General features: G+C 42.8%; 3 protein-coding genes across 13 annotated transcripts; all 3 read left to right on the top strand.

The window, feature by feature from the left end:
* Nucleotides 1-4,126: 4,126 nt before the first annotated feature.
* RGS16 (regulator of G protein signaling 16) lies at nt 4,127-12,888 on the top strand. The gene is made up of 5 exons (XM_054981000.1): nt 4,127-4,208; nt 7,958-8,050; nt 8,856-8,917; nt 9,797-9,963; nt 12,688-12,888. Exons 1-5 carry the CDS (start codon nt 4,165-4,167, stop codon nt 12,886-12,888), a joined length of 567 nt encoding a protein of 188 aa, XP_054836975.1. The 5' UTR covers nt 4,127-4,164.
* An 8,432-nt stretch (nt 12,889-21,320) lies between these two features.
* RNASEL (ribonuclease L) lies at nt 21,321-42,721 on the top strand. Of its 2 annotated transcripts, XM_054981857.1 has the most exons (8): nt 21,321-21,448; nt 22,643-24,857; nt 26,093-26,190; nt 29,640-29,842; nt 33,488-33,611; nt 36,956-37,089; nt 39,772-39,932; nt 40,309-42,721. In XM_054981857.1, exons 2-7 carry the CDS (start codon nt 23,441-23,443, stop codon nt 39,902-39,904), a joined length of 2,109 nt encoding a protein of 702 aa, XP_054837832.1. In that variant the 5' UTR covers nt 21,321-21,448; nt 22,643-23,440; the 3' UTR covers nt 39,905-39,932; nt 40,309-42,721. The 2 variants fall into 2 exon arrangements, with proteins under 2 accessions (XP_054837832.1, XP_054837833.1); XM_054981858.1 differs by lacking the exons at nt 36,956-37,089; nt 39,772-39,932; nt 40,309-42,721 and adding an exon at nt 33,928-34,087.
* A 3,166-nt stretch (nt 42,722-45,887) lies between these two features.
* On the top strand, nt 45,888-143,046 carry PRRC2C (proline rich coiled-coil 2C). 10 transcript variants are annotated; one of them, XM_054979388.1, is made up of 36 exons: nt 45,888-45,943; nt 77,847-77,997; nt 79,085-79,262; nt 80,318-80,427; nt 83,429-83,566; nt 84,197-84,438; nt 86,910-86,989; nt 87,457-87,590; nt 87,683-87,770; nt 88,120-88,234; nt 90,148-90,225; nt 91,109-91,634; nt 92,298-92,458; nt 92,925-93,171; nt 93,809-94,022; nt 95,984-98,362; nt 99,615-99,817; nt 100,016-100,170; nt 112,237-112,588; nt 112,989-113,074; nt 114,469-114,654; nt 115,328-115,579; nt 119,859-119,948; nt 122,933-123,019; nt 125,577-125,796; nt 128,461-128,664; nt 129,047-129,159; nt 129,719-129,855; nt 130,449-130,683; nt 131,485-131,607; nt 132,688-132,900; nt 133,680-133,783; nt 134,344-134,409; nt 136,195-136,315; nt 137,279-137,515; nt 141,230-143,046. In XM_054979388.1, the coding sequence occupies exons 2-36, from the start codon at nt 77,883-77,885 to the stop codon at nt 141,491-141,493; spliced, it is 8,253 nt and encodes a 2,750-aa protein (XP_054835363.1). In that variant the 5' UTR covers nt 45,888-45,943; nt 77,847-77,882; the 3' UTR covers nt 141,494-143,046. The 10 variants fall into 10 exon arrangements, with proteins under 10 accessions (XP_054835363.1, XP_054835365.1, XP_054835364.1 ...); XM_054979390.1 differs by lacking the exon at nt 122,933-123,019 and adding an exon at nt 122,789-122,890 and having other exon boundaries at nt 131,530-131,592; XM_054979389.1 differs by lacking the exon at nt 122,933-123,019 and adding an exon at nt 122,789-122,890 and having other exon boundaries at nt 131,530-131,607.
* The last annotated feature ends 833 nt before the right edge of the window (nt 143,047-143,879 follow it).

Raw genomic sequence — 143,879 nt, 5'->3', positions numbered from 1 at the left:
CCAAGTCAGAACACTGGTCTATTAAGCTCAGAATTGTGTATTCTAACTGGCAGCAGCTTGCCAAGGTCTCAGAAAGAGGTCTTTATTTATTTACTTAAAACATTTGTACCCCACCTTTCTGCCCAGTTAGGACCCTGAAGGTAACAAACAACGAATTAAAAGATTTTAAAATAAACTTTTAAAACCGTACATATATATAAAACCAGCAATTAAACACAAACAAGGAGGGTCAGTAAGGTAGCAGCAGACAAAACAGAAAAGTCTTCACATGCTTCAAGGCAACCACTCTGCCCTCTGGCTCAAGAAGAGCAAAGAAGTAATATATCACTGTCTCAGTGACATCACTTCAGACTGCATGCAAAGGATCGCATAATAGAATGGGAGGGGCAACGTATTTCTGTACATGGAAAGCAGTTGTGACAGGACTATGTTTAAATCCTTTTCCTTGACATGCTAGTTTTCTACATGAAGGGATATTCTGTGCAGGTGTGCCCTGCCACTGTTGTCTGAAGTGACAGAGCCTACCACCTCAGCTGTTCTTTGTAAGAACTAGTCCTCTGGTAATAGTTGAATCCATGAAGTCACCATGCCGTAGGAACTGACAATTCAGTTACTTCCCATACTGGCATCCCTAGGAACCTGCTGGATCCAATTATTACCAAAGGAACATGAAGTATCCAGACAGAGGAAGGATATCGAGAAAAAGAGAAACTAGAATAAATAGGTATGGAATTTGTTCGAAAAGCCTCCAGTGCATTTTGAGTAATTGCATTTCATCAGCAGGAATCAAAAAATGCATTAAAAAAGATTTACCAGTGTATCCAAATCATCTGAGTGGGAATTTCCTGTTTCCCACTCCAGCTGCCGTCCACTGAGCCTATAGATTTTTATTCTTAGGGGTCAGCAGGCCCTCGGGAACAGTAGAGACAAAGTGGGAAGGGGTAAACGGTAGAATGTGGTGCGCTGTCTTCTGAAGAGGCAAGTGCCGTTAAGTCTTTGGAATTGCATGGCTGGATTCATGCCGCCACTGTAATCTTTTTAATAGAAAGGTAGCTCATTCAGCTAGGATACCTCAAACAAGTGCATTAGAAAAGATGCTGTTAACATGATACATAAATCACAGGCACAGAAGACATGCCTCACTCCTAAATATAAGCCCTGGCCCCAAGTATAGATTTTGTTGTGATGCAGGGGCACCAGCAGCCTAGAGTAACAGTGTGAGGAGATCCAGACCTAGACGTGTGTTTAGATATTATTTATATATTTATTTATTTGATTTATAGAATCCAGAGGTGGAGGACCAAGAGCTGAAGAAAGCAGAGGAGGTCAGAACTGTTACCTAGGCAAAGTTCAAGCCTGACCCAGATGTTTTTCATAGCTGTGCCCATTCATAAGCCCTGTGGTGCAGAGCGGTAAGCAGCAGTACTGCAGCCCAAGGTTTGCTCACGACCTGAGTTCGATCCTGGCGGAAGCTGGGTTCAGGTAGCCAGCTCAAGGTCGACTCAGCCGTCCATCCTTCCGAGGTCAGTAAAATGAGTACCCAGTTTCCTGGGGGTAAAGTGTAGATGACTGGGGAAGGCAATGGCAAACCACCCCGTAACAAAAAGTCTGCTAAGAAAACGTCGTGATATGATGTCCCCCCATGGGTCAGTAATGACTCGGTGCTTGTGGCCTTAGAACCAAGAATTCAGAGCTAGAAGAATTACTGTTGGGAGATAATAGTAAAATAATTTCTAAATGTACAAATAGTTATTGAAGTGGTTTACAGAAGATGAAACAGTCAAGGTGCAAATGGTAAAGTGGGCTATAAATTGTAATAATGAAATAACGATGGAAGCATGGGAACAATTATGGAAAAATACTTTAAAAATATCAACATGCACCAGTATTAGAGAGAATGGCTATAAAATGTTATATAGATGGTACTTAACACCGAAAAAATTAGCCATAGCCAACAAACAGCTATCTAATAAGTGTTGGAAATGTAAGGAGCATGAAGGTTCACTATTTCATATGTGGTGGACTTGTCGTAAGGCTAGAGACTTTTGGACCAAAGTATGTACTGAGATGTCTTTGATACTTCGTTATAATGTTGCAAAAAATCCAGAAACGTTGTTATTATCATTGCATTTGGAAGATGTTAATAGAAATGATAAGATATTGTTGTATTATATGATATCAGCAGCTAGAATAATATATGCTCAGTACTGGAAGAGAGAAGAAATACCTGAAATTGAAGAATGGACAAGGAAATTGTTGTACATGGCTGAAATGGACAAACTAACAAGAAATTTGAAGGAGCAAGATCCAGAAGCATTTTTGGAAGACTGGAAAAAGTTGAAAAAATACATGGAAAAGAAATGGGATGTTAAGGGACAATTATGGTCTTTCGAGGGGTTTTAAAGAAATTAAGTAAGATAAGATATAATTAAGATCCTTACTAATAATAAGAACAACTTTAGTACAGAAATAAGGTATTATTAATAACGGTGGGTTGGAGTGCTGTTGGAAGTCATTATCGAAAAGGGGGGGGAGGGGAGGGGTGGGGAAATATACACAGGGGAATTGAAATGGAATGTATTTGTATTTGAAATTGATTATATATTGACCCATCCAATAAAATCTATTTAAAAAAAAGAAGTAATGACTCGGTGCTTGTGCAGGGGACTGCCTTTACCTACCCATTCATAAAGATCCAATGGGAAGCCCAGTGGGAACAGTTAATTTGGAACGACTTCAAAGCTATGGGGACCTCTTAATGTGTCACCCAATTCTAGTTCTGGCAGCCCCTGACAAAATACTCTTAAGACAAATAGACTGACACATAATAAAAAAGGGTGATCTTGTATGTATGGTATAGTTAATGTATAACCAATCTTGTGTTAAAATGTGCACATACCTTCAGCCATTTTCCAGCTGGTGTGGGGCAATGCAGTGGTGGTCAGTCTCTCCAGACCTGCAAGCCATCTTTAACCCGCCCCCCCCCCCCCGTGACAGCAAGCACATAACAAGAAGCAATATGACAACACAGGCACGCGGCATGAGAGATGCACAACAAGGAGAGGAGCCCTGATTTTGCTGAAAAGAGATCCTCTCTACCACCGAGGGACGTCACCTTGATGTCCTACTGCTGCTTTCAGCACATGCACAGAGAAGAAGCAGAGAGACTTTGCCTTCCACATATGTGTTAGCAGCCAACACACCCTTCCAAAATACAAAAAAGTGGTGGCTATACAGGGACTCATAACTCAGTAGGCAGGGTTTTGTGACTTAACCCATGAGTTGAAGACCACTGGTGCGGTGGTTAGAGGGTCAGATGAGGATCTGGGAAACCCAGGTTCTAACCCAGGCAATGGCTTCCCAAGCCTTCCTGTCATCTTGCTAGAGCCCCACCCTGGGGTGTATGACATAAAACAACAGCAAGTTACAAAAGACCGCCTTGATTTCTCGTGGAGACAGATCAAGATGGATAGACGTATGAGTTTGTAGCAGAAGAGCAAGAGTCCAGCAGCATCTTTAGACTAACAAAACTTGTGGTGAGGTATGAGCTTTCATGAGCCACAGCTCACTTCTTCAGATATCTGTGGCTCACGAAAACTCATACCCTACCACAAATGTTGTTAGTCCTATAGGTGCTACTGGACTCTTGTCGATTTCTCTTGGAAGAGAAACACAACGGAGATCCTGCTTTCAAAAAAGAGAGAAAAATAGAAGAGAAATCAAGGGTATATTTTACAAAGTAAATTTCGGGGGGGGGGGGGAAATTCCCCACCCGCATAGCAACCCTAGTCTGGACTGAAGTCTCCGTCCTCAGCTCACCCCTAAACGGGGCCCCCGCCCGGCACCCTTCTCTGAGGCGGGGGCGGTGGGCCTGCTGGCCTGGGGACCGGGATGGGCGAGGGCAGCGTCAAGGCTTCTCGGACGCGCCAGGCGCCCCGAGCCAGCGCCCCCCACCGAAGCCCTTCTGCTCGCCGTCGCTTCCAGGCAGGAGCCGGGCGCCGCCTTCACACGCGCCCCCCGCCCTCTTCCGGCAAGGCATAAAAGCGCCGCTCGCAGCCGGAACGCCTGGACTCCTGCGCGCCTAGCCAAGCAGCGGGAAGGACGCGGGAGCCGATCCGCACCAGGCACGGCAGCTTCTCCAAGCGCTTTCAGCACGAGTTCAACATGTGTCGGGGTCTAGCCGGACTCCCAGCCAGCTGCTTGGAAAGGTAAGAGGCTAGGGGGCTTTTAGCAAGCGATTGCTTGTTCACAAACCGGGGGGGGGGCACTTTTGGGCTTGTCCGTGCCCGGGGGCAACGTGTGTGTTCGGCTGGAGCGCAAACCCGGAGCGCTTCTTTGGGGGAAAAGGGCTTGTTTTTTCCCAAATAAGACCTGAGAAATGGGGGAGAGAAAGTTGGCCGTAGCTCTGTTACAGACACGGAAATGTTATTGCCGTTGGAAGCAATAAAAACGGTGCGAAAAACTTTGGGTCTGTGTTTCCATTTTTAGCAGGGACGCCTCAGATAAAAGATCCAGGAATACAAGAAAAATACTATAAAATAGTAGGTTGCAAGAAAAATACTATAAAATACTACAATCTTCAGTAATATATAATCTGCCTGAACTTCTGTTACTTTCCCACATAGTTATCGCAGAATTTCCTTTGCTGCACTTGCACACTGCCATTTTCATTGCAATCCTGTGCAGAGTGACTCTTCCTGCCCTTTGATTTTTCAGGGGGCTCAGACTGGAATAACTCTGCCCAGGATTGCGCTAAACGACCCCTTCTGTTGCGCTACGGTAAAAGATTCGCCTCCTAAATATTCCGCATACAGCCAAGAGGCGAATGCATTACCTTTGCGCAATATTCCGCCAAACATCCATAGGTTCTATTGCTCCCCTACCCTTGTTGCATTCAAGAAGTGTTGCTACCTGCTTCGACTCCCGAGAACGCTTTTGTTTGGCACGGGGAGAGGCGCCCCGAGTCGGGTGTTTTTGCACTGCAGTTCTTCAGGTCGCCTCTGCAACCAGCAGCAGCAGGGCGCGCGCGCGCGCGTGTCCCGGCTACACACCAACCTGTCGGGCGGTGAGCTAAGAATAGAAAGCGGCGCGCGCCAGGCAGCCTCGGCCGAATTGTCGCAGTGATGCGCCAAGCCAGGGAGGCTCCTCTGGGCGGCTGCAGAAGCACCGCGGCAGGCGCGAGAGGAGAGGCGCGACGCCAAGCTCAGAGCATGCGCAAGAGCCCGGGGGAAAAGTTCCTCCTGGTTCGCTGCGGGCGCTGGGTCAGGGAAGGTCGGGGAGGGAACTGAGGTGTGGTGGGAACTAAGCTCTGCCTGCAGTTTCAAAGAACTTTGAGGGAGGTTCTCAGTTATTTCTGTAGCTGTCTCTAAAGTACCATAAACAAAACACGGTTGCCAATAGGCCCGAGGTAAAAATGTACCCTTTTCATAGAGGTTTAAAATATGGAATTGGCAGTTTGAGCTTTTTCATGCCGTTAGAGATAAATTACATCCCATTCGTCTATGAAAGGGACAGAACGGTTTTCTCCCGGCTTGCTGGCAACCCTATAATAATTGAGAATAACAGTTCACCCCAGAGTGATGGCTGGGAAGATAGAACAACTTAAACACACAGCATTGGTTCAGTTCAGGCTGTAGAGTGTAGTATTGATTACATTTTTAGCCTGCTCTTTCAGCAAGGTTGTTCAGGGCAGTGTGTGTGGTACCCACTTTTCCCATTTTAAACTCTTCAACAGTTCTGTGAAGTTGGTTAGGCTGAGAGAGTGTTTAATTTTTTGTGGCAAGGGGGGCGGGATTTGAACCTGGGTTTCTCCAGTTCCAATCTGACGCTACAGTCCAGTGGTTCTAAACCTTTACTGCACTTCTGTTTGCTGTCTGTCACGTATGCTGCATTATCATTGAATGCCCTCCAATCTACAAGTAAAAAACCAGGGCAATTTAATTTGTCATATATGTGTGTAAGGTAAACATGCATATATTAAATGAGACTCTTATGCCTAATGACCAGCTCCTGTTTAATTGGTATGTTTGACCTTTTAAAGAGCATGTTGGAGAAATGTAGGAGCTGGCGTGGTATAAAACAGCTCTTCACTAGCTGTCAAACACTGTTACAAGGGGGAAAGGACTGCCTAAAACCCTAAATACTCCCCTGTGAGTTGCCCCCAAATTTTGAATGATCCCCAAGATCTGTAATTCACATCTTGGAGGGGGGACCATGGGGCCCTCAATTAAGAATTGATGCTTTAACCACTACTCCCAATGGCCGTGTGAGGTACATCATTGGGTACACCCCAGAATGCATAGCAGCGAGCCATTTCAACTGTGAGACCCTTGGGACAGTGACCTGCTTCTTTGTTTTGTTTATGTCACAATGAACCATGAATACTGGTGGCAGTGTATACATAAAACAAAGTGGCATTTATTTAGTAAATTGCAGACCAATTCCTTTTCTCACCCCATAATTTTTAAACTAGCAAATGGGGAGTACCGCTTGCTTCTTAAAGGGCCCTTTGAAGAGGATGGAATGGGGCTTGGTTTATATGTGCCGCAGGTTGTGCCTCTGAGAATAGTTTTTACCCCCTAGGCCGTGCATTTCAGGCCTCCAGTGACCACAGGCTGCACCTGCAGGGTCTGTTAGGAATGTTTTCCAGTGGTCAGTGTTGGTCTGGAGGTAGTGGGGAGGTGGGAATTGAAGAGCCCGTGGCCATTGTTGCTCTGCAGTCCCTTCTTCTCAACTCTCTGTACACTATCAACAACAACAAAGAAAAGAGTTACAGCTCATCAGTGGGTGGGAGAACCATGCAGAGCTAACTTGCAATGAGACATCAGAGAGGAGGAAGCACTAAAAGGATACCAGATGCTCCACAGTGGGGAAAAAAGAAGCTACTGATCTTTTAAATAGAGACAGTTAACAGATGCACAGCTTTTCGTTGGGAGGTGCTGGTCTGTTTGCATCTGAAGAACAGATGCCACAGTGCAAATGTATTGAGCAAGTAAAAAGAAAACAACCCTGCTTCTATTTTTTAAAAAAATAGAATCACAGTTTTCAAAAATATTGAAAGCAGTGAAACGGGTATACAAAAATGCAAGCTCTCTAAACTCAAGAAACAGAACAATTTGTGTTGGTTGGGCCATCCACTTGATAGGCACTCTGTAATAATATGCCTTCCCAAGGGTACTATGGGACAGAGGCCAAGGATTTACAGTTGTTGAGGATGAAGGAAGGCTGAGTATTAAAGGAGTTGGCAATTTATCAGTCAAAGGGAACATGGACAAATTGTAAAAATGGTACATGGTAGTTAGCCAGTTCAGAAATAATCAGTTGTGTCTGATTAATGCTAAAAAGATCCTCTGCCAAGATTGGCGGGGTCTTGGGTGAGGTATGTAGTCATGGATGTACAGTAAATAACAAGGGACAGATTTAAATAGAAAAGTCCATGGTTAAATCTCTATAGCTTTGTTGTTGTTGTTGTTGTTGTTGTTGTTGTTGTTGTTGAGTTGGCAGTCAGTCTGAGCTGCTTCCTGGTGCAGTCCTAAACAGAGCTATGGTCTTCTAAGCTCATTGATTTCAGTGGACTTAGACTGGTGTAACTCTGCTTAGGTGGCACTGTAAGTTGCTTGTACATAGAAACCTGACCTTGTCTCGTCCTGAACAGAGATGAGGATTAGCTTGGTTAAGAATTTTGTTCAGCTGAAAAACTTCTTTGTCTAAACACAATAGAAGATCTGTTAAAAAGATGTCCCCACATCTGCTTTGTATTTATTCTTTTCTGGGAAAACATGCAACAACTGTCAATCTATTTATATATGCACATAAAAATTATTAGCCAAACCAGCAAGGTCTGTAGAGAGTTTATACAGAGGCTGAAGTGGCACCCTTGCTTGCACCAATGCCCCCTAGTGGCTATTTCTTTCTTTTTGGTGTTGAGTCATTCTACTACTCCTTTCCTATTTTTCAGAGCCAAGGAGTTCAAAACCCGTTTAGGGATCCTACTTCATAAACCAGAGTTGGGACACAAGATTGGGAACCAGAGCCACAGCACAAAACAAAGGTAAGCAAAAGAGAGTGAATTTTTTTCTTCCTCCCAAAATACTAGAACTTGGGGGCATCCAATAACGTTAATGGGCAATAGATTCAAGACTGAAAGGAAATAATTCTTTATACATTGAGTCATTAAAATGTGGAATTTGTTGCCAGAATGGAGGATAGGTCTATCAGTAGCTACTAGCCATGGTGACTAAAATAAACCTCCACATTCAGAGGCAGCAGTAAACCTCTGAATACCAGTTCCAGAAGCCAACATCAGCAGAAGGCGTTGGCCTCTGTGCTCGATTGTTGCCCCTCTAGAATAACTTTCTGACTGCTGTGTGAGACAGCATGCTGAACTAGTTGGGCCACTGATCTGATCCAGCTGGGCTCTTCTTAAGGCACTGAACCAGCCCTGAGTAATGAATTTATTATACCAAGAGCCTCTAGCTACAGGAAGAAGGGGGCCAGAAAGAATACACAACAACATCTGAGAACTATTGGCTCCTAAAGAGGACTCAGAACTAAGAGTTCAGATCACTTGCAGCAAAAAAATGGTGTGTGATGTGGGCTGCTCTTCAACCTTGATCTGACCCACACAAATTAGAGAGGAAAATATCACCCAATTGAATTAGTTTTTTCAGACTAGGGACAGATGAGCTTCTAAGTAGCATCTCTCATGCATTTTGCCAATAAATCTGATAGGTCATATCTTAGTCCACAATTTCTGGACTTGTTTTCTGCCATTACTCATCATCACAAAATTACTTTGCTTATAGAACTGTCAAACTGCTTAGCAATATAATTTAAACATTTCATCTGTTCCGCAGATATGCTTTGGAAGAAGTGCTCGGATGGAAGGAATCTTTTGACCATCTTTTGAAAAGTAAAAGTGAGTATGAATTTCTTGGAGTGCATAATGTTTTAGCTGGAGAATATACTTATGAGTAATAGGAATAGGTAAACACGTGATTGAACATCTACAGCCAGCAGGATGAGTCCATTGTAGCTGTCAACAAACCAGTCATGCTTTCATACTCCACAACAGACCTAAAGGGACAGAGAATTCCCCCAGAAATACCAGAGTACAATCTTACAAAGCCACTGATAAGGAAACAAATGCCTTGGCTTTCCTGTGAGTCCTTCAGGATTTCTGTCATCTTCATGTTGGAGAACTGTTCTTCCTTCTGGATTACACCACTTTAAATTACCCTGTTCAATTCTGGTCACTAATAAATAGGAAGGATAGTGTGTTCCTTTACACAATCACATAATCCCAGAGAAAGGTCTCTCCTATGATTTACATAATTTCTGCCTTACAGTCGAGGCATCTACACAGATACTAGCTGTATTTGAAGAAGAGGGCTTTGATTCCCTTGATTTATACCCTTGAAAAATCTTTTTGATCTCTAAAGTGCCAGCGGACTATTCTACCTGCTACTCTACCGCAGACCGACATGGCTACCTACCTGAAAACCTTCTTGTGGGTTATAAATTTGTTGGCTTGAGTAGATCTGTGAAATTATTTATATTCCAGAAAAATATTTTTGCATGTTCCTGCCTTTGTTAATATGAGGCTTTGATTTTTTCACAATGAAATCCCAAGTAGAGTTACATCTTTCCAACTCGATTCAGTTCAGTGGACTTAGACAGACGCAGATTTGCTTAGGATTATACTGCCTGTCATTTTTCTCGATACGAAATCAGCTGCCCTCTGCTTTTCTCCCCATTCACTGCTAAACTAGACGTTCCCTGTTCTTTTTGTTCACAGGTGGGATGACGGCGTTCCAAGGCTTCCTTAAAACAGAATTTAGTGAAGAGAATCTGGAGTTCTGGCTGGCCTGTGAGGAGTACAAGAAAACCCGCTCAAAAACAAAACTAGCTTCCAGAGCCAACAAGATCTTTGAGGAGTTTGTTCAGAACGAGGCCCCCAGGGAGGTGAGTAAAAAGTCTCCCGAATAAATTCTTTGCTGCTGGCAACCAAATGTGTGTGTTTTAGCCAAACCAGATGTGTTCTTATAGAGCTATTTTTCTACTTGCTGCACTGTCTCACGAAAAGGGAATACACCTTATCGCAGCATAAGAACATCTGTGCTGGGTTAGAGAACTGGCTCATCTACTCCAGAATTCCATTTCACGTAGTAACCAGCCAGATGTCCCTAGAAGACCTACATGCAGAACAGAAGACTACGTCCTCCCTATTATCCTTTAACATTGATATTCAGTGGTACTACCTCTGAAGGGAGTTCCGTTTCTAGCTATCTTATGTACTGGTGTGGTTTGCAGGACTGCTCAACTTGTCTAGAAAGGCAAGATCTGGGTCCAATAGAAAGAATGCTCAAAAGGAGCCCATCCAAATGACAAATTGCTACTTTTGCTTATAAAACTAATTAAATGCAGCATCATTAGAGTCATTTTGCAGCTAGAAAGAAATGAAGCAAGAAAGTGGGTGTTTTTTTCCAGAATGGTACCTTGTAACTAGTAGAAAGGAAGCCCTGTTGTCTGAAGCATCTAATCACTGTTCTTCTAACTGAACCATGACATTTTTCTAAATAGAACATTTGGTTAACAATAGGTTTGTATTCGCATTCCCGCTGATTCTGGCCAGTATTTTGAGAGGTTTGCGTTTTCAAGGTCATGCACAGTGATCACAACGGCTTGACAAGGGAGTTCAAATTATCTGGTGAACCTTGTCAATTACTTATGATTATGCAAAGGTTTCCAAGACAGAGAGGGGGCTGGAATGAAGAGAGAGCCCCACCCCCCGCCCCTCCTTTCCCCCTCTTCTCTCTAGCTTACCTATTCCCCCCCCCTTGAAACATTCCTGTTTTTTTTCTCCTCAGAATCAACCCCTGCACACTTCTCACTTTCTCCTCTCAACCATTTCCATTAATGGCAGCCTTTAGAGAGGAGACACTTTGTATTTTTCTTACACAATGGTGTACCAATAAGTTGGGGGGCTAAGCCTGGTCACTGCCCAAATGTGGTTTCCTGAGGAATAGCCCTTCCACTCATCTGGCAAAGACAAGTATGAAGAACTGGCATTTGTGGTGACAAGAATTGACCAGCAGACCCTTATGAGGGGAGAGAGCTAAGGTCTTGGTATGCCATCTCCTTACATCTTTTCAGATGGCACTTCTGGCAAAACTAGTTGCTGACCTGGGAGGTTTAAGGTGGACATAAGAAATAAACTTATCTTTTTTTAAAAAAATAAGTACATATCCAGCACATAGGACAGCTTTGTCAGGGCTTGCCGCTGCTGCCGCTGGGCGTGGCACTGGGCGGTCTGCTCCTGACGTCACAGGGGGGCCAGGGATTCTGCAGGACCCTGCTCTGTGGAAGGAGGGGCGGTATACCTCACCCAGACTCCCTCTCAGTCCACTCGCTGGCCTGCTCAACCTGGCCTGCTTACCCTCTGCGTCCTCCTTCATCTCCTCCTTCCAGAACTCTCCTCCAAACCTCCACCCTTGCATCTTACTGCTCTCACTCCACATCATCACTCCTCACTCACACCCACCACCCCAGGGCTCTTCCCAGCCAGCTTTTATAGGGCTTCCTTCTACTGCCCCACCCCTCTTCCAGCCTGGCCTTGGGCTGCACCAAGCAGTTGCAGCTGGGGTAGCTGATCTGGCCCCACTGACCAGCACCAGCTGTGCCTTGTTCTCTGGCTGCCCAGCCTCCCTGCCTTGGCTGATTGCTGAAGGCATGTCCAGCTGCAGTCCCCCGGCTAGCAGCCCAGCCTCCCTGGCAGAGCTGATGGCTGAAGGTGGGTCCAGCTGCGGCTCCTTGGCTGGTTGCCCAGGGCTTCCTGCAGAGTGCCTCCAATAGCCCCACCTGGAGTGGCTTGGCTTTTGGCAACTCCTGGGCCAGGCTACTATTTTCTAGCTGGGGCATGGCTTTGGGTTGTTGGGGCTGCTGCTGCTTCTCCTCCTCAGGTAAGGTCTTTGGGTGGGTGACTGCTGGGCTCCCAGTCCCTCTGCCCTTGCCCCCTTCCACCTTGCCTAGCCCCCTTTCCCTTCCTAGGGGAGTGGGACTCGCTGGCCTCTCTCTGTCTCCCTCTGCCTCCTGAGGCCCTGGGCTTTTGCCCCTTGCCCCTGGTACTGGCAGGTTCTGGCTCCATTTGCCTGTGGGAGGGGTTGACCTGCTGTACCCCAGCTGCCCCCTCTGCCTGCCAGTCAGACCGGTTGACCTGCTGTCAGCTGGCTGACCAGTTGACCTGCTGTCTGCTGGCTGCCCCCTCTGTTTGCCCGTCAGCCCGGCTGACCCGCTGTTCCCTCCTACCAAGTCTGGGGGCTGGGACCCAGACCCCGGACAAGCTTGTTCATATTTCTGCCTACAGTGCTGACTGCCCTAAACGGGATTCTTACCTCCAGGTTTCTTCATCCTTTGTATGCATCTACTGAGATTGGCAGATTATTAAAGCCTGCTCAGCTCATTATATCTCTTTGGTGTAGGTCTGATAGTTGAAATAGGTTGGCTACGCTTTCTAACAGGAATGGTAACGTTCCGCATTTAAGTTCAATAATAGGAAGTCTTTTTCTGATACTGGTTAAAGAGAGTTTTCCTATCTCATATATGGTATCAGAATGTACATTGTTGTTTTTTACACTCATTGCATTAGAGACTGCATAATAATCAGAACGTGATACCCTTTCTTGACAGGTGAATCTTGACCACGAAACCAGAGAGGTGACCAGGAAGAACCTCACAGTTGTCACTCTTGCTTGCTTCGAGGAAGCCCAAGCCAAAACCTACACCTTGATGGAGAAGGACTCCTATCCCCGGTTTTTAAAATCAGCTTACTACCGAGACCTGATAGAACAAGCAACGAGCCACAGAACCGGCAAGCCTGCCCACACCTGAGTCAGCCCATTGCAACTGCAAGGAACTGTGAGGAGGGAACAGAGACCTAGAATGGAACAGAAGAGCCAGGGGCCTAAGAGGAGATGCTAAGAGCTTTTGAGAGCAGCGGGATTTTGGCTGGGGCTTTGCCCTCACCAGAATGCCCAAGAGCTCAAATGCTTCCATGTATCCAGAAGTTCAACTGAAAGGGTGGGGGGAACCTCCTTATATGGTAGGAATCCAGGAGTTTGTGTGTTTTTTTTTAAAAAAAAAAAAGCTCTGGAGAATATTGTGCGAGGAGGAACTTGCTGCCCAGGAAAGAGACTGAAAGCAGAGGGAGAAGTAAGAATGGAGTGACGGATAACCAGGAAGGTTTAATTCCTCTTTAAATTTGTCCATCACCTGCTGATGTATATGTCTGTACATCCATTTACACCTGCCAGCAAAAAGCTTCTGTCTCCTCTTAGAAGCCTGCCTCTGCTACCCCTATAAAGACAGACTGCAACCTGTACATAATGCACAAAAGCTTACGATTTCCATTCAACACAGACAGCTCCAGAAGCCTCAGCTCTCTGCATGATGGATCCCCAGCCTAACTCCTGTCTCCAACATGGTATTGGATTGCAAGGCTTAGCTTTGCATTTGCAGTCGGATGAATTCTGCCTCTGCTTCATCCCAGCTGCATTCATAGCTCTCTTGTCTTCTGCCACACGCATGTAAGAGGGCCAGGCCTCCTTCCACTGATGTCTGCAGAAGGTGCACATTTAATCTGCAGAAGGTGCATAAGACTTTATGTATAGTGCCTCTATGAACTTTACATGCCACTTGGGGTTAACACACCCTGTTTTTAATTATTTTTATTTATTTATTGTTACTGTTGTTATTTATTCAGCCAGGGCATTAGGTGAGCACAGCACTTTAGAAGCGGATTCTTCCAATAAGTCACTGAAGCAATCAGTCTAGAGTTGTACCCGGAATTTCTGTTGCTACTTGTATAACATGATGAGCAGTATAGAGATGGAGAGGTCAGAGACAAGAAAGAGTAACTTGGCTAAAACAGTTTTGCAACAGCCCATTAAAAAGTTACTAGCCCACAGACACTCTTACTAGCCCTCCTGCCCACACGCAACCTATGTCATTCATTTATGTCATATTTTGACAGGCTGGGGGTAGGGTGTTTCTTCTAATATATAAACATTTCTCTGCTTTGCTGGAAAGTATTCTTTATTCACTACAGGTGGTCGGGTGAATCAGTGTTTACAATTTTGGGCTAGAATCTGTCCAAAAAGAAAATGGACCAGGCTGAGAATAGAGCCAAATCCTAGGTTGTAATGCAGAAGCTACACTGCAGATAGTCTCACAGAAAATCTAAATTTAGAATCACTCATTATTATTCAAGCACCATTATAGCATAAATCATTTGTGACCTGCTGCCGTAGGGAGCCCTTCCATGGTGAACATCTCCAAAGCAACCCCGCACTGAAATTAACAGCAATTGTGTGTGTGTGTCCCTGTGGACAGACCATCATTTCAACTAGGATTTGCACAGGAGAGGCCTCCAATAAATTATAATAATAGTCAGAGGATTGATTCGGAGGAAGAACATTTTGGAAAGGATACATGGAATGGTGAAGAACAAAAAAGGTAGAAAAGCAAAGTTGTTATGCTGCCTACCCAAAATGGGGATATCTGGCTGAAATGATGGTAGTGAGTTAGGTAGCCTGGGGCTTTTGGGTGCAAATGTCTTGCTTCCAAGAGGAAGGGATGCAATTAAACAGAATCTAGATGAAGACATTTTCTTAGGCAATCTTAAGAAAAAGCAACTTCTTTATAAATTACATTCAGAGTAAATTCACACAACCAGCCTTCCTTAGTCCAGCTATATACCTGCTTCCATCCTGGAATGCCCATCATCTCAGCTACCATCCAGGTAGCCCCAGGCAGAATAACCATCATGTACAACTCTGCCCAAAGTGCATGTAACATTACCTCTGTATGCAAGGCAGTTGAAATTCTTACTGCTGCCTTAAAATTATTGCTGCCACTAGATAGGGAGTGGTTTTGCCTTTCCCTGGGATAGTTACCATGGGGATGTTTGTCACCCTTCCGGCTTGGATCTTCTGTAATGGGTTACATCTTGGGGGGTGCAAGTGGGAAGAGGCTGTGGGCACAAAGCCCTCTTTTCCCCTCTACAAGCACTGCCCATTCTGTGCATTCCTGTAATGTATATCAGTTTGGATCATTTTGGGGTTCCTTGCCGTAAGTAGTAATGCCTGCAGTAGAAAAGTATGCCAGTTCTAATTGAATGACTGAACTGTGGATAGCTTGTTTCCTAATCCTATCTCGGAAAGGCTATAAAATACCAAGCTGTTTATCTAGAGCTGTTCCAATCACCAAAAGCGATGGAAAGAAAATGCTATTGAACCCACAATTGCTGAGTCATTCACAGTGCACTTTAAGATTTTACAATGGTTTATGAGAGATGTTTTGTCACTCATGGATTGTAGTATCAAGTGATGCATGAATGAACCATCACAGATGAAATATTCATGTCTCTCGGAATGGAGGTGACTTACACATTTGGCTGAAAGTCATTGAGTAACCCAATGAGGTGAGATTATGTGTATTTGTGAACCAGCCCTTTGATTCATTTTAGGAGATTTTCCAGCACAGAGCTCGATATCTAGATACGCACACAGTTTTGAAATGGGGCGATGCTGTATACAGTTTTAACTCAAGGCCATGGGACAATTTGGTACTTGTTTTCCAGAAATGCTAAGCTAGTGAATTGCTGGTATTGGCACCACCACTTTTTAAGTGCCAGTGAACTTTCCCCACCATGAGTTATGTAAAGAAATCCCTTGTCTGCTTTCCTGTAACATGCATCCTGAGCCGATAGCCAAATTTCAGTTTGCGTGCTGCAACTCATTCGACAAGTACTCTGTCCTGAGGTTCTTACTGTGTTTTGATCAACCTTTGTTCAGACAAACTCCTGCCGATTTCTATGCAGAGATGTCTGAAAAAAGGACCAAGAATTCACTTTCCGTTCTGAAGTCAGTGGTTAAAATCTCCCTCCATTGACTACACAGGTGAAGGGTTGCTATCCCAGGTTAAATCATAACGAATATATTCACAGAAGCTTCTTTTTTTTAAAAAAAATTGCCCCTACTTTTTGGGCTAACTTCAAAGTCAACATGTGATGATGCCTGCATGCATAGCTCCGCTTAACCACTGAGTGATGGCTAAGCTGCCCCATGATCCTTCCCAACATGGAAATGCAAAGGATCTGAAACTTGGGGAAGGGGGTTCTGTTGCTCCATTACCCATGGCTGCTGGTGCTATCCTTTAATGGTGGTTTTCTTGTGCTTCGCTTGAGAACTGAAACCCCTTCCTATTGAACAGAAGAAATGGATAGAATTTAACTGAAATAAATGGATGGAACGGTGGGGCAGTTCCAGGGGTTCCACCAGTAAACCAGCAGTGAAGGGAAAGCAGCAGTGCCTCCCAGTTTAAGACCTCAGGATTGTACTTCCCACTTACTGCAGGGAGCCTGGCCAGAAGCCTAGGAAAATCCTAGCAAGAACCACCTGAGGCCAGAGCTGCTGTACAACTGGAACCTGTGCCATACTCCCAATTCTTTCCGTGTGAATGGTGCACTTCTAGTACTGTGTTGTGGAGCCAAAAATGTTACAATGTCAAAATAAAACCTGTTACAGAAATCGGTGCAATAGAAATCTGTTCCACTGGCCCGTTGAACTCTGAGGTTCATAGCATGCTGTCCCTCGAAGAAGGAAGGTGGGCAAGGAAGTCCTGCTCAGCCATGAAACTCAATGCATGACCTTGTGTCAATAACACTCAGCCTGCCCTACTTCATAGGGTTGTTGTGGGGATAAAATTGAGGGAAGAGCCATTTATGCTGCCTTCCACTCTGCAGAAAAACTAAAAATGGACATGGACAGCATAGAAGGGTGGCTGCTGAATGTGCTCTTAGCCTGATTTTTTAGGCATACCATCTGCTGTGCTCAAAACTTCGTGCCTTAATGCAGTGGTCTGCTACCTTTCCAGACCTGGACACAGTGAGCATGGAACTCAACAAGCTGCAAAACAAGATCGGAATTCAGTCTACAGGACGTCAGAGTCACACATGCCAGAAATAGGGGGAGTCAGATGTGTGACCTCACTTGTGTTAAGGCCTGGATCATATGCAGCAGAACAAAAAAGTCCAGGCAAGGAAACAAACTCGGCAATAGGAGGGTTACCACAGAGAAGAAAAAGCCAAAGGTCTGAGCCATGAAAGGAATACTTTGCACCACTGTGCCCTCACCTCACTGCGCTGCAGCTCTTTTCAAACAAAACAAACAGACAAGGCATGGTGCCCTTTCTCTGGATGTGCGTTTGTAGCAGGTCCTTCCAAAATGTAGCCAAAAAAAACTCTGAAGAGGCTTACAATTTAGCAGGCAGGGCTCCATGGCCTATATGAAGGTCCTGATTCATGGGCTAAAGAGCATGGTTAGTGCATAGACTATACAATTCAAGGACTATCCGTGCACAATAAGTGAAAATTACATACGGGTTTAATTTTCCTCAACAAGAATTTTGGCAGTCAGCCTCCAATTGTGTCGCTGATATTTAAAAAACTAGCAAGTAATCCAGGGGTTGGGAAATACACCAAACTTAAAAAAAAATCTCTCAATAGGTTGGTAGCCCCATAGATAGGACTGGCTTACACAGAAGGTCTAAAAAGAGTGGCTACTGGTTCTGTCCAGTCAGAGAAGCCCCTTTTCAGCCTATTCTCAGAACTTTCCACCCGCTTCACCCTCAGTGCTTCAAGAGATTGAAACTGGTTAATTGTTCCTGGGGTTTTTTTTTAGATTAAGCTTCCCTATTTACTTACCATATTAAAGTTCCTGTTGTTCTAGCAACATGTCAGTGTATTTGCTGGATCCCATCTGTACCGAGAAAGAAATTGCTAGCCCTGAAGTGTCTTCAGCATTTGCTTCGAGTGTTATTCACGCAGGCGTGCTTCTGTAAGGAAGTTTTCACTACGAACCCAGCTTTTGATAATAAGGGCTGAACTTAGGTTCGGGTGGTGTTTTCAGGCTCTGGCTTAGTTAGATATGTGCTGGTTTGACAGATCTACAACACCTGCAGAGCAGTCTCTGAGTTCCCTTGTGATTTGACCTTGAAGGCAGTTCTCAGAGAAGCTGTATCTACACTCCCTACATGTTCACACGACTTCCCAAGCTTGGCCCAGATTGGGTCTACATGAGACATCTTATACTGGCTGCTCAAGTGAAAGATCTTACACATGTTCTCCCATGGTGGATACACATGCATTGCTAGGGAGACAGAATACACTTGAATATAAGACCACAGAGAAAGTAAGTCACTTCAGCGTCCCTGTGTAAGATGTCTTGTGTAGAGAGACTCTGAGAGCCAAGCTACAAGTGATGCCTGACACAGGTTGGACACTTGTCAGCTTCCCTCAAGTTTTGATGGGAAATGTAGGCATCCTGGTCTTACAGCTGTAATGGAGAGCCAAGCTGTAAAACCAGGACGCTTACATTTCCCATCAAAACTTGAGGGAAGCTGACAAGTGTCCAACTTGTGTAAGGTGTCACTTGTAGCTTGGCTCTGAGTTGCTGGGTGATGCACTGAGGTCTGGAAAGGATGGTTTCTCAGGTCACCCAGGGCCCTTCTCTATTCCTCTCTTGAGCCTGTTCCCATGCCAGACCAACCAGGTATGGGAGGGGACATTCATTCTACTAGATGGGTAAGATGAACAACAGATGGATGCCAACCAGAGATGCTAGGTCGCAAGCTCTGTACGTTTTAGATAGACAAATTTTATGTAGCAGCAGTAAGGTTTCTTTGTTTTAGGTTTGTTGCCTGTGCGTGAGTGCTTTATGCTTTGGCAAACACTTCTTAAGCTAATAAACTTGATTTTTATTTAAGCTGAACAAACCCAGAGATTGGAAAGCCGAGGCCTTTGGGGAAAGTAGAGCTTTCAGTCCCGCAAACTAAACGGAAGTGCACCCCACCTGCCTGGTCGCTGGAACAACTGTGATCAGCGCCCAGAATTAGGAGGACTGGGGTCACTATCTGTTCAGCTACTAATTTGTGTAGTCAGCTAGTCATTACTGTTGGCAGAGTACCAAAAATACAGTGGTAGTTACGCAGTACTGGTTTAAAGTGTAGAAAGAGTTTATTTAGGAACTACATCGTTGATGGTGCAGGAGAGAAAGAGAGGCAGCAGTTGGATATCTAGCTGTCTAGGGGAAAGAGTGTTCTCTGAGTGTGGAGAGAGAAGGAGGATATTGCCCAACAGAAGACAAGGAAGTGACACTTAACAGAAAAGAGAGGTGCTGTCCTCACATTCCTATCTGACTAATCCTTACTGCCCTCTCTATGGTAGGGTCTTCTTCTCTTCCTTCTTTGTACACCAGACATTGCTACTTCCAACAATCACACGGGCTTGGATTGGACCTGACCAGTGACGATGCAGGCCCAAGAGGTGAACATCACCTCTTGCACCTCAGATGCCTGGGAGGAAGCTGGCCTCTGTGGAGCAATGGCGTCACGGTTATGTTGCTTTCTAAATACTTGCTTGGGTGGGTTGACCAGAAAACAGGCCGGGGAGGTGCCCCAATATCACACCCCGTGCAAAGCTCTCACACATGAAACTCCCATGCCAATGTAGTGGTTAAGAGTGTCAGGCAAGGATCTGGGAGGTCCAGGTTGGAATCTCCGCTATGCTGTGGAAGCTTCCTGGATGACCTTGGGTCATTCTCTCTCACATATAACCTAACATAGCTTGTGGGAGCATTTTGAAGGTAAAATGGAGAAGGGGAGTGCAATAGAAGCCAGGAATAATTAATTGGGAACTTGTGGAATTTGCACAATCAAGTCATGCAGGCTGGTGACAGGGACTCTGTCCCCCAGAAAATGCCCATGTCTGGCTCAAAGCTTTGTTTTTATATGTTGCTCTCATATGGGATGCCTCATGCTAATTATTCTGAAAATACCTGTGAATGAATCATTGGGAGAACTAAAGATGCATCAGGCTGCTAGCTCTTGGCAGGGATCAGGAGGAGTATGACTTGTTAGCCAAGGCACAGGTGGGGGCGGGGCTGAATTTTACATAATTGATCAGACTTAACCAGCCATTCTTTGCAGACTTTCATTCTTAGGTGTAAAGGAGAAAGCTGTGTTAATTCCATGGCAAAACAGAAGTATTCTGCACATACTCAGAAGTCTTCTGTATTACATCTATTTATTTATTTAAGCACTGGGGATTGTTCTAGATCCACAAGACAAAGCACAAGCTGCAAGCAAGAGCTCCTTGGCTCTTGCCAAAAGGCCCAAGCCCTTGCCCAAGGCCTGGTGTTTATACCTGGAACAAGAAAACAGAACCAGGCAAAGATTGCCACAAACTTTCCCGCCTTGCTAGCCTATGGATACAGAGTTGAAATTTGGGGGGCAGAATGATTTGGGGGGCAAGCCTAGTAAATCCTGGCTCCTGTAGCCTTGTCCAGAATTCATGAAACCGTGGCGTGTAAGTGTTGTATGTTGTTATATATGCTTAATTGTTTTAATTTTTAAGTTCATTTAGGATAATGTAGAGAATTGTTACGCTGCCTCTCTAAAGACTAGCACAAAATATGGAGCAACATGGTAAGTATGGCAGCAACAAAACACAATTTCCCGTGCAATAACAATGTCTCCCTATTTTATTTACAGTAATTGCATAATTTAACAGAACTATACCACATGTAACCAGTTCTAGGAAAAATTATTTTGCAGGCGTCATATATGCTCCAAAGTCCATACATAAAGTGTCCAGTGCTTCAAGTGCTCTATTAATATTGCAACAGGTATTAAAGTGCAAATGCTTCCTAGCACCATGTACACATTAATTATTTCATACAAGCTCGCCTTATATTCCAACTGGAGTTGGGTATAGTCCAAGATTTGGTTCCAATAAACTGTGTAGTTCACAGATCACAAGTAGACCTTTGCGTGTATTCTTTAGGTGTACATTGATAATTCTGTGACATCATTATTCTATCGGAAGGTCCAGATCACCATTGTATCCGTTTCCAAACTCTTTCTCACAGCACTCGCTGTGTCAAAACAGGCAGAGTAAAGGGGAGGGCGGGGGGGGGGGGGTTGACAAAACTTTGCCATGTGAAAACTGGGGAAAGTGACGTCATCAATGTAAGAGAACTTCTGCTTTGAACAAAAACACCTGAATCCTTCATAGGGGACACATTTGCATGTTTGTTGCATGGGGTGAAAAAGCTATAAGCTGGAACGTTCCTGAGACATCTTCGGTCGCTTCTGACCTGCTAGAGACCAAACCGAAAGTACAGATTTTCACGCCCCTCCTCTTTCAGCCAAGAGAGTATTTCCTCCTCCACCCCTGAATCAGCTTTTCTCGTTTTTTAAAAAAGTCATATTTTTTTCCTCCTTCCCATCCGCTCCTTCACAGCTCTCCTCCCCTCTTTCCCAACTGTTGCAATGTAAAGATGCCAGTTGCCGATCTCTGGAGGAAAACAAAAGCAGGAAAATCTGCTTGACGGTAAGTGAACTCTCGGTTCCCAGGAAGGAAGCCAAGCGGAGCTGCTGAAGGGGGCACTGGGGGGCAAGATCCCGGGCCTCGTGCTCATCTTCGCTTGTCTGTAGAGCCTGGCAGTGAGTGAATTGGTGGGTGTTGGGCAGAGGGGGCTGATGGCAGCGTGGATGGCAAGGGAGGGCAGGCAAGGCACCATATAAAGACTTCTTCTCAACTTGAGACAAAATTCAAAGGACAAGCTCAGAACAGGCAGCAAGATTCGAAGGGAGAAGCACTGGGACTATAAATAAACAGTAATAATCATTGGGAACAAAAGGGCAGGCTGACAAGTACAGGGCTCTGAGGTGCAAATGGAGAGACTACAGGACTCTTCGTATTTTTTTCCCCCTAGGAGGGCTCTTGGGCTTTTAACAACTGCCTGGCAGACTGAAGTTCAGCAGGTAGAGTTTTCCTGAGCACAGCAGGCTCCCATGGCAGTTTCTGCCCATTATGAAAAGCAAGTTATGAGTCCTGCCAGTAAAAAAGTGATTTCCATAAGGGAGAAAAATGTGTGTGTGTGTGTGTGTGTGTGTGTGTGTGTGTGTGTGTGTGTGTATAGATATATATATTAGATGTGCAAATAAAAGCAATAAATACTAAAATTTTGCTCCTTTCGTTCTTCTGTTTGCTGTCCTCTGTATGGGGCCCACTCACTGAGGTGGCTGCTTCATACTTTTAAGGAAGAGGGTTCTCAACTACTCACACCAGTATATATTTCATTTGATTTCAGCTATTGTCATATAGTGTTATTGAATGGTAAGATCATAAATATTCTAAACAACGATTGCTAATTTTTAAGGTGCCACAGGGCTCTGAGATCTTTATCACTAGGCTGTAGCTATAGCTCTTCCTTAAATTAGGCAGTAAACATGGCCCACCTTAAATGGCCCTGCCTTCAGGACAAGGGAAAAAAGAATAGGCTGTTCATTACTGCAGGAGGAAGGACTGGCTGCAGATGCTGCTAGCAGATTGGCTCAATCTGTTCTTTTAGGCTTCCTCATGCAATTTCTTTCCTTTGTCTGCCCCAGCCTGCTTTTCCTAGTGCCAGAACAGAGCAGGACTTTTAATGATGCATGTGGATGTATATAAGGTAATTGAGGGCAAGTGATATGTCATTTGTTGAGATTTGGTGGCTGGACCGCTTTTTCTTCTTTGGTCTAGGAACAGCAACACTTGACAGCAGCTGCTTCCACTGCCAAGATCTGAAGTGCAGATACAAAGTCTTCAAGGAAGAAGATCCCAGAAGATCCCTGCAGGATCAGAAGGAGGGGGTCTATGTAATAATGCAGCAAAGGCCATCTAGCGGCCTCGTAATCTACAAGAAGGGCATGAAGCTTTCCTCTCTTGCCTGTTCCTGGTCTCTGGTATCCAGAGAGATACTGCCTCTGAACATGGAGTTTCCATTTTACAACCTTGGCTAATAGTGGTTGGTAGATCCATTTTTCATGAGGTTTTTGTGTTTACAGGTTTCAGATCTTTGCTAAACAGATGGATCCTTTTTGATGCAGACAGCATTATGACAAAGGCTTCTGTTTTTCTCTTGTTTGAGACCCTGGGACATTTAAACTCAGTATTATGGCTAGCTTCCTGACACTCCAGTTTGCAATACTCCTCCCACCCTCTGCCTGGATTTTAAAGACTCCTCCCTTTTACCTTTTTCCACTCCATGTATCTGACAAAGGGAGCTCTGACTCTTAAATGCTCATACCTTGGAAATCTAGTTGGTCTTTAAGGTGCTACTGGACTTGAATTGCAGACCAATACGGCTACCCACTATAAACTAAACTCACGGTGTGTGTCTGTGGTAGCATTGCTGTCCGTGGAAGGTTCTTCTGTTAATCCACACTGATGTTACCTTGGCTATACATGCATTTGCACTTACCCTAGAAATATTTTTAATTAATAGAAAGCCAATAGAATCACCTCTTTTAGGAGCCTTCAGGATCCACTAGAAAAAGAATGGCAAAAAAGAACTCTGTTCGGCTATATGATGCTGTCCAAGATGGCTCAACGGAAAAGGTCCAGCAGTTGTTGGAAGAAGGCCTAGATATAAATTTTAAGATGGATCACGGCTGGACAGCCCTCCTCAGTGCCGTACAGGCAGACAAGGAGGAGCTTGTCCACTTTCTGCTCAACCAAGGGGCTGATCCCGGTGTTAAGAAGAATAATGGTGCTACTGCTTTTATCATAGCAGGAATAACAGGCAACGTGAAGCTTTTGGAGCTCTTTCTTTCTAAGGGGTCAGAAATCAATGAGCATGACGACAATGGCTTCACGGCCTTCATGGAAGCTGCGTGGTATGGGAAAGAAGAAGCTCTGAGGTTCTTGTATGGCAGAGGGGCGGACGTAAATTTGAGGAGAATAGTGGATGAGGAAAAAAAGTCTTTGAATAAAGGGGGCGCGACAGCTCTGATGGATGCTGCTAGGAAAGGTCACGTTGTTATTGTCAAAGCCCTCGTGGAGGAAATGGATGCTGATATGAACATCTGTGACAATCAGGATAGAAATGCTTTAGTTCATGCTCTCTCCGTAACGGAAGACGAGCCCTGGAGCCAAGCCAAAGAGGCGGCAGCCCTTTTCCTCTTACAACAAGGGATCGATACAACCAAGAGAGGTGAAGGTGGGAAGACCAGTCTCATCCTGGCAGTAGAACAGCAGAGCCAAGAACTGGTGAAGGCTATATTGGAAAAGGATGAAGTGGACGTCGATGACGCTGACAAAAACAGCCAAACAGCACTGAAGGTAGCCGTGGAGAAGCGGAACTGCAACATAGCAAGGATGCTGTGTGAAAAGAATGCCAGGACGGACATTGGAAACCTCATTGAGATTGCCAATAGGACTTACAACAATGACATGAGAGAGCTTCTTCGGCAGTATGGTGCCAAGGCTAGTTTAAGCCAACCTGATTCGAACCAGATGCAGTGGACATCCTCCAGCAGGCGCTGGGGATCAGAGCTCCAGATCCTCTGTGGAATGTATCGTCCTATGATTGGGAAACTTAAGCTCTTCCTGTATGAAAAGTACAGGATACAGAGAATCGCCCAAGGTGGTGTCTACCTTGGATTCTATGATGGAGAAGAGGTAGCTGTGAAGGTTTTCCCTATAGCTGCAGAAAATGCCGATAAAGAGAAGACATGCCTTGAAAAATGCCGTAACAGCAACCACTTGGTGAAGTATTATGGGTCGGAAGAGCAGAAGGCCTGTCTCTACCTGTGCTTTGCTCTGTGTGAGCAGAACCTTGAGGAATACTTTGGGAGGACAGAGAATACAGATTTTAAGAGCAAGGACATTCTTCAAACCATCTTCCAGGCGGTGCAGGAACTACATGAGTTTGGATTTGGCCACCAAGATCTACACCCAAGCAACATTTTGATAGGTTTGTGCTCTCTTGTGCTTTGCAAGTTGAGTTTGATGCATTTACTCTCTTTTGTAGCTTTGCTGAGTTAAATAAGGTAGATATGAAGCAAGAAACTGATAAATTTTGGTGTCAAGAGTTGCTTGTTTGCAGGGGTGAAAGTTACATAAACTTAATAGCGGAATTCCCTGTCTCAGAAGGCTCAGAGCAGAAAATGGGAGGTACCACATTCTGAATAGTTTTCGTACCAGCTTACTTTTACTCTTGCTTGTTCTCATGAGTCTTCCATCTGCAGTGTCATATAAATTGCAAGTGTTAGCCAAGCAGGGAAATTTGAAGGTGGCTCTTTTCAGTCCTTAGCAGCAGAGAAGTTCTTGAACCGAATCGAAGCTTTCTCGGCTCAGTAACATTCCCAGTCCTCAGCTCCTCAAATCATTGCTGTTACGTTATTAGGAGCCCATCTGAATTGGTGTGGTCCAGTAAATAGACTTATTTTGTCCAAAAGGGTTCAGACACCATGGAATCACTGGGTGAATGAAGGCAACCCATAGGAAATTTACTGTGGCATGCATGTGACCAATTAGATAGCTGATTTTAGGGCCCAAGGGCAAATAGGCAGCACAGACAGTGGCTCTTGATGGCACCTCAGCTAGTTGCCCAACCTGAAGGAAATGGTGATAACTTGGTGGAAATGTGTGAGAAGAGCAGGGCTTTTTTTCAGTGGGAACGCGGTGGAACTGAGTTCCAGCACCTCTTAAAAATGGTCACATGGTTGGTGGCCTCGCCCCCTGATCTCCAGACAGAGGGGAGTTTAGATTGTTCTCCGCGCAGGTCTTGAGTTCCACCACCTCTTTTCCCAGAAAAAAACGCCCTGGAGAAAAGGATCTGGGGATTGTAGTCAGTTGCAAGCTGAATGTGAGCTGGCAGTGTGATATATCAGGTGTTTCATTCCATCCATAAAACAGACATAGTAGGTTTATGCAGCTTGAATTTGCTTCAAGATCATGCAGGGAAAAGAGGGGGTGCTTCACCTTTCCACTTCCTCTTGCTTTCATTATTTTGGTCCAAAAACTCAAGTACTTTCATTCTGAGAAATCATCACATTACTGATGATTTAAAAACAACAACAACAGTAAAATGCCTTTGCTGCATAATTAAGAACTGCCGTCATTTGCTATCACTTTGAGAACACATCCGCCCATATAGAAGACAACGCTGTTTCACTTTTTGTTACCATATCTTCTTTGCTTTGTTAGATGCTGCTGGCAAGATTTTCCTAGCAGATTTCGATAAGAGCAGAAAATTAGTTGGCGGCGAATCTGAGAAAGATCTTATAATCACAGAAGACCTGCAGGTAAACGACTGCTCTCTATTCTTACTCCTCCGGCCTCTCACATTTTGGAAATTATTCTGGAAACGTTATGACAAAATATTGTGTGTATGTACACCAGGGGTCCCCGACCTTTTTCAGCCCATGGGCACCTTTGGAATTCTGACACGGTGGTGGGCACAGCCACAAAATGGCTGCCATGGGAGGTGGAGTCAACTATAATGCCAGGGAGTGAATAACTTCTCAAGCAGAAGTTAAAAATATTTTCTTGTATATGCACCAAATAAGTGTACATATTGAGCTAGCTAAGAAACCCTTGTCTGGCAGTATCTGTCTTCATTTTACAGGTGTCTAACACACTTTCACAAAAAAGGGAAATGCTTCTTCTTCTCCTGGCTTCGTCTCCTTTTCTCTTTACATGAGCCATTCTCTCATGAGTCCATTTGTAATCTGCAGTATCCCATGTACCAGTTGGTGCTGAAGAGTTGGTGAGAGCACCTGGCACATGTGTACAGTAACAGACAGATGCTGGCCAGATTTTGATAGGAATACAGATGATTTTTAGAGAGCAAACAAAATGTAAAGTAGTGAACAACTTTTCACCCAAGTTATAAAAATATATATTAAAATACATTACAACTGGGAAAATCTGATGACTTTGACAGATATTCTAGTTAGGTACATTAAGCATTTTAGTCAAGCTGTCCAATTGTGTTCATCAGAATCAAGTCCCATGTGTATTTAGAACATCACTCTGTTATTTGCACAGGCAAAGTACTTTACATAATTTTATAGATATACGTATTGTTAGTGTGTCTTGTTTAGAATTGTGTTTTTTCTTATTCTCTATGTTTATTGTTGATTATGTTATAGTGTATAGTTTATAGTTTAAATAAAGAAAATTCAAACAGTACTTTACATAAAGCCACCATATGCATTGTATCATAAACATCCAAAACTGGCACCATGATATACACACACATGTTTGGTTGTGGAGAGTGCCATCAAGTTGTAGCTGACTTATGGCGACCCCTAGTAGGGTTTTCATGGCAAGAGGCTGACAGAGGTGGTTTGCCATTGCCTGTCTCTAGAACCCTGGTCTTCATTGGAGGTCTCCCATCCAATTACTAACTAAGGCCGACCCTGCTTAGCTTCCGAGATCTGATCATATCAGACTTGCCTGGATTATCCAGGCCATGTTTAATTAACCATAAATATAATGTTGGATTTGAAGAGCAGCAATGCATGCATTAAAATTATCAATGACCATGAGTGGCATGAACAGCTCTGAACCTTAGAGTATCTTTCTTGTAACAGCCTCCTTGATTATTCAGATGAAATGGGGTTGTCGTCACCCTCTGTTTCAATTACCTGAATAACCCAGGTAGATTAAAGAATTTGTGACCAAACAAACCAGTCTCTTTATTCCAACAAGAACCTGTTCTAAAGCCTACAGAGAAAAATTTCCATTAATTCAGATATTTTATGCACATAGTTTAAGTTACGGGAGGTGCCTAGAGATCTTCCAGAATTCCAACTGATCTCCGAACTACAGAATCAGTTCTCCTGGAGAAAATAGCTGCTTTGGGGGGTGGACTCTATGGCATTATGGACCCCCCCCCCCAAAGCCTGCCCTCCCCAGGATCCACCAACAAATCTCCAGGAATTTCTCGGCCTGGAGATGGTAACCTTGTGCTCTTGTAAGATCATTCAGCTTGGCTCTGGCTTTTGGTTGGTTCCTGACTTGGGTTCTTAAGATTAGAGTCCTGTGTCAAGCTCTCCTGGTCCACTGCTCAAGGTCTAGGCCTCGCTGCCAGCAAGGTTGGTGTTCTTGCTTCCTATTAGGGTAGACTCAGCTACATTGGTTAGCAGTTTGACTCAGTATAAGGCAGCTTCCAATATCCAAGTGTATTCTTCCCTAGCGGCAATGGGATCCTAAACTGAGTTATACCCTTCTAAGCTAATGGAAGTCAATACATTCTTGAAGGGTGTAACTCTTTTTAGGATTGCTTTGTTAGTCACTTACCAGTGTTTATTCTCATCCTGAATCTGTGGAGTAGGTAGAGCTAAGAGGAGGAAAGGCTGGAGTTCTCCAACACAAGTCAGACCTCTTCTGACAACTTCCAGTTACCTATTTAGGGATCGTTAGAATCTTTGGAACATTTGCTTTAACGTCAAGCAATATATGGTGACTGTCTCTGGGAACAGAGGTGACAAACTGAGTAACAGGAAGGAATTAAAATATGCAAAGGACTTACTTACATGTTGAAGAGAACTGTGTTCTTGGGACTTTATCACTTCTGAATGCAGGTGGGGTGATTATATGATTGAATGTTGGTCCACATCTTCCTGATGCAGAGAGTTAAGGTGATCAATCAGAAGTTGGGCTACAACTTACCCCTTTCTTGGGCCAGAGTCCACCCTCCAAAGCAGCCATTTTCTCCAAGGGAACTGATCTCTGTGGCCTGGATATCAGATGTAGTTCTAGGAAACCTCCAGCCACCACCTGGTGGTTGGCAACTCTACATAAATATGCTATTCAAAATGGGAAGATTCCAGCATGTCACCCTGACACAGTGATGTCACCTTCAGTTTTCTGCTAAACATGACGTTGCGCATTGGCATGAGGACAGTGAGCCCCTTCATGTTTTTCTCCACTAGCCTGTGAAGCAGCAAGGGAGAATGGTGGGCTAGTACCATGAGAACTTTGGCTATAGCAGGATTTGGACCCCCAGGAGGCCCTCCAAAGAAGAATGCTCCTCTGCATATTAAAAATATCCCTACACATAGATGATTTCATGCTGAGGAGAAGTTTAGGCTAGAACCCTTCTAGCTGACATGTAATTTTCTGTGTGGAAGGAATTATTTTTTCTGGAGGGGCATTCGGTCATGTGAGCCTCTAACTGGAGCCTGAAGTGGCACAACTGAGGGCCAAACAAGATGTGACATTTATCATGTGTTCACAACAGGGGACTTGCAACCATATGCCAGATGCAAGAACCCCATGGGAACTATGTTTAGCCGAGCCGAAGGAGCCCAACTCCAGTCGGACCACCACGGCATAGACAGGGGGTTGCCAGCCTCCCCCCTGCACTTTTCCTTACACAAAATGGCACTGGGAGTATTATTTGTTCTGTCACAGGTCTCCATTCAATGAATGAGTGGCTGTCCAAAGGGGCAATAATGCCTCTGGGACGTTTTGGCTTGGGGGGCAGGAGTCCCTCCCCCCTCTGATATGAATCCCTGTGGTGTTTTTATGCTGAGTTGCCACTGGAGACTTGCAGTTGCAATATGGCTGACAGTCCCTGTTGGGAACTCATGTAAAATATCTCATCCAGTTTGGCCTGAGAAACAGGTTTATAGCTGGGAATTAACTCCTATTCTGAAGGATAAACGGATGAATCCAACCTGTAATTGTTTTGGTGGGCAATTTTGTGGTCATGACAGATATAGGTGTTTGTTTTCCCATGTAGGGCCTCAAAAAGCTTGTCTTATACATTGCAATGAGGGGGCAGACCCGTTTTGAAGATTTGCCCGAACAATGTCCAAAGGATATAGTTGATAATCTTGAAATTGACGACCTCAGAGCAAGTCTGGGATCTCCTGATGCAAAAAAACCAGTGAGTGAACAACTGGGGCACTTAATTCAGCATCCTTATTTCTGGAGCAAGCAGATGTAAGTACCAAATTAATATAGCAAATTTTCAACGGCCCATTCTTACCTAGCTTCTACTACTCCCACTTCTGTACCACAATCACCCCATTATTACTATATAATAGCCACAGGAAAGCTCAGAATGATTGTGGGGAAATAAAGCTTTTTGAAATGGAATGGAATTTTAGAAAATGTTGAACTCTCCAACCACTTCAAATTTTTGAAGGCAAAAGTCTTCAGAATTGAACATCTGAAGAGGTGGGACCAACTGCAGCCCTGTAGAGGTGGTTTCCGGTCAGGGAGGAGACTTTACCCCACCATACTACATTCTTGTTCTGAATTATGGACCCACATAATACAATTTTAAAAAGCTTGGCGCTCTATACATAGAACTCCTAGTGTCTCATCTGGTGATTTGGCCCTGAGTAGTGAAATTTAAAGGTAAGAACCTTATAAGGGCAATAGAAATGGTTGCGTCTCAGCGTCCTCTTCCTTCTGGAAGAAGGGATTCTGCCCCATAGTTTACCACAGTTTGGTGAACTTTAAAGGGTAGGAAGATGGTTGGACTGCTGTTGGCGAGAAATCCAGACCGAACCTAAAAAGGTTTATTTGAAAAGCCTATGAGGTGACAGTGATAGGGACATAGGTTAACTTTTCCACTATTATTATGTCAGATGAGTCATGTCCAGTATGATTATATAGGCTGTGTCAGGCATTTGTTGACAATGAAGATGAGGTCCCAAAATATGCAGGAATCAGCAATCTGCACAGTTTTGCACGGTTCTTAGTGCAGTTATTTTCTCTCCAATCCATTCTCTCCCGGATGCAAGTTGTGTAAAAGATCAAGTATCAGAGATGTCTAGAGTGTGGTCAGGTACTTTTGAGATTTTGGAGTCAGTTGTCATCAATATGTTGATGACACCCAATTATATAGCTCTTTGTCTAAGCCACTAGAGGTTATAGATTCAGAGGACTATCAGGACTCCCATTTAAGAGATTTATAACAAGTATTTTTGGGGATACAGTACAGTAACCCCTGTACAGTACAGTACAGTAAGTGAGGAAACAAATTGACAGGGCCAGACTAGTACCCAGAAACAGCCTGCTCCAAGACAAACCTAAAAGAACTAACAACAGAACACCACTGGTTGTCACCTATAGTTCCCAGCTCAAACCCATCCAACCTATCATCAGTGATCTACAACCCATCCTGGAAAATGATGCCCCTCTCTCACAAGCCCTGGGTGGAAGACCTCTCCTTGCCTACAGACAGCCCCCCAACCTTAAACGACTTCTCACTTACAACCTTGAATCGGCTAGCAGAGTCACCAACACAGGGCCGATTCCAGATGACTAACCTTAAGGCGCTTCATGCCGCCCTCTTCCGGATCACGACGGGGAAAATGCGAAATATCGCGTTTCCTCGCGCGAGTTTTGTGCGTCGTCGTGAGGAAACGCGATATTTCGCATTTTCCCCGTCGTGATCCGGAAGAGGGCGGCATGAAGCGCCTTAAGGTTAGTCATCTGGAATCGGCCCAGGTATCAACAGGGCTTTTTTTCTGGGAAAAGAGGTAGTGGAACTCAGTGGGTTGCCCTCGGAGAAAATGGTCACATGGCTGGTGGCCCCGCCCCCTGATCTCCAGACAGAGGGGAGTTTAGATTGCCCTCGGCGTGGAGGGCAATCTAAACTCTACTCTGTCTGGAGATCGGGGGCCAGGCCACCAGCCATGTGACCATTTTCAAGAGGTTCTGGAACTCCGTTCCACTGCGTTCTAGCTGAAAAAAAGCCCTGGGTATCAGACCCTGCAACAGACCCAGATGCCAGCTCTGCCCTCATATCTACCCAGGAAATACAATTACAAGCTCCAATAATATCAACTACACTATCTCTGGCTCTTACAGCTGCTCATCCTCCAATGTGATATATGTCCTCATGTGCCAACAATGTCCATCTACTCTGTACATTGGACAAACCAACCAACGGCTGTGCAAAAGAATAAATGGACACAAATCTGACATTTAAAATGGCAACATCCAGAAACCATTGGGAGAACACTTCAATCTATCAGGACATTCCATCAAGGACTTAAAGGTCACTGTAGTTAAACAGAAACCTTTCAAAAACAGAATCCAACGGAGAAACTGCTGAATTGGAATTCATATGTAAATTTAACTCAATCAGGCTTGGATTGAATAGAGACTATGAATGGTTATCTCATTATCAGAAGTAACTGATTTCATTATCAGAAGCAAACTGATCCCATTATCAGAAGCTACTGATTGAATCTACTCCCCCCTCCCCTCTCCACCTATATATCTGACCAGTTTCTTCTTACCCTCCATGCATCTGAAGAAGAGAACTGTGATTCTCGAAAGCTTATGCTACAGTAAAGTTGGTTAGTCTTAAAGGTGCTACTGGACTCTTTTCTATTTTGCCACCAGAGGTTGCAATCTTTGTCCTGAGCCTGTCAGCTGTGGTCAAATTGTTGAGAGAGCACGTTGAAGTTGAATCTAGACAAGATGGATTGGCAAGGCCAAGGTTCTAGAAGATAACAGCACTCCCCACTTTTGACATGATGCTGTTACCTTTGGCTGGTTCCATTAAGGATTTAGCAGCATTGTTAGATCTTGTTCTTTTATCACTTGTTTGTTTGTTTTGTAATAAATTATTTCAGACAGCGAAACAGGTTAATGCGGTAGCTAAAACCACAATTTACTATATGCATTTGGCTCAAAAATTAGCCCCTTATCTCGACTATTGGCCACGCTGATCCATGCTACAATAACCTTGAGGGTAGATTATTGTAACATAGTCTACCTTGATGACTGACTAGTACAAAATGCTGCAACTCTGTGTACTGTCTGGAGTTAGCCACAACTCACATATTTTAACCAGTGTCAAAGGCCTTGGCTGCCTATTTGTTTCTGGGTCCAATTCAAGGTGTTGGTTATGACCTATTAAAAATGTCTGTGGCCTGGGACCCATGTGTCTTCAGGATAACCTCTTCCAATGTACTCTTGGGTAACAGCTTGGCTCATCAGACCTAAACCATCAGTAAGGCAGTTTAGATCTGAATCTGCCTGCTTCTGAACTTTTTCAGCAGTGGATCCTATGTGATCAAATCCTGTGCAGCTCAGGAAGACTCCCATATTATTAGTGTTGCAGTAGCATTGTAATGAGACAGGAGAAAAAGGTTTTTCTTCTAAGAGAAAAAGATTTTTATAGGTGTCTGAATTTGTTTAAATCTGTACCATATGTAGTTTTTGCTTGTTTTGTTCTGGTGTATATTGAAAATCATTTCATTCCACCTTGATCCTTTTTAAAGGAAAGGCAGGCTAAAAAGGCCTTTAAATAAGGATCCCAGGAAGGTTAGCAGGATACTGGTGAAAGGAAACAACCAGGCAAGCAGTGTTATTAAAGGACTATGGCAAACCATAGTGGGATTGCAAAGGCAGCTTGTGAAGCTCTGAGAAGGCAAAAATCGAGGCCGAGTGTAAGCGCTTCTTGTCTTGTGGCAGTAGTGGTACTTGTAGCTGAGCGTTATCAGTTACAATTTACTTACCTGCATCTTTGCGGCAGACTGCAGTATACACGCGCCATGGCTTTGTTGTTTTTATCTTGGCCGTAGTAGGGTACCATTTTTACAATTGCCTTCTGTTTGGCAGGAAATACAGGTTTTTAAGAGACGTTGGGAACAAAACACGCAATACGAAACAGACAAAGGAGAGTGAAGCGATTCGGAACGCTTTGGATAGTGGCAAGCACCGTTTCGAAGACTGGAGGGAAAAGGTAAGATATTGATAGGGCAAGATGTACTAGAAAAGCTTTCTTAAGGCTCAAAGGGACCCAATGAAGATCAGGCATCTCAGTCTACCCATAAAATGCAAATTCAATCCTCGCACAGCCTCGATTTATCTCAGGCTGTGCAAGGATCCCCCTCTTCCTTGCCCAGCCCAAGACAAATCAAGGCCACTTGGAGACAGTAAGGGCTAAGACAGACCAGATGAAAATCACTATTTTCATCTGGTCTGTCTTAGCCCTTACTGTCTCCATTTTAAGGCTTGACTTGAAACAGGGTTTTGTCCTTTTTGTTTTCTTAATCCAGGAAGCATTTTCTTTCTTCACGACTGAGGACTTTTCTATCTAAGGGACGGTCTCCAGTGATGAATTCATACAGCAACTCAAAGCTTGTGGTTTATCACTTACTCACAGACATGATGGCACCTTCTGCTCATGATGACCTGGTGTGGTCTGCATTTCATGATCTGTTTGAACCACATGCAGAATCTACATGCTTCATGCTAAGCAGCATGTCCAGTTCTACATGTGACTACCCTTGAAGATGCTGGACGCATCAGCTGGTTCATAATACAGCATCACAGTTATTAAGTGATATTTAGTGTGTTATGCATATTATCCCAAGTCTGAAATCAGGGGTGGTCTTAATGATTCTCGGGACTTGGGCAAAAGTCCACAAATCTCCAGGAATTTTCCAACCCAGAGATGGCAACCCTAGTGGTACCAGTCAGCACAGGACAGGTACCCCAGATGTCCCAAGGCTGACACTGTTTCTGGTTGAAGTCTTCATACTGGCCGACTGCCAATTTGCCTCCATGTTCAGTTCAAGGTGCTGGTATTAAAGTTTCAAGCTTTTCACAACTAGGGACCCTCATGTCAAAGGGACCATCTCCTCTCATATGAGCCTATATCGTAGCTCCAATCATAATTCCAAGGTTTTTTTTTTTATATATAATTTTTTATTTTCAATATCTAACATACAACTACTACATACATACATACCCTACAGAACAGTAACTACAAAAGACTACAATAACACAAGGGATAGGAAAGAGGAGAGAAAAAAGAGGGAGGGAGGGAGGGAGGGGTGGAAAAAAGGGGAAGGTACCCTACAAACACTAAACACTAAACACTACATTTCTGTTTTCCCTTCATACTGCCATTATTCAAAAGTTAAAGCTTTATATTATATTGATGGAGTGGTTGACCTTACTAAATGCAAATTACAATTTAATTTCAAGTTAAATTTTTCTTCCCCTCCTGGGTCCCGGACGGAGTTATCTCTGCGCAACTGCAGCCGCAGTGCTCGTTTCCTCCCCCTCCCCCTCAGACTTCTCCTTTTCGTCTTGCTTGGTGCACTGGAATTCTGGGTTCCTGTCCTCAAAATCCCTTAGTTGATCTTCTGATAATATCTTAAAGGCTTGATCTTTATGGGTGAACCAGATTCCTTCCGGAAATAACCATTTGTACTTTATTCCACGTTCTCTCAGAAGAGCTGCGAACTTTTTATACTTAAAACGTCTTTTCCGGACTAGAAATGGGACGTCTTTCAATATCTTAATTTTGTTGCCCAAGAAGTCCAAATCCGCATTGTATGAATTATATAGGATAGTGTCCCGGATCCTCTTAGATGAAAAATCGATGATGATCTTGCGCAGCAACTGACGCTTCATTGCATACTTTGAAGTAGCCCGACGGGCTTCCAAAATGGCGCTTTTAACTTCTTTAGTTGCCCTCGCGGATGTCGCCAATAGTTCCGAGACAAGACCCCGTAAGTCCTCGTTTTCCTCCTCTTTCACATTCTGGAGGCGCAAAATTGTCTGTGTTCGTTCCACTTGTAGCCCGATCAACTGATTCTCCACCAGTTTAAGCTCTTTATTCGTAGCCTTCACGAGTGACGCACTTTCCCGAGCAGACTTCTCTGCCCCCCCCGCTGCTTCCTTGATGGTTTTCACTTCGCTCTCCATTAAGCCCACCCTTTGATCTGTTTCATTCAGCTTGTCAACAAAGGGTTTTATAGCTTCACCAACCGCCCTCCGTACAATTTCCTCCAGCGATTCTCCCTTTAAGGCAGCCGAAACTGACTTGCCAAGGGCAGGACTTTGTTTTTTTGTTGCCATTTGGGGGGGGGGTGCCAACCAAATTTTGAGACTCAGCAAAGGGGAAGAGTGAGCCTTCTTAGCTTCAGATCTCACCTCTCCTTCACGTACGCTTGTAATAACAGAAGGAATTCGCTTACTTGTAGGCTCTCGCCTAGTTCTGCTCTTTGCCGTTTCTCATGGCCCGGCAGCACTCGAGGCGCCGCGCACGTCCGCCGGCCTCCGTAGGGACAAACGGGCAATTAACCCCCCGCATTGATTCCAGGGGGCTCTTCCCGCAGCGTCCCGGACCCAGCCTCCCTCACTGGGAGTTTTGGGGGCTAATCTTCGCAGATCAGCCGCCCAGACAGGGTGCCCGGCCGCTTCCTCTCGAGCCAGCGAAGAGGAGCGTCCGACATGGCGGAGAAAACGAAACCGAATCCATAATTCCAAGGTTTTTTAGTTTTCCTGCCTCCTATGGCTCTGAAATAGCCTTCCAAAGAGGCAAGAACAACTCTTAACTCTTCAGACATTTGGGAAACCTTGCAAAGCTGAGTTGCTCAGGTGCTCTTTTCATGGGCTCTGAAGGGCTAGTCATGTATGCTGGATAAGGCTGTTTTCTGTATTTTTAAGTTTTTAACAAGAAATTTTACGGTGAAGCCACTTTTGAGTTCCACAAAGTTTTAAATACCTTAGATTAAATGAAGGGGTTTCTATTGCACTATTAAACAAACTTTTTTGTGATATCCCATTAGAAAAACATGGAGGACAAATTAAGCTCTGTTAGATATATGGAACTTTTATGTTTAGAGGCAGTACAACTGTGAATACTGGATGTTAATGAAAAATCAGAGGATGGCCGTCGTCTTGATGGCCCTTCTTGAGAGTTTCCTGGACACTGAATGTTTATGTAGTGCATTTTAATCCCATTCTTCCTCCAAGAAGTTCAGGGTGATGTCTATGGTTTTTCACAACAACCCTGTGAGGTAGGTCAGGTAGAAAAAAAGTAACCTGGATTGCTTCAGGGCCCATTTGAGATTTGAGTCTTGAACTCCCACAACCTGGGCGGACTACATCAGACCACCCAGAGTGTTGAACTAAGCAAACTTGAATTCCTGTGTAAATGAAATAGATTTGCTGTGTTGCCAGATTTTAAATGCTTGAGTGGAATCTGTTAGCTGCAAGTGAGAATTCTCTTGTGAAGTGTGGGTTTTTATGAATCTCAAAGAACGACAGTGACAATGAATCTTTTTTCAGGTAGACGAAATGGTTCTGGATTGTATGGTCTATCCCAATTCCTCTCGAAGGAAGGCATCTTATAAGAACAGTTTGACAGATTTGCTGAGGCTAATCAGGAATATTGGGGAACACCTGCACGAGAAGAACGATGAGTAAGTGAGAGCAGATATCTCTAGAGTTGTAGCTAGCCCAGGCTTGGGCAAGATTCAAGCTACATTTCCGTGCCTTGTCTGTGCCCTCACGCCCCTGTACTAGCAAATCACAAGCATATTGTGTACATTACAAGACAGGCTACCGTTTGCTCATTTCCATCAATTTGGGGAGAAATAAACTCTCAGGAACGGCTATCCAGTGGCCAAGCTGAGAGCCTTGCTACAAGTGACATTTTACTCGTGAAGGATAAAGGATCATTTTCGCAAGTCTTTCTGGGAACTGAAGTTCCTCTCCCCCACCACTTTTCCTTCTGTTCCTTCCCCTCGCTGCCTGAAGAGACAGAGAGAGCCTAGGGTAACATCAGCTTTTGCAAATCGTCTTGCTGGGGGGGGGAAGGAATGCTCTGGCGAAAGCTGAGAAAGTTGCAGCTGCCTGCCCAAAAGATCATTGAGAGGAGGCTTGTGACTGGAGAAATGATTTGAAAAGTTGCTGTTGCCGCAGGCTTTCTCTCGCAGCGAGGGGAAGGAACAAAAGGAAAAGCGGTGGGGGAGAGGAACTTCAGTTCCCAGAAAGACTTGCGAAAATGATCCTTTATCCTTCACGTGTAAAATGTCACTTGTAGCAAGGCTCTGAGATTTACACCCTGTATTCCCGGTTCAAGGCTTACAGGCCAACAGCCCATTTAGTTCAACATCCTGTTTCACACAACAGCTAAAACAGTTTCCCTAGAGGGCCAACACGAGGGCAGAGCCCAAGACCTCTTTCTAGCACTAATGTCACTGTTTCTGCCTCTGCACATGGGAATTCCCTTTAGTCACCTTGCTGTTCATGGACCATTCATGCATGCATCTATTTTCTCTTTAAAGCTATCTATGTTTGTGGCCAACATGACGTCAATTGGCAGAAAACTCCACAATTTAATTACTCACTGAATAAAGAAGTACATTTTGGGAGTGGGGGTGGTCCTTAATCTATTCCCATGAACTTCATTGGGTGCTTCTAAATTCTAGAGGGAGAAAAGTTCTCTGTATCCATTTTCTCCACCCCATACATCATTTTATGAACTCCTGTCATGTTCTCCTTTAGTCATCTTTTTTAAAAACAGAGAAGTCCCAGCCTTTCCTCATACAACAGATGATCAAACCACTTAATCATCTTGGTTGCCTTCTTCTGCACTCTTTCCAGCTGTGCAATATCTCTTTTGAGGTACAGTGACCAGATTGTACATAGTATTCCACATGAGCTTGCACCGTAGAGCTTTTAAAAAGCATTTCGCTTGATTCAAAAGAGAAAATATTTAATAGGAATTGTTTTCAGTGCTCTCCCCTACAAGTTCCCCTATTTTTCCAACAGAAAAGTTTTTTAAGTCCTCAGACTCCCTCTTCCATTTTTCTTGACCCCCTTTCCAGCCCTTCACATCTCCAATGTGAATTTCCCATTCCAGGCACTGAGCTCCCAACCATATATATACAGTTAATAGCCCCCCCCCCTTTGTATATAACTCTTTACACTTTCATGGAATCTCATTCACCATTTTGTTACCCATTAAGAATTCTGGAACTCTTCCCAGTCTGCTCCAGGTTTCACCATTGCGCTTTTCTCTTCATAATAATCCTGTGAAGTAGGTTAGGCTGAGAGTTTGTGACTGGCCCATGGTCACCTAGCAAACTTCTATGGTAGAGTGGGGTATTTGAACCTGAGCCACCCAGATCCTAGAATTTGGATGGGGCGACAAAGGCTTCTCCAGATGACAATTCCTTTGACACCATGGCATTTAATTTGGAATCCCTTGAGATAAAAAAATCATAATCGCCATCTGTGCCATTGTGGTCCAAGTTTGATACTAGACTAGCCACCAACTGCAGGACACCATTCTTTCAGAAGCGAGGGAAGAAAATGCATCTTCTTAGTAGAGGAAGATAAGGTATTTTATGCATTTAATTACTTTATTTATAGCCCACCTTTCTTGCTGAGACAAAATGGTTTACACATGTGCCTTTGTTACAATGTAAGGGCACTATATCATGTATAGAAGAACACTCAATGAAATGCAGTGTTCCAAAGGGGACAGTTACATCTTTCAGAATGCTAGGTTCCGTAGTCCCCATTTAATCATTCATAAAACAGTTCGTAGTTTTGAAAAAAATAAATGAGCTGATATCTAGAGACCAGATAGGGAAAGTTATGTTCTAGGAACGTGACTTTGCCAGTTGAGAGGCTCTTGTATTTTTTAAGAATTGCAGTCTCTTTTCCTATGCGGTGTCAATAGACATTCTACGGAGCAGACTACAACATTCTTGTTCGTACCTTCTTTGCCTTCTGATATGTGGCATTAGAAAAACCAGCCAGGAGCATAAAGCAGAGATTTTGGGAAACTGACCTGCATCTTCTAGCAGGGATGCTGATATGAGGAACAGAACAGGACTGGGGGCTTGCATATTTTTTAAAAGTTGTACATCAAGCTATTATTTATTTTACTTATAGTCTGCTTCCATGCAAGCTGTCTCAACTTTCCCTGCAAGCTGTACAACTTTAAATATATATGTATATGTATATGTATATGTAAATAAAAAAACACCTTGGTAGCAATCGTGTAAATACAATTTAAAGATGATACTAGATACTAGACTTTTAAACTAGCCCTCTCATAATAAAAATATGAATATTTTCTTCGATCTCAGGGTGAAGGCGATATTGAAGAATCCTGAAGAATATTTTCTGAACCTTTTCCCAGAATTAACAATGCATGTCTATCATATCTATCTATCACATCATGAACTTTTTCCAGACATCCAGATTCCTTCTCAACTGTAACAGGACCAGTGAAAATCAGTTCCTGCAGGTAACACTTGTGGCTGTCTCTAGCTTGTCTCCATTTCTCTAAGGTGCCCAAATGAATAATTCACAATGGACCAAAAGATTGAAAGTCCTCACGAAGATCCAAACTCTCAAGTCCTGTATTTGAGTACAAACAAGCTGGATTTGTTTCACCCCGAGATAAAAGTTCTGAAAAATTAGAAAGGCAGCATGGTCTAAAATCCTCAGCTACCAGCCCTCTGGACTCTATATAAACTTGCAGACTTCAGAAGCTGGTATTCTTATTCCAGCAATTATGTTGATATTGGAACACAGTAATTCCATGGCATGCATCTTTAAGAGGTAACTACTGCTCACTTGCATATGGGTATTGAAAAGATTTGTATTTTCTTTTATTCCAGGGTGCAGAGGATAATCAAAGAGCTTGGAATATTCTGATGTTCTTGCCAGAATCAACAGCTTACATCTACCGGAACAATTTTCAAAATGTGCCCAAATCTTTTTTTAAATTGCTATACAAAACAATCATACTCTGTCTTTCCTAGCAAAAAAATAACTGGTTAATTCCTGCAGGTGATATTTCTTGCTCTCTTTAGGTGGCCTCCGCTTTACTGAGTGGCCAAACAGCATCATCCAAAGTGTGGATAGGAAGGTATTTGGAAACTCCAAAGTGAGGGCTTAACTAAACAAAGAACTCAACCTGATTAGAGATGGGTACGAACAGCAATAAGAACTAAAAAACCCCCACGAACAGCCCAATTTGCTATTTGCGAACAAGCTGTTCATGAGGCCCCAGTCTAAACGAACAGGTGGTCGTTGCAAGCCCTGTTTGTTGCTGTTTGTTGCTGCTCATCAAGCCAGACAGTCTGGCACCTGCAATCAATTCCCTTGGCAACTTAGGCAGGGATTGTCTGAACTCTGTCTGAACTCCTGCTGTTGCCCTGGAAACCCCAATCTAAACCCAGTTTAGCTTGATAGGCAGGTCTTCCAAGTGTGGACTGGAGCTCCAAATTTGTTACAAGAGGAAAAGACCAGGGGGGAGGGGGGCTCCCAGGTCTGGCTTTCAGGGAGAGACAGCTGCTGTTAGAGAGACAGGGTGAGGGCATTGGAGCTCAAATTTCCTGTGTGTGCGGTGGGATAGGGATCTACCCCTTCAGGTTCCAGGGCTGCTGCCAGGCTCTGGGGCCAAGCTATTATTTATTATTGGTACATTTCCTGCTGCCTGCTCAGGTAGGGTTTCTGGGAGTGCTGTGGTAGGGATCTTGATGGCTGGAGGAGAGCCTGCTGGACCCCATGAACAACGAACAACGAACATGTTCGTGAACAGGATCATGTTTGTCAATGTTCATTGTTCGTGGATGGCAATGAACAATGAACACCATGTTCGGTTTTTTTCTGTTCGTGCCCATGTCTAAACCTGATGTCTAAACCTGATGTCTAAACCTGATGCATGGAGACCCAATTTGAATTGAGACCATAGTGTGAGGGGAGGGTGCTTTGAAGCCTCCTCCCATGCCATTTTCCTGATCAAAATAGGCCTCTAGATAATGCATTTACCCAGCTGAGAAAATGCACGTGTGTAGGTCCTTCAGTGCATGTCCATTTTCACAACAGGGCAAACAGCATCCTAATTAGGTCCATTGTGGATTGGGGGGAAAATGCAGGGTGAAAGGCTTCAAAGCCCTTCGTGCTGCAGTTCCAATCCAAATCCAGGTCCCTGAACACCTGGTAAATTTTAAAAAATGCTGGCAGGGAGTGCTGTACACTGAACTCCTAATGTATCATGCACTTAGGCCAGGCTCAAACCTCTCCATCAAGCAGTTCGGCGCTTCAGGCAGGACCTTAATTTGCTTCATCAGTTATGGAAATAAACAAATTGTGTATGGAGAAGGATATGTTACCATTTGGAGGAAGGGCAAAAGAAAAAGTGCAGGATAGCGCAGATACAAAATCCAGCTTCTTAAAAAAATCAGCTTTTGTTGTGAGTTTCTTTCTAGGGGCAAAGTCTTGCTGTGAGCTGAAATCTCTGAAGCGGGATGGGTGGTTGAATGAGGCTGCCCACAGTTCGAGGCAGACCTTCGGTATTTTGCAAAGTCCCTTTGTCGTGGTTCACGAGAATTGTGAACAATAAAGCAAAGTTAGTCAATTTTTCATAATTTTATGCTACTCACAGAATACAGCTTTTATGGCACAGAGTATGAATTGCCTATATGCAATATTTTTATTTTTTAAAACAGTGAATACATAGATTTTTAGTTGTTACCCTCCCTGAATTCTTGAGATAGGGTGTCCTAAACAAAATGCAAAATATTTTTTATAAAATAAGGAACCATCCATCTGCCAGAAAGAACCTTTTATTCTTTCTTGTTTGTTTGTATTTTGGATCTGTACAGTTTGGGACAGATTTCAAGCTGAGATCTTCCCTAGCAAATAGCTTCCATTATACTCTGGTTGCTTTTTTTTATGAGATGAAAGAACAATAGTAGTGCTTCTTACAGGAAAGGAAGCCAAATAATAGTCTCCTAGTTGCTGAGAGTCATAGGCCATGGGAGTCATAGATCTGCCACATCACCTGGGTATAGGGTTGCCAGGCCCCCTCAACCTCCCAGGGGGTGAGATTGGGGCCTGGTACTTACCTGTTTTGGTGTGGGAGGGTGCGCACCACCCCTGCAAGTGTGATGACGTCACTTTCAGAAAGTGACGTCATCACGCAGCCTGTGGGCATGCGCCCACACTCCACAGGGGCCCAAAACACACCCGTTTTGGCCCAGACCGGGCTCATTTCAGGCCAATTTTGGCATGGATCAGGCCCGTTTTGAGCCACTGCGGAGCGCGGGAGCACTCCTGCACTCCACAGTGGCCTGAAATGGGCCCAATCCAGGCAAAAATGGGCCCGTTTCAGGCCGCTGCGGAGTGCAGGAGTGCTCCCATGCTCCTCAGATGCTCAAAATGAGCCCAATCCACACCAAAACGGGCCCGAAACGAGCCCGATCTGGGCCAACATGGGCATTTGGGGGGCCCTTGCGGAGGGCAGGAGCACTCCCGCGCTCTGCAGTGGCCTTAATCAGGCCCAAAACAGGCCCGATCTGGGCAGCAGCAGCACATGGGAGCACGCAGCACTGCAGGGGAGTGTGCACGGAAGGCACGCTCCCCCCGTTGGCCAGGTAAGTAGGGGCTGGGCGGGGGATCCCCTGCCCCCAGCGGGGGTCTGGCATCCCTACCCGGGTATCCCAATTTTTGGATAGCACTTGTAGTGCCAGAATCTTTCTGACCATACTTTTCACAAATCCCTTTCTGATAGGTTGCCTCAAGCAGTTTCTGGGCAGAGGTGGCATAGAAAACATTACATAAGAAATAGGAGATAAGGACATTAAAGTGACTGTATTTGCTTTAACTGCTTTAACTGCTGCAGAAAGATTATCAGAAGAGTTGATGGAGTGGAGGATCAAAACATATCTGATGGATATTTTGTATTGCCTAGAATTTTGTATTGCTGTTTTTAAAACCGGTGGTCGCATCCTTTGCTGTTTTATCTTTATAATGATGGCTGGTGTGAGCTTTAAAAAAATCTTTGAACTGTTTTACAGTATGACATACGGCTAATGCAGTAAAGTTGGTGAAGCAATATTCTTCCGTGCTTGATGAGTGGTTAACTGAAAGGATAAATACACCTTGATTCTAGTGGAGAGGTGGTCCATATGGGCCCGCAAGCTGTGCAGGAATATCATGATTTATCCAAAGCTGGCCTTGCTGCCCGCTTCCGTTCCAATCCTGAGTCTAAGACCACAGCTCAGCTGAGCAGCAGCAGCCTGCCCACAGAGAAGGAACACAGCAAGATTAAAGGCATAAACTAAATTATACATAAGCAGCATATATACAAGAATTAACTTAGTGTCATCTTTCCTTGAACCATCATTTAGCTCAGAATACTGAAAGAATAGAATCTACTTTTCATAAAACTTTCTCCGTTCCTTTTAATTATCTGTTTCCTTATTGATGGTATTTATTTTATGTTGATACCTGCAAGTAACATGGTTTTAGCTTAGAGGAGAGTGCGGTATTCATTATATTTTGAATAAAGTTTGTATAGTATCCCCAGATACTGGGCTTTTATACATTGCCACCAGACATGGTTTTTTAAAAAAGGAGCCCGTCTCCCTACTGGAGTTGCCAACTCCAAAGCTGCCATTTCCTCCAGGGAACTGATCTCTCTAGTATGGAGATTGGTTGTAATTCTGGGAGGTGTATACATTTATAATTAAATTATTATACAACTTATAGAACAAATAAATATGCATGTATGCGTGAAGTGAAAACAGATGGAGATAACTTATTTCTCCATTTCCCTTAATCATTGGGACACCCAATGAAATTGATGGCAACAGAGTCAGGATGGACAAAAGAAAAACCAACGCAGGGTATTTACTTACCATCTAAAGGCACCTTCCACAAGACTGCTAAGTCTAAAATTGCTATCAGCCTTTCCCTTTCATGGGTAGAGACTGTTATGCACACCCTACTTGTCTTCCAGGCCAAGGTACACAATATGATTTGTAATGAGCTGGGTCTAGGTTCGCTGGACCTGAATCATTGTCTCTGCAGCTGTGAGGAATGGCATCTGAAAAGTTTTCAAGGGCCAAGTTTGGCTTGGGATAGTGGTGTAGGTGGGAAGAGGGGCTGGGGCTCCTGTCTCGCTTCCCCTTTACCTGAATGGAAATGGCCTGGGGGAGGTTGCCCCATTTTGGAGCTGTGTAAATCCATTGATGCAATAGCATTTTAGTCATATTTGCATTGTTAACAAATACACAGTTGAAGCACAAAGAGGCACCTCTATGGAGAAGAAGCAAAACTACTACCCCACATCAGATCCTCAGAGAAAGACTCGCCAGATGCTTTAGCTAGCTCACAGCAGTGGCTCTCTGAACCTTGTCTTTAACAGAATCTAAAGTGTGCTTTCTTTTCACACACAAACACTTTTCTCCTCTATTCAGCTGGGCTGGAGAAGCAGTCACAAACCATCTGTTTTCAAAAAGGCACTTCTTGACTGAGCTACAGTGATCAGAGGCTAAGCCTGTTACGATGCTTTTATGAAGACTGAGCAAATACAGAGAAGTATGCAGGCTTTAGAGTTAAGCAGAACTCTTCCTCAACTGCTCATAACCACATCATTCTCTCTCCCTGCCACTGCCGTCTTTATTTTTTAACCTTTGTTTGTTTATTTTGCTTTTCTCCTGACCTGAAAGAAGGCTGGTAAACTCAGCAATTCTTTCCCCTCCTGTATCTGCTTTTGCTCACTATTCTTTTTAAAAAGTCGCATTATAATACATCATATTAAAAAAAATAATTCCAGAGGGATAGCCATATTTCAACCCCCCCCCCCGTTTTGTGACTTCTTAAAAGAGTAAAAAAAATTATTCCACAATAAGCTTTCTTGAGTCAGATGCACCTTTTAAGATAAAGTCATCGGTCTTACTATTTATTTGTTATTTATAGTCCACCTTTCTCGCTGAGTCTCAAGGCTGATTGCAGTGTGTGAGTCAGTACAGTCAATTTCAAAGACATTTCTATAAACAATATAATAGGGCATATAAATGCAAATTTGCAAACCAGCAGCAATCCAATACAGATGCTGAAACCGATGGACGTTCAGCTGCATGCATCTGATGACTCTGGAAAGACTTATGCGATAATAAATTTTGTTCGCCTTAAAGGCGAATATTAAAACAATCAAAAAAGCACATAAAAGACTTATTCCATCTCTAAACTGGAACCGGCCCTGCAGTTCCCCCAATCCCCTGTAGGGGCGCCAACCACCGCTTCTTCTTCTTCCGCTTCTCCCATTTTAGAGCGCGCGCGCCAGCAGCCGCTTGGCTAGAAAGCAGGCGGCCGTTCCCTATCACATGACCCCCGCCGCCGTTCCTACGCGGCGTGGTGAGGTCAGACGTCGCGAGGCGCCGCCGGCTTGGCTGCCCGCCCGCCATCTTGGCCCGCTGTGTGTGGAAGCGGCTCGGGCGGTTGTTCCGGCCCTCGGCCTCGGTGAGTGCGCTCTTCAAGCGGGGCGAGTGGGCTTTTTCCTCGGCCAAGGGCGGGGGGAGAGAGGGACGGGGACGGGATACAGCCGACTGCTGAAGCGGAGGGCTTGAGGCGAGGGTGGCGGGTCTTGGCTGGGCACGAGAACCGCGAGGAGGTGGTGGGAGCAGGAGGGAAAGAGCCGCCTTTTCGGTTTTTCCTTCCCCTGAGGTGGACTTCGGGGTGGAAGGGAGCAGAACTGCGGTGGCCGCTTCCCCGACTGAGACGGCCGGGTGGAAGGAGTCAGTGGCCTGAGAGAAGGATGGGGACGGTTTTAAAGCGCGCACCCGCTCTTTCCCCGCTCTGAGGGCTTCCTGCCTCTTTCTCCATGGTCCTTTCTTCCCCCCCTTCTCCTCGTCCTTTTCTCCCCCTCCTTTTTCTCTTAACTTCCGGCCCGATTCTCCCTCCAGATCCCTTCCTCGTGGAGTGGGGGAGACAGAACGGGATGGAAAATGAGTAACTTGGCTTGAGTCATCTCGGCCGAGTGGTTGCTTTGTAAATCAGACTGCAATTCCTATAGAGGTTCCCGCCCTGGATCCCAAACTTAACTTCCGGGTGAAACCACGCACAGAATCGGGCTGCGGATTTTTAATAGCTTTGGCAGTTAAAAACACTCACACTGTAGGATTTTCTTCCTGCAGGCTAAGGTTGGACTCAGCCAGGGTTATTAGAGCATCTTTAAAAGAAGCACAAGAGTTTTGCATTCTGTTCTGGGTTTTCTGTACTGAGGAGTTTGGGGTGGGAGAGAAAATAGAGAAAGAGTCAGAATGGAAGAGTTGGAAGAAATGGAGGGGAGGGGGCTGTGTCCTCTTAACAATGTTTTTTAGTCCAGGAGGACCTGGCAATATATTTAACTATGTGTACTTATAGAATATAGGTTTACACCAGGACAGTCCCATGTCATGAGGATGGAGTACAGTACACTTTGTCAAATGCATTATATGGTTGCCCATGTATACATAAAATAAATCAGCAGTCCAGTAGCGCCATAAAGACGGACCACATGTATTCCAGCATAAGCTTTTGAGAGGCAGAGCTCACTAAAAGTATTACCTGGGGAAAAGTTTGTGGGAATAAAAAGTCTTTAAGGAGCCACTGTACTCCTGGTTTATTTTACTGTGACAGACTTAACTCAGCTCCTCATCCAGAATTATTTTCAGTATGCTTGTATGTGTATGCCTAGCGGACAATGCTTTGTATATGCACAGATGCAACCAATTGGAAGTGGAAGGTCTACAAGGTTGGGAAATAGAGCAAGATTCAAATCCAGTAAAGATCAACTAGATTTCCACGGTATGAGCTTTCAAGAGTTAGAGCTTCCTTGGTCAGAGGTTGTGAAACATAAGCTTGCTGCTGTCCTGTTACTTTCATGGCCTTTTGTTCCCCTGTAATAAATCTGTTAGTCTTCTCTAAGGTGCTTTCATGTTTCCTGGGTATGCTTGGAAAGGTTGGAAAGTTCATGATAAAGCAACCTTGCTAAACCTAAGCAGATATGGGTGTGTTTAGTTCCTAGATGGTAGACCTCCTTGGAGTGTGTATGCTGTCTTGATGTGTACAATGAAAATAAGGTGGGAGATATATATATGTAGTTAAATAGACAAATGGGACTTCAGGAACAAATAGACAAATGGGGTTTCTAGGTCTGCCCTGAGTATCTTAAATTGAAACTGGGGGCTTCCAGATATAAGGAATTATAGCCCTATCATGGTTTCTAAATCTTATTCTGTGAGTAGTAACTATATCTGATTCTTTTCCTCACAGCAACCACTGGTTTCTCTTTTCTTTACAAATAGGGATTACTTGTGGTTTCTCTTTCCATTCCGTACAGTAACAGAGAGGAATTGAGTGGTTCCAAAAGGATGGTTTAGCTTTTGTTAAAAATAAGAAAAGTTATTTCAGATCCAAAGATGTGACCTTACTATTTGTACCTGGACTATAGCCATACTTGTGGAGTGGAGAGTGCCCTCAAATCATTGCTGACTTATGGTGACCCCTGGTGGGATTTTCATGGCAAGAGACTAACAGAGGTAGTTTGCCATTGCCTTTCTCTTCAACCCTGGTCTTTGTTGAAGGTCTCCCATCCAATTATTAACCAAGGCTGACCCATCTTAGCTTCTGAGATCTGATGAGATCAGGCTAACCTGGGCTATCCAGGTTGGGGCATAGCCATACTTACCTCTAATTTTATTGGCTGTAGTCTACTGCTGTGGTTATTTTAGTTGCCAGATTTTGTCTGAATGGTTTTCATGTGCTGCATTTGCTTTTTTATTGAAGTAAGTTGAGATTCTAGTTTTTCATGTAACTTTTGTCTGCTTTGTAGCTGAATGGTCACTGAGTGAGCAGTTATATGGATAACAAAGTTGTAGTGAAACCAATTGTATCAGGAGGCCTGTGTTTACTTTTGTCGCTAAGATGCTCTGTTGCTTGTGGACCTCTATACCATCTTTGTTACGAGCAGCCAAGGGAAGATCATGCTTTAGTTTCAGTTTAATGGTTCCCAGAGTCTTTGTGCATTTGAATGAGAGATGTTTCTGTAATGTCCAATGGAGGTTTCTAATGGGAATGAGCCCTGGAAGCCCTCTGGGTTGCATGCTGCTTCTCTTGCGTACAGCTCAAATAATCCTGGTTTGCATCAAACTACAGCTTGTCATTTCTATTCAACTTGAATGGTGTGACTTTTTCAACTTGGGAATGCAGAAGTCTTCAGTCTCCCAACTGTACATGAAGGAAGGAAGATGGAGCTTGCAGCCCCAAGGACTTTGAAAGCTGGTTTTTATAATAAATGTAGCCAAAGTGCTTTAATCTATAACTGTTTATAAGTCCTCTGTGGGCACCTGTTAGTCAAAGTGGTTTTTGTGTTCCTTAACTTTTTTTGGATATATTAAGGCTTTTAATAAAATGAAACAAGGAAAGGTCTCTCTGCTGATGTTGTTGCCCTACTGGGTAGAACTATTCACAAAACCAGTTAACCCTTTTCAGTGTTTAGTTTTTTCTCTTATACTCAGTCATTGACTATGCCCAGGTAGCTTGCTGGGTGACCTTGAGTGACTCATACTCTCAACATAACCTACCTGACAGGGTTGTTGAAAGAATAAAATGGAGGAGAGAACAATGTAAGCTGCTTTGGGTCCCCAATGGAAAGAAAGATGGGTATAAATGAAGTAAATAAAACTATATGCTGAGCACTTTTAATTTTTTAAAAATGCAAGTTTTGTGCTTGGAATAAATCACTGAGAGTAGTATAGTATATACATGCCTGCATATTTTACAAAAATATTCATAGTTTGCTGTATTTTTCATCTGTTACTCCAGTTTCTGTAGAAAGTGAGAGTTTTGCAAAGGTAAATTGTCAATTATGGTAAATGCTTGATCAGGTGGAAAGGGCTAGAATTTATTAGGGAGCTGTGCCTGGCACAGAAACTCCATCTTGAGCATTGGAACTTAAAAGCTTTTCTGGCACAGTGTCTGTTTTCAGGCATCTTTGCAACCAGGAGAAATGTACCTTTAAAAAAACCTGAAAGCTGAGTATCCTAATTTTCTACACCAGATTCTATGAGAGGTTTTTAATTCTGTGTTAACAGTCCGTATACCCCAAACTCTCAATTTTGCCTTTGTGATGCTGCAGGAAGTCTAAAGTGAGGAATAACCATGCCTTTTTAGCTAGTTATGATCTAAGATGTATACAGGCTTACACCCAGGTTTATAAATATTTACTCACTGTGCTTCCTAAGAATATCCTCCTGGAATCCAAGCAGAAGCAGTTTAGTAAACTAGAGAAAAATTAGTTTGCTTTTCTTTAAACCTGTAATGTGCCATAAATGACTAGTGTGTGTATGTGGCAAGCAGGCTGCTAAATTTATGGGAGAGTTATCTCTAGCTAGGCCTCTTTTGCTAGGCTGTGTCATTTTTCAAGCAGTCAGTCAGGTATACTGTTTAATATCAAATAACAAGACTGGTGGACTTTTTGCCACAAATAGAGCTTTTTTCTGATCCCTTGCTAGCAGACAAACGTAGTTGATCTAATTGACCTAATTGTATGAAGGAAGGCTCTGCTGTGACTATGTTTTGTTGTTAGGCAATGTTCATAATATAGGCATCACTTTCAGTGGGGCATGCTTTAGTTTCTTACAAGGTTAGGACATAATTTGGCTATCTTCTCTTTGCCTTTTCTTTTAAAGTGTAATATACACAGTTAGCGTTATGGAACGGATAAGTCTCTTTCTTAACAAACTGATAAACTATCTTGCATACTTTAAGTGACAAGAATATTTGCAAGGAATTCTGTGCATATTTCCTTTTGCTAGAAAAGTGAGGTCTTATTGAGGGAAAAGGGATTTATTTGTTTCTGATTTTGGGGTTGTATTTCTTGTCTGTAATCCAGAGAAAGTTAGGCAGTGATGTGGCTTTTCTGGGAGAAATTTCAGGTGCCAATTTAAATAATATTAGCAAAAGAAGGCAAATATACTGTGTACCATCCCGGTCTGTGTGGAAACACTGATTTTTTCATGCTTCATATCACATATTTACCCCATCTAACAATTTATTTGCAGCACAACAACCCTGACAACTATAGATAAACTGTATTTACATATGTGGGGAAGAAAATTTTCTTTTTCAGAAAACTTTGCATCCCACTTCACTGAAGTTAGATAAGCCTTAACTTGGCTGTTCTCAAAGGACCCCCATTTTGAGTCAACAATTTCAGACTCTTCTCCATCACTGAGATCCACCATGCATTAGTCAGGTATATGGCCACCTAGTATTCAAAAGAAGATTGGAAGCCATCATCTTTGCCTAAATCAGGGGGGTCCCCGACTCCCCATTAGAAAGCTGATGGCTCTGTTCCCACATTGGCCAGATAGTGATGAAGAGTTCATGCTTTGTCTTTACAAAGAACTCATATACATCCTGGAGTTCCATTGCAGACCCCCAGGGGTCCCCTGCCCCCATTTTTAGAAATGCTGCCCTAAATCTTCTGTCTTAAACTGCTGAATTAACTACTTGTTGAAATAAAGTTACAATACAGTAGAACCCTGCTTCATAAACAGTAAATTGTAACAGCAGTGCTTTCAGTTTTGAATTCTTATTGCAACCTATAGCTTTTAAAAATCATAACAGTCATCTACATAATATTTAAACCTTAGAGTAACAATATAATTTTCAAGATTACCCAAAGATGATCACAATATCATTTGCAAACTGCAGACTTCAGCTGCAGCGGTTTAACTGTCATAAAAATGAGCAAAGAAGCCCAATAGTATTTGTTCAACACAGCAGGTAAGAAACAGCTTCGAAGCTTCAAATTTGAAGTGGTTAACTGCTATGTAAGGATATAAAGATAAACTTGTAAGTTGGTAACCAGAATTTTCCCTCAGGAGTATAATTACCCTTCAAGTGCATCTGATTAAAATTTTCTATATACACTTGTCACATATGTTTGATTTAAATCATAGGTACTCATGCTAATTGTGTGAGTGTTTCTGTGAAGTTTGTTAACCTTTATAAAGTTTACCACATGGTCAGTATGAGTGCAGCATTGCTTTTATCTGTGACAGCCAATTAAGTGTAGTTGAATACACTGTAGAAGTATTGTTCTTTTAATTGGAAGTACTAATGTGGCCTTTGTTATCTTGCTGCAGAAGTTAATTAGCATTATCAGATAACATCTTAGTGCACCTGTGGGGTTTATCTTAGAATAATTTTGGGGACTAGTCATTTTATTTACAGGACAATCATGTGTTCAAATTAAAAAAGATTTATTTTAGTTTTAACTGCTACCATGTCTATAAAAATATCATGTACAAGACTAATCAGGGCTTCTGTGGATGGCTCTCTAAAAGTAGATTTAGGTGAGATATTTCTGAGTATGAGTATTCCAAAAAACTTTCTAAGAATTCTGAAAACAGTCACCTAAAAACTTGGATTAGCTCTAAATTTTATGAATTCATTTACAGTCAAGAAATTTTAAGAGATTTGATTTTCCCTACATGTGGTTTAGGATTATAGGATTAATATTCACTACTATAAATGACATTAAATAAATAAAAAAAATAACATAAATATTATAGAAAATAGTTAAGCTTTATTTTAATAAAATTCATTAACTCACTGGCAACTTCTTTTCTTGCTGGATAAAAGATCAAACCCATGACTTATTAATCAGTCATTGTACAATAAACAATAAAGTCTTTTTCAGTGGGCTTTGTCTGATACAGATCCAATAAGATATTTGTGGCTGCTTAGCTCAAAGAAGATCTCAGAGAGTTAACTTACAATCTCTTTAATCGGATGCAAATTAAATAAATTCACTACACATTGAAAACAGCATATTATAAAGAAATACTACAGTGTGTTTGGAGATAATATGACCCATAGGGATGGGCAGGGTGGATTTGATTTAAATCAAACTGATTTAAATCACGATTTAAATCACTAGTCATTAAGGCTTGATTTAAATCATAGTTTTCTACATAAAGACTCATTCTTGCTGGTATAACTTTAATATGCAAGTAGATGCCTGCCTTACCGATAGGTAAAGGAACTTCATTAAAGTATTCCCAAACTGGGTCTCTTTTACGGCCTGCTGCCATTATAGGTTTTTTCCTCCAAGGAAAGATTGTGATAAACCTCAGGTCATACACACAAAAGATCCAAAGACTTGTGCAGTATTGTGCTTAAAAAGTTTCACTTTCATTTTGTACTGCTTGCCCCTCCCTCCTCACACTTAGTTTCTTCTTGTGCAGATCTATTCCACTCCAAACAATCAGAAAAAGATTGTTTCTATTCACTGAACTTCTTGAAACTTAGCACTGGAGGGGTTGATTCTGTCTTCATAGGTTTGTAGAACAATAGGATTAAGGTCTTTTTCTCAACTCTGTTCATGTTATAACATTTTTGTTGTGAAGAAGAGGCATGTTATCTCTGCTGAGCTGACACAAATTCAGTTTTGAGAACTGCAAAACCAAGCATCTGTGATAATATCTTGTAGGCAGAGAAACTGCCCAATAATCTTACAAAAACCTCTGGAAGAGCATGACATTGTGAATGGATTAATGTAATTTATTTACCAAAAAAATTAAACATATACAGCCTTATTCTACATAAATAAAAACTAATCTTTATTTCATGATGGAATAACCTTTGGATGGTAATATATTTTCCTCAAAAAGCATTTTATTTAAAAAATCCAATTTAAATTCAAAAAATCCAATTTAAATTTAAAAAATTGATTTTTTTGATTTTTAAAAAAAAATAATTGATTTTTATCCTCCCTGGGGATGGGCCCATACTACTTAAAAACAATTGTTCATTCCAGTACACTCAATCGTGTTCTGGTACTTCCCTTAATCTTTTTTTTAAAGTTGGAGAGCAAAGAAATAGGGCAGAACTGCTCCTATTATTCATGAGGCATATATGATATGGTACAGGTATGATCAAGTGCTATGGGGTTTTTTGTACATCTGAGTACCATCCGACCATATTGGGGGAAATTTAAACCATAAAATCAAAAGATATGTCTTAAATTTACAGTTTGGGTTTTAGTTACTTCTAACATATCTTGCTTGAATTTGTTATTTTGATGGTAGTGCCTGAATGAAATCTTCTGGCTTGTCTTCTTGACTTGGATAATAACTAAACAGCTCTGCTTGCTGCTTTCTGAGAGATGGTCGCATTCTAAAAAGAAACAGTTGTGTACTCGGTAACGGAATATAAAGTAATTATGAGACTACCAGTCCCACAACTCTGGGACATTAGAGGCCTGTTTCAGAGAGGAAAAGGTAGTGGGCAAAGTTCTGAATGTGTGTTTAAGCATGTATTAACTTCTGAATTGTTTTACAGAATCCAGCAGCATTGTAAATTTCTCCTGATGCTTGTCGCAAGATGACAGATGTCAAGAGAAATTCAAGATGTTTCTGGCTATTTCCCTACAATGAATTACTATAAGGATTCTTCTTACTTGTCATATTCTTTTATTTGGACCCAGCGCCTTTCAGTGATTCCAATTTCAGACATCCAGTTATAAGTAGAGGTGTACACTGAAAAAAAATACGGCTGATTCAGGTTTGGTATACTGAACTGGAGAAAAAAATTCGGTATTCCCCAAATACTGAATTCAGTCTCTAGTTTGGCTTGGCAATATAAAGCAAATTCGGTAACATTTGGCCATTGTTTCCAATGGGAAACGCAATTCAGGGCTTTCCAGGGGCCTGTGGGGGGCTATTTTTGGATTGAATTTTACCAGATTTGCTGAGGACCTGCTCCTAACTGTCCTTTTATGACCCCCCCTCCCAGTTTCATGAAGTTTGGACTTTGGGGGGGCATTTTATTGCCCCCCCAAAGGAAAGTGCCCCCAGCCACCTCCAATCTCCATTACTCCCTATGGGAAAACTAGGGAAGCTATCTAGGGAACTGGGATGGCATTTTGCAAGCAAAACCAACCAGATTTGCAGGGAACCTATTCCTAACTGTCCTCTAAAGACCTCCCAAGTTTCAAGGAGATTGGACCCTGGGGGGAATTTATAACACACACCCCCCAGGAAGGTGCCCCCAGTCACCCCATTTGTTACTATTATGGGGAAAAGTGACTCCCATTGCAGAAACACTTGGATCGAGGCTTCCATGGCCACAGGCACACTCCCAATTATAATCTACACATCAGACAGCCCAACAGTACCAAAATGAAGCCCCAGCCAAAAAAAAAACAGCACCTCCCAAGCAGGCTGATCTGCCTCTGTCCTTTGTTCCCTATGAGGACCACAATCACACCAGAGAATCACCCAAATCAACATGAAATAAGGGACAGTCTTGTAACTAGAAGCAAACTGAACCTAGGGAATGGACCCACCCAGAACCTAACTGGAGGAAGGGGAACAACTTCACATCAGAGAATCACCCAAACCAAAGTGAAGCAGGGAGGGGCAATCTTGCAACTAGAGGTACACCCAAGCAAGGGAAGAGAACCCACCCAACAACAGAACTGATCCTAGGGAATGGACCCACCCAGGATCTAACCAGAGCAAGGGGAACAACTTCACATCAGAGAATCACCGAAACCAAACTGATGCAAAGACGGCAGTCTTGCAACCAGAGGTACACTCAAGCAAGGGAAAGGAACATAAGATTGATGCCAGGGGACCAAATTTCATCCATTCTCCCCAAACTAAACTGGAGCAAGGGACTCTCTTTACTGAATGTGATAGCTTGCAGTATAATAAAGCAATACAGTGTTGAGAATTGCATATTACAAAAGAAGAATCTATATTGCATTATATTAAGGTGCATTTAGAGCAACATAGAAATTGCCACCCCCACTGTTTAACCCCCCTCGCTTCAGTTTGGTTTGGGTGATTCTCTGGTGTGATGTTGGTGCTCATAGGGGACAATGCAGAATGGCTAGTCAGACTGCTCAAGGGGTGCTGGATTTTGGGAGGGGGGTCATTTTTTTCTGTTGGGGTGTCTGGTGTATAGATTGTAATTGAGAGTGTGCCTGTGGCCATGGAAGCCATGACCCATGTGTTTCTGCAATGAGAGTTATTTTTCCCACAATAGAAACAAATGGGGTGGCTGGGGGCATCTTCTTTGTGGGGGGCCATAAAATGGTCCCCTAGGGTCCAATCTCCCTGAATTTTGGGGAGCCTTAGAGGACAGTTATAAGTAGGTCTACAGATTTGGTGGCTTTTGCTTGCAAAATGCCACCCCAGCCCCCTGGGTAGCTCCCTTGGATAGCTCCCAGGATCTCTCCCCTAGTTTTCCCCATAGGGAATAATGAAGATTGGAGGTGGTTGGGGGCACCTTCTTTGGGGGGGGGCATAAGATGGCCCCCGGTGTCCAATCTTTCTAAAACTTGGGGGGGGGGGGTCTTTAGAGGATAGTCAAGAGTATGTCCCCTGAAAATGTTGTAGATTTTTTTTTGTTTTTGCAAAATGCCACCCTCATGCCCCTGGGTATTTGCTAGCCACAAGCCAAGTGACAAGGGGACATGACTAGCTCCTCTTTAAATGCCTGGTGCAAAGAGGGGCTAGCAAACCCTAGGTGGGTTTGCTAGCCACAAGCCAAGTGACAAGGGGACATGGCTAGCCCCTCTTTAAATGCCCTCACAGTGGATCTGAGAGGGAACTCTGCCTCTCAGGTCCGCTGCCTGAGCAGCCTGGCCAGCCCTGTTTGGATGGCCTGGAAATTTGAACCGGCAACACGGGCCGCCCAGCAGAGGCCATGCCGCACCCTCCCCTCCACCCTGTGGATTGCAACCAGGCTGCCCAGGTAAGTCTGGAGGCTAGTGTTTTCCATTTTTCACCTCCAGTTCACTGTCATCTCTAGGTTAGACTACTGTAATGCGCTCTGCACAGGGCTTCCCTTGAATTTGATCCGGCGGTTGCAGCTGATCCAAAATGCAGTGGCGTGTGTCATCACCGCAGTGCCTAGAAGTGCACATATTATACCAGTACTGCGCCAGCTGCATTGGTTACCAGTAGAGCATGGAATCAAATCCAAGGTTTTAGTACTAACCTACAAAGTCCTATGCGGACTGGGACCTGCTTATCTTCGGGACCGCCTCTCCCCATATATGCGTCTGGCGGCAAACTGTTATTAGTGGTCCCTAGCCCCAGGGAGGCCCGCCTAGCATCAACCAGAGTCTTTTTGGTCCTAGCTCCAACCTCGTGGAACGCTCTGTCTAATGAGACCAGGGCCCGGAAGGATCTGTTATCTTTCCACCAGTCCTGTAAGATGGAGCTTTTCTGCCAGGTGTATGGTTGATGCTGGGCAGGGCCCCCGCCAACTGAAATAGGGTAGAATGGGGCCCTCTCTATCAGAACATCCACCTGCAAGTGACGTCTGAAAATGGACTAAAGTGAATTATTTGTGCTGCTTTGTATTTGTATTTTAAATATTTATATTGTATTTATTGTGATTTTAAATTGTGGAATGCAAAATAATCTGCTGGGAGCCTGCTGGTGTGAGAAGGGTGGAATAGATATTGAAACAAACAAACAAATAAATAAATACATTTTGAGTAGCCTCCATAATTTTCAGCAAAATTTTCATAACAACAGCAAAAAATTTTGCTGGCTCTTGAAGTTTACCTAATTTTACCGAGTAAAATTTGCCGTATCACGTCAGCAATACCAGATTGAGTTTGATGATACCATTCTATGCAATGGTCATCTTCAGATTGGATTACTGTAACTCGCTCTATTCAGGGCTTCCCTTGAGTCTGACCTGGAAATTACAGCGGGTCAAGAATGCTGCTGCCTGTGTCCTGATGGGTGTGCCTTTCAGGACACATGTAACTCCAGTTCTGTAGCAGCTACACTGGCTTCCCGTGGAGTTCCGGATCAGGTTCAGGGTTTTGGTATTAACCTATAAAGTCCTAAACGGGCTGGGACCAGCATACCTGAGGGACTGTCGCTTCCCATATACTCCCTGGAGGGTGCTGAGATCAGCTGGTAAGCACCTACTGGTGGTCCCTGACCCCAGGAAGGCTCAGTTGGCCTCAACCAGGGCCAGGGCCTTTTCAGTCCTGGCCCTGACCTGGTGGAACTCTGTCTGAGGACACCCGGGCCCACAAAGATCTTGTCTCCTTCAGGCGGGCCTGTAAGATGGAGATGTTCCGCCAGGCATATGGTTGAGTCCATCAGGGTTTCCACCAAATGAGCCTCTCTCCCGGTCTCCTTTATGTCTGTAGGGGGTATTGACCATCTACCCCCCCATATATAACGCATGGTTAAGCCGCACCTCCACCTCTGTCAGATGTGATATGATTTTTATACGGTGAGCAGGTGTTTTATTAGAAAGCTGTGTTAATTGATTGTGATTTTATCTTGTATATTTTATCTTCTGTTGTGACCCACCCTGAGCCCGCTTGTGGGGAGGGCGGGATATAAATATCTTACTATATAATTGAGTAAGCGTGTTTCAGAGAACTCACTTTATACCCTGGTGCACCACCAGAGGGCGCTGCCACGAAGGGAAGCTTAGGCAAGGCACCATGTCACTCCAGAAAACGTGCCACGGTGGGAAACCCAGGATGGGAGCAGGTGGCAATGCCCGCCTCCCGCTTTCACCTAACTGGTATTAGGAGTGAGGCAGGTGGCAATGCCCACCACCCAACTTAACCCAGCTGATATTAGGAATGGAACAGGTGGCAATGCCCACCCCCTGCCTTCACCCAGCTGGCATTAGGAGCGGAGCAGGTGGCAATGCCACCCCCACCTTTAAAAACCTGGTATTAAGGAGCGGAGAAGGTGGCAATGCCCTCCCCCCGCCTTAACCCAGTTGGTATTAGTAGCGGAGAAGGTGGCAATGTCTTCCCCCTAATTTAACCCAGCTGGTATCAGCAGCGGAGCAGGTGGCAATGCCCGCCCCCTTTGAACCAGTTGGGATCCGAAGCTTAGCAGTTGGCAGTGCCCACCCCCTGCCTTAACCCAGCTGGTATTAGGAGCGGAGCAGGTGGCAATGCCCACCCCCCATCTTAACCCAGCAGGTATTAGGAGCAGAGAAGATGACAATGCCCATCCTCCACCTTAACCAGCTGGTATTAGGAGTGGAGCAGGTGGCAATGCCCTCCCCTGCCTTAACCCAGCTGGTATAAGGAGTGGAGCAGGTGACAATGCCCATCCCAACCTTAACCCAGTTGATATTAGGAACAGAGTAGGTGGCAATGCCCACTCTCCGCCTCAACCCTGCTGGTATTAGGAGCAGAGCAGGTGGCAATGTCCACCGCCTGACTTAACCTAGCTGGTATTAGGAGTGGAGCAGATGGAATTTCCCCTCCTTCCTTAACACATCTGTTATTAGGAGCAGAGCTGGTGGCAATGCCATCCCTCACCTTAACCAGCTGGTATTAGTGGCGGAGCACTAATACCTTGATGTTTTTATGGCTGGTAATGTACTTGGCAGTTTTGGAGCCCCTCTTCAGGACAACCTTTTTCTCCCGTTTAAGACAAACTATGAGGGAAGAGGCCTTTAGATTTTGCCAATCCCATACCAGGGACACTAGCGAGACAGCATCTGCCCCCCTTCTCCCCCCCCCCAACAGACAACACCAAGCAGAGAGACAATGGCCCACCAAGGCAGTCCAGAGTCCACCCCGGGCAGACCCAGGAGCAAGGGCAAGGTTTGTGGGGGAATGTCCTCCGAAGGTGAGGATTGAGAGGAGGGTGAGTTCCTCTCTAAGGAGGAGGGAACAGAGATCACCATCCCCGGCCAAACGAATAGGCTGTTCAAAACGGAGGGCTTCTAGTGCTTATTGACCAAAGCCCCGGCTGCCCTGGATTTACAGGGGTACGCCAGAGGGGAAGAGGAAGAGCCTAAGGCTAGCAAGGCCTCTAGGCCCAGAGGATGGAGGGAATCCTTCCCCTGGCCAGTTGACCTCCACTCCAAATTCATCCTTATGGCCTATCCTTTCCAGGGTGACAAAGTTCGGAGAAATGCTGGATAAGGTCTTGGTGCAAACACGGGACAAAAAGAAGGCTCTACCCAGAACACTCAGAAGATCTGATGGACGCGTCTTTAATTCTCAGCCTTTTCATTCCCACCACTCCCTGGCCAGACGTTGCCGGGAGCCCAGACATTTTCTCCTGGAACAATAACGGACAAAGCTTCAAGCGAAACTCCTTTGCCTCTAGGTCCAACAGGCCTAATCAGTCTCGAGGGGACAGGCAAGATTTTGAAGCCAAAGTCCCAAAATCCTGACTTACCTCAGGGCCTGGTGGGAGGGAGGCTACTACAGTTCCATCAAACATGGGTAGAATCAAAGGTGGACCTTTGAAGTAGTCTCCAAGGGGTACTCCATCGAGTTCAAATCCCATCTACTGGGTCATTTCCTGAAGTCCTCGTTTTTGCAGGGACCCTCAGAGAATGCTTGTCTCCCTGAAAGCCTTACAACATTCTTTAAACATCAAAGCCATAGAGCCTATCCCCTATCAGGAGAGGGGCTTCAGAGTGTATTCCCTGTTCTTCACCATACCAAATAAAAAATGGGGACTGGTGAGCAATTCTGGACTTAAAGTTCATAGATCACTTCATCAAACTAATACATTTCCGCATGGAATCACTATGCTCCATTTCAGAAGCGGTTATATTCAGGGGTCTTTCTCACTTCCATAGACCTCACCAAGGTCATCCTCCACATTCCCATACATCCAAGCACCGTTACTTCTTAAGATTCAGCCTTGACAACCATCACTACCAGTTCAAAGCACTACCCTTCAGCCTGGCTACAGCTCCCAGACTCTTTTCGAAGGTACTTATCAGTCCCATCATTTGACTCAGAGAGAGGGGGATTCACATCCATCCATATCTCAGCAACATCCTTCTCAGGGCGGACTCCAGAGAGAGAGCCCTCCAAGACACCTGGGAGATAATCCACTGCCTGCAACGGCACGGGTTCCTGATAAACATGAACAAGTGTGCTGTTCTTCCCTCAAGAGAGGCTGGTTCATCTGGGTCTGACAATCGACATCAAGGAAGGATGCCTCTTTCTCCCTCAAAAACAACAACAAAAGAGGTCCAAAAGACCAAGGGGCTCATCAGATCCATGATCCGAAGCAGCTCCTTCTCGCTCACAACACTCTCCAAGCTGAGGGAGTCCTTAATAGCAAACTGCAAGGCCATCTATTGGGGATGTTTCCACTTCCTTCCTCCGACAATTTCTATTTCAGATCATATCCCAGTCCAACAGACTCGTACAGGTCTCATGGAAAGTCAAGGAGAGCCTCAAGTGGTGGTTACAGGATGCCAACCTTCAGCAAGGGAAAACTTTCCTGAGCCCTCACAGATTTCAAGTGTTCACAGATGCCAGGATGGGGGGCAACGTTGGAGAAGCAAATGGTTCAGGGCCTCTGATCCGAGGGGGAATCTCGGCTCCTCATCAACTTGCTGGAGATGCGAGTGATTCAGTTGGTTCTATCTCACTTTTCCAGGAGCGTAACAGGCACTCTGATCTGCATGGACAGCATGTCAGCCAAGGCCTATGTGAACAAATGGGGGCACTCGGTAAGGCAGTCGGTCCTCCAGACCTCACAAGGAGGCTGTCAAGATCATATCACAGACAGAAGTCCACCTGACATCCATCCAGGCGGAACACATCAAGTGTACAGACAACTCGCAGGCTGACTGGTTGAGCAGACAGACCATACAACCAGGAGAATGGTCCATCAAGCAGAAGGTTTTCCAGACAGGGATGAACCTTTTTGGTATTCTGATCATGGACCTGTTTGCATCTCATGTAAACAATCTGGTCGCCAGATATTTCTCCAGATACCTCCGCCCTCAGGCGGAGGACACTGATGCTCTCATCTCCCTCTGGTCCAAGGGCCTACTCTATGCCTTTTCTCTGATCCCTATCTTACTCAAGCTGCTGAGGAAAATCGCGGATCAGAACGTAGAGGTGATTCTGAGTGCACCATGGTGGCTGAGGAGACCATGGTTCTCCACACTCCAATCGATGTCCTCATCCCCTTCTCTTCATCTTCTGTCCATCCCAAATCTACTCCATCAGGGACCGATTGGCGCCCACACCCAGAATGGATGTGTCTGACCGCATGAAAGTTTAAAGGAACGCCCTGTTCAAACGGCTACCTCCCTCAAGTGGTCCATACTCTTGGACTCTAGGAAGAAACCAACCATCAAGATTTACTGGTGGAAAGCCTTCGTCAGATGGTCAAAGAGAAAGAAGGTGATCCACCTACACCTTTCTTGGCCGCAGTCCTAGGTTTCCTTCAGGATGGGCTAGACTCTGACCTCAAGCTGGCCACACTGCAAAAACAAGTAGCAGTCCTGGCATCCGTCCTTCATCTAAGCAATCTACAACACTATAATCATTCCTAGGTATACTGTAATTATATATGACATTTTCATGATTGTTTATATTGTTTATGCTATAATGTGTTTAATACATTAGAGTTCAGTGTTTTCTGTTAAACTTTAACTTGATATCCAAATACACATTTCTGTTTTTTTAATTTCAGTGCTTAGTTTTCCTCTTTCTCATATGACAAAACTGGAGAAATGAAAGGTTGCATAGGATGTAGCAGTTTGCAGCTGTCTTTCAAATACTCCGTATTTTCAGGTTTTCTTGGGGAAAATAATGCATTTATACTTATAAATTTCATAAATATGCCCAGTAATAAAATTTTATAAACTAGTGACTGTCCAGTTGTTTCTGGACTCAATTCAAAGTACCGATTCTTAACTCATGTCTTGACAAATTTTCTTTGGCTCTAGGAGGCAGCCTAATTTTTCAGTCTTCAGGGTTTTGTATTTTAATGACGATAGTTTATAGCTACTGCTACCACAAATCCTAATCCCTGGTTTCTCCTGATTTCATTAAAGCTATGACAAAATTGTTGATAAGTAAATACAGGGGTAACTCTGGTTGTCAACACCACAGCAAAAGTTAACCTCTAACTGTAACTTCACCCCAATTTCTCATAATTCCATTATTGCTTTAAAATGCTCTATTTAATTGCATATTGGAATCTGTTTAGAAAGCCTCTGGTTAAAAAATGAATTGATCTTCCACCAATGAATGTAAAGTTAAGTTTACATAAAACAAGCCACCAAAAGAAGATGCTTTGCCAGTGAAAATTATATTACCAAAGAACACTGGTGAGAGAGCTGGGGGGAAATTGGTTTATGAAGTTGCTAAAAGAGGAATCAGGGTTGGCTTTGGTTTCGTGTTGACTTCAAGGAGAAGGATGGTGACATCAGTCTTAACCATTAGTAGCTAGATGTGTGAGTGGTTTAATTTTGAGTGTCCTGTTTGTAACCTTACCACTGTGTGTTGTCTTAAATAAATGCTTACATTCTTTCACACTCCTAAGGGATCTCTATATGTTTTGTCATCCTAACAGATTTCTTTTTATCTGCTAATAAATTTCTGGTTTTCCCTACATTTCAGTATGAAGAGTAGTCTGAAAAGAGGGACTCAGGGAATGTGGTGGTTGTCTGGCCTGTGGCTCTTTAGATTGACTGTGCAGCACAACTTAGAGAGAGATGGGTTTCTTCTTGTATAGCATCTGTGAAGTGTGTTCCCTTCCTGTGTTAACATATTGGTGGTGACAGTTATGTTTATCATCCATGGAGTCTGAGGGGCTTGTAATGGGTAGTTTAGAGTGCTACCTCTGACAGTCCCTGTGGAAGGCAGTGCTATGTGCTAGGCTATGCTCTCGGAGTTGGTTGAACTTCATGTTTATTTATTTTTATGCCATATGACAACATATTCTGATGCAGAGTGATGCACTTTGTGCTTTCTCTGGCCATGACTAAGAAATGCTATAATAAAATTATTGCTGAAAATACAAGGCACCACAATGACCTTGTGCCTGGGATTTGTCAAGCTCTGTCTTACCTTTACAGTCCTTGAATTATATGTGGGCATAACAGCTTGTGGGAGCATTTTATTCATAGCAGAATTATAAGTAGTATAAATATGTCAAATTTGGAAACATATCAAAAGTCTTTCCAAGACTTTTGGCTTCCAGTGCTGGAATATCTTGCTGAACAAGAAGTGGTTCCAGCAAATCCATGTTTTCAAGATCTGATTTTTTTTGACGTCTGGGAATTCTCTAAATGTCTAATAATGCTGAGAGTTTGTATGGTTTTAGTAGGTTGTACATGTAGCTTATTCTGTTATTGTTAGTATTGAGCAGTTACCAATGTTGACACCATGTTGTGCAATAAATTTTAATTTAAATTTTTTTAAACTGAAACGTTATGGGCTATTTATGATGTCTTTCATTGTTATATTTGTAGTGGTCAGATAATGTATGCTGACATTAATAGTATATAAGGCACTGGCAGAGATGTAAAATTTCAAGACATTTTGAAACAATGGGAAAAGGGGGGCAATTGAAATAGGTGCAGTACTTTCCTATCAAACCCAAATTTTCTGTACTGCTTTAACAAAATTAAATGCATCACTTACAATGTAGAGTTATATATTGATACTGAACATTGCCTACTAGTAAGCAAGCAGCTACATTTTGTACCATTTGAAGTTTCTAAATTGTCTTCAATGTCAGCATCATGTAGAGCACATTAGAGTAATCCAGTCTGAAGCGTGGGTTAGCATACCCAAGTCAGCTGAGTCTAGAGACAACTTACAGACTCACTGTAAATGTGCATACAGAAGTTCAACTTTTCCCACCTGCATCATGCCCTGATTTATTGGGCTTTTCTCCACAGTGAACTTATTCCTCATTTTCTTAGCAGTGAATCCATAAGCACTGGAATCAGTTTGGGTACAGTTTTCCACACGTCTGCCCTCCATCTGGATTTTAACATTTGTGGAGTTGGTCTGTTTCTTCTTCACATGCCCTAAATAATCAAGATTTTCAAGCAAGAGTGCTGCATCGTCAGTGACATCACAGCACCCCTCCCCTTTTGTATGTTTAGTGCATGCTTGAGGCCCGCCCCCCCGGACTTTTGCAATTTTTTAAAAATATGTCTATTAAGATCTGACTTAATAGATGCAGCAGGTTCTCTGAATCTCCAGCTTTCATTTTAAAAAAAAGTGTCTAGCCCCTTCTGTTGTGGAGATAGCCTTTTTTCCTGATATCTCTGTAAGTGAAAGAGCTAGAGTCTAGCTTTTTTTTTTTTAAGTGAAAGCTGGGGATTCAGAGAATCTGCTGCATCTATTATTGCATTATTGCAATGTTAGATCGTTATAATGTTATGAAATTAATGATTTTTTTTTTAAAGATAGAAAGCGAAACCAGGTGGGGGAAGGAAGGCAGAAGGAGAGAAGAGTGGTTTAACTATGATGTACAACCAATCATCAGGAGGTGGGTGGGATGGGCAGGACAAACAGTACCGAAAGAAACATTCCACACAAGGAACAAAGGCTACTCAGAATAGACTTCAAAAAATAATCAGGATAAAAGTGGCCTCAAAAGAACCAGGGAAAACAAAAAAACAAAACAAAATGAAAACTAAAGACTGAAAAATGTGTGCAGAAATCAGGGGATAAATCAAAGCTGTATGGGGCCAGAACTGATGACAAAGGGAGACTGAAATCAACAGAGAGCAGTTCCTAGGATCCCTGTCTCATGTCTAAATAGACAGGATTCAAAGAGATGAGGGTCCCTTCCAGCCTAGTGTCAGAAATTAGGCTCTCTTCTCTGAATTAGTGGAGGGGCGGAGCGGGTGTCAACTATAGCTCTGGGGATTATATTAAGCTTCCAGTTGAGCAGGCAGTCTCCAACAAGCACTGCTAGACCTGCTGCATTTTCTCAACCAGGCAACACATGGAAGCTGCTAGCTGTTTTCCCTTGCTCTAGCAGAGAGACTCATATCTGTCAAGATTCATAGCAGTCATCAACCTGGCAAGTGCACCAAGGCTCACTGTGTCTTTGCATTGCTTTCTGTTCTTGGAGGAACTATTTGTAATCTAGTGGAATGGGGTATGTATTTATAGGACATTTGAAATAGATGACAAAACCCAGGTTTTTATCTGTTAAAAAAATCAGCTCTGGAAATACTATACCAGTCCTACTTCTTGGTTAACTACATTTGGCTTGTATACTAGCACACAAGTAGTGGAAATCTAATTTTTTACCTGGTTACTGTGCCACAATCAGCCTATGAATGATTCAGCAGTTGCTGACACAAGCCTTCTCTGTTGCTTGGCACCTCTTTAACAGTAAGAAAATGCTTATTCCCTTCCTTGTGCTTCAGTTTGTGCTTACCATTTGGTACATTTGCACGTCACATGTAGCTGTTGCTTCTTTCTGTTGAATGGTTACAACTATAGTTAAGTGGCTTTAATGGGCTTGGATTCAGACTTTATTCTGGAAAATGTGTGAATGTACACAAAAACAAGATTTCTCTGGAGCAGTTTGGCAGTGTATGCTGTGAACTTAATATGTGAACAAATCACATAGACTGCATGAATTCCAAGCTGTATTTTTTAAAAGCTTGTGCTAGGTATGAGGCTTGCATTTCCCTCTTCCTCTGACTATTAGTCCTGAATAACAGTTTCACTGGCAAACTACTCAAATTAATTATTGGCAGAGAGATGGGAAAATTTAAATGATGTAATGACAACTTATCAGTTAACATCTGATGTCTTTGAAAGAACAATGGAACCTTGTCAGGTGCTCAGGATCACCTGTCATATTCAGTGCTGCCGCCCCCTGCCCCCCCCCCGCAGCTGATGCTGTTGGGGTGATTCTGTTATTTGAACCAGGGGGAGAAACTGGGAACGGGAGGTATTTGTTCCTGTTGTAATCTCTCCCAAGCCTGGGAGCCTGCTTGACCTTGAGCAGTCCATGAAATACACAGCCTGTTTTCCTGTTTGCAGAGTTAAAGGACTGTTAGGAGAAAGGAGGGGGGGAATTAGGAGTAACTTTGGGGAACCTATATCTGCTTGATACTTGTCTGTAGCCGCCCGTCCTAGCAAGGATGGTGTAAGTGTATGATACTGGCATCTTATCAATAAAGAACTTTTACTAATGAAATAAAGTCTCTTGAGAGTTGCGTGACATCCTTACACCTTGAGGTACTGTTTTCTTAATGTATGAGAGCTGACCATGCATTTGATTTTAAATTAAGGGGAGCTTCCTAGAGCATTGACTGTCATAACTAAAGAATAGTAAAAAAACATGGGTGCCCTGAATAAAAATTGTTGTACAGTTCATAGTCTGGCTTAATTGATTATTTGTTTAGGGAAATACAATAGCAAACAATATGGAAGGATGTAATTAGTAGAAAATCCATATTACATCAAGACTTCAACTTGAGGAGATGTTGTGGTTAGTCCACAATCTTGCAAAGAACTGCAAATCACATAATGTTATCCCAAGTAATTGTGAGCCATAATGATTTTTTTAGAGAAAGTAAACAGTGACACGAAGTGTGTGCATGTGTGTACACACACGCACAGTTGTTCATCGTTGTGTCTTCTGTGAAGTCCCACATGGGAACTGTGCATGTGCAGGCCAGCTGTGGATGTATCAAAGCTCCAAAAGGTGCGAGACACTCGCTCAGCCTTTTTGCACGTTTTTTGAGTGAGCGCGGCTATAAAAGGCAGGGTGAGCGGATCCCTCCCTCGGTTCTTTAGCCACTGCTGAAAAAGGATGTACTTCAGGCTCCTCCTTGAATCCGAGCAAGAAGAAAACAAAGTGAGAAGATGACTTCTAAAGCACTTTTCAAGAAGTGCCTCAAGTATGGATCCAAGATGCCCCAATCTGATGGGCACAAGAAATGCCTTATGTGCCTAGGAGAGGCATACGATACAGTGCACTGTGGCAGGTGTAAACAGTTCATGCCTAAGGCCTGACATGAATGAGCATTGCGCCTAAAAGCATTATGGGAGTCAGCCCTCCAAGGTGTATCTGACTCAGGTTTCTAAGGCCGCTAATAAAGGACCGCAGTGCCCAGAACTGGCCTCCTTGGTACCTCCAATTTCAGTTCCAAGTGCTGACAGTATGAACCAGTCGGTTCCTAAAGATTCCAGTCCATTTTGGTCTTCATCCGCGCTGCTGTCAAAGAAAGCCAACTGAAGGCATATTGAAAAGCACCCAACTCCAAAACTGCGCCAAAAAAAAAAGATCCTCAGCTTTGGCTTCATTCACCTCGATGGCATCAAGCCTGCCTGCGACTTCGAGAACTCCTTCACCAACTCCTAAGCACTGATCAGCTTCAGTTCATTCTGTCCTAGAGGGCGAGATTCTAGACCTCATGGATATAGGAGCAACTTTATCTCAGTTACTGCTGTCCCCAGTGTGTCCTGTACAGAAGGAAGCAGGTTCCTTGGCTCCAACAGACATTGAGAGTTGTCTAGAGCTTGTGAGAAATCACAGACACCCATGGGTTCCATACCCCTATGAGTCTCATAGAATCATAGAGTTGGAAGAGGCCATACAGACCATCTAGTCCAACCCCCTGCCCAGTGCAGGATCAGCCTAAAGCATCTCTGACAAGTATTCATCCAGCCTCTTCTGGAAAACTGCCAGTGAGGGGGAGCTCACCACCTCCCTAGGCAGCTGATTCCACTTTTGAACTACTCTGACCATGAACAAGTTTTTCCTAATATCCAGCCAGTACCTTTGTGCATGTAATTTAAGCCCATTGCTTTGGATCCTATCCTCTGCTGCCAACTGGAACAGCTCCTTTCCCTCCTCCAAATGACAGCCTTTCAAATATTTAAAGAGAGCAATCATGTCCCCCCTCAACCTCCTCTTCTCCAAACTAAACATTCCCAAGGCCCTCAGCCTTACCTCATAGGGCTCAGTCTCCAGACCCCTGATCATTCTCATTGCTCTCCTCTGCACCCTCTCGATTTTGGCCACATCCTTTTTGAAGTGAGGCCTCCAGAACTGCACACAATACTCCAGGTGTGGCCTGACCAAGGCAGTATAGAGAGGGGCTATGACCTCCTGCGATTTCGACGCTATGGCCCCTTTGATACAACCCAAGATTGAATTAGCCTTTTTTGCCACTGCATCACACTGACTGCTCATATTTAGTTTACAGTCCACTCTTACCCCCAGATCCCTTTCACATATACTACTGCCCAGAAGTGTATCCCCCATCCAGTATTTGTTCTTCCCATTTTTGTGGCCCAGATGTAATACTGTGGACTTGTCTTTGTTGAATTGCATCCTATTCACAGCTGCTCACTTCTCCAGAGTATTCAGGTCTTGTTGAATTTTAATTCTATCTTCTTGGGTGTTTGCTACTCCTTCCAATTTGGTATCATCAGCAAATTTAATGAGCAGCCCTTCCACTCCTTCATCCAGATCATTGATAAAAATATTGAAAAGTACCGGGCTTCTTATCATTACTATGCCTGTGACATGGGAGGATCTCTAGGTCTCTATCCTCTGTCTCACTCCTACTTGCACAATGACTACTACCCTGCAGAACCTCGTCCTTCAGTCATGAAGGCAAGGCTGACCTCAGTTCCTTCAGGAATTCCTGAAGACACTGGGTCTATTGAACTGACACTTGATCCACCAACGCATCCTGATGATGGCTCTGACTGGTTCCTACATGGCATCTGAGCCATCCCCTCCTGAATGTATTACAGCGGAGTCTGCTGTGCCTCCCGCTGAATATCTTTGCCTCTACTCTGAGCAGCAAGGTCATTGGAAATTGAAGTGACTTGTTTGGTTCCGACATTGTCGGATCCAGTCTTCAAGGTTCTCCACTCAGAGGCAATGGGCCCAGTGGCATTCACAATCATGCAAGGAATGATTAATGATATGAAGGAGGTCTGGTTGACTACGGCATCCGTGCCAATGACCTCAAAAAAGTTAGATAACCTCTATAAGACCAAGCAAGACAGGGCTGTGTTCCTGTTCAATCACCCTCCTTAATTCCATCGTTACAGAAACCCTGCAAAAAAAAAAGGTCTTCCATGGGGTGATGGTCATTCTGCTCCCACAAATAAAGAGGGCAGGAAGCTTGGTATTTTGGGGAGAAAGGTTTATGCCTCATCAGCCCTAAATTTCCATATTGGCAATTATGAGGCCATTATGACCAGGTACCAATTGTTTCTTTGGAACAAGATTGGCCCTTACTTAAGTCTCATTCCTGATGAGAAACAAGTGTCTTGCAAAGGTACTCCAGGGAGAAGCCCTTCGGCTCTCTAAAAGAACAAATTCTCATTGCAAGACACATTGAGGATTGCTCTGCACAAGCTGTTGCCTCAGCCATCGTAATTCGGAGGCATGCGTGGCTTAGAACCACTACATTAGCTCCACACCATAGATTAAGGGTTGAGGACCTATCCCTTGAAGGGAATGATTTTTTCTTGTCAATTACTGATGATGTCCTCAAAAAAAAAAGATAAGGTGACTGCTGGGTCCCTAGGTATTACTTTGGTCATACCTTACAACAGGGGTCATCTCGTAGAAAAAGAGCTGCAGGAACTCATTAGCGTAACTCATTAGCATATGCCATGCCCCTTGAGATCACCCAAAATGTGTCATTAGCATAATTGATTTGCATATGCCACACACCCTGACATCATTGGAAGTGTGTCAAAAGGCAACGCCCACCCCTCAGGCTCCACCCAAAAAATCTACAGGTATTTCCCAACTCAGACATAACAGTAAAAACAGTGTGTTTCTATAGTGTTTTTCTAGACAGATTAGAGCTCACCACAGAGGAGAAAGCCAGCAAAACAGATTTTTAAAAATTAATGTTGCAAGTGCACACTGTACATCTGGGGAGGGGGGACATAACACAGTGTGTTAGAGCTTTTCTACACAGATTAGAGCTCAGAGAACAAAGCTAGCAAAACAGATATGGGGAGGGGGGAGAGATACCATCGCTTGCAGGCCCGGAGGAAAGAGGCGCAGGCCCAGCTCCAAGGGCCGCCACGGGCCTCCTCGACTGGCCAGAAGGACGGCCCGCGCAGGCTGCAGCGGCACCAGCTCTGGAGGCCGCTGCATGCCACCCTGACTGGCCAGCAGGCCGGGAGGTCGGGCTGCGCAGGCCGCAGCTGCACTGCCTGGCCGTGGGTCCAGGTCTAGAGGCTGCGTGTGCCGCCTTGACCAGCCAGTAGGCCAGGAGGATGGGCTACACTGGCTGGCTGTGGGACCGGCTCTAGAGGCCGCGCGCATGCTACCTCGACCGGCCAGCAGGCCAGAAGGATGGGCCGCACCAGCTGTCTGCGGTGCCAGCTCTAGAGGCTGCATGCGCTGCCTCGACTAGCCAGCAGGGCAGGAGGATGGGCCGCGCAGGCTGCAGTGGCCCAGGGAGGAAAAGGAGTCATGTGGGTGGGTCCACCACCCATGTGATCTCTTTTCAGACATTCCAGAATGGCCTTCTGGTGCATTTCCCCTCAAAATGAGCCCTGCCTTACAAGCACCGATTTCCTTCCTTATCCTCACTACAACCCCAGATACAATTGGTTTCCTTATGAATCCGCTCAACGTTTCCCTCGGAACCAGCAACATGCTACTTCCACGGTTCCATCCAGCCAACTTCAACAAAGGTCAAAAAGAGTCCAGTAGCACCTTTAAGACTAACCAATTTTATTGTAGCATAAGCTTTCGAGAATCAAGTTCTCTTCGTCAGATGCATGATGCAGAGACTGATGCATGATACAGATACAGTCTCTGTATCATGCATCTGACGAAGAGAACTTGATTCTCGAAAGCTTATGCTACAATAAAATTGGTTAGTTTTAAAGGTGCTACTGGACTCTTTTTGATTTTGCTACCACAGACTAACACGGCTAACTCCTCTGCATCTTCAACAAAGGTATTACCGTCATAAGTCGAAGGATGGTTCCAATTCCTTCAAAGAGCACTTGGGTTCCACCAAACGGAGATTTTGATGCCAAGTCTTTTGAGTCTCAAAAGACTGAATCAAAAAGCGTTTGAGGGTGCTAATAAACCTGGGAAGTACCTGGCATGGCAATTGAAGAAGGAAAGGGAAAAGAAGATAATAAATAAAATTTGCGAAGATAACAAAACGTATTTGGAGCAGGCTACCATTAGTAGAGCCTTTTATAAATTTGACGCTAAGCTGTATAATAAAAAAGAAGTAAACAAAGAATCAATAGCGTCATATTTGGAAAAAACCAAACTTCCAGAAATCTCGGAAGCTTGGAGAAATAAGTTGAATAGTGAAGTAACTGACGAGGAAATAAGTAAGGCAATACAATCTGCAAATCTAGGAAAGGCGCCAGGGCCAGATGGACTTACGGCTAAATTCTATAAGACAATGGCTAATGAACTGGCACCATTCCTAAAAGAGGTGATGAATGGGGTTTTAAGGGATCAAAGGATTCCAGAAACTTGGAGTGAAGCGAATATATCATTGATCCCAAAAGAGGGCCAGGACCTGACTAATGTGAAAAATTATAGACCTATATCGCTACTCAACAATGACTATAAAATTTTTGCGAAGATATTGGCGGAGAGATTGAAGGGGTGGCTCTCGGAAGTCATAGAGGAGGAACAAGCAGGCTTTTTGCCAGACAGACAAATAAGAGACAACTTAAGGACAGTGATCAATGCTATTGAATATTATGACAAGCGTTGTGACAAAGAGGTTGGTTTCTTCTTTGTTGACGCTGAAAAAGCGTTTGACAATTTAAACTGGGACTTTATGTTTGCCACTATGGAAAAGCTACAATTGGGAGAAAGATTCATCAGAGCAATTAAGGAAATTTATAGAGACCAGACTGCAGCAATTGTGGTGAATGATGAATTGACCAAGAAATTGACGATAAGTAAAGGAACAAGACAAGGTTGCCCGTTATCTCCATTGTTGTTCATTTTAGTATTGGAGATTCTGATGATACAAATACGTCAAGATGATGAAATTCGTGGAATAAAAATAAAGGACTATTCATATAAGGTCAGAGCATTTGCGGATGACATAATGTTAATTGTAGAGGACCCATTGGAGAACATGCCAAGAGTGATAGATAAGATCAAGGAGTTTGGAGACTTGGCAGGTTTCTTCATTAACAAAAAGAAGTCAAAGATATTATGCAAAAATATGACTAAGCAGAAACAACAATTGTTAATGGAAACAACGGATTGTGAAGTAACAAGTAAAGTGAAATATTTGGGAGTCGAATTAACTGCAAAGAACATAGATCTATTCAAAAACAATTATGAAAAACTATGGACTCAGATAGAGAGAGACTTGATTAAATGGAATAGATTGAATTTGTCATGGTTGGGCAGGATTGCAGCAGTTAAGATGAATGTGTTACCAAGAGTAATGTTTTTGCTACAGACAATACCAATCATCAGAGACTCCAAACAATTTGAAAAATGGCAGAGGAAAATATCAGATTTTGTTTGGGCAGGCAAGAAGCCTCGAGTGAAAGTGAAAGTTTTACAAGATGCAAAGGAAAGAGGCGGAATGCAACTGCCCAATCTGAGACTTTATCATGATGCAATCTGCCTAGTTTGGTTGAAAGAATGGATGACATTAAAGAACAAGAAACTATTAGCCCTAGAGGGATATAAAAAAATATTTGGATGGCACGCATATTTATGGCATGACAAAGTAAAGGTCAACTCGATGTTCCTGCATCACTTTGTTCGGAGAAGTCTATACACAATCTGGAAGAAGTACAGAATTTATCTACAAGAAGGAACCCCTTTGTGGGTGGTTCCATATGAGGTGATAGACCCGAGAGCTGTTGATAATGAACAACAATGTTTAACGTATAAAGAAATAACTAAAACTGAAGCATCCAAACTTAGAATAAAGACACAAGAGGAACTATCACCTAACTACGATTGGTTCCAGGATAGACAGATCAGAGACTTATATAATTCGGACTCTGTAAAGGGAGGTATACGAATAGAGAATTCGGAACTAGAGCAGACCCTTCTTAAAGAAGATAAGAAAAGAATATCCAAGGTATACCAAGTACTGTTGAAGTGGTATACCGAGGATGAGATAGTTAAAACACAAATGGTGAAATGGGCTATAAACTTTAATAAAGAAATAACAATGGAGGCATGGGAATACTTGTGGAAAACTACAATGAAGACAACGACATGTATTAATATCAAAGAGAACATTTATAAAATGATCTATCGTTGGTACATGACACCAAAGAAGATTGCGCTAGGGAATTTGAATACTTCTAATAAATGCTGGAAATGTAAGAAGCATGAGGGCTCCCTCTATCATATGTGGTGGTCGTGTGAGGTAGCCAGGCAGTACTGGGGGGAAATAATAAGAGAAATGAGTGAAATTTTACAATTTCAAATTAATAAGAACCCAGAACTCCTGCTACTGAACTTGGGAATGGAGGGAATTCCAGCCCAACACAGGACGTTGATATTTTATATGACAGCAGCAGCTAGACTTTTGTATGCGCAAAAATGGAAAGTACAAGAAGTGCCAACTATTGAAGATTGGACTTACAAATTGCTGTATATGGCTGAAATGGACAAGATGACAAGAAAATTGAGAGATCTGGACTCAGGGCAGTTCAACACAGACTGGGAGAAGCTGAAACAATACCTGGAGAAGAAATGGGAGGTGGGAGGAAAACTGTGGCAGTTTGAGAACTACTGAAGTATTGAAGTAGAGGGGGGAGACTTTACCGGAGGGAGAAGAGATAAATGTGAATTAATAAGAAGTCAGATTAATAGATTGACATATATATAGATATATATAGGTTAACAAACAGAACATAGAGAAAATAATTAATTATAAGGACTAAATATAAGGAGCGATTAACTAACAATATTTTCTTTTTTTTCTGACAAGTTTTGTACCAAACTGAATGTCTGAAGATATAGATGGGTCAAATTGATTGATTACGTGAGGAGAGATATATAGAACTATTATAAAAAGATAGAATGAGTAATATATATAGAGAATAAGTCAAATTGTTTGATATAAACGAATGTATGATCTATATGGTTTGTGATATATAGAAATACCTGAAATTGAAAAATTGGGATAAATTGTTTATCTAAGATGGAAACAAAGGCTTACAGTTTGGGCATATAATGTTAAAAATAGTTAAGGATGTACTGCTTAGAATAATGGAGAATATATATTTGTTTTAGATAGAGGAAGCTAATAAAAGTAAGGGAAAGGGGACAAAGGGTTGGAAAGCTGTTGGAAGTCAACAAAAAGGGGGGGGGAAAGGGAGGGGGTTAGAGATGAAAAAATTGGGGAAAATTGAATGTAAATGTGGAAATAATGGATTCTAACCCAATAAAAATTTTTCAAAAAAAAAAAAAGAGAGTTTGATGCCAAGTCATCTTCCCCCCTCCCTATTGGTCAATCCCTGCTCTTATCTGCATGGGAGAAAATCACCCAGGATCTCTGGGTATTGTCAGTAGTTCAGGAAGGTTGCTCCTTAGAGTTCAAATCCATTCCTCCAAACGTTCGTCCCCAAACGAACCCTTCCCTGCCTCAGGCACTTTTGGTGAAGGAGATACAGCGCCTGTTGCTGAAACAAGCAATAGAACTGGTTCCATCTTCTAGTTCCAACAGAGTTTATTCCCACTATTTCATGGTGAACAAAAGGTCAGGGGACTCCTGCCACATTTTAAATCTCCATTTTGTAAAGAAGTTTATTTTTCCAAAAACTCAGAATGTTATTGTTAGAAGATGTTTATCCCTCTTAGAAGATCACTGTTGGTTCATTACTGTAGATTTGAAGGACGCTTACTTTAATGTCCCAATAAATGTTTGTTACAGAAAATACTTCCATTTCCAGTGAAATTCCAGAAGGTACCAATGCAAGGTCCTTCTTTTCAGCCTTTTCTTTGCCCCTCACGTGTTCACGAAGGTTATGTCAGTAGTGGTTGGTCATCTCAGGGACAAAAGTTGCACCGTATTTCCCTGTCTGGACAACTGGCTTATTGTAGTCCAGGCCAAAGAGTCTGTCTCTCATCAGACCTCATTAGTACTGTCAACCCTCCCAACAATTGGGTAAAAGGGTCAATTTGGAGAGATCTTTCCTAATTCAACAGAGGGTAACATTTGTTGGAGCAGTGTTGGATTCCACACTAGCTTGGGTTTTTCCCACCAAAGAAAATAACTCGGTTCCAAGTCACTCTGAACTCCAAAGTGCAAGAGAAATCCAAAAACAGTTAGATTTTATGGCCTCTCTGATGCTGATAGTAGCCTTTGCCAGACTTCAGCTCTGGCTGTTGCAAAATTGTACAACCTGTACAATCGAGGATTATTCATAGATCACTGTCATGGTGTAACGATGAACGGAACTTAATGGTAGGGACCCACTCTGTTCCAACCCCATTCACCTTTCCATCTTTAGAGACTCCTCCCTGTCGGGTTGCAGGGTTTACTCCAAAGACAATCAAGTGAAGGGGCTCTGGTCTCAACATGAGTCCAAGTTACACGTCAACCTTCTGGAACTAAGGGCTATTTGGTTTACTCTTAAAATCTTCCTCCACCGCGTCAGAGGCAAGAATGTTCAGATATGCACAGGCAACACAACTACCATACATTATCTGAACAAGCAGGGGAGCACGGTCTCTCTGTCCCTCTCCAAAGAGTCCTCCCTGATTTGGGAATGGGCAATCCAGCATCAGTTTTCCCTTACAGCCATCCATATTGCTGGGAAAGACAACACTCTGGCAGATGCCTTGAGTTGGTCCAAGGACCTCAATTATGAATGGTACATCCATATAGATTTCTTTCAACCCTTATTCCTACAGTGGGGGTTTCCCACCATAGGTTTCTTTGCTGCTTCACTCAATGAGAGGTGCCCCCAATACTGCTCTTGAGCAGGCAAGGGAAAGTTGTCCCTAGGAGATGCTTTTCATATATCTTGGTCAGACAATCTATTTTATGCCTTCCTTCTTTTCCCTCTCATGACTTTGACACTCAGCAAAATGATGAGGGAAAGGGTATCAACAGTTGTAATTGCCCTTTACTGGCCAAGACAGGCTTGGTTCTCCACCCTGTCCAGAATGTCATAGGGAAGGACGAAGCGGTTTCTGCTGTCACCAACCCTTCAGGACAACGTGATTCTTCACCATGATTTAGAAACACTGAAGCTGACAGCTCGGCTTGTGTCCCTTCTGGAATTGAATTCTCTTCCCCAGTTGGGAACATATTTTCACAGGTCAGAAAACCTTGCACCTGGAAGTCATACTCTGGCAAGTGGAAACGTTTCTCCCTTTGGGCTTTTGAACAGGGCTTAGCCCTTTGTTCGGCACCCTTGCCATCTATCTTAGACTATCTGGTCCTGTTAAAGAACCAAGGACTCTCTAACTTCTCTGTGAAGGACCATTTGGCAACCATCTTGGCCTGTCATGACGTAAAGGGTGGGTCCCTTTTCTCAACTGGAATGCAAATCTTTCCTTAAAGGGTTGGCTACTGTTTACCCTCTAGTGTCACTCCTCAGTGGAGCCTATCTTTGGTTTTAGAAGTTTCCATGCATAAGCCTTTTGAGCCTCTAGCTACCTGTTCCTAACAGCCAAGACAGCCTTTGTAGTGGCCATAACATCAGCTAGGAGGGTGAGTGAACTGCAAGCCCTGAGGTATGATCCATCTTTCCTCAGAATGTTTGCAGACAAAGTGTCCTCTGTTCCAGCCTCCACTTCCTACCCAGGGTAGTCTCTGCTTTCCACTTCAACCAAGACATTACTCTACCTGTGTTGAGTTCACTGGTCTAACCTAATAAAGCTGGTTTATTTTAAGATGATTAGCTTGCAGATTTGGCCTTTCCATCATACAGAACTGCATCTTTGTCTCCTCCCCCAAGTATTTTGTTTTGCTTAATATCCAGCATGAGGAAGACTTAAGTTGCTTACTACTTGTAATGTTTTAATTGGTCCTAATTAAGGTATTACCCCATTGCCTTTTGTATCAGATGCTGGAGAGCATAATGTGTATAATGCATTTCTTTAGTGGTGACAGTCTAGTTAACTGAAATACTCTGTTGAATATTTTTAATAGCATACAGTGAGGTGTTCTGGTTCCTATTTCTTACCTTACCGAAGCATACTTATCTTTTTCAGTTGTATATATTTACATAATAACTTGTCTTCCTTAATAAACTGGAATCTACTTTCCCCCTTGAATGTTTCATTTAATTGCAGCTGTATTTTTTAAAAAGCTGGGAGGAATTGGAAAAAAATCAAAGCCTACCCTCTGCCAAATCTTATATATTTAAACTATAGTTTTCTTCCAGTCCCAAAGAAACAAACATACTGAAGTGCCCTCCGTGGCAGCCGGTTTGTGATGGGTTCCTCTACACCTTTTCAAAATTGTAAATATGCTCACACAGTCAGTGGAATTGGGGACCCTTGCCCTAGAATTTTTATCCTTTGCACTCATCCACCCTCAGATTTTTCTGATATCTGAACAAATGTTAGCATGTCTGATTATTGTATCAGTGGAGACTGTATGGATTTTCTGCCTAAGTGGTTTCTTTTCCTTTTATTTTGAGGGGTAAGCAAGGGAGTGCCAGATTCGATGAATTGAAATGTCGGAAAAGTCAGGCCAGAGCACAAAAGCAAAGGATGGAAAAACCAAATATGCTACCCTTAGTCTGTTTAATACTTACAAGGGAAAAGCTCTGGAAACACAGAAGGCTACAGGTATGTAAACTGCACTGAGCTGCTACTCTGTTTTAGAAATATGTACTTGTTTGAATGATTAAAGTATTTCATCTGAGCGTAACTGGTTGTTTAGAACTTAAAAACATTTTTTGCATTCCTGGGTATTAGAGATAAGTACTCTTACTTAGTTTGAAACCACTTTTCCTTGCTAGATAGCTGCTTTTCCTACTTTATACCTCTGACAAAACCACACATGCTTTTTAGTCATGTTTACCCGTATAGCTCTTCCTCAAGCATTACCTTTGCAAGAGCAGGAAAATGAAAACAGGAAGAAAATAAAAGTGAAACAGTGGCTTGGATCCAAAGGCTCATGTTCTGATAACCATGGAGCTTCATACAAGCAGAATAGGCATATTTTGCTGGAGGAAGCATCTACCATTAATGGAACAGAATCATTGCAGCAACAAATTACTATGATTATAATGGTGTTTGGCGAGTGTTTGCAAATGCTAGCCAACAGTTCTTCATTGCTTTTTGTCCTGTAATACCTGGGTCAACCTTCAGCTCCAACAAGTTTTAAAAAGCAAAAATAAAGCAAGGAGAAGTAGTAGCCAGATCTTTTAAAAGCCAGTTTTTAAAGGCTGTTGTGTGACATAGGCAAGTGGTTGACTCTTCCTATTTGGAGATGCCGGAAGTTTTAGCAGGTGGCCAGTAGGAGATGCTTTGCTGTACTGTTAGGCTTGCCCCAGTCTGTTGAAGAGTTAGTGAGTAAGCAGCCCTCCCTTGCTAGCCTTGCTAACAAATGCTTTCATGGTGAAATAAAAGTGAAGCCTGGCATCTGTATAGTGGCATTCTTGGATTCAGATGATATTTGATGGCAGTCACATAATAGGTATTGAAATGACAATATTTAACTGGTCGAAAGACCTGTATGTCAATGCTAGGTGGAGAGATTCCCCTCATAGTTTTTCAGTGATGGTGGACTTGTAATAAGCTTTTTAAAATCAGCTAGGGATTTCTAACTTTAGGAGTTTTACTGAGAATTGTGTTTCTTTGAAGAACTCTTTACAGCTACTTCAATATGATCGCAAATTCACAGTTCATAATGTTTTTCCTTGGGATATAGTTACCACACGCCATGGATTACAGAGTCTTGGGAAAGTTGCCATTTCACGGAGGATGCCTCCCCCTGCTAACCTTCCCAGTCTGAAAGCAGAAAACAAAGGCAATGATCCTAACATAAACATTGTGCCTAAAGATGGCACAGGATGGGCTTCTAAACAAGAGCAGCATGAAGAAGAAAAGTAAGTGAAAGAGATTCTCAGTCGGTATAGCTGCATATGTCACCTGAATATATTAGAGGATCATGGGAGAACGGACGTAGAATGGTGGTCTTTAACATTTGGGTTGCAGAGCACCATCTGCTAAGTCATGAGCCACTTCAGTAATTTATTGCTTACCTGGATTTGAAGGTCCTGCTGCTATTATGCATGCATAAAAAGCAAGAGCACCCTGCTTCCAACCTCTGTTTTCATTCTGAGAAGAGCAGCAGGACAGCAACGCTAGTTCATGTAGCAGTAAAGAAAATCTCCACTGGTTCTCTTCCGTGGCTCTGACCTGGGGCTTCTCTCTCACTATGTTTGCCTCCTGGTGCTCAGCTATATTACCTGTCCCTCATTTTCTTGGCTTGCTACTCAAGGTCCTTGTCTCACCATTTATGAGGTCTTTATTCTGGCTTTTGTCTTCCTGTCATGTGGCTGTGATGTCTGGCACCTTGCTTTCATGTGTTTACCATTTAAGTCAACAGCACTAACAGTTTTATCTGTTCTTCCTCTCATTGGCTCTATTGTAAATAAATATAGGTTCATTCTTTACTACAAGGGTAGGGAAACTCTCTCATGACCAAAGTATGAACAGATTAACTCATTCTTTTTCTTCCCTGAAGAATGTGTTAAACATTTTTAAAAGAGGGAGAACTCCCCAGTTTGATACAAGGCGGATTCATATAAACTTCCAAGGTCAGTTATTCTGCAGTCTTTCCTGCCAGTCCTACAAAACAGCTTCAGCAACAAGAGAAGTTTGCTAGGAAATTCTCTGCTATAGGCTGCTCTTGAGAAATTATAAGGAAGCAATGGCCAAAATAACTGCCTCTCACATACTGTCCTGGAATCCCGCAATAGGTTGTGCATTATCCCCCCTTCCCCCAAACACATGCACTGCAGATGCTTTCTTTAATAACTCAAAAATCAGACAGCCTGTTTAAACTCTCCAGTTGATAATATCTATTTTTAACCCCTACTTTCTCAAACAGTTTTGCCTTGAGGCTTGTTTCTTCAGCCATTATTTCCTCTTGTTTCAGACAGCCGGAAGTGCCACAGACCCAGCCAAAGCCTGTAGTTCCTGCTCCTCCAGAAGTAACTCCTGTTGCCAAATCATGGGCCAATACCAAGCAAGGTGGGCAGGGAGATGGTAAGTGGAGATAATGTGGGCCAGACCAGTGGGCTACCAGTTCTGCTTTACATTCCTATACTTATACTTTTTAGGACAGCCAGGAATAATATAAGATAAAGTGCTTGATTTGGGGAAATTCTTCAAGCCTGTAGCTATTACATTCTGAAGGCTTCCAGAGGGAATTTTTAAACAGGCCACTTTATAGACAAATGAAAGACGATTGGTTGGATCTGTTGATCCTAAGGAGCTACATTTCAGAGAACTCGGCCAGAAGTGGAGGAGGAAGGTGGGGAACTCCTACTTGCTTCACTCCACTGGTGCTGCTTTGGATGCAGTGCAGATTCTGAAATGTATAATACCTTGATGAAATTGAAATTGTGCTGGAGCAAAACAACCATGTTTCTCAGAGAGTAAGAAGAAAGATAAAAGTTGGTGGAGTTACAAAGACTTCTGGTTTAAAACAACTCTTGTAGTGTTTTTCTACATCCTTCTATAGACATCTCAAAGTAGCTTATCATTTAAACTGCTAGCACTGAAGTATGAGTAAATCCTACAACAGTTGATGATGGTCACGCTGTCTGGCGGGAAACTTTGCAGCTCTTTTACATGAGTGAGCCTTTTTATCCATTGCAGTTACAGGACCATGCGGTTTGCCCAGTAGTAACATACTTTTGGGACAAAACATATGCACTACTTGTTGATTGCTTGCATAAATTCAGTCTAGTAGCAACTGATGCCTGTATTCTCTAATGTTACAACAATATCTCCCAAACTTGTACTACCTGGGACAGTTGTTGCTGGATAAAAATAAAAAATAAACTCTACTTTTACACTGCCAAAGATGGGTGATATACACATACGTATGCATATGTGAGTATATACCCATACATATGTGTATATTACATCATGGTCTACGTGCTGGGAATGAGAGAATCATTACAAGACATCTGTTATCTGAGCATAATGCATGCATCTAGTATGCCTCTAGTGATGTAATCTGATTGCTTGTGTTGCTTTTATTATCTTGTACCAATGAGATGTCCTCTTGGAGTAGAACTTCCCTGCTATATCCCACTTAATGCCCCCCTTTTGTTCTTAGAAGTTAAAAAAATCATCAGGAATAACATAGGAGGCAGTGTGGGTCTACAGTGAGATGGAGCAAAAATTGGCATTCCCCTCTTCCAAAGAAAGCAGCACCTTTCGTTCTTCTGAACCAAGTGATTAAATATAAGCCACTGTATAGAAACTTTGTGATCAAGTATTCGTTGGTGCATCTGTGTAGAGCAGATTTTAGTACTTGTTTTATGTCTTCAGCATTTTTCAGCACTGTCCAGTTCCACGTTCTTTAAAATTGTACTCACAAATAAATTTAAAAAATGGTACTAAAGAATACTGTTAATCCACACTCAGTTTTAAGTACAGAACGCTGGATAGAACAAAAACTGTTACCTCAGGTGTCTCTTGAAGATGCGTTATTGTGGGCAGGGACATCTTGTACTTTCGTCACAATTCTAGAACTTTTAACAATGAGATCTATAAGATTTGAATCTTGGTAATGTAATTCTGTAATGGGAGTTTTCTTAATCCATAGAAATAATGTCCTGTCTAGCTGTTTTAAATTAAATATTTTGATAAACAGAAGCAGGTTAATACAGTATCTTGATTCTTGTAATGTTGCTTTTAAAAATGTGACTTTAATATGTGATTGTTGTATTATATTTTTTGTTGTCTGTAAGCTCCTCAATTAGTTCTGGTGAAGTGAGCAAAATTGTTAAAATAGCTTTTTAAAGTAATATATGAATTAGCCTCTGGTTATGTCAAAGTTAGCAGTTCCAAGTTACTGCCATATCATTCAGAGATGCTGCTTCTGTCAGTAAAGACTTCTTCTGGTAGACAGTTTGTATTCAGGTAAAGCTAGTCCCTCAGTGCCAATTTATTTATTTTATTTATTTTATTTTTATTTTATTTATGTTATTTATAGTCCGCCTTTCTCATTGAGACTCAAGGTGGATTACATAGTATGAGATTAGTACAATCAGTATCAAGTACATTCAATACAGTATCAAGGATATTTCATAAACAATACCATAGGGTAAATAGATACAAGTTTAAAAGACATAGTATTAGCAAGAATCCAATGCAGAGTAGAAAGAATACATTTGAGTAAAAAGCCTTTTTGAATAGTTCGGTTTTGCATTGTTTACGAAAAGCCAGGAGAATAGGGGCTCTTCTGACTTCCTCATGTAGGTCATTCAACAGGATAGGGGCCATCACAGAGAAAGACCTTGTACAGGCTGTTGCTGACTTCACCTGTGTGCAGCCCGGCACCTGCAGGAGACCCTGTTCAAATGAACAAAGCTGCTGTGGAGGAACATAGGGAGGGAGGCGGTCCCATAGGCATGCCGGACCAAAGCTGTGAAGAACTTTGTATGTAATAACTAATACCTTGAACTGAGCATGGTAACTGATGGGTAGCCAGTGGAGCGACTGTAGAATGGGAGTGATGTTCATGCTCCTTCTTGCTCCTGATAACAGTCGAGCTGCAGCATTTTGCACTAATTGGACCCTCCTAGTTAACTTAGATGGGAGACTTCTGTATAGAGCATTATAATAGTCAAGCTTTGATGTTACCATAGCATGGATAGTGGCCAGGTCAGCTGTCTCAAGATAAGAAGCCATCTTCCAGGCTAGAGTAAGGCTGTAGTAAGCATTTTTTGCCGCTGCCTTGTTTTTCTAGTAATAACGCTGGGTCCAGTATTACCCCATGGCTCTTAACTGAGTCTGCAAGGGTCAGATGAACTACATCGAAAGTGGGGAGTACAATGTTCTTCCTTATTTGAAACACAGTCCACCATGAAGAGAAGTGACCCAGTAATTATATCTGAAGAAGCAGACTATATTGTCTGAGGAGAAATTATCTGAAGAAAGATAGCTCTCTCTAGCTTAGGAATACTCCACGTTATAAGTTAGGTCTTCTAAAGTAAGCTATTAACAGTTGACTTTTTTATAATTGTCTTAGGTCCTGGAGTTCAAATAAATAGCTATTTCCAGCAAGAATTTCCAAGTTTGCAGGCTGCCGGAGATCAAGAAAAGACAGGTAAAGAGAAGGAGGCAGCTGAAGAGCCGTATGGTCCTGGGCCCAGTTTACGACCACAAAGTAGGTATTTGTAAAGTATGAGAATAGCTTGTTTTCCTAAACAAGGCTTATCTGAGAATAGCTTGTTTTCATTAGTTTCAGTCCTATGTAGGAATTCTGAAAAGGAATATGTGAATGGAGTGCTGATTTGTGCTATAAAAGGCTGAAAGTCTTTAACATATCTAGGATTACAAACCTGAATCTGCTGGGGGTAGTTAATAAATGAAGATCCTGATTCTCTGGTCTCTGGAAGGGCTTGTCATCATGTTGTTCTGTCCTTTATCAGATGATTGTCCCAGACAAATATTAAGTAGTACACCAAATCATAGCTGTGCTCACCAGAAACACAGGCAGACAACTACCATTTTCTCTCCTGCGTGGGGATGAGATCTGACATAGGGATGCCATTTTTCATAATATCTGATTCCTGTCTTAGTTACAGTTAAGCTTCTGCAACAGTATATTGACCTGCTGAATTAGTTTTGTTCTTACAGTAGACTCTGTTCAGGTAACTCCATCTGCCATTGGAAGTTGTTTAGGGTTTTGACTGGGGGGCAGAGCTAAAACTAGAGGGAAGTGTGCCATCTGGACAGCACAAACTAAACGATGATCCAAAAGCTGTTTAAGTCTCTCTTGCCTATTCTAAAACAGATGTTGCTAGCTGGAGAGAAGGTGGAGGCAGGAATTTGAACTCACCAAACTCACCGACAGATCAAGATGCAAAACCTCTTGGTCAAGAAGATAATGCTGTGCCTGGATCAGTAGAACAGAATGATGGCCCCAAGGCTCCAGAGAAGAAGGATGTAAGGGTAGCACAGCCTCCGCAGCCCAAACTGAATGGGCAGCAGCAGCCTGGAATTATTCCCCAGTACAGAGCAATGATACCGCCCTATGTAAGTAATGCACATGAAGTTCTTGCAGGCAAAGTCTCTTTTCCTTTAATCTCAGGGACCATGAAAGGGAAAGGAGGAGGAATCTGTGGGTAAAATAGATGGGAATGTGAGGTGACTGCTTCTACTTTCTCTGGTATGCTTCTGTCATGTTTCATTTCATCTTCTGAAAGTAACTGATCCCTTTGCATACACTTTGCATACTTTCCATTTAATGTTATGAGAAACAAATTTATTTGTGTGGGTGGGTGTTCCCAAAGGGCTTTATGTTTAATATCTAAATACCATCAGGTTGAATTTGTTGTGACACATAACGTTTTTACATTATCATGTTTTGGTATTCTTCAGATCCAAACAGTGCTTTTAAAATACTGTTTATTAGCAGCATTTATTTGTAATAATAACACATTAGAAAGAATATGAACAAAAATATTAAATATGGCGAAAGGACTAAGAATATTAATAACTATTGGTATTCCAAAATAAGCATACTTGGATCAGCGAGCGTTTGTGTAATAATGTCATGTAGAATTTGGATATTAGGTGAAATACGTATACTTTACATTCCTACTGGCTTTGTTATCTTATTTATTTAGTTTATTAAAAGCATTTCCATGCCACCTTTCAACCTAAATAGAGTCCCCAAGATGACAAACATCGCAACATTAAAACATTTCAACATTTAAAATAAATTATATATATAGTAATTCAGTAAAAACATATAAAAATATAGCACCAAAAACTAATGAGGAGGACAGTAACAGGCATTAGGGGATGCCAAACAGAACAAAAAAGGGTTCACCTGCTGGCAGAAGACAATAATTGAGGGAGACGGACAAATCTCCTTCTATTGGGTGGGCGTTCTAAAGTTTTGGCACCACAACTAAGAAGACTCTTTCTTGGGTTGCCACCATTTAGGCTCAGGTGGCAGGGGCACCTGAAGCCTCCAAAGAAGACTGTAGTGGATGGGTAGGTTCATATGGGAAAAGGCAGTCCTTAAAGTATGCTGGCCCCAAACTATATGAGATTGATCATGAGATGCTGAGATCAGTCTGAAGGTGACTTTAAGGAACTTAAATTTTGATGGGTTAATCTCTATGTCCATTTCAGTTTAATCCCACCTCCAGTTGCTTCAGTTCTGTTTAAACAAATGGTAACTCACAGCATGGTCTTTTGTCTTACCATTTAGGCTGGTTTATTTTTCAAAGACCTTCATCTGGGTGGTTCTAAGACTTGAGCTTGAAATGAGTCTTTGGTCTTCTGGTTATGTCCCTTTGAAAGCCTAATCAAGCATATCCTTGAAGCATTAAGGAACAATAATCAGGGCATCTTGACCTGAGAGCTTGCTAGAATAGCAATACTTCATGTTTTTTATGTGATATTCAGCAACTGTGGTCTGCATCCCATCGGCAACCACTTATGTATTTCACCTTGGGTTTCTTAGAAGAGTCTGATTGCATGTGAAGCTCCCTATGCTGAATTAGACAATTGGTCTGTCAAGGTCAATATTGTCTATTTAAATTTGCAGCAGCTGTCCAAGGTCTCAGACAGAGGCCTTACACATCATCTGCTCTCTTAACCTTTTTGCTGCATGTGCTGTGGATTGAAGTACGGCCTTCTGTATGCCAAGCAGATGCTCTGCCTCTGATTCACAGCTTTTCCCCAGCCCTATTTCTGCTTAATTCTGACAACTAATTCTGACAATTTGCTTTCTTACTCAACCAGATTGTCACAAAAATACAATCTAGATGGGATGAGAATAGTAGCCATCAGCTCAGAAGCCCAGAAGATTTTATTAGAATATCTGCCTACCCCCCTCTCTGGTTTGTCTCGTTATATCTGTTTGAAAATAAAACAATATTGACCTCCATAAATGAAGATACAGCACACAAGATTTAAGTCCTAACCTCAGAAATCATTTGGCCGTGTTCAAGATGTTATCCCAGATGGTAACTTGCTTAAGAGACACTTCTGGACCAACCACTTTCTCTCCTAATCTTAAAAACAAAGCAGAAATGAAGAAAAATAGACCTAGAAATGAGAGCTGGGACCTTCTTGTCACAATTGTTGATCTTCTGTCATTGTTGTGGTGAAGTGATTGGGCTGCAAATCAACACTCTGCTGGTTTGAATCCCACTGCTGCCATGAGCTCAGCAAGTGGCCTTGGGTAAGCTGCTCCTCTCAGCGCCAGCTTCCCAGCTGTATTGTGTGGGTAATACTACGACAGAATTTGTTCACTGCTCTGAGTGGGGTATTAATCTGTCTAGATATAAGTGCTGTTATTATTATTGCCATAGCTGTCAAGCATTGCCTAAAGAGTCTTCAAGGAAGAGAGTGAGTGTTCTTTAGGCCCAGTTCTGGTTACAAAAGGTCTTCCACTTTTGTAAGTTAGGATTTGGGGATTGTAGCTGATTTGACTGTAATGTTGTCCTGTAATTAAGTACAGTGTCTGCACATGTGTTTTTTCTTCGTAGATGTTCAATCAGTATCCTAAATTGGCATATCCTCCAATGCCAGGTCCCAACAGATTCCCTGCTCCACCAGAGGCTAGTAGGTAAGAATTGTCCAGAGCTCAGCATTCAGTGCTTGATTACTTAACATGAATTTGTGTGATAACATAACCAGGCCAAAGTTGTGGTGCAGTTAACTTGATACACACAGTAAGCTCTCTATGGAAAACTGTATGTCCTCGGTCTTTATGCCTGGTATATGTAATTAATTGTTCAAACTGGCTTTTTGTGATACGCCTTCAGCAGGAAAATCTTAGGCACCTAAAATTTATGTGCAAACATTAAGGACATCTTTTTTTCATCCTTATGAAAACTGGTTTCTTAAAATCAATTGTGACATCTAGTAATTGAAAAAATATTGGACTAAGACTGGCAAAAAAGTCCTGCTAATGAGGAATTACACCAGTCTTGGATAAGCCAGACTTAGTGCTTAACTCTGTTCAGTTCTTAAACTTGCATAGGAAATGCTGACATGTAAACACAGGAATGGTTCCTTTTTATTTATTTTAAGAGGACCAAGGGGGAGAGGACCTTCTTCATGGAGCTCAGAAGCTGTAGAACGTCCATCCATCCTAAGTGCGAGTGAACTAAAAGAACTTGATAAGTTTGATAACTTGGATGCTGAGGCTGATGAGGGCTGGGCTGGTAAGTCTGTTGATCTCTGGAAATCTTCAGCTGTTTACATGTAGCAGCAAGCATTTGCAATCCCAACCTCACCTTCTTTATTTTTACTGTAGGAGCCCAAAGCGAGGTAGACTACACTGAACAGTTGAACTTCAGTGATGATGATGAACAAGGAAGTAACCAGAAAGAACTGGATAGCAGGTGACTGGTGTTGTGTGTGTGCATGCATTTTTCAGACGCTTAAGCTAGTTTTTGTACTTTTATATGCATGTCTAAGAACTAGATTTGCCTATGGGAAATTGTAGGTTCATATTTGTCCTCTACTATAAAGCTGTCTGGTGCTGTTACCATTTCATAGCTTAACCTACTTTCACAACGTTGTTGGTTCTTCAGCTATGATGTTTTGAGATTGCATACAGTTTACTCGTTCTATATGCATCGACAAACGCAGTAGCTATTTATTACGAGATTAGCAAAATATCAAAAGTGGGTTGATTTAAAAAGCTAGTGCCCAGAAGCTATTTTATTTCCATACATGTTCTTTATGCAGTAATGAACCCACAAAAGATTTGGAGAAGAAAGATACTGAGGATCGGAAACCATCTGCTTCTCTGCCAACAGTTGGCTCTAAAGGACCCTATAGCAAAAACAATCAGTTTGATCAGGTATGTTTTTATGAACCTTTTTTATAGACTTAATTTTTTTTAAGCAGAAGTATAAAATTTCTAAAAATTTGTTGCCGCAGAAAAACAATTTGCCACCCCCATCCCCCTTGGGAGAAAATGGAAACTTTGGGGTAGATTTAAATATATGTTAACTAAATGCATTTTATAAAACTTAGTATAGTTTATGAATGAACTGTTTTGTTATGTTTTAGTAAATAAAACTTAAGTTTTCTTCATACATCTGCTATAAATATATCCTGTTTTACAGAGAACCCAGTATGGTTGCACCGTTAATGTATGTAAATATGTCTGTGCCAGTTAGTAAACATAGAGAGGAAATAGAAATCATTTTTACTGCAGAGAATAGACATTTTAAAATAGTACTTTCTGATCTTAAAAATAATCTCTTCTCCATATAACCAGCATTGTCCAAAATTAGTACAAAAACTTGCAGGTTCCTACCAGAAGTGACAGTGTGGAGAATGTGGGAGGGGGCATGGATTAGTGGAAGAGCCTTGGCTTTGCATACAGAAGGTTCCGCATTCAGACCCTGGCATCCCTAGTTACAAAGGCCCAGAAGGAGATGGTGTGAAAGACTTCAGTCTGAGACTTTGCAGACAATAATGATCTTGATAGACTAATGATCTGACTCAGGATAAGGACGCTTAAATAAGGGGGCCATGTCCCAGTTGAGTGGATCAAGAAGGAGGTGATGTGGAAGACCTTCAGATGAGACCCTGGAGAGCTGCTGCCAGTCTGACCTTGATAGATGGGTAATCTAAGGCAGCTTCATGTGCACAGAACAGATGATCATTCCTCTTTCAAAATGCTTCCATTTCTGGGGGGCGGGGGAAGAGTGTCTGCCCCCATCCTAACAGACCACCATACTGAGAGCTGACTTTTGAGTTAATCTTCAGAGTAACATTGATTTGCTCTGTAATGTATTATTGTTGCTCATTATTAGTGTCCTAGTAACAATGTTTGTGATTTTATGGGTCTAACTATCAACTGGTTTTTTTCCCAAATCTATAAGAGTAAATTTGGAGATCTGAAAACCAGATCTCCAAATCTACTCTTGTTTTGGAACCCATCAAATTTGAGCTCTTGCTTCTGTTCTTGGCTTCCCACACTGACATACCTGTTTCTGAACCTTATTTCCTGTAACCTCTTGTCATAATTTAGGATAGAAATCCTTTTGCATGTGGAAATTGTAGAAAGGACCTAAGCCAGTATCTCTAGAAGAAGTCATGGGGAGCAGTCATCTTCCTTCCCAGGTTGCTCATTTTGTTCATGGAAGCAGGTTCTTGAATGGAAAGGCATCCAGTCAGTTGAGCCCCTGAAGTCTGAAGTTATACAACTCAGACACAAGCGTGTCTGTTCAGTAACAACTAGGGTTCCACAATATGGCCAAAGTCTGTTGTATCATGAAATCTTTAATCTTATCTACCTGTCAGTTACCATACATTATAAAGAACATGAATAAAAGAGTTAATTAACAATGAAGAACTAATGATAACAGTAATAGTGCCCATTGTATATATGATTATTATGAAGTGGATTTTCTGTTTATTTTAAAACATATGGAAGATAAATTATAGTAGGTATCTGTGAGAATTTGCAACACATTACGATAAGATTTTTCTCTGTTGATTCATGCTTGAGGAGTGTGCCTGAATACCGACTCATTTTTTATTAATTAAGCTATTTATTTAGAATATTTCTGTACCACCCCTTCAGAGTGCTGCTCAGGTGGGCTTAAATTAAAAACCACGATATTTTAAAAAGCACAAGACATTTTTAAAAAGAGCTTTGCTGTGCATGTGTCTGCCTTTAAACTTGCCCAATTAAATCAATACCTTTCTGTTTCCTGATTTTGTTAGAGTGCATATCCTCTTATTTTCTTGATCCATTAGGAGCGGGGTTTGTCATCATCACAGTCTTCAGTGCTTGAGAGGGGCAGTTCTGGACTCCATCCCAAACCCGTTCTTCAGGTATAAGCAGCCTTTTGAATGCCAGCCACAGTTGTAACTGAAAAGGAGGCAATACAACATTTCGTGCTCTCCTTCAAATCTACATCTTGTCATTTCTTTGACGTATATTAATAGAAGTAGGCACAGGGAGTTAAAGGTTAATTCTAGCACATGACTGGAAGCGTGAATGGAGCATTTGCTAGCAAACATTTCTCTAGCTTTTGCTTTTTTCTGTTCAGAGTTTGCACGTCACGTTATAAAATAAATGGAACAACTTTTGAAGTACTTGACTGGTTAGCAGTACTGTACTTTTAAATCCTTGAAATGATTCCAGGTTGAAATAAGGGCTGTTTTCACATGCCTTTAAACCCTCTGGAAAATCGTGCAAAACTCACAGCATGATGGCTTCTTCATAGCGCAGTTTCCCATCATGATCCCGTTTAATGGCGTGATGTCAGAAATCGCGCCATTAAACTGGATCATGACAAGAATTTGCACTATGAAGACGCCATCGTGCTGTGAGTTTTGCATGGTTTTCTGGAGGCTACAGGAGTGTGAAAACAGCCATGGTTTTCCTTGTAGTTTGTCTCTATTGGCACAGTTTCCAAACTCATGGAATTCCTTAGAGGTTGGGGGTGGGGTGATGGTGGTGAGATTCAGAGTTATCTGGTACTTCCTTACATTGCTTGTGTTCAGCAGTCCTCTTCTTAGACTTGACCTTAGAATATAGGAGAGATCATCAGCAAGGGAAGATAAACTTTCTAGTGGCTTATAGATTAGAAATGCCCTCTCCTTTTCAGCAGTCTTTAAAAAATCCTACAGAGCTACTTTATGTTTGTGTAGTTTGATGTAAGATCTTTTCATGATCTTTTATTCTTTGTCTTTATTTCAAAAAACTTTATAGCATCCACTTCCAGATCGCATGTCAGGGCCAGGAAGACAAGGCCCCTTTCCTCCTAGGCCGGTACCAGATGAGGATGAGATTTGGAAGCAAAGGCGAAGACAGCAAGCTGAAGTATCTGCAGCAGTTGAACGAGCCCGTAAGAGACGAGAGGAAGAGGAGCGAAGAATGGAAGAACAAAGAAAAGCAGCATGTGCTGAGAAGCTAAAACGATTAAATGAAAAATTTGGTTGTGCATCAAAACCATCCCGAGAAGACCCAATGAAAGAAAAAACAAATGAGAAGGAAAGTGAAAAAGAGAGGGAAAAGGCAAGAGAAAAGGAGAAAGAGAAAGTCATAGAAAATGAGAATGAAGGGGAGAAAAATGAAGAGCCAGAAAAGGAGCATGAGAAGGAAGGAGAAAAGGAAGAGAAAGACGAAGCAGAAGAAAAACCTAAAGCTGAAATATCCGAGCCTCAGAAGGCAATCACTCCACCTCTTATAGTAGAGAAGGCACCTGAAGACGAATGCAGCAATAAGGATGAGAGAGGTCTGTATTGATTCTTCTGGGTTTTTAAAGCTGAGGTTTTTTAAAGCAAGGTTGCAACACATACGCACAGCAGGAACTTTAATTGTAGCCACTCAGCGGATAAAGGGGCAAAACCTTCTTATGCTGAATGACAGTTTATGCTCTTGTAGTTGGAGCTGCTTCAATACCTGATTGTAAAAATAAAAAAAAAATCCCACCATATGAACACACAAATTTAGTAGAGCGTGCATGTGAACCAACTGGTTTATGGCTAATCTGCATCTTCAGAATTCAGTCTTGTTTGTAAAGTTTAAGGGATTTGTTGCATAGTTGTAGCTCAGCAACAGGATAATCAGAAAGTGATCGTTGTGTTTTATGAGGCCTTCCGAATTGCATTCTGGATACATGTCCTAGCTTATGCTCCTATTTACTTTGAGTAACATTTTCTGAACGTACTATATTTATGTAGTCCTGTCCATTCCATTTTTAGTATTGCTTCCTCAGGGATGTCCTGAAGGATGTTTTCTTTTTTAAAAAATCACGCCAATGTTATTATTTAAAGATTATTGTGGTGACTTTTCAATGTTTAGAACTTGTATTGGCTGCTTTATATAGATGTGTATCATATGTGGTACTAATCTTTTTCCTTCCCCCCTTCTCCCCCACCCCCATCTCCTTTGTTAGAGGGTCAGGCTGTTTCTGCCACACAAGAGAGCAGTCAGAATGAAAAAGAGGGTTCCCATGAAAGTGAGCCAGATTCAAGTGCTCAGCCTCGTCCTGCTGTTTCCTCTGGCTATTCAAAACTGTTTCCGAAGTCATTACCTCCAAGGTTTCAGAGGCAACAGGTAAAATGCTACTTTCCTGTCTGTCGTTGAAGCTCATTCTTGCCTTGAAGCAATTGTGTTGATGGTTGCTTATTTTTACTTTGTTTACAATGTGCTTTTATCGCTGAGTCTCAAGGTGGCTTGCAACTAAAACCAGTGCTGTAAGAAAAGTACAATGCATTCTGCCAACAGTTACTCTGTTATAATTGTATATAAAATTATAAACTTTAAAGTTGGCAAATTCTCCATTATGTGAGCACACACTGTAACCAAAACAATTTGCCATATGTAACGAGCTAGACAGATTTAATGTCTGGGAACACAAAAGGCTAGTCCCCCAGCTAACAAAACCTGTTCCTAGCTCTGCTATCCACATAAAAGACACATCCATCAACTAGAACCTCAGGGCAAAGTTTCACATGAAAGGATAATAAACACCATTTAACACTGGCAAACATTTTTGGAAAAAAATTGAATATTTTTGCAGGAGCAGATGAAGCAGCAGCAGTGGCGTCAGCAGCAGCAAGGAGTCCTGCCACAGTCTGCACCATCACAGCCATCAAGTGGCCCTGTCCCCCCACCACAGCACAGACCACTTTATCAGCCCATGCAGCCACACCCTCAGCATTTGGCTTCGATGGGGTTTGATCCACGGTGGCTCATGATGCAGTCTTATGTGGATCCACGAATGATGTCAGGAAGGCCTGCTATGGATATGCCTCCCATGCATCCAGGTACAAACTATCCTATATTACTACTATTACCAGTTAAGTTAGAAACAGGTACCAGGGGTCATGTAGTAGTTGCTTAACAGGGTACTGTGTGACATTCAGCAAGCAGCTGCCTCAAATCTCTGCCCATCTTTAATAGGCATATAAAGAAGTATGAGGGTAGTCTGCCTGCTATGCATTTTTTAACTCTGGGTATTATACAGTCGTAAGTATAGGAGGCATATCCTGGCATCAATGCTCCTTAGAAGTAAAGTGGTGTGGTGGAGTGCAGATCAGACTAATCAGAATTGCAATAAAAGGATTCTGTCAAAACACCACTGAACTCATGAAGCAATCTTATACTGAGTAAGAATATCAGTCAATTGTGTCTACTTTGACTGACAGCAGGTGGTCAAGGTCTTTTATATCATCTGCTACCTGAACCTTTTAACTGGATATACTGGAGATTGAACCTGGGACCTTCATCATGCAAAGCGAGTGCCCTATCACTGAGCCACAGCCTCTCCCTAATAGATGCAGCTGTGGCTTAGTATTATACTTTAGATGTTTCAGTCAGTTTCTGTCACCAGAGATAGAGCTATTTAAATGCCTGTTTTAAGCCAATAGGTTCGACTTCTTAATTTGAATGTCTTCATTACAGGAATTATACCTCCAAAGCCACTTCTAAGAAGGGACCAGATGGAAGGGGCAGGGTCAAGTACGGACTCATTTGATCACATTGCTCGGTCAGCAAGGGAGCATACAATGCCATTGTCTGAATCACACATAAGGTGGGGATCAGATCCCTATCCCCATACAGAGCCTCAGCAGGCTAGTACCCCTCCAAAGATCACAGAAGAAGCCGAAGACCTAAGGTAGGCTTTAGGATTATCTTGCTATATTCACGCTTCCCCCCTCCCTCCTGCACAGCTCTAATGCATCTTGAGCATTTTGCAAGCATTTATTTCCTATGCTGTAAAAAGTCATTGTTTCCGTAAGTCATTGTTTCATTAAGTCAATGATAAGACTTTTACAGTATATAGAAGCAAGTACACTTCTTCAGACAGCAAAAACTAAACTGAACAATGTATGTTCAAAAAGGGTGCAATTCCGGATCATTCTGCTATGCTTCATAAGTAATAGTAACATGAGATATGTTTGGCATTAGAGGCATTATTAAGACGATCTTATTTAAAAAGCTCTAAGTGAAGAGTATTAGCCAGAGGATTCCAAATTGTAGTCCCACAAGATATAACTAGTGGTTGGCTTCCTAATGGGTACTCTGCCCCTGCATGTTGGAGGTGATATGACCCTCTGGGTGCTAAACTGATAATATTCCAACCACAACACCAGCATTACATCCAGGTGCTTTCCCAGACTGCTGGCCATCTGCTGGTTACCAAAACATAAATCAAGAGTATAACCTCTTTCATGTTTGGGGTTCAGAGCACTCTGGAGAGATCCATATTTGTCATAGCCACCATGAAATACTGGGCTTGGCCTGGCAAGACATCCTCGGAGTAGATGCTGAAATTCTCCAGTACAACTATTCTAGGAGTCCTCTACACCAGCCTTGAGATCACCTCTACCATTATTGTCAGGACCCACTTTATCAGATGCATGAAGTGTTGTGTTCAGTTGACAGAAATATTTATTCCCAAAGCAATAAATGGTGTAATGGGGGAGAGGTCATAAGGTCTAGTTTCCCAGAACTTAGTGTGTTGCATCATATTGCAGAGCACAGGGATGCTGTCCGAAGTGAAAATGATCCAGTGAGTGTGAGTGTGAGCCAATAGCAACTGCTGATGAGAAATCTGAATAGTGTATATAAACCTGTATGAAGGAACTATTATTTGTAGGGCTGTGCATCCCAAAAAGATTCGGGTTTCCTGCTTCAGGAAAAAAAATTCAGAAATACCGCAAGCCGCTTCGGAATTATGGTATTTACTTGCTTTGGTATGTTCCGTAAATATTCGGAGCATACTGAAGTGAGGGGGAGCAACTCCTCCACCCCCCACCCACTTACCTGGCCGGAGGGAGAGGGGGGAGGGTGATCAGTTGGGTGGCGGCAGCATGCACAGCAGCCATTTGAAGGGCAGGAAGGGCTTTCTCCACCTCCTCCATGGGCAGCAGGGAGGGCCAGCGCCACCACTGACACCGATGCTGAAAAGGTAAGTGGGGATGGGGGGTTGGGGCTGGAGTGATGTTTAAAGGGCCCCACCACTGCTTGCAAGCAGCGGCGGGGCCCTTTAAACTCAGCCCTGAAGCATTACGAATGCTTCAGAAAGCTTTGATTCGGGATTCCATGCTGGCCCTGATTCAGAATTACCAAATCTTTACGGATTGGGTCGGAGTCGGGCATTTTTTCCGAATCAGATTCCCAACTCGCACATGCCTAACTGTTTGTAGTGAACTAGCTAACCATCTTAAGGTTTTATCGAGTCCAAGCCTGACAGTATCACTTGAGAGGTTATGGATGAACAGTGGGCCTTGGGATTTACATTTCCATTGCTATTGGTGAGTAGCTGTTGCAGGTCGGGGGAATGCCTGAAAGCAAGGATTCCTCCCCCCCCCCTCCAGTTTATGAGAGGGAAGGATCATCTTCCAAGAGAGGAAGTAGATAGGTGTGAGTTGTAGGAGATGACTTGGGGTCATTCCGTTGCTTTCCATGTGTCATGTAATGGTAATTCCTGATTATTTGTCTAGTTCTGTCAGTGTGTCATTTCCCTTCTTCAGATGAGTGCTGCAGTTTTTCAGAATGCTTGGTGTAAATCCTGCATGCGTGTGTTGCCATAGCTAGAGACTTTTCGCTGATCATATGAATCTCTTCTTTTAGGCCTGAGCCATTTCTGGATCAAGACCAGGTGACCATTCAAGCTGTTTACTCTGTAGAACACAAACAGTTGGACTCTCATACAAAGGCAGACTTCTTCAAAGAACCCAGTGAAGTGGATGTTCAGAAGACTTCGGGGAGACCTTTGGAAGATGCACAGTCTCACCAAACTGACATACCTGTTCCTACAGTCGGCTTTGAAGTAATTGCAGAAACTATCACACAGAGCTCTCAGGAAGAACAGACAATTGTAGAAGAGAGCAGTTCTTCCTTGAAGAGGAGCATTTCTCATGGGTCAAGCCATTCCCTGAAATCAGAAGAACAAGGGAACGATACACAAGCAAACATTTCCAAAGCAAGCAGTAGACCCCTTGAGGCTAAAGAATCAATGCCAGAAAGACAGGATATCAAGCCAAAAAAAGAAGGGTTCACAAGTAATAGATTGTCAGAAGGACCAAAACCTGAAAAACCCTTCAAGCCTAAATCTGAAACTCGATGGGGTCCAAGGCCAGGTTATGGCAGAAGAGAAGACGGTAGTGACAGACCAGTGAGAAGGTCTGGTCCTATTAAAAAGCCTATTCTTCGAGACATGAAAGAGGAGCGTGAGCAAAGAGAAGAGCGGGAGCAGAAAAAGGAAAGGGAAGGAGAGAAACTGGCAAATGAAAGAATTATCAAGGTTGAGAAAAGGGAGCCACCTCAGGTGCCTTCTGCCAGGCTAGATCCAGAAAAGACCGTCACTGAGAGTAAAAAAGTGCCACAAAGCACACCGCAAGCCTCAGTACATGCAGACAGTCCTGTGCAGGCTGCAGTAACTCCTGCTGTTCCACAGTCGCTTGTACAGCAGGCAGCAGATGTGCCACCTGTGCCTCAGCAGCCCCCTGCAGCCCAAGCACCCCTGCCAGTAGTTCCACAGCCACCTAGTCCACAAACAGCAGTTGAGCCTCTGTCCCTCCCTGTTCAGCAGCCACCAATTCAGCAGCCTGCCAGCACAGCAAAGGAAGAAAAACAGACAGACAAAATGATCGGCAGCAAAGAACGTCCTGTAGAGAAACCTCGCATGGAAACCAGGCCTGTGAAAAGGGAGCCAGGTTTGCCCCCAAGAACATATTGGAAAGAAGCGAGGGATAGGGACTGGTTTCCAGACCAAGGATATAGAGGCAGAGGTCGTGGAGAATATTATTCTAGGGGCCGCAGCTATAGAGGCTCTTACGGAGGCAGAGGTCGAGGTGGAAGGGGCCACAATAGAGAATATCCACATTATAGAGACACCAAGCCTAGGGTTGAACATGTGCCTTCTGGTCCTCTTAGACAGAGAGAAGAGAGTGAAACCCGTAGCGAGAGCTCTGATTTTGAAGTAGTTCCCAAACGCCGAAGGCAGAGAGGTTCTGAAACAGACTCTGATAGTGAAGTGCATGAAAGTGCCAGTGACACTCTTCTTTCAGACAAGGACAGCTTGAGCAAAGGCAAACACCCAAAGAGAGAAGAAAAGACAGATCTCAAAAAACCTACCAAAGCCTTATTGTCTTTCAAAACTGAAAATAACATCCGAGGGGACAGCAGAGCATTAGACAAAGTTTATGTGAGAGAAGATGAGAATAAACCTAAACCAGGTTTTCTTCCCAAAGGAGAGCCTTCTAGACGTGGCAGAGGGGGCATGTTCAGGCGTGGTGGCAGAGATCCAGTTGGTCGTCCACCTCGGCCTTCTACCCTTAGGAGACCAGGTTACAGAGAGAATCAGTGGAACCCAAGGCCAATGGAAATACCCAGAGTTGAAGATGGAGACCCTCCACGAAGGCACGAACATTATAATTCTGTACCACTGGATAAAAGGCCACCTGCAAAGTTTGAGAGGAAGTTTGACCCTGCTAGAGAAAGGCCTCGAAGACAAAGGCCTGCTCGACCTCCCAGGCAAGACAAGCCTCCACGCTTTAGACGTCTAAAAGAAAGAGAGGCCGCCTCCAAAATAAGTGAAGCCACAACTAGTTCATCGTCAAGCACGGCAGTGAGTAATGCTGTTAATGAGCAGCCAAGCACTACTTTGGACATTTCAGGGAGTAAGACACCTGACCTGTCCAATCAGAATTCTTCGGACCAAGCAAATGAAGAGTGGGAGACTGCTTCTGAAAGTAGTGACTTCAATGAGAGGCGAGAGAGGGATGAGAAAAAATTGGCAGATGTGACAGCACAAGTGGCAGTTAAGGCAGGAGAAAGCATCCTAGCCCCCAAAAGGGAAATTGCCAAAAGAAGCTTTTCCAGTCAGCGTCCTGGGATTGATCGACAGAATCGCCGTGGCAATAGCGGACCCCCAAAATCTGGACGGAACTTCTCTGGGCCACGAAATGATAGGAGAAGTGGCCCGCCAATAAGAAGTGGTAAAAGAGGGTAAGTGTTTATTATTGGTCTGCGAATGCAGAAGTTGACTAGTTGCAAAGCAAATTTATAATTCACTGCAAGTTTTTTTAAAACAACAAAACTTGTTTAATCAAGTTGGATTGAATATATGGTAATGATAATATATATGATAATGGATAATATTAGCATGCTAGATACCAAATAAAAGGGAAAATAAAAGCTCATTTATGAGATAAGAATTCTGCATTTGGATATTTTTCAGTAATGAAAAATGTAAGATGCTTAAGAACTTGTTGGACATACTGCAGTCACGGCCATGCAGTTTATTATTATCTGGCTGTGCTTTGGAGTACAGATTTTCCCACGCCTGAGTTAACAAGAAGAGCCTCTCATGTCTGACCCTTTTGACAAGCAGTGAAGATGTGTACGTTTCCTTCTGTTGGGGTAATTCAATGAGGATTTTTTCTTTCATTATGTTGAATTCTGCTATGGAAGAATCACTTCTGTAGATGGAAAAAAAACCCACCAGCTTATTCAGCAAGCTCTGGGTTTTTTTCATTTCAAGTAAATGTAATTATTTTCCAGTAACCCACATCATTGATTCAGAATCTTAGAAAGCAGATTTGCCCAGAAAATAGCAGCACATGTAACTATTGTCCTGACAACATCAGGTGTATTGTCAGTGTTTCTAATAACCCATGAAGCAGCTAACATGTCCAAGTGAGCTTTGGATGGTGCTTGTGGGTAGAGTGTTGCTAAACAGAAGCTTGAACATACCCCAGATTCAAGCTTGGATCCTCTGCTAGACAGAAGAAAGAAAATATGTCGTCATTAAGACTGTAGAAATGTACTTCATTAGTTGCTTCTAGAACACAACTTTTGTAGGAAACCCAAAGTGCTATTTTCTTCTTCAGACAGCCGGTGAGATTTGTCTACTCTCAAAATGTACCCTTACATTCTGACCTCCTGTATTATAATCATGGGACTGAATGGAACCTTGATTTTGATGTGACAGCCCTTTCCAAGCAAGAGCTTCCTTTGGTAGAAGATTCTTCACATACAATATCAGAGACACGTAGAGCCTTGAAACTTCTAACCAAGAGCTGTGGCATTGCTCTCTTAGATTTAGTACCTCAATTAAAAATAAATGTCAGCTTAAACATTTCACCCATCCACCCTGAATTTTTTGGGTCCTTACATCTCTGGCTTCACAGCGCTATATTTCCCCCAAAGTATTGGCTAGAATGCTGCTGGTGACTGATTTATTCTTTATCTGTTATAGACCATTTGAAGAACAGGCTCCTGCTGTAGTTAACACTGAACCAGTCAGCAATTTACATCAGGAAGAAAATGGGAACAGTGCCACTGCACTGAAAGGCTCAAAGGATGCCAACAGCAAGAAGCGAGAAGAGCCTAAAGCTGGTCCAAAGAAGCCCAAAGAGAAAGTGGATGCTATCTCTCAGTTTGACCTTAACAACTATGCAAGTAGGTATCAGAGTCCCTTGTGGAGGGTCTAGAAGCATCCCTTCAGGGGGAAAAGTGCTTGGAGGACTTAAGTAGATGCTAAATTCCATGATGTATTTTTTCCTTTATTTTGCAGTAGCAGTATTGGTGGTAATGACTCCATTGATTTTGTTCAGGCTTAGATATATTTTTGGCTAAACATATCGTCTTTGTTTGTAGGCGTTGTCATTATTGATGACCACCCTGAAGTGACAGTAGTTGAAGATTCCCAGTCCAATTTAAATAATGATGGTTTTACTGAAGTGGTGTCAAAAAAGCAACAAAAACGCTTGCAAGATGAAGAACGCAGGAAGAAGGAAGAGCAGACTGTACAGGTTGAAAATAATGCATGTGGATGTTTTCGCATAGGTCTTTTAAACAAATTGTAAAAGGAGCATCCTTACATTGCTCCTGATTTTTACCCAAATATTCTTTCTTTACCTGTGTTACCTGCTTACCCTCCAGTTCCTGCAAAAGGAATCTGAAGTATTCACTTTTGCAGTTCCCTTATTGTAGCTGGAATCTTGCAGCATAAGTAAACTAGGTTCATCTTCATTCTTCTGTGCATCCCCACATTGGGACTGTGCAGGCCTGCCGATGGAGAAACTTATTCGCTTCTTTAGAGCTCCTTTAGGGCCACTCCCTAATCACATTGAGTAACCGTTTTTCCTGCCTAAAATGGGTCACGTGACCTAGAATAGAAGGAGCTCTAAAGGGCACTCAGCTGAGTCTTCTAAGAGAGCTGACCAGCCGCTGGATTGGCGCTCCAGAGCAGGATCTGTGGCCTCTGTGCAGTCGACTCCGAGGCTGGATCCAGCTGTGTCTAAAGCTTCGGCTCTGCATGCTTTCCTGGAACCAAGGTCCTCGTCGGAACTGCCTGAAAAGAAACCCAAAAAGATTAAGCATTCATCAAAGTCTACCTGGAGTCAAGAGCATCGGAACTGATCCAGTGAACATCGTTTGGAGGACAAGATCATTATGCTTCCTCCCAGGACTCCGTCGTCACACCTCCGTCGTCAGGACACTCGGCATCGGAGAGCGAGTCGCAAGGGCTGGATCCAGCTTCATTGGGGGTGGGCTCCAGCTTGTGGACCATCAAACATGGCGTTGAATCCACCTCATTCGCAGAACTGGGTGAGTCTTCTGGTTGGATCCAAGATGCTACTCTGATAGCATGGTCCCTGACTCCGAGTCAACACAGTGATCATGGATCCGAACGTGTTCGTTCTTTGGAGCCGAAGGGGTTGATTCAACGTGAGCACCATTTCCCCTATTGTATTCCCCTCCCATTTCACAGTCATTGGGCTGGGGGCCCTCATGGGTTTGATGCATCGGATCCAAGGCCATCTACATTGTCGGAAAAAGCTTGGCTCTTGCCTCCGTCCCCTGCTCAATTCCAGCACTCTTATGAATCTGAAGAAGAGGATGCTGATTACCATCTGGAGCCATTTGACAATGGATCCGAAGTATCAGAACCATCACCGGATGAGAATGTGGCACCATCCTCAGGGTCTCCTTATGAAGATCTACGTTTATATGCAGAGTTCTTGGGCAGGCTTTACAGTGACATTCTCCTGTGGACTGGGAGGGGGTCAGTCTTGACTGATGGGAAGTAGCTCCTCCTCTGTTTCAGGGTCGGTCGAATCAGACGATCCCTTAGGGGAGGGCTCTTCCCTGGCGCGCCAGTTTTTTACCGGCCCTGCTCTGGCAGGGAGTCGAATCGTGTTGCTCTTATGAGCAACGATCCCAAATTGAAATAAGAAAGAAAGAAAGAAAGAAAGAAAGAAAGAAAGAAAGAAAGAAAGAAAGAAAGAAAGAAAGAAAGAAAGAAAGAAAGAAAGAAAGAAAGAAAGAAAGAAGCGGCAATTGAGGCCAGGAAAGGAGGAAGAGGTCTCAGGGGAAAAGGAAGGGCTTGTCCCTCCACCCCAGTCCCTCCCCCCCCACCGCCGTCTCTCCCTTCGGTGCAACGACGAACGCTGACAACCCTTGGGGACGAGAGAGAAGCAACGGGGGCGGAGCGGCCAGCGCGGAGACGCAGCGGCGGCAAGTGTGCTCTGGGCACAGAGAGGACGCCGTTTCTTCCCCTCGTCACGGCAAGCGGCCGTGGCAGGGAAAAGCACACAAAAGCGGCAGACAGAGAGAGAGGAACGCGGCTGCGCAGGAAGTGAGAGAGAGCTCCCAAAGCACGCCTGCAGGAGCAGCGGCAGGGAAATTGTTAAGTCTAACAGAAGCCCGGTAAGCGGCCCCTTGGGGCCCTGGGTGAGGAGGGGGGCTTACTCGTGTGTAAAGGCAGGCAGGGGAGGTTTTTTAGCCATTCGGAAGGACGTAATCCTTAGTCCTGATTAGACCCCTGTATTGTTTCTGTTCCCCCCCCCTCTATCTCTCTCTTTCCCTTTCACTCTTCCCCCTCCACCCCTCCCTTTTCCCCTTTTAGGCGGGAAAACACTTGGCAAGAATGGCAGCCAAAGAGGGAATGGAGGGGCATACATCTACACAAATGGTTGAGGATCTAGACCTTTCCAGTTCTCCTGCCTCTAATCAGTCCCATCAGGACCTCTGTGAAAGGGGACAGGGAGGTAGCCAGCTAGATCTTGCAGGACCAGAGGCAAAGGACAACCTTTTGGCTTGGATCAGAACAGAACTTGATAAGGGCCTAAAGGAAATCAAGAACACCCTTAAGAGCCAAGTAACAGGAAAACAGGGAGAACCTAAACCTGGACCTAGTAAGAAATCTAGAGCTCATCGTTCTGCTACCCCCCCCCCCCAGAGCCAAACGACGCAAGCATAGACCTGATTACTTTGATGAAGACTCTAGTCTATCTGAACAACCACAGTCTGATTCAGAGAGCTCAGAACAACATTCTGGAAGTGAGGAATGGGAACTCTCTGATGAACAAGAGGAAGCTACAGGTGTTATTCAACCCAGACTTTTCCCACAGGAAATTTATACAAAATTGCTTCCCAAGGTTCTGAGAACATTGGAAATTACTCAGACAAATACAGGAAAGGAGGATCCTGACCCGGCATTTCCCCAGGGGTTAGAGAAAGCTCTCCCTAAGGTGGGGAATTCTCAATCTGGAGTTCCACTACCTGCTAATTTTCATAGCATTTTAAAAGCAGAGTGGGAAAACCCAGCTAAACCCAAAGTGTACCAGTCTGTGTTTAATAAATTTTATTCCTTAGCTCCAGAAGCTATTAAGAAGATCAAACTGCCTGTAGTAGACGATCCAGTTACTAGCCTGGCAACTACATCAGTGCTCCCAATGGACTCCGAGGGAATGCCCAAAGATCCATCGGATAAAAAGATAGAACAATCACTGAGGAGGAATTTTGAGGCGTCAGCAGCCTCCCTCAGGGCCTCGGCTACTGGTTCTCTATTTGCTAGGGCAGCTTTCACCTGGGCATCGAACTTGACAACAGCGGGCAGAGATGTACCGAAGGAACTGAAGAGCGAGATTAAGAAAATAGCCCTTGCGGTGGCTTTTGCTGCTGACGCGACGCTAGATGCCTTCCAAATGTCCCCTAGGGCAATGGGCTTTAATGTAGCGGCAAGAAGAAATACCTGGCTTAGGAATTGGGATGTGGACCCCCCAGCACGGAGCAAGGTGGCTGCGATCCCATTCACCGGAGCCAAACTGTTTGGAGAAGCTCTAGACAGATATCTGGTGGAGAATGCAGAAAAGAAAAGGGTTCTCCCATCTAAGAAAAGGGATTTTAAAACTAAGGATCGACATTCCTTTCGTGACCCTAAACGTTCCTTCAGACAGAGCACATCGAGATCTTACAAGAGTAAATGGCAAAGCAGACCCAGGAATGACAACAGATCCTTTGCCTTTCGTAAAACCAGTCAACAGCCCAAGGGACAGAAGAAGACTCATCAAGCATGACTATGGCCGATCCCCAGTCATATTAATCGGGGGTCGGCTACAGGAATTCTCGAACCAGTGGCAAGCATCAATTACGGACAGGTGGGCCTTGGAGACGGTATCCAAGGGCTACTTACTGGAATTTCAGAACAAACCCCCAAACCGTGTTCTCCACATAAAAAAGAACTCCATAAACTCAAAACACGTACAGATCACCGAGGCGATTCAACACCTTTTGACTATAAGGGCCATAGAGCCAGTACCGACACCTTACTGGAACAAAGGTGTGTACTCAGTATTCTTCATTGTACCGAAGAAAAATGGGGGCATCAGAGCAATTTTGGATCTGCGCTGGCTAAATCAGTTCATCACTTCACGAAAGTTCAAGATGGAGACACTGAGGTCTATCACGGGAGCGATACAGAAAGGGGACTTTCTGGCCTCCATAGATCTCTCAGAGGCCTATCTACATATCCCAATCAGGGAAACACACAGGAGGTTCCTCCGCTTCGCATACAATGGGGAACACTTTCAGTACAAGGCACTGCCCTTCGGACTCAAGTCTTCACCCAGAGTTTTTACGAAGGTACTAGTCACCCTGATGGCTTCTCTCAGATTGCAGGGAATTGCTCTTTTTCCGTACCTCGACGACATCCTGATAAAAGCCCCCACCTCAGGGGAGGGGATGATGGCAATCCAAACGACCATTCACTGCCTGGAAAGCCACGGCTTCGTGATCAACAGGGAGAAAAGCAGCTTGGTACCGACACAGAGAATAAATCACTTAGGAGTGACGATAGATACGATCAGGGACAGGACTTTTGTTTCAGAAGAGAGACAATTGAAGATCAGATCGCTGATAAGAGCAATTCAGAAAGACACAAAAGTGGAAGTCATGCTGCTAGCCAAGGCACTTGGGATGATGGTATCCTGCCAGGACAACCTGACGTGGTCCAGGTTTCACACCCGCCCTTTACAGAGTCTGTTGCGACCCTTTCAACGGATCATAGCAAACAAGGGACACAGACGTGTAAGGATCCCAGATTCCCTGAAGGAGGAACTGAACTGGTGGCTGACGCTGGACAGATTCAAAGAGGGGGCCCCCTTGAGGGAACCAGTAAGGATAGTAATGACTACAGACGCAAGTCAAAAAGGATGGGGAGCACACGTAAAGGGAATCATGGCCCAAGGTGTATGGCTACCACAGGAAAAGGAAAACAGCATAAACTGGCTGGAACTAAGAGCCATCAAGAAAGGCTTAGTAGAACTCAAAGAGGTACTGTCCGGTCATCACGTATTAATACAAACAGACAACACAACTGCAAAGGCATACGTGAACAGACAGGGTGGAAACAGATACAAAAAGCTGAACCAGGAGGCAAGGGAGATCATGCAGTGGGCGGAGCAGAACGTCAGATCAGTCAAGGCGATACATGTAGCCGGAGTACGGAATACAATTGCGGACTGGCTGAGCAGAAACAGAGTGGACCAGGCAGAGTGGAAGCTGAACCGCAATGTCTTTCTACAGGTGTGTCAGAGATTTGGGGAACCAGAATTAGACTTGTTCGCCACGGCAAGGAACACGCAACTGCCGAAGTTCTTCACCAGGTGGAAGGAACAGGAAGCGATCGGCATGGATGCACTAAACGAAACTTGGCCACGTGCGCTACTCTATGCATTTCCTCCAATAAAGACCCTGGACAGAGTACTGCAAAGGATATTACAGCAACGAGCAGAGGTAATATTAATTGCTCCATTCTGGCCGAGGAGGGCCTGGTTTCAGGAACTGAGACGGCTCTCCAGAGAGGATCCATGGACTCTACCGCAACAGGTGAACCTCCTGTCCCAAGGAGAGATACTGCACCCAGATCCGGTGTCCCTGAAACTGACAGCCTGGAGATTGAGCGGGAACAACTTTCAAGGCTAGGGTACACGAGCAGAGTGATAGCTACTATGTTAGCGTCAAGGAAGGACTCTACTAATAAGAGCTATAGTAAAACTTGGCAAACTTTCCACAACTGGTGTAGGGAAAGAGACACTGACCCTTTACTCGCTTCGGTGAAAGAAATCCTTCTATTTCTCCAGGAGGGACTGGATAAGGGTCTTAGCACAAGTACCTTAAAGAGACAAACAGCAGCCATATCTGCGATCAGGGGTTCTAATGAGGGACTGTCGCTTACCAGACATCCACACATCAGGAGATTTCTGAGGGGAACCATGCTAATCAATCCTCCCCAGGTCCATAGGTTTCCCACGTGGAACCTGAATGTAGTACTAAGGGCACTTATGGGTGAACCTTTCGAACCTATGGCGACTTGTCCACTTAAGGAACTAACACTCAAGACCCTGTTCTTAGTGGGGGTTACCTCAGCTAGAAGGGTTTCAGAGATAGGGGCGTTGTCAATCAATTCAGAGCTTTGTGTTTTCCATAACGATAGAGTAGTACTCAGACCTGACCCCACCTTCATCCCGAAGGTCAATTCGATTTTCCATAGGGGGGAGGATATTGTTCTACCATCTTTCTGTAGTAACCCCAAGCATGATAAGGAAAGAGAATGGCATAAGCTAGATGTAAAACGGGCTCTAAGCTTCTACATAGATAGGACTAGGCCCATTCGCAAGGTGGAAACTTTGTTCATCTCCTTTCGGAAGCGTTCATTGGGGAACAGGGTGACAACTGCCACCTTGAGTAGGTGGGTTAGAGACTGTATTGTGTTGGCATACAAGGCTAGGCAGCTGACACCTCCAGAAGGTATTACAGCTCATTCTCTGAGAGGGGCTGCTACATCGGCGGCATATAGGGCGTTCCCATCCCTAGACATTATTTGTAGGGCAGCCACATGGAAGTCCGTGCATACCTTCACTAAACACTACAGGGTTGACAAAATGGCATCTGCTGAGGCGGCGTTCGGAAGGAGGGTGCTGCAGCATGCTCTGTGAACTAATTGGACCCGCCCTATGGGGTACTGCTAGACGTATATCCCATCAGTCAAGACTGACCCCCTCCCGGTCCACAGGAGAATGGAAGATTTAAATACACTTACCGTGAAGCTTCCTTTCTCTGTGGCCTGGGAGGGGGTCAGTCTACCCACCCGAGTTAGTGGTTATGAGTTATTGTTAATGGTTAAATGTTGTGTTAGTGTTTGAGTTATGTTTGCAGACAGCTGAAGAGTCGTGAGAAATGATTTGAGAGCAGCAGAGTTATTGGGCTTGGAAAACAACTGGCGTGCCAGGGAAGAGCCCTCCCCTAAGGGATCGTCTGATTCGACCGACCCTGAAACAGAGGAGGAGCTACTTCCCATCAGTCAAGACTGACCCCCTCCCAGGCCACAGAGAAAGGAAGCTTCACGGTAAGTGTATTTAAATCTTCCATTCCCGCCACTGTCGGATTCCCTATTGTGGAGGGATTAGACGAGGTGATTCTAAAGACTTGGGAGAAACCAGCTAAACTCCCTGCTACCTCCAAGAGGGTAGAAGCCATGTATAAGGTAAAACATGATACATAGCCCTCCCTCTTCAAGCATCCAGTTCCCTCTTCTCTAGTTACAGAGGAATTCCAGAAGCAGAGACAAGGCCCCCACTCTATTTCAGCTGATAAAGAAGGAAAGAAATTAGATTCCTATGGGAGAAGGCAATACTCAACCTCAGGTCTTAACTTACAAATCAGTAACTGCCAATTGATTATGAGTGGTTATCAATTATACCTGTGGGAGAAGCCTTCGGACTATGTCACTGCTTTCCCAGAAGACAAGAAAGCAATATTCGATCTGCTACAGACTGAGGCTATATAAGTGGCAAAGCAGCAAATGAATGCTGGCCATCACACAGCAGAAACTTTGGCAAAGGGTATGGCTGGTGCCATATTAATCTGACATCATTCGTGGCTCAGATCCACAGCTTTGCCACCTGAGACCAGAACTAGGGTCGACGAGATGCCCTTTGAAGGGCCAACCTTGTTTGCTGTGGCAAAAGAAAAATCGCCACACAACAAAATCTTTGGACATTGTGCAAGCCCAGTGGGCATACAAGCCCAAGTATTTTCCTACGCGTCAATGTTCTTGTCAAAGATATGACACGCCATACAGACAGTACCATCAACCACAGGGCCAGTTCCCACAATCTTACCAATCTTCTCAACAAACCAGAAGGAGGGGGCAATATAAGAAGAAACCTTCACAGCAGACATCTCAGCGAAAGGACAGTCAAGGGCCCCCAAAGCAGTTCTGACATGTTCCAGCTGCACCCAGCCTGAATCCATGTTTCACTGAGAGGCTGTCGGCCTACTGTTCTAAGTGGGAGTCAACAACAACTGACTCTTGGGTCTTATCCATTATTAAATATGGTTATGGGTTGGAGTTTGTGGCAACTCCTGATTGCATAATGCCTTCTTTGGCTGTGAACTGCACTTTACAGGAACTTGAGGCTGAAATTTCTTCATTGCTAGAAAAAGAGGTGATCCAAGAGATCCATGAGATTGATAGTAATCAAAGGGTTTTTCTCAAGGGTTTTCTTGGGCCCCAAAAAGGATGGTGGCCTGCGACCTATTCAATCTTAGAGGCCTTAATTGTTTTTTTCGGGTATCTAAATTTAAAATGGTAACCCTCTCTGCTATACTCCCCTTGTTGGACAAGGATGTTTGGTTTGCAGTATTGGACCTTAAAGATGCATACTTTCATATTGCAATCAGAAGGGACCACAGAAAGTACTTCAGTTTCAAATATCATGATAGAGTGTTCCAATACACTGCATTACCCTTTGGACTGCCTACCGCTCCAAGGGTATTCACCAAATGTATGGCACCAGTGGTGGCATATCTCAGAGCCCAAGGCTGTTCTATTTTTTTGTACCTTGATGACTGGTTGGTTACAGTTTCATCTAGGGAACAGCTAGTACAAGATGTAGCACTTCTGGTGGACACATGTCTCAGGCTAGGTTTGGTGATCAACTTTGCCAAGTCTAAGCTGGAACCCAGTAGAACAGTGGCCTGCATTGGTGCCGTTTTAGATGCCACACATGGTAGGGCTACTCTCCCATGTGAAAGGGTGAAGGTTATTCGATCCTTGGTTTCCATGTTTGCTAGGAACTGCTTTCAATCAGTATGGAGGATCCAGAAATTGCTAGGTCATATGGCTGCTATGACAGCAGTGGTGCCTTTTGTTTGTTTAAATATGCGATCACTGCAAAACTGGTTTGTTAGGAGATTTGATGCAAGAGTACACTCTCCTAGTCACAAGTTCTTTATCCCAAGACAAATTCTAAAATCTCCAAGTTGGTGGTCGGTGGAAGCTTATCTCCTTAAGGGAGTCCCCCTTTGGGGCCAGACGATGCGATAGAGCGGTGACTACTGATGCTTCCACTTATGGTTGGGGTGCTCACTGTGGGTGTTTGTACAGGACTGGTGGTCACTTAAAGAACAGTCTCTGCACATTAATGTCTTAGAACTGAGAGCCATCTGCTTTGCTTTTGTCTCTTGTTGCTCTTCTTCAGGGAAATGAAGTTCAAATACAGATGAACAACAGCACAGCAATGTATTATTTAAACAAGCAGGGCAGAACTGCATCACTGACTCTCTGTGCAGAAGCCGTGGCCATCTGAGAATGGGCTGTTGCCAACAGAGCTTCCGTGCATGCCATTCACACTGCTGATACAGACAGTGCCGAAGTAAATGTGCTAAGCAGACAACTGAACGCCAACCACAAGTGGTCTCTAAATAACCACTATCTGGAACCTGTGTTTGCCCAGTGGGGGGTACCAGAGGTAGATCTTTTTGCTACTGCATCCAACACAAAGGCACCTCTGTTTTGCTCTCTAGCAGGGAGCGACCCCAACACACTGGGGGATGCTTTTCAGCTCACATGGTCAGGCCGGATGTTCTACCTCTTCCCGCCATTCCCCCTAATTGCAAAGATATTGTGCAAGATTCAACAAGACAATAAGGACTGCATTCTAGTAACCCCTGTTTGGCCAAGCCAAATCTGGTTGCCAAAGTTACTAGATCTGTCCAAACGGACATATATTACACTACCGGTGGTCTCAGATATTCTAATATGGAAAGATCTGTTTCACCACGACCCAGAGAAATTGCACCTCACAGCCTAGTGTGTACTCCCCAATTCCTAGGCTTCTCTCAAGAGGTGCAGCATGTGCTCTTGAATGCCAAAAGACCTAGGAGATCCTATTCATCAAAGCAGACACGCTTTGTGTATTGGTCTGACAACAAAGGCATGTCGCCAGTTAAATGTTCACTACATGACATCTTAGATTATTTGTGTTTTTTGAAGTCCACAGGCCTGGCCACGACCTCTTCGAAGGTACACCTGGCAGCTATTTCAGTAGGCCATGAACACGTTGAAGGACATATAGTGTTTTCTCACCTGACTTCTAAAAAATTCCTGAAGGGGATGTTTAACCTTCATCCACCTGTCACACCACCTGTCCCCCCAATGGTCACTATCATTAGTGTTCTCACAACTTATGTTAAAACCTTTTGAGCCTTTGGCTACATGCCTCTTGGAGTTGCTGTCCTGGAAAGTGTGTTTCTTAGTAGCAATAACTTCTGCATGGAGAGTGAGTGAACTCTCTGCACTCAGGGTGGACCCTCCTTTCCTAAGAATCTATTCTGACAGTGTGCTGCTCAGGCCCAGTCTTCAATTCCTACCTAAAGTGGTGTCACATTCCATGTTTTGCAGGATATTGTCCTCCCTGTTTTCTACCCCTCTCCTGAGTCTGGAGCAGAGAGAGCATTGCGCTTCTTGGATTTAAAGTGGGCCTTATCTTTCTATTTGAATAGGACAAAGGAGTTTCACACACACACTTCTTTGTCTGTTTTGGGGGACTCTATAAAGGGAAATGGGCTTCAGCTCAAACTATATCACGGTGGATTGTATCAGCAATCCAGACTGCATACCAGCAGGCGGGGGTAGAATGCCTGCTGCGACTCAAAGCCCACTCTACCAGGGTGCAAGCATCATCATCTGCTTTTCTAAGAGGAGTACCAGTAGCTCGTATCTGTAGGGCTGCAACCTGATCCTCTTCGGAGACCTTTGCTAAACATTGTGCAGTGGATGTGGATGTTGCTGTGGCAATAGCAGTGTTGCATTCTTTATTTGTGTGAGGCACTTAGCCACTGAGGGGTTTATGTATATATATATGTGTGTATAGATGCTGTAAGAAGACTCTTACAAAATCGGAAAACCCAGTTTGTTGAGTCATGTTATTTGTCAGAGTTTACATATGTTATTAATCAAATGACCACAAAAAATGCTGGCATTGCCATTGTATAGTTTATTATACTTGCTGTTGCAGAACAGTAATATATTTGTACATGTTTAGTACTTCCATGTTTATTGTTGATGGTGAACAACCTAAAAAAAAAAAAAGAAGTTGCTGAACTGTTTATTTGTCTTTTGATGCTGAAGATGTCCTTCAGTGATACTTTTATGTTGTAAGCAAATAAAATTGAGAGATTCACCCCGCCTCTTTATTATATGTAGCTTGGTAATCTTCCCAGTGTGGGGATGCACAGAAGAACAAAGATGAAAACAGGGTTGTACATACCTGTAACTATTGTTCATCGAGTTCTTCTGTGCAGACACACACCCTTCCCTCCTGCCCTGGTGTGAACTCTGGTGGTAACTAGTTTGGGTTCACGGCAGCTCAGGAGAACTGAGAGAAGGGGGTCTGCTCCTCCTAGGTCACGTGATCCGTTTTAGGTGGGGAAAATGATTAATCTACGTGACAGGAGAAGCAGCCCCTAACGGAGCTCTAAAGAAGCTAATAAGTTTCTCTGTTGGCAGGCCTGTGTGTGCGCAGTCCCAGTGTGTGTCTGCACAGAAGAACTCAATGAACAATAGTTACAGGTATGTAGGACCCTGTTTTATTCATTATCACTGTTGTAAGAATCTCTGGAGACTTTTCAGTCAGAAAGGAGGGATGATGGTGTAAAACTTAGGGAAAACTGCATAGTGTTAAAATGATATTCATATTCACATAATTAACCATTCTGACATATTCCAGCCCTTGCCCTTTCCTAAAAATCATGTGGGCAAGGAGTGGGCCCAACCGTCTGTGTGCACAAGGAGTGTGGATCTCTGTTTTCTTCTCCAGCCATTTCTGACCCTGGGAAAGTTGGTTTGCTGGACCCAAGTGAAGTAACACTCACACAGCTTGCCGGACTGCAGCAAGATGGAGAAGGGGTTTAAGTTGCTCTGGAAGGGCAAAATTGAGCCTTTCTCCATTCCCATTTCAGTCCAATGACCTGCACAGCCCCAGGAATAAACTTTCTCAGAGCCAGAAAAGATTGCGACAGTCAGTGCCATCCGCTCATGGATCTGATTTTTACAAGCCTCCTGTCCCTACAGTTGTCGTAAACAAAGAAGTCCAGTGGGCAGAAGGCTGTAATAGAGTACCTTGGTTCCCTAAGATCAGAGATGATTATGAGCATACTTCTGAACAAGTTAAAATTACCAGCATTTAGCATTCAGAGTTTTCTATTCAGACAGCTTGCAGACTTTTAACCACCTCCTTTATTTTTAGGTTTGGACCAAAAAGAGTTCAAGTGAAAAAGGAAGGGGTCCAAATTCCAAACTACCACCGAGGTTTGCCAAAAAGCAACAACAAGCAACAGCTGCCGCTGCCGCTGCTGCCACTCTGCAGGTTCAAGCACAAACTCAAGTGCAACTCCCAATGCAGTGTGTGTCTCAGATTCCAAGTCCACAAGCATCGGTTCAGCCACAAGCACAGACAACATGTGCAGCAAGTAGTAATACAGATTATACAACAACAAGTAAAAATCTTCAAAACACGCCTACTCATAATACTGTTGGAAATGAATTATGGGATAATAAAGTGCCACCTACTGCGGTCCTTAATGACATCTCTAAAAAACGTAAGCAGAATTTTTTTTCACCTGGCTAAAGATGCAGAAAAAATGTGAACCCTGTGTGATCTTAACTTGGAATTTTATATCTGCATCAAAAGATCTGGATTTTTTTTTTAATCATGGAAAGCCATGAGGCTTTTTCTTGGATGCAAAGAAACTAGCATTTATTCCCAGAATTTCTTTAAGTATCCTATTTACAGAAGGATTTCTAGAGCAGTGGGATAGTAAATGAGTTTTCTGCCTCCCATTTGTGCACTATGTATGTGGCCCCTTTAAAGCTGGAAGGCTTAACAGTTTATTGCCTGTGAGTTATTCTGTGCATGTGTGGACAAATGCATAATTATTTTGCTGTGAGCATCTTTACTGTCAGATGTTCCAGTTCCATCCTGTTCTCTTGACTTTTCAGTGGGACCAATTAGTCCTCCTCAGCCTCCTTCGGTCAGTGCATGGAACAAGCCTTTGACATCATTTGGATCAGCTACATCTCCAGAGGTAAGAGGCAGATATAATAGAGCAAGAAGCATGGAAATATATTCAGACTTGTAGTTTGCAAGTGACTGGAAGTAAAATGAGGAAAAATATGTATCTTCAAGCAGGACTTTGAAGAGGTGGCATAGAATTATTCTAAATAAATATCCATAAGATAAGACAAACTTTAAATGGCTGAACTGAATGGCTGGATTTGGGGGGGGGGGTGAAGCAGCCACTGGCTTAACCTGCTATCCTCTCCTCACCCCCCTCCCCACCCCAGTACACAAGTTTGGAGAAATTGCATCTTATAATTGAATATAAAGCTTTCTGGTGACTGAAGTCACTTCTACCAGCAGAAGGGGTGTGTGTTTTGCTTATTCTCCCTCACTCATCAGAAGCTGACTGAGCTCCCTGAAATGATGTTCCCTATGGAACAGGGTACTCATGTGAACAGCATAGAAAGTGGTTGGGAGTCTTCAGTGGAAAGAATGAATTGGCAAAAACATATGCCTCCTTCTATAGGTAAAAAGCAACCTTAGGAACAAGTCCGTTACATTTCTAAAATAAATTGCTCCTCATCGCCCTCTCTGCCCCTGTGCTCAATTATCTCCTTGGTATATTGAGGAGCTACAATGGATGAAACGGGAGCTGAGACGGCTTGAGCAAGTGTGGAGACGGAATCATGATGAAGAAGCAAGAACATCTTATAGGATATGAGATGGCAGTGAAGGCGACCAAGTTCTATGCTGCTTCCATTGTATCCACAAGCTCACACCCGGCGCTGTACCTATGGTACTGTGTCTTGCCCTATATTTCCTGGAGGCTGCTCTAATGAGCAGAGAAACAACTTCTGGTGATCACTGGCCCCAGGGAGGTTCACCTTGCCTTAACCAGGGCCTGGGCTTTTTTGATCCTGACACCTACCTCATGGAACTCTCTGTCTGTGGAGGCCAACAAGATTTGTTATCATATCGCTGGGCCTGCAAGATGGAGAGGTTCCACCAAGCTTATGGGAGTTGAGGCAGACAAATCATCCAACAGCCCCTCCCAGTGGGGGAAATATGTGTTCAACCCTACAATTACTGCATTTTAACTACCCTACCCTGTGTGGTGCTGTCATGCAGGGTGCAATACGGGCTGCCTTTTATGTTTAATGCTGTGCTATATGATTGCTACCAATGTTTTTAATTGTTTTTATGTATTTATGTTGTAAATCTGCTCTGAGCCTGCTCGCAGGGAGAGCAGACTATACATTAATTAAAGAAAGACAGAAAAAAAGAAAGCTGATATGGAATTCCATTTTTCATGATCTTTACTTGCATTACCCATTTTATTATTAGAGTTACATTAAAGTACTTAATGAGGTGCTATAGATAGCATAAGTTTAAAAGTAAAATTCCTGGGATTCTTACTAGGGAACGACTGCTGGGCAAGAAAGTGGAATCGAACTGGGAATAGAAACTATTCAGTTTGGAGCTCCAGCCTCTAGTGGGAGCGACAATGAAGTTGGCCCAGTTTCAGAGAAACTGTCGGAGAAACTTCTTGAGCCAAAAGAGCAAAGGCAGAAGCAACCTCGGGCTGGACCTATAAAAGCACAAAAGGTAAGTGAAATTTTCCTGTCCCTGGGAGTAGCAGAAATATGTGCAGATGGCATTTTGATCCTGTCAAACAGGAAATGCAGTAAAAGCTCTTTCTACGTAACTTTAGGAAAAATAAATGATATACTGATAATGAGGAGAGGGACTGGGTATCACAGCACCTTTGTAGGATGCCCACAGTGGCCAAACAATTTTGCTGCTGCATATGGGCTAGGGAAACTTTACTTAGGGTATGTGCTGCAGCTTTGGGCTCAGTTCTGTACATGGAGCTAGAAAGTGCAATTTAATGAGAGGCATTTAGAAGGTGTCTGCATGTTCTTCTTGTTTATTTCCCCCATCCTGTTCTTTCAAGGAAGACACTGGATTTTGGTACAGTTGAAACATTTTCTTTCCTAGACTTAATTGAGCATAGATAGGATTTGTTCTGTAATGCTGGTAATAATTTAACACTAAAAAGTCCTTTCTTCTAGCTTCTAAATGCACTAAATCAGGGACACATGCCTGAATAACATGCTTGTTGAAACTGTGCTGTTTTACTACTAACTTAAGCAGTAACCCTACTACAGCCATGCTGCCACTTGATGAAGAAGGCTCTCCACTCCTCGTGCTTTGGGCCTAGATTGCAAAATTAGCATATACAATTTTTAAAACTGAAACGTTTAAATATGTTGCTCAGATTCCAGATTTGAGTCCTGTAGAAAACAAAGAATACAAGCCTGGTCCTATTGGGAAAGAGCGGTCCTTAAAGAATAAAAAGGTAAAAGAGGCTCAGCAAGGAGACTCTGAAGGACAAGAGAAATCCAGTCCAACTGCAATCAGAAGCCCAGACCCTGTTGCCTCCAAAGAAGTCAAGGCAGCCTCAGAACTTGGTACTGAAATTGGATCAATGATATCGGTGTCTGCTTCAGAGTTCGCAACAACCCAAAAGGTAGGAAATAAAGCATAGTGGCTCCTTAGGAAAGGCCAGCTCATCCATGCTGAATCCTGACAATTATAGTTTAATGTAGCTTTAAAGAAGGCGAGCATTTGATCAGTCTGGTGAATGCCCATAAGAACTGTCAGACTGTTCATGGAGAAGTCGAATTTACTGTTGTTCCTTCTGTATGGCTTTTGTCTCAGACACTCGCAGAACTCACTTCTAAAAGTAGAAATGAATAAGGCAGCTTATGCAGTTGGACTGTCTCAAGGACCATCTGTTTCTTTCGTAGTACCCCCACCATTAAGATCTTTTGAAGAGAACCATTTCTGCTCCCTCCCACTTTGTAGTTGCAAGGCAGGTCGTGACATGTGATGGGGTCTTTCAGTGATGGTGCTGTGTCTGATTCATCTGGCATCTTTGCTTTTATTTAGACACAAGGCAGAATACTTTTTTGTCATGTTTTTGGTGGTTTGCTGTCACTTTACTCTGAATAACATCCTATGATTTTTGTACTACTTTTGGTTATGGTAAACCCATTGAAATCTGCTTAAGATTTCATTCTTAACTGTAGTCTGCTGCTCTGCAATATTTGGATTTTTTTTTAAAAAAAAACTTTTATTGTAATGTTCACAAATTTTGTTTTTGAATCTCCTCATTCAGAGACAGTCCTTAGCCTCTATGCTCTGTTGTTGACCCTCCGGAGTAACTGGCTGGCCACTATGTGAGGACAAGATGTCAGACTAAGTAGACCACTAGTCTGGTCCAGCAGCGTTCTTCTTATGTTCTTAAATATACCCCAGGAATATGGCTTTAATGCAGAGCATTCCATTGGTTCTAAGAAGTGCATAAACAATATCATTCTCCTTTCTCTGACTCTCTTTCTGTCTATCCGTTACCCTTATCTTGCTCCACTTCTCCAGTCACCTTTTGAGGTGTTTTTTTAAAAAAAAACCACTATAACCCGCTTTTCTCTGATTGGGACTCAAAGTGTATTTTTTGCATCAGTCTCCACTCCTTTCCTTTCTTCTGATTAAAGTTCTGTGACAAAACCTTGTAAAAGAAATATCTGGATTTAATGTCAAAACAATACATTTAGCAACAGCAAGGATAATATTAGGAGATCTATCAGGTAAAAGGAGTGAAATTATCTTGTTGTGAGGTAAAAGTGAAATATCCAAAGATGTGTTAAAAATTGATTCTTCAGAGTCACATAGAAGGGACGTGCCAGTAAAATATACACCAATGTACCAGTCTTCCCTAAAGAACAGTCACACAAGTGCTCTGAAAAAGGGATCCTCAATAATGTACCTCTCATAACTGGTGGACTGCATGTTTAACTGAGACATTAAAAAATAACTGAAATAATTCGGGATGGTCAAATAAAAGGCATGGGATCTGATCTAGATGGGGAAATCCCCCCCAACCAAAAAAACAAAGAACAAACTGAACAAGCAAGGAAACGTACTCCATCCATCTCCTGGATACATTTTTTAATAAAGGAATTTATTAAGCCCCTTAATGAGAAGGAAGTTTTGAATCAACAATCTTAAACCAGGAAGACTTAAAAGAATCTACTTTTTACCAAAGCTAAATATACAGAATCACTTTAAAATACTTTAAAATAAAAATGAAAGGCCAACTCTGGCCTCTAAGGATAATTGACTCAGTTCAGCTTATAACTACACATTTAGGAACATTAGTTTACAAAGAAAACAAATTAAAGGAAGATCAGAAGATTCATTTATTACTTGAATCCAAATAGCTGCACCCAAAAGTGGAATAGGAATAATTTGCAAAGATGGCCTTGAGAATATAATGCCCCCCAATACCTTAAAAAAATAATATACCATTAGCACAAGGTCTAGCCTTCTTCAGCATGGCCCCAGGATTCAGATTGTGATGGGTAAAGTATCCTAAGTCTTTCACTTGTTGAATTTGAATTCCATCAGTGGACCTCTGATATTCAGGAGAGCTCCTTTTCTTATAAAATAGTAGTACTTTATATCTGCTGAGATAAATTTCTAAACCTTTAGAGTGGCAATAATTAGTAAAATTATTCAATAACCTCTGAAGCCTGATAATGTGGGAGCCGGACAATAAAATTGCGTCATCTGCATATAAAAGTGGAGTATTTTGATTAGCTAAACAAGGAGTTTGACAAGAGAAGACAAATAATTAAAATACAAATTTAACAAAAAAAGTGGCTAATAAGCATCTTGTTGAACTCCCTTGTCAGTAGGACAGCTTTAGATAAACGACCCTTGATGTTACAGCAAACCTGAGCACTCTGGCCAGAATGGAAGTTTTCATTCAGCCGCAATAATAGTCGATCCTTACTGGTTTTCCTTAATTTATTCCAAAGTCTGGTTCTAGGAATACTGCCTCTCCTCCGAGATCTGTAAGTCTTGCATAAAGAACACCTTGGGAGAGTGAGATGTATTTCTCAGCTAGATGGGAAAGAATCAATCAGTAGTCCAGAGTGGAGCATCCTCTTCTGAAACCAGTTTATTCCCTTCTTAAAACATTGGTAGACCCCCTCCCTTCCAACAAAACATTTAACAAGTAAGAAGAGTATAATTTCCCTAAACAAGAAAGCAGGCAAATTTGGTGGTAACTTGTCAGATGAGATAAAGTCCCTTTTTTAAATATAGGAACTATAATGGTCTGCTTCTAAGAATATGGAGTAAACCTAGAGGAGTTAGTCATACTAAAAACTGGAGCTAAGACTTCAGCCTGCCAACTCAGATTAACTTTAAATAAATCATTTGGAATTAAATCTGCACCTGGAGCTTTCCCAGAATGTGGACGAGAAATAAGTTGCACCACAACTATGGGTGCACCTGACCACCTGAGGGCACTCAGAAGAAACTCAGGAGCAACAGCTAACATTGTGTTTAGCTCCCTGGAGTCAGAAAAAGGAACTAAAGTGTTTTACCTACTCCATCAGTAGAATCCAGTAGGCAATATTATGATGAATCCTTTTTCTTGAGTTTACAGTTGACCAAAAAATAGATGCATCATTATTGTTAACTACCATAATCGTGTGTCTACAGTCCTTCCAAATAAATTGTTTACGATGATGTAACAAAGATTTATTGTATTTTTAAAAAAGGCTTATACCCCAGAGAGGATCATTTTTCTTTCTAAAATCCCAGGCCTTTTGTGAAAATTCAATCAAACCATGGGTTTTCAGCTGTCTTTGCACACTAGGTGCATTCTTTGCACACTAGGCTTTGCAAATACAGATTCAAAAACCTTAAGAATTTTAGAAAGAAAAAGTAAAGATTCTGTGGACGATGAACCTGAGAATAATCTATCCTTATATAAAGAAAACTGCCTGGAGTATTGCAAATTATGGACATACCTAAATTAAGTTTGTGAAGTAGATTAGGTTGAGAGTCTTGTGAGGAAAGACTGGGTGGGCACAGGTTCCCACAGCAAGCTTCCATGAAAGAGCAGGAATTTGAACCCCTTCATCTCAAGTCCTAGTCTGACACTCGAAGCACTGTACCATGCCAGCTAAAGCATGGATGATGCAAAGGTTGCAGTGGTGGTGATAGGAGGAGGAGAAAGCCAAACACTAGCAGCCTGCTTGTGCTGGGACTATACCCACAGTTTAAAGGGTAATAGGCACATTAGAGTGCAGTTGTCTTGGTATTTTCTTGACACAACAGCGGTTCCGCCTATATCAAAAAGAAACAGGGAGAAGGACCCTCAGTGCAGGAAGGGGGAGGGGAATCCTCACTATGAGAAGTGAAAGTATATATGAGAAGAGCCAGAAGGAAGAGAATCAGGAGCACATTTCCTCACAACTGAGTCAGCTGACCCCAAATATCAAAGTTCTCTTTCTATGCAATAAGATGTTACCAGGATGTCACCTGGGTCATAATTCAACTGTAAGCAACAATAGCGAGGAGCAGCCCTCCTATCATCTGAAGGCACGTGTGGAACGATGCCTTCAAGATGTGGCCTGCCTTGGGATTATAGTATTTATTAATAAGTTAAGTGTCTATTTTGAGGCTCTTTTTTTGGTGTTCAGTTAGTGGAGAGATACTGTATTCTTCCTACATTACTAGAACTTATCAAGGCAGGCAATATGGAACTTTAAAGCATTTATATTGTACATTCATACTTAACAGATTGTGCATGTTTTCAGTCATTTTCAAACTTTTGCAAAAGAATTGTCTTGGGTATAGTTGTGAAATGAGAATTGGTTAGGGTTAAAATTACTGTTCCTGCAGAAAATTTTGGTTACGTAAGTCAGCTTCAACTTTTTTCCCCTTTGCAGGAGTCTGTTACAGACTATACAACACCTTCCTCTCATTCCAGTACAGTGGCTACAAGCAGTGCAAAGATGGAAGAGGCTTTAGTGACAAATGTAAGCTTATCAGTGACTTCAGAGTATAACTTGTCCTTTCTTTTTGGATTTTAAGCTTAGCGTTTTAATATTTTAGCTTTCCATTGTGGCAACCTAGCTGCTAATTACACAGTAAATGGCACTCCGTAGTTCTTCTAGGGTGGGTGGAAGATTTCTCTCAAGAAGAAATGTGGTGAGTTCAATCCTGAAAATCATTTTTAGGAGATCTAATGAAAGTTTTTGAGGTACATGCCCGTCACAAATGATCAGAATCTGGGGAAGCTTTCAAGAGTTGTGGAAGAATAGAAAACATTTAAAAAGAACTCTGCACGCTAATGGAGTTGTTATAGTGATGCGTGTAATACCATATGTTAAGGAATCATACGTTGCTACAATCGCCGAGTCCCACAAACCTTTATCTAACTTGTAGAAAACTTGCATGATCAGATTTCTCCCTGACCAGCCACAGTTTTTGACCTAGTTCTCCATGTAAAATGAGCTTCAGAGATGAGGCAGCAATTTTGTTATGTGAACAGCACCCGCATTCTGAAGTCATGCAGGTCCAAAAGGGGTTACCACATGGTTGTTTTCAACATATCATTCAAGTCTGACTTTGATACAACAGTCTCTCTGATCCTGAACTCAGAATTACTGCTCTGTTATGTAACCTGAAATAAACAGTGTGTGTGTAGAGGAGGGAATACTTACTGTGTTCCCTATTCTGTAATCATCCTGATGTTTGCTTATAAATAGGTAAGATTAAGAGTTTAAAAAGACTAATTACAAACCATATTGGATAATTTACAGGCATTCTTGCATACAGTCTTGTTATAGTAATAGAACATATGCAAGGAGATACATCGCTGTCCTTTACACCCGTCCCAGGTTATCATTTTTATTTACTTCTTACCCTGTGTTCCTAGCAGTTGCCCCAGGGCAAGCTTGCAAGTGATAAAGTGCACTTTTTCATGTGGGGAGCACTCTTACTCTGTCATGTAGACCGCATTGTTCTGGTAACATAGGACCATGTACCTATCATGCTGGTTCAATTCAGGCACCCTTCAACCAGAGGGAAGAGCCTCTGCAGATTCATACACTTGTCTGTCCTCAGGTTTTTGCATTCTTTCCCCCTCCCTTCTATCTGTCTTGCAATAAACATGATTTTCTGTGGCGTTTGAATTGGGTGCTTCATGGTTACTGATAACCACAGTCTAAAGTAGTTTTCAGCTCTTGGTTAGCAGGAATGCCTGCATGATTCAGTATCGTGGTGAACTACAATTACCTCCAGCAATGGGAGGAATGGGGAAGGAGCATGTCAGCCAGCAGAGGTGCTTTTGATTACCAGATCATCTGATAGTTAGTACCATGACTTCTGAATTCAGCCATTCTGTCTCTTTCCAAGCTTTAAATGTTTACCTGTTGTTTGTGTCTACAAGAAAGAGAACTCATGCACATGCAGCTTTCTTGTCTTCTAAGGGCTGGAAAAAGTGAGAACAGCAGTGCTAGAAGGAGTACTGGGTGTATAATAGGCCCTAAATCAATTTGCAGGGCTGGCATATGTGTATTACACCTATTCTGGAAATCAGCATATTTATTAATAAGCATCATGTTTTGGACAAATGGCACAGTTCTCCTGCAAATGGTTCCTTGCCACCTGGTGTTTTAATCTTCTACTGTGATATGTGAATGCATAAATTTGAATAGCTTTTTAAACAAATTGTGGCTGCCAAATAGGATTAAAGCAACTTAAAACATCAAACAGCAAAATATCAGTTGCAGTGATTGTGTGCAAGGATTTTCAGTAATGTGCCTTTTTTATTTTTGACAAAGTCTGAAGAGGCTTTGTGGATTTGCCTGTTAGGTCATTGTCCACTGCAACTGGTAGAAGTTGGTATATGACAGCATAAAGTATCCCTTTAATATGAGAGCCTGGTGCAGCTGGCTTTTGCATTATGGATCCATTTCTGTTTTAACCATGGTGGTGTGTTTTGTAAGAGAACAGGAGTGGAGCAACTTTAAGAGGATTTCCAGTTGCTACATAGTTTTCTGTGAAGGACTTGGTGCTATTTAATATTCTTTGCTCAGTTTTTGTTACAAGTGTTCCTAGATGTGTCTTCTCCTTCTGATCATAATGGCTTGAAAGGTTTTTAATTTTGTTAGAGGTCGATTGCATCCAGGATGGAGCACCTTGTAATTCTTGGGTGCTGGTGATTTTCATGTGCTGCATTTTTGAGATGGATTCACCCATAGAGGGTGTGGTCTAAAAATCTTCAGTCTTTTTAACTAGTTTCATCCCATTCTGTGACAGCATCACATACGGGTGATTGTAAGATCAGTGGCAATGACCAGGAATAAGAGAGCATCACTGTTTCAGATTGTCTTTTATTTGGTTCTGTGAGAAAATCTATTCATTTGGATTTAAGAAGAGCATAAATTCCATTGAGGGCATCTGGTCACATTCAGGTCCTTCCTCCTAAGCTTGGATTTACAGAACCTAACTAAAGAGGTGTAAAATAGAATGTGAGAAATGTTCTTGCCATAGCTAAGAGCACAAAGAAAAAGCCTGTTTATGGCACTCTTGAAGGAGAATGTTGAGGCCTGTCATACATTTTGGACCAGGCTACAGGAAACAGTCCTGTGCTTATTTTTTGGAATTAAATCTATAGACATTATTCCACAACCACAAATGAGATAGGCTCTTCCCCAGTCAGATTTTCCATCCTATATGTCAAAGCATCCCTGCTGAATGCTCAAACCTGGAAGACTTGCAGTAGTTCAGCAGTATTGCTTGAGCTCTTGCTTTTGATGGGGCTTGTGTCATAGACTTAGCTAGAATGTGATATGTGTTGCCTGCCTTTCAGGTGCCCCTGCCCCACACCCTTCCCCTCCCTAGGAGGGAGACTCTACAACAGAGCTCCAGCCTAACTCCAGTTTCTCCCGCTACCGTCGACCTCACCCTCAAGGTATGTACCACATCCCTCTAAGGGTTGTTTTCTTGCATGCAGGGGGAAGAATTAAAAGAGATCTTGCTGATGGACTTCAGTGGAAAGACCAATAAGGCAGCTTTAAAAGCAGCTTTCTACAATAAGAGGGTAAACATTTTAATTATCATCCCCACTTAGTAACGAAAACTAACGTCAAGCAACTGACTTTTGCCACCCAAATCCCTAGATATATAAGTCAGCATCAGGTAGGATTTATGTATGTTGAAAATAAGAGGTCTTTTTCTTGCCCCATAGTGAACATCTGGAAAGCAGGCTGTTTATAAATAGGAGGTTCCAGAAGATATTCTGTAAAGTAGGTTGTGCGTTGATTTGGCAGTATGTAACTTATTGGCTGGCTGTTAAAACAGACATCAAATAGGGGATCGGCAGTAAGTAAGGATGTTTTCTGATAGATTGCTGTGTTATTCCAGTGGTTGCTGGTGTTATCTTCTCCTTGGTTGGTGTTAGACCTGTGGTAGACAAGTAGCCTTCAAGAACATTTGTGTGGATTGGATTGTGCCTCTTCATCAGCCAATCTCTTACGGCCTTTGTGTAAGACTAATTCTTCATGTTGTAAATTAGCCAAATGAAAGAACTCTAGATTTCTATCCCAACTTTTTCAGTAAGGGCTCAGACACTGAACAATCGGCCTTGCAGCTTCCGTTTCAAAGAGGCATAATACTATGGCTTTAACAGCAGCAGATACAGTGAGCCATGTATATATAAGAAAGCGCACTTGGAGTGTCTGCGGGCAGTTTTTTGCAGTCTAGTTGTCCATCAGAATGGTTTTGTGGCAGATTAAAAGATTTCCTTGTGCCCAGAGATCTTTGTGGAAGGTACAAAGGAGAGATTTAGAAATGAAAATTCAGGATTTCTGATTAGTTACTTAGTATGGTTGCTGCTTGATAGTTGATAAATGAATGGTTTTTGATGTGGGGTTTTGACATGGATATTTAGTTCATTCTACTCATCTTCACAGTTCATTGCATGTACATTCACAGGACTGTGCTTTTGCATAACTCACTTCACTGGGCTTCTGCACAAGAGGTTCCTAGTGCAACATTTCCCCTCTATTGACTGCTTGGGAGTGGGCTTGATATTTTGCAGTAACATGCTTTGTACATAACATATACAAGTAAGCCTCTTCATAGACTGAGATTAGAGAATGAAAATGCTAAAGTGATAAATGTCCTGACAGATATCAGCTCCTCAGCTCTGAAAACTACTTTTAAAGTAAATGTGTATAACTTTAATAAAACTTCTGCTTAGCATTTACCTTTTTCCTTGTATAACTGTGTGGTGATCTCAGGAACCATTTGAGTGCTTGATCAGGAAGCATGTGCTTGATTGGCTGTTGTGAAGGTAATGTTCCCATTCACCACAGAAAAACAGCGTTCGAAATCTACTGATTAGGCAGAAGCCCATGAAAACCTTTCATTTTATAATGGTTTATGGGAGAGTAGTATCCAAATGCATTGGCATGGATTCCAATCTCCTTTATTCCAATTTTTAGATTGGAGTCTGTTCGGTCTGCAGTGTAGATATTGTTCTTTCTCCGTAGAATCTTGAACACTTTGCATCTAGAGAAATGGTTTTGTTCAAGTTACAGAACAAAATCAGTTTTGAAAGTTAACTCTTAGTTCCATAGTCTATATATGGGAATATATGTCACAAGCATAACCTAATTTTTGCTGGCTCCAGTTCCAACAGGATGCTGGCTTGCAGCATGCCTTGTAGCTACAGAGCAGTTCCACTAGAAAACTGAGAGTTGCTCTTAAATGGATATAGATAAATGTAGAATCTTATTGATCAAATGTAGTTAACTGTTCCATAGTTTGAGATGTTGCAAGACATTCTAAAAGCTTGACTTACATGATGACCCTTCTAGAATCAGTAACTGGAGTTTTTGTAGTCATGCAGAGCAGGGGAAAATATGGGAATCAAATTACGGATCTTACATTACATAATGTGTTCAAAGCATGGGCAGTATTAACGAAGTAGGGACTTAACTGGATCCAGTGCTTAGCCTTGAAGATTTTAAACTATTCAAAGCCATACTTAGGACTAAAAAGCAAACAGAATGAACATTATACAGCTGTCTAAAATTAAATGTAGTTTCAGGTCTGAGCCTCAGTTGATTTCTAGCGTTCTTGTCCAAGAAAAATAAAAAACTCAAGCCTGTTTAATCTTTTATTTCTTTTGCTACCCTGCAAATTAATGTAATAAAGGTGGTATAAAACGCAAAAGATTATTTTCTCTTCTGCTCAGTATACAAAGTAGAATTGGGCCAAAAGCTATGAAAATTGTACATAGGTAGGTTTGTCATGTTCAGATCTGGAGCTGCATACTTGTATTGCGTGAACTGTCTCACTAACAACATTTAACCTGTTATACTCCTGAGTTATATTGCTAACGGTTGTTCTGGACAAACTATTTTTAATAATTTTATAGAAGGCACTAAAACTCATACTCAGGCCTTATCTTAACTGTACTTGTTTATTCTGGTTTGCAAATTTTGAGCAAATTCCATACTGAAAATTTCAAACCAATTTTCTTTTCTTGGAAGCTCAGTAGAGGAATGGATGCTGTCTAGAGTGAGTTGATATGAAAATGAGCGCAAAAGTCAAATGTACTCTGTCTTAAAGCGATACCTTTTTCTGAATAGATGGAATCTGCTCGCAAAGCATGGGAGAATTCACCAAATGTGGGGGAGAAAAATTCACCAGTTACCTCGACTGCACCTCCTATTGCTGGTGGCGGCAGTGGTGGCAGTGGAGGTGGAAGCAGCAGCAGTGGATCAACCAGTGGTACATACAGCTCTTTCTCGAGCGCATCAATGCCTCCTATTCCCGTGGCTTCTGTTACACCTACAACATCATTGTCAGGTATAAGTCTTTATACTGTGCCCTAAAAGTTATTTGGCTACTAATCTTGTTGAGTTTTTCTGTTTTCCTCTAATTAGCAGTGTGGTCCTTCACTACAAGCTGGAGACCTGTGAAAAATTGAAAGGGGAAACAGCTTGGAAATCCCACTCCCCTCCCCTCCCTCCCATCTCTGTCTCCAAGAGTCTATGCACTCAAGCTCATAGGGACTTGAGCAGCATAATCCCACCCAACTTTAAATATTCTTCAGTTCTTGTGAGACTGCTTTGGGTGGGTTATTTTCTTTCTGTGATTTTCCAATTTTGCTGCTTTTGCATGCAGCCAACACCCTTTCCTATTAGATATAGTGATTCTAAAAAGACTAATGTAAGTGTCTGTTCTGTCATTGCTGACAAGTATAGAAAGTATCGATTTTCAGAATCTTGAGAGTGGCAGGGGTTTTATAGACCGTGGAGTCATCACAAACACACTGTACAGTACAGGAAATTCAAAACTTGAGCTCTGCATTTGATACGCAGATGAAGTTTTATTACCTGAATACCATTGGTAAAGTCCATTTATTACAGGGGACTTTTTAAAAAATCAGATTAAACTTTTTACAGAAGCAATTAAAATAGGATCATGTCCACAAATTCAGTATGAACTGTAGAAAAGTTCAGGATTCTTAGACATGATAGAAACAATTAGTGTTTAATATTGCTGCATGTTGGTCCATGTTCTGTTTAATTTAAACAAAAGAAAGCATTGGTATAGCCAGAAGATGAGGGGGTGCTCTCTCATCTTTAATATCAGTTTAACACTCATGGAATCAAACATGCTATCAGAGGGTTGTGTGGCTTTTAATAATCAAGTTCCTATAGCTCATAAAACGTGAGTAATATTGCGAGGAGGGGAACAGTCTCATCAGCTGTGCGATGCTACAGAGAAAACAACAAAGAATACTTTGGCTATGAGTTTCTGTTACATACATCTTCAATAGTAGCTTTGTTTAGTGAATATTATTTATATATTTTTTTATATTTCAGTTTATATACCGCCCATCCCAGGGGCTATGGTCTTGAACTGTAAAGTATTGCTTACTGCTGGTACTGAAAGTCAGTTCAGAGATGGACATCTTGCTTGACTTTGAAAGAAACTTAGTCCTAGGCCAGTCTCTGGAGAAAGTAGTTCTCTAGCAGTGGAGTATCTGCCATGTGAATGTCAACACTTGCACCTGTCATACATACTTGTGACCAGGGCTTTTTTTGAGGGGGAACGCCCTGGAATGGCGTTCTAGCAGCTCTGGAATCTGCCCACGTGATTCCTTCCTCCTTCATCCCCGCAGCTGCAGAGGAGGCTAAGCTGCTTTGAGTTCATTCTGCTTTCTTTTCATTCCTCCGTGTGAGAGAGAGAGAGAGAGAGCAAGCTGGGGCCCGGCGCAGGCTCTGCAGAGGAGGTTAAGCTGCTTTGAGTTCATTCTGCTTTCTTTTCATGGGGGTGGGTAGGGCTGTGCATGTATGTGTGTGTGTTGCTTTTATTCTTCTGTTGACTGAAGTTGACATTGTTATGGTTCTCGCAGCTTTTGAATGCAGTTTGGTTCTGTGTTAATTAGCTATATCAGTTATGGTTATTTGTATTAGTTAAAATATCAGTTGTTGTTATTCCAGTTTTATGCTAGGAATGGATAACTGTGTCCAAGTCACAGAAGGCTTTCATCAATATTTTCATCAGCATATAGGTGTTCTTATGTCTTAATAACTGTAACTCAAATGGTTCTCCCCACCCTCAGCTGATTAACATCACTGAAATTATAGCGGACATATGGGTGTTAAGGAAGTTTTTATGAATATTGTTTGTTGGGGACATTGGAATATTTATGAGCATTTCATGATGTCACTACAGTTTAGCCATTGGTAATGTAGAGTTGGCAGGCAACAACAAAAAAAGCCATTTTAAACTAAGTATAAATCTAATGCAGCTAAAGTTGAGTATCTTCTTTTGAATTGCTCCAGTAAAGCAAAACCCTCCCTGAAAACTTGAAAATTCAGTATTCATTAGATTAGGAATTTCAGACTCTATGGAATTTTGAGAAAGAATTTTGGATTTTTTTTCTACGCTGGCAGAGGGAATCTGTTAGAATTTAGATTTGTGAGATGGGTTTTGGATTTTTAGAGGCCCGCTCCTTCTTGCATATTTTAAAATATGATTCCAAAGAAATGAAATGTTTGGGAAAGGGAATGGAAGATTTCACTTTTTGTAGAGGATACAGAAAGGGAAAAAAAACCTTTCTCATAATAGTGTAATTTTCCAAGCTTACTAACATTTATCTCGTAATGCATTGTGCTGGGTTCTGGGAAGCAGTGTCACTTCCGGGAAGCAGCATCACTTCCGGGAGTGATGGTACTTCCAGAAGTGACGTCATCACGTATTTCCGGGAGCGTGCACATGCTTTGTGCGTGCACCTGTGGTAATAGAGAGTTCCACCACCTCTTTTCCCAGAAAAAAGACCTGCTTGTGTGACCCATCATCTCACCAAGTATAGTATTTGCACCTTGGGCAAATACCTTTGGAAAAGCTATAAATAAATAAACTAGCATTTTTTCCAAATTTTACTTAATGTAAATCAAAGGTTTACTGACTTGCATGGTATTCAGTTGTAACCATCGTATTGCTGGTTGTCATTTTTAGGAGCTGGAACATACACTACCTCTTCACTGAGTACAAAAACAACCAGCACTTCTGACCCACCTAACATCTGTAAAGTGAAGCCACAGCAGCTACAGACTAGTAACTTGGCGTCTGCCAGTCACTTTTCCCAGCTGAGCTGTATGCCGTCCCTAATTGCCCAACAGCAGCAGAGTCCACAGGTCTATGTGTCCCAGTCAGCACCAGGTAAATGGGATTGGGTAGAGTATGTGTTGTACTGTTGCTGGGCTTAATCATGCTCTTTTAAAGGACACAGATAACAAAATTGAAGCTCATTGTCTCTTAAAAGCATTCCTGGGTGACTTGTCTAAATTAAGAAAACCAAACCTTCTTGTATGCATTGTTGCAGTCCATTCTTTACTATAACAGTTTATTTCAGTGTTCTAGTATTCAAAACAAATATGTTTGGCTTTTTAAAATTGATCCTAAAGAAGATATCTGTTCCAAATCCCACTGCAAGTTGGCAACATAAAAAATGGTCATCATTTAGACAAGTTAAATATACCTTCCTTTTCTGAATATAATTCAAGCACCACTTGACTGATTAACTTTGCTTTTGGTTTTTCAGCTCAAATTCCTGCTTTCTATATGGATACAAGCCATCTGTTCAACACTCAGCATGCTCGTCTAGCTCCCCCTTCGCTGGCCCAACAGCAAGGATTTCAACCAGGACTCTCACAGGTACTTTGAGATGGTTGAGTATTGATTTGCCAGTAAAGCTGTTGAAAGATACTGGGTAGCATGTTAATCTCTACATACAAATAGAAAACTTGGCTGTTGTCAGGGTTTGATTACTGTACCTATCCAGCCAAACCAGTTAGAGGTGGTTACATTGGTTGGCTTCAAGTGCAGTTTTCTTGGCAATATGTGCAAAGAGGAGGAGCACCCCACTTGTCAAGTTCCAGCTTGACCAGCTGCTAGAAGTGGGGTGCTTGTTTGAGCACCTGGTTCTTGGCAGCTCTTGGTTGGGCACAGGCACTCTGGGGATTTCCTAGCAACTGGTGACATGTACATATGGGAGGGGGACGCAGCTTACTTGCTATGTATTGAAAAGACCCAAGGTTTACTCTTCAATTGAAGGATCTGCTGAGAGGGCTGAGAAATGCCTCAATCCTGTGAGCTCCTCTCTGACTGAGTAGGCACTACTGAGTAAGATAGACCAGTGCTTGACTTGATATAAGGTAGCATCATATATTCGTATGTTTTTGTCCGGGTATTTAATTCTTTCTCTTTCTTACAGCCCACTTCAGTTCAGCAGATACCAATCCCCATATATGCACCTCTGCAAGGGCAGCATCAAGCCCAGTTGAGTTTAGGAGCAGCGCCTGCTGTTTCCCAGGCTCAAGAATTGTTTAACTCTTCATTGCAACCCTACAGGTAAGCTTTCTTTAAAAAAAAAAAAAGATAGGAAGTTCTTTGCAGATATGGTCAGACACTGAAAGAACTTCCTAATTCTTTGTCCTTTATAGCAGCGTGTGAGGTGCACATGTAGGTAGCTGTATGGGAATTGTTCTAATTTTTATTGATGCAGGAGTAGTGCTTATCATGTGTATATATAAAATTAAGCCAAAGATCTCTAACTGCTGTGCGAATTACTTTTACTTATATTGGATTATTTATTAAAAACGTGTATCTCGCACTCTCCATCCAATCAGGCTTTTGAGGCAGCTTATAAAAATCAAAATAAAAAATCAATTAAAACCTAAATAAACGTTAAAAATTAATAATATGTTCAGAGCAGCAGCCAAAAAACAAAACAAAAAACCCACCAAATCAAAATACCTGATTAAATAAGTGTTCCACAATTTTTGTAATGATGAAATTAAAAATACAAATGTGGTACTTCTCCCCCTCTGATTGCTGTGTAGCATGATAGGGGCACCTAATCTGCTTTGCCTTTTTTAGCCTAAGACATCTCTTCAGTGTTTAACAGAATCTAATGACTCATGCAGGTCTAACTTATTTTGTAGATCCCAGCAAGCATTTATGCAGAGTGGTCTGTCTCAGCCGTCACCAGTGGTTCTTTCTGGCACAGCCCTGCACAATTTCCCAGCAGTGCAGCACCAGGAGCTTGCCAAAGCGCAGTCTAGCCTTGCATTTCAGCAGCCGTCAAACACTCAGCCAATCCCTATCCTGTATGAGCATCAGCTGAGCCAGGCTTCAGGACTGGGAGGCTCTCAGCTTATTGATACACATCTGCTCCAGGTCAGAAAGAGTGCTAAGAAGTCCCAGTTTTATGCAACAAAGTCGAATGTATTGGGTTGTACTGTGTTAAAATTTTGTTCTGGGTTTTTTAAAGTGGTGGCAGTTTAATGTTAAATGTATTGGGTTGTACTGTGTTGAAATTTTGTTCTGGGTTTTTTAAAGTGGTGGCAGGTACTCACCATGTATGCTGTGTAATGCTCAGCCCCAGTAGTCGTATTACAGCTCAACCAGACAGGGAGGCCAGGTGCCTACTTGCCTCATCATGCGTGCAACATCACCAGTTTGCATGAAGTGGCCTTTTTAAGTTATTTGTAGATTTACTGTCACCCATTACTGTGTGTTTCAGGCACTATATTGTTGAACTCTAAATGAATGAGCAGCTGCTGAAGTTTGTGTGTGGACTAGAGGTGGGCATGAACTGCGAATAAAAGAAACCAAACTTCCGCAAACGGGGGCAAGTTTGTGAACCGGTTCATGGTTCATAGTTCTTGGGATTTAAATGCCCAAAGCAGCACGGAAAGGGGCGTTTAAACCCGCAGATCAGGTGCTTGTCGGGGAGATCCCCGACAAGCAGCTGATCATTTAAACAGTGGGGCTTGGCTGCCCGGCCAGGAGTCTCCAGCCAGCCAGCCAAGCCTCACCTGCAGTTTAAATGGCCACTTCCCTGCGGCTTTTCCAAATGGAAAATGTGTACGTTAAGGAGAATGATTAAATTAAAAGCCCATATATCTGTTCTGTTCTTCAAGTTAAAATAACCATGCCAGTTGGTCACCTAGACAATATCAACCTCTCTTTTCTCAGGCCAGAGCTACTCTTACCCAGGCCTCAAATTTATATTCTGGACAGGTTCAGCAACCGGGACAAACAAGCTTCTATAATACTGCACAGTCTCCCAGTGCTCTCCAGCAGGTAAACTATGGCACGGTAAATTACTTTCAGTTGCATTTATCTTATGTTTGTTGTATGTTGTGTCGTGTACTCTTGACAAGAGAATATCCTTTTGAAAGAAAAGTCATGTCATCTTATGAGGTAGTGGCTACACTGTAGACGGTAGCAACAGAAATAATTTTTTTAAAGCATCACTGTGGTTATTCTCCTAACTGGTGGTATGTTTTAATATGGGGATTCTGTTACCTCAGAATTATTTCTCAAAACATGTTATTCTCTTGACATGAGACCTGTGTCATATTTTTATCTACTCCAACTTACTATGCTCCTAGGACCCACAGTTGACAAGCAAGGCTTCCAGTGAGATGGATATATATAGTTTGCCTATATATAGCTTGTTCTTACTTTATAAAATGAGGTGTTTTCAGCCTATAGCTTTTGTGCAGGGAGCCCAAATAATCATGGGACTTGAAAAGGAATCTACTTACTACTGATGGTTGACATCTGAACATCAGCTGAAAAATGGTGCCGAGGCACGGATCCTGTTTACTGCAGCAGAAATGCTGGCAGATAGTCTCCTTAGGGGGGAGTTCTGCAGAGATCCTTGTACAACCATCAGGCAGGCTACCTATATATTACGTCTGATCTCCAGTGCAGCACTTCTGGGTTGGAATCAGACAAGTAACTGCTGAGATTGATATATTTTCCTAAAGAAAAACTATAATTAACTTGTATTCATGTTCTTTACAATTTATTGCTGTTAACAATAAATAGAGTGATGAAGGGCAAAAAAGAGTGCAAAAAGTATGCGATACTGTTTAACAGTTTTGTAGTAATAAAAGTAATGAACAAATAAATATTTACAAAAGCAAAAAAAAAAGTCAGAATCTACCCATATGTTACCAGATTTTTCTCTGCACATTCAAATTTATTTTTAATGGCTTGTTTTAAAATTGGTAACTATGATGTGTATTAATTATTTTATCATAATGTGTTTTACCTTGTGTGCCAAGTTGAGCATGTTCCTGGAGGGGCAGCACATGTTTTTTTTTAAATAAAGTAATAATAAAAGAACTTGTAGATCTAATGCATCAACTGTCTTGTATTTCTTTCCAGGTGACGGTACCTATACCAGGGTCACAACTTTCTTTGCCCAACTTTGGATCAGCAGGCCAGCCTTTAATTGCTCTCCCACAATCCATACAACCTCCACTGCAACACACGCCGCCACAGCCTCAGGCTCAAAGTCTGAGTCGGCCAGCACAAGTTGGGCAACCCTTCAGGGGGCTAATTCCAGCTGGAACTCAGCACAGCATTATAACTGGGAAGGTGTGTGTCTTAATCTTACATATAGCAACCAAACAATAGTGAATATTCATGCACATTATATGCAAAGGTACCTACAACATGGTGATTTAGTTCTAAAAAGGTATGGTCTCGATTCTAACAGTATTGACATCAGATTAGGAAAGAACAGCAGGAGGAAGAGGTGGCAGAAAGATGGAATTAGAATTCACAGTGGTAAGAGTTTATACAGTGTTGTGTTATCTCATAGCTGATACCATTCCACTTGACAGTTTTCACTTGTAGAGATGCAGGCAAAGTTTATGAACAGTCAGTTCCTAATATGAATTTACATGCTCCTAATACTTGTTTTTGTTATGATTCAGGCACCCTTACCTGACATTCTCATTTTGTAATTAACAGCAAGACATAATTCAAAGAGATGTCCTGCTTTTGAGCCCATGCCAGGTAACAAAGGCCAGGAACCATTTGCTAGTGAAAGCTTAGATCTTACTAGATTACTAATTATTTGGTCTCTGGCTGTAGACTAGAAACCATCCTTTCTTACTGGGTGCTGAAACATACCTGAATTTTTGGAAGTGTACTGTCAGTTACGGAGCATTTGCTTATGTGTTCAAATAAGTAAATGATTGTTTTATTCAGAAACTTGATTAGGTGTGATGTTTGTAGATTAGATTTCACGTCCACTGTAATAAAGAACTTATAAAGATAAGCCTTCTGAATAAATAAAGTGAGATCTTTGTGTTTAATTGTATGCTCTTTGGAGCAAACCATGGTAAAGGCATTTGTATTGTGTTCTTCAGATGTCAGAAATGGACCTGAAGGCCTTTGGAAGTGGCATTGATGTTAAACCAGGCACACCCCCAGTTACCGGAAGAAGTACCACTCCAACTTCCAGTCCCTTCAGGTACACGAACTTTTAAAAACAAGTTGGCATTGTGGGCTTGTGATGGAGCCCAATTAAAATTTACAAATATTGAGTTAAACATTAGGATGCCTTTTTGACAAGAGAAACAGTAGATAAATAACTCCGTTTTATGGGTTGCAAAGTATAATTTAAAAATTAAATCATCTGTGCAGAATATTAGCCTGGCAACCAGTCTGGCAACATGGACCAAGGGACTGTAAGGGCTACCACCCACTCTTTTGCCTACTTAAAATATCTTGGAGGCATAATTTTTTTTTAGTTTTGTGGAGGACATCCAGTTAGACGGGAATGGATTGGTTGACTCAGACATACATTTTACATCATAATCATAACCATAGCAATAGCACTGTTCTCTTTCAGAATGCTCTTAATAGGCATTCTGGCTACCTTGGCAATAAGTCAGCTCAGATTCTGTTTAGGGGGTGTTGGATGGGAAACAGTCAGCAGTTGTGGGGCTGGAGGGCTGAACTGTCTGAATTGCTGTGAATTGTCATGGGAAAGGGGACATATTTGGAAACGGAGGGCAATTTATTTTGCAGGAAATACGAAGACAGAATGGCTACGCACTTGTCCAATTCCCATTTATTTCAGCAGAGCTTGCACAGGTGTGTTTCCACAGGATTGTGATCCCAGATATGTGAGAATGGCAACAGGCAGCTTGAGTATGGTTTGAAGATTGTGTGTTGCCATTAGAAGCAGTACTGTATATGATGAAATAATCTGTATATTACTAAGAGAATGCTGCTTAAGGACAGCTTGTTTTTGATTTGCTGTATAGTTTTCCACAGAGTGACAATACTTGAGTCCTGATTGAACTCTTAATATTACCTGGTCAAGATTGTGATTGCCTTGTTGGCTGAATGAAACAATAACAGCTGAGCAAGAAGGAATAACTTACTGGAGATGATGTAATGTTTTGCTCTAATGATGGCAGACTTTGGCTATGGCCAAGTCCCTGTACAGAGGATCTAGTTAACAAAAAGACCTCCTGAGACAAAGTGAGAATGGAGGGCCTGCTTCCTTTGGAAAATGGGAGGAAAATAGTATTTTTAGTACTGTTTGGAATGCTTTTTTTATTGGAAGGCAGAAGTGGAAAGGGGCCCCACTAAAACATAGCTATTGGCCAGGATGCACAGAGCTGCTCTAGCAAGGGGCTTGCATACATCCAGCAGAATTTTATAGAATAACTTCTACCCAACTGCATACTACTTTTGAAACTCCTGTCAGCTTCACAAGCAGTTTCTCTGGGCTGGGAGCTATTTGAAGGGAAAAAAGCAAGTCTAACTCTGTACCCCCAAATCATCTAAACCACTTTATTCTTTAGTTTTGGCCATTATATTAGCAAAGCTAATGGAGCTTTGCTAAAATCTCCATACGGAGATTTTAGATCTGGGCCTCCAGCCACAGCTTGCCTAGGTCAAAGTGTTTGTGCATAGAAAAACAACTTCCTTTGTCCTAGGAAGAGGCGAGCATTTCTCCTTGAAAATAAGAGCATAACTGCTGTACAGGTTGGGACTTGACTGGCGAAAAAAAGATCAGATGTGTGAAGTAGTGAAAACCCTTGTATAGTGTTGGCCTTTTTTTTTTTTGCATCATGATGTCAAGACAGATGGTCGCCTCTGTTCCTGTTTAGCCACATGTGGCTACAAGTACTACTGTGCTGAGAAAGGAATTAAACAACTTGTGCGCTCTAAATACAAAAATCTCCCCCCAAAAGTTCAGGGTTCAGGAAACAAGCTCTCACACAGAAGTAGCTGAGCCACAAGTGCTGAAAAATGGGCTGCTACCAGGTCCACGGCACTGGAGTTGCTTGAATGGGAAGAGTGGTTTTAAAATTGATCTTGCAGTTATCTAACTTTTTCTAATTAGCATGCCTCTCTCGTTGGAATTCAAATAAAGGAATGCTTTTATATAACTGAGCATTATTTGACCAATGAATTGAACAGCTGCTTTTCTCAGTTAATTAAACTGTTGTTTGTTCATGAAGACTGACTACTACTATACATTCTCTGGCCTGTAATGTAACACTGTGTGCCTTTTGTTTACAAGCAAAATTTTGCATTCGTTTCACTTGAAGAATTGTCTCCGTGCAGGAAATCTGCATGCATACTTCCCTGAAAGCAGAAGAAATAACAGTATTGCCTGTCTTAATTGATCCATTTGAATGGGAGCAGGAAACTTAACATTGGTTTAAACAAGTATTTAGTTCATGTTGATATACAATGAACTCTTGGCAGCCCACACAGAGTAACAGCAGCTAACAACATTTACTAAGCAATACTTAGTTTTTCTTCTGGATTCAGGGAGTACATGAACACTGTAACAAAAAGAAAAAGCATCCCAAGTGTAATATCCCAAAAGTTAACCAATCGAATTGTTTTCTCTTTAAGGGCTGCTTCTACAAGTCCGAACAGTCAGTCCAATAAAATGAATACCATTGTCTACCAGAAGCAGTTTCAGTCAGCCACTGTGAGAATGACGCAGCCGTTTCCTCCTCAGTTCGCACCCCAGGTGGGCAGCAAATTGCTTTTTGCCACAAGGCCAGAGTTCTTTGTGTGTGACTGGCTGTATAGCTCAGTTTGGTTTTAAACAAAGAGCCCCCTAAGTATCATATAAACAATTAAATGCACTGTCTGTAATTATAATCTAATTCATGTAACCATGGTGAAGGTACTTTTGCTTCCAATAACATCTGCAGTTCTCAGATCAAGATTTTGGACAGGTATAAGGCAGGCAGGTGATCACTGGCTTCTCTGCACAGATCTCACTACGTTTTGAAGGGGGAGAGGGGATGAAGTGGTCGAAGGGTCCCAGTGCATTCTTTAAGACAGGTGCTTAGGACACAGTCTGCCAGGAATGCCTCCTGTGGAAGGTCCAGTGGAATGAATGGAAATTGTGCAAGAGTGCATCGGTCCTCTGGTCATTTAATTGGGCTTGAACAGAATTTCCTGGTGAATTTTGTGCCCTTTGCCAGTTACCTGAAATGCAGCTTTGAAGTAAATATTTTTTTTAGAAGTAGTGTTAAAGGGGCAAGGAATTCAGAGTGCAGTTGCTGTAAATGGGCTGAGAGGGAGAGACAAAGTATAAACTTTGAACTCAGATTGAGGTGTTGCACTTCAGATGTGCTGCTGAATTTCGTTGGAAAAGATACATCTATTTTCTACCAGTTCCTGCATCTTAACATACATTTGAGCATGCTGCCCCTTAATCTGCTCTGACCTTTTGCCTCTGCCCCCCCCCCCACACTCCAACTTTAGTCCTTAATGTGCTATGGCAATTTTTAAGCACAATCCCCACCTTGAGGATTTTTTCCCCTACAATTCTGTGAGCATGGCCCATCCTAAGACAGAATGCAGCCATGGCATTGATAATAGAGGCATGCTCCCTGCCCCCAGATAAGCCACCGTGTGATCGGGTTGGCAGTTTGCTAACAGCTAAATGTCTTTTTTGTTGTTCTTTTTTTCCACCCCTTAGATCCTCTCTCAGCCTAACCTGATCCCTCCATTGGTAAGAGCCCCACATACTAACACCTTCCCAGCACCCGTTCAGAGGCCGCCAATGGCACTGGCTAGTCAGATGCCACCTCAGATGACCACAGGCCTTATGAGCCACCCTCGTTTGCCACATGTGGCCAGGGGTCCTTGTGGATTACTCTCTGGAATCAGAGGCAATCAGGCCCAGGCTGCGATGAAGGCTGAACAAGACATAAAGGTCAGTATTTTTTGATCAGCCATGCTGTGTTAACCACAGTTCAGTCTTGACTCGCAAAGGCAAGTTGCTGTTTGTTTAAGATGCCATTGGGCCCTTCAGTTGTCCCTTCCTGCAATGGCCAAAGAGAAACAAACTAAAATCTTGCTGTTACAGACAGCAGCTTTAGTGGTAGTTTAGGAGGCCAGACCCTAACGGACTGCTAAACTTTTAGTAGTTTATTTTTTTACTTGTTTTTGGGTGCTATCCATGAAACTCTCCTTTTGTACAAACCTAGAAGTGAACGGAAATTGCACTGCAATGCTCCATGGTTCATTGCTTCCATTCTTTATGCCTCTCTAATATAATGCTCTAGGACTGCCAGCCTAAATAGTTGCTGCATTTCATGGCATAACATTGTTTGAAAAGCACTTGGAGACCCTTCTAGATGAATGAAGTTGCTGTGACATCAGAGCCTGTGTGGGGATGCCATGCGATCAAAGGAGAACTGGAACCAGGAACCCAGTTAATTGCTAGCAAGGGCAGGAAGTCCTTAATACCTTCCTTTGTATTTATTTGCAATGCATCAGACTTGTAGCGACCTGAAAAATTAGAGGGATGTAGTGGCTTGAGCATTGGACTAGGAATGGGGATACCCAGGTTCAAATTGCCACTAAGCCGTGTAACTCACTGGGTGACCTTGGGCCAGTCATGCACTCTCAGCCGAACATATCTCTTGGTGTGAGCATTAAAATAGAATAGAGAAGCATGTGCAGTACACACAACTGCTTGGAGGAAGGGTGGGATAAGAAATAGCTATTATTGGAATTTTTTGTCTTGTTTTGATATAACTAGTTGAAGTTCGCTATATTTGGACAAGTAATTATAGTGGGAATCATACTGCAAATTATTTCCGAGTCCGGTTCTTACAAGCAACTGAATAATCCCACTTCCAAGACCATTTTCTACCTGCTTCAAGGCAAGAAGCCATGCACTTGAACACATTAAGTTGCCTTAGACCCTTGGTCTGTCAAGGCTGTATTTGGCTACTCTGACTGGCAGAGGCTTTCCAAAGTCTTGAGCAGAAGTCTTTCATATTGCCAACTACACAATCCTTTTAACTGAAAATCTTGGGGCTTGAACCTGGAACTTCCTGTATGCAAAGCGATTGCTATGCTACTGAGCTGTGACCCTGCCCGCTCTTGAAAAAGCTTTTCACAGTGTATTTAGAAAGCCTTGGGACATTTTTTAAGTGTTGTAGGTGGGCTTTCTCTCCTCTTTGACTTGAAGGAAATTTGCAATAATCACCTGCAAGTTGGGTGATCTTGGCTTTTGCCATCTATGTCCACCATTTTTGTCCAATAAAAGTTTTACTATATGAAAAAATACAGCATAAAAACATGTTTCAAATTGTTGTTCATCTTGTTGTTAGTTCCAGTGGAAGTGCTTAAAAATCATGACTGGTCTAGAGTTAATCTAGCGATAGCTACTTCTTCAAATGTAGTTTTCTTCTCAGAAAAAAAAAGGTAGTCCTTGTTCTGGAAGTAAAGCTGGATTGCAGAATGGAGCAGAAGTCAAGGCTGTCTTTTGTTTATCTGAGTTTCCCAGATTGTGAAATAGATCTGATACCTCCTTCAGAGGAGCAGAATCCATATCTTTTTTAATCAATTAATTTATTCAACCATTTTTACCCATCTTCTTTACAGCACAGTGGCTAACATCATCTACAACCTAAAATACCACTAACTTTTTAAAAAAAAGATGCCAAAATCAGTAAAAAGAGGGTACGAATCAATATAGAACACCCCAAAATCAGAACACAATAATTTGACCATATTATTCTCCTGTAGAGATGGGCACGAACCGGGAAAATGGCAGTTCGTGGTTCGTCACATTTCACAAACCACAAACTTTCACAAACAGATTCATTCAGTTCGTGAAAACGTCACTGCTGGGTCAGCAGAAGGTCTGCACAGAGCCCCCCCCCCCCCCCCGGCGCCCTAGTTGCCTAGGAAACTGATTGATCGGCACCAGGCTGTCTGCAGTGATGAACCAAAATATGAACCAAACGAGCTGGGCTAAAATTTGTCATAGTTCGTGAGAATGAGCTCCCATGAACCGCTGATTCATGAACCGACCCAGTTCGTGACGAACTTTGGTTTGTAATTTGGTTTGTGCCCATCTCTAGTCTCCTGTGGTTTACATCCTCAGCCTCATAAATCTGGAAGACAGCTAGACCCCCCTGAAAACTCCAGTGTGGGAGGGAAGAGGCATCCAGATCCTCAGGTTCAGCAAGCAATTCAGCACCAAAGCAGTTTCCAAGAGCCCACAGGAACAGCACAGATGGGGAAAATCTCCTTAATCTTACTGAAGAAGATGCTGTGTGCACTCCCCAGCAAACCATCCACAGATTTGGCCCCAGGATGGGGAGAGGTTACCCTGGAAAAAGGTGTAGCCCTAATAGAAAACATACGAACCTCCTGAAAAGAAGGAAGTGCTAACTGGTGACACTGTGCCAGCCTTCAATGGCAACTTGGGCATGTATCTGGAGAGACTAGTCTTCAAATATATGGGTCCAAAGCTGGTGAAGAGCCATTTAAACAGTTTTTTATAGGTAGAGCTAAAGGGCCTTTAGAGTGTGTGATTTGTGCAGAGTTCTTTTGGATTTTTAAACTATACAACATCAGTGGTGCCATTGCTCATGAGAGACAGGGACCTGAGTAGAACCTGGCTTGCCATTCAGGGTAACAGTTGCAACTAGGCCGTGGCCTCAGTAGGCCCTGAGAGCCTTTTCTGAATAATACCTGAGGTTGCTACTGCTTCCCAGAGAGACTCCTCAGTGGTGCAGGCCCACTTCAGGGCATCATGGTCCCAACTACATAAACCTTTTTAAAGCTCCCAAGCAGAGATGCTTTAGCATCCATGCTAGGAGGAAAACTTGTAGAAACTCACTGTGATGACTTTACCACTCTTAGAGCTAATTTTAAGGCGACACTTCTCTGTTCACTCACTTGGGAGTAAGTCCGATGGGATGGCTCTTGAGTTAATTGCATAGATAGATCTCAGAGTGATTAAGAAAAAATTTAGATGTGGCTTATCCAAAGCCTCTAGGCCCATAAGAGAATATGAGAGAGGCTTTCCTCTTAACAAAGTGAATAGTATTGTAACAATTTTCTTGTTTGTAATTCCGGTCATTTCTGTCCTGTTGAATCAGAAGGCATCAATATTTAAATTAGAACCTGTCCAAGTACTTCCAGAGGGATTCCTTAACAATAGATAATGCATATGATTCACAACGTCATCCAAAGGCCACATTTAGGCTTGGGAGAGAACTTTCTCAAAGTCTGTTCTGTGTCTGAGGAAGGGCAGGTGTCACCTTCTGCATTGTGCAGTTTGACTCTGTTGCTCAAGTCACTTGGAGCTGCTTGCTATGTGAGCAGCACTTCTCTGCTATGTTACATTGTGAGGTTCAATGTGCTTGGGAGATGGGTGGTAGCGGTTTGGGGATGGAAGGATTTTTGGTGCATCTAAAACAAGAAGAATTCAGATCACCAAGCATTGCAGAGAATCACTGTTCTCCCCTTGAAGTAGTTTCATGTGCTATTGGAGACCTTAGGTACGTAAGTCTCTTGATCATGAGACTATCTTAAAGCTTGAACACACAGAATAAGTAGCATTATTTCTGGCCTGTGTTCTGTTAAGCACCTTTTTTGTTGTTGTTGTTGTTTTCTTGTCAAGGCAAAGCAGAGAGCAGAAGTCCTTCAGTCTACACAGAGATTCTTCTCAGAACAGCAGCAGACCAAGCCAGCTGGAAGCAAAATACAAAAAGTGGGAGACAATGGGAGTAAAGCCTCTGAAGCAATGGCTGATTCCTCTCCTGGAGCATGTCAGGACAAAGTGGAGGAAAAGCCAAATCCCACATCTACGACAACAGCCCCCAAGCCTGTTAGAACTGGACCAATCAAACCTCAGGCCATCAAGACGGAAGAGACAAAATCATAAAATACTGTGTCTGTCTGCCAATATGGGGGGAGTAAAATAGCAGCACAAACCTGTAGCCCAAAGGGCAAGGCAAGTCCCTTCAAGGATCTGAGTGGCATAAAGGAACGTAGACACTAAATTAGCCTTGGCTACCGGGTAAGGCTCTAAAGATCTGGGGAATCCTTGGGGCTTGCAGCTCCCATGCCACCACTGCATGAGTGTCACCTGTCTGAACCAGGCCCCCCTCCCTCACCCTCCAAGGACACACGATAAGAAATAAGGCTGCTGGGACATGGTAAATTCTCTCCCAGGTTGTTTGCTGCTGTTTCCATTTGAGAAGCCATTTGGCAAAAGAAGCAGGTTGAAGAAGGCCATGCTGGAGAGAAGGGAAGGGGATACTTGCTTTATGTTTTTTGGTGTCCTCAGATGAGGCTGATCCTTAATAATGACCTGACAGATTTCAGTGCAGTTGGTAAGTCCCGACAGCAGCTTTATCATCTCCTTCCTCCCCCTGCCTTTACACACACGCGCGCGCACACACACAAAAACACTCCCCCACTTCATTCTGTAAATGTTCTATGTCAGATTTCCCTTAAATGGCAGGGTATGGCTGCTGCTATGGTTTGATATGGTGCTGAATTTAACTGAAAAAAGGAAAAAAAACTAAACAGCTCCCATGTTACTCTAATACCAAAAGCACCCTTTAGGAGGCATAAAACTCTTGGTGTTGCCAGTCACATTGAGCTGTGGCTCAGTAGTATGGGGGGAGGGGTGGGTTAAGAAGCCCTTAGCCTTCAAACGGTTCTCAGCTTATGTCTGTATAGCATCAAGCACTTGACCTTGTGCCACCAGGGAGCATCTTCTCTAAATGTGGCACATTCTTATATCAGAGCTGTATCGCACCTCCTTCCTGCTCACTGTGTGCTGGGAAATAGAATCAAGTCAAATAATGCCTTTTTAAATTGTATCTTCTAGTATTATAGCTGTAGGAGAGAGTACTCTATGATAACTTCTGTGAATGTAAAATATCCTGTACCTGCTTATGATATATGTAGTTGTGACCGTGCTATAGCAGAGCTGTTTTAATGATGTTACTCTAGACTTTTTTCAGGCGGTTGATTGGGAAGCTAGTAAGAGAGCACCAGGTACCACACCAGTAATAGAATTGGCTGTTTTTCTCTGAGAATTTACTTTTCTTTCCCTCCCCATTTTTTTTTTTTTTTTGGAACAAAGTGAACTAAAAGTCTAATGTGTATAATTTTGTTCAGATGATGGCAAAAGCTGGAAAAGTCTGTTGCTGCTATTGATGCCTAGTGAAATGCTATTGGTTATCTTTTTATATAAATATTATAATTTGATTTTTTTGAAAACTTAGCTGTGACGTCAGCTTTGGGGGGACAAAAAGATATCCACTTGTACTGTGAGTTGGCATTGTACAGAAATTAACAGCCATATTGGTCTAGAAATGTTTAAACTTTTTTTTTCCATTTGTACAGGGGTAACGCACTGTATTAAATATGTAAGGTCTTATTTACAATGGGTTTGATTACAGAAACTAATAAAATATTCTCTAAATAAAATGCCTGAGTGTGTTGTGATCATGCAAGTTCCAGCCTGTTGATCGTATTGAATTTTAATGTGTAATCCGCCTTGAGTTTCAGTGAGAGAAAGCAAACTATAAATAACGTTAAAAATAAATAAAAGAAATCCCATTGCAACTAAAGACACTCTCATCTGCCAAGAATTCTGATCTTGACATACTCAATTGAGAAGCATTAGCCCTGGAGAACTGCCTGTGAGTGGTGTGGATTGTTGGGAAAATTGTGTAGGATTTTGTAAGGAACAAATAAGTGGAGGAACGATTGGTGATAGAGCACATGATTTGGATGCAGAAGATTCCGTTACTAATTTCCTTACTTGACATGGTCCGGAAGAGCATCTGTTTGAATAGTATTGATGAAAGCATCAGGGATACACTCCCACCTTTTTTCCCCCCAGAGTCATTCATTCACCACGGCAACCGCCACAACATCAGGGCCAAGATTGGTCTGGAAGTACATAATACCTTTTATCAAAACCAACCAAAATAATAGAGCGGCAACAACTTTTCATTAGGCTGGATGTTTAAAAAGTAACAAAAGATGGCAGGGAGAGAGAAATCTTTCAGCCTATGATCTTTAAAATTTCTTTGTTGGTCTCATGCTGACTTCAATGGGCAGAGGGTGTTATCTGCTATCAGGCATGCTGGGAATAAGAAGCAAAAAAAAATGGAAACCATCCCACTGAAAACGAACAAATATTTGATCACAAATGTGTGTCTGGTAAAGCACACTGGTCCCTTGAAAGATAAGAGCAAAAGGAAAAACTAGTTCTTAAGAGCAAAAGAAAAACCTGGTTCTTGACACTT

Source organism: Eublepharis macularius, chromosome 5 (genome assembly GCF_028583425.1).
Source record: "Eublepharis macularius isolate TG4126 chromosome 5, MPM_Emac_v1.0, whole genome shotgun sequence".
Classification (NCBI taxonomy): Eukaryota; Metazoa; Chordata; class Lepidosauria; order Squamata; family Eublepharidae; genus Eublepharis; species Eublepharis macularius.
This window is presented reverse-complemented; position numbering and strand designations above follow the sequence as displayed.

Bases quoted from the DNA above. Each gene is read 5' to 3' on its own strand.
- RGS16 (XM_054981000.1), top strand. From the start codon at position 4,165: ATGTGTCGGGGTCTAGCCGGACTCCCAGCCAGCTGCTTGGAAAG. The intron at 4,209-7,957 runs GTAAGAGGCTAG...CCTATTTTTCAG, and splicing joins CCAGCCAGCTGCTTGGAAAG to AGCCAAGGAGTTCAAAACCC. The intron at 9,964-12,687 runs GTGAGTAAAAAG...CTTTCTTGACAG, and splicing joins AGAACGAGGCCCCCAGGGAG to GTGAATCTTGACCACGAAAC.
- RNASEL (XM_054981857.1), top strand. From the start codon at position 23,441: ATGGCAAAAAAGAACTCTGTTCGGCTATATGATGCTGTCCAAGATGGC. The intron at 24,858-26,092 runs GTTTGTGCTCTC...TTGCTTTGTTAG, and splicing joins CCCAAGCAACATTTTGATAG to ATGCTGCTGGCAAGATTTTC. The intron at 29,843-33,487 runs GTAAGTACCAAA...TCTGTTTGGCAG, and splicing joins TATTTCTGGAGCAAGCAGAT to GAAATACAGGTTTTTAAGAG.
- PRRC2C (XM_054979386.1), top strand. From the start codon at position 77,883: ATGTCGGAAAAGTCAGGCCAGAGCACAAAAGCAAAGGATGGAAAAACC. The intron at 77,998-79,084 runs GTATGTAAACTG...CTTGGGATATAG, and splicing joins GGAAACACAGAAGGCTACAG to TTACCACACGCCATGGATTA. The intron at 131,608-132,687 runs GTAAATTACTTT...ATTTCTTTCCAG, and splicing joins AGCAGGTAAACTATGGCACG to GTGACGGTACCTATACCAGG.